Source organism: Entelurus aequoreus, linkage group LG14, assembly GCF_033978785.1.
Source record: "Entelurus aequoreus isolate RoL-2023_Sb linkage group LG14, RoL_Eaeq_v1.1, whole genome shotgun sequence".
NCBI classification, from domain to species: domain Eukaryota; kingdom Metazoa; phylum Chordata; class Actinopteri; order Syngnathiformes; family Syngnathidae; genus Entelurus; species Entelurus aequoreus.
Genome location: NC_084744.1, coordinates 36,661,287 through 36,805,465, shown reverse-complemented (window position 1 = coordinate 36,805,465; position 144,179 = coordinate 36,661,287). Strand labels below are relative to the sequence as shown.

The window sequence follows — 144,179 nt, the reverse complement described above, 5'->3', positions numbered from 1 at the left end:
TTGAGGGCAAAGACTTGAGACTTACTTGTGACTTGCAAAGCAATGACTTGGTCCCACCTCTGGAAACAAATGCAGAAACATATAAAATTACACAGTGAACCTTGTGAAAGTCTTGAGTGTGTATCATGACCACTTTCCCAAATAGATTACATTTCAATTCATAAGGTTCAACAGTCAGCTAATCATTTTTTTCTCATCAAAAGCATTTTACTCAAAGGAATCTAAGTCGTGGCTGATATTTATTTACTGCTTTCAGCTGCACATTTAGCTCCAAATTCACTCATTTTGTTTACTTCAGTGGCAACTTACAACTGGAAGTGAAGAAGGAAAAGTTCGACTCAGATTGGCTGTTGTCATGAACATTACTGCTGTGTTTGATTGCATTTATATGCTGACAACTGATCCCCGTAATCAACCTGAAATGTATTACAATCATGTAATCGCCCCGCCCTACCAATGGTTATTAAACTAGATTTAGTTTGGTTTAGTGAAATACTTACAAACTCTTTATTTTATTACAGTTGACTTGTTCCTTAAATTAAAACATCACATTACAAAACATTACTATTTAGTATTTACAATAGTTACTTTTCAATTATTTTGCATCTCTGCATGCGTTTTAAAATGTTGCTACTCAGCTGTTGGTGTAAAACCCATTGTTACACTTGTCGCACTGTTGTTAACAATTAATTAATCAGCAATCAAATTGTCTCTGACTACTGTTACAACATTGGTCTGTTGCTGCTGGGTTGTGCAATATACTTGTCATTGAATGACCATATCATCAAATACCACTATGGTCTCCTTTCCTTTGCACTCCAAAGTCATTATTAGAGTAAATAAAAATTTATATTTATGTATATATATATATATAAATATATATATATATATATATATATATATATATATATATAGTCGAGGTTTCTGTGTTTTTTCCGTTATACAGTGCTCAATACCGGGGTAGAGCGGAATATACGTTAGGTCAGGAAAAAACACAGAGGTTATATCATCCCTACAAGCCTGTTTCGCAGGCTTCCCTACTCGTCAGGGGTTCATTCTGCAAAACAGGCTTGTAGGGATGATATAGCCTCTGTGTTTTTTCCTGACCTAACGTGTGTATTATATATATATATATATATATATATATATATATATATATATATATATATATATATATATATATATATATATATATATATACACAGTATATATATATAATATATACAGTATATATATATATATATACGTATATATATATATATATATATATATATATATATATATACATATATATATATATATATATATATACGTATATATATATATATATATATATATATATATATATATATATATACGTATGTATATATATATGTATATATGTATATATATATATATATATATATATATATATATATATATATATATATATATATATATATATATATATATATATATATATATATATATATATATATATATATATACATATATATATATATATATATATGTACATATATATAGGGCAGCATGTGGCACAGGGGTTAGTGCATATGCCTCACAATACGAAGGTCCTGAGTAGTCCTGAGTTCAATCCCGGGCTCGGGATCTTTCTGTGTGGAGTTTGCATGTTCTCCCCGTGACTGCGTGGGTTCCCTCCGGGTACTCCGGCTTCCTCCCACCTCCAAAGACGTGCACCTGGTGATAGGTTGATTGGCAACACTAAATTGGCCCTAGTGTGTGTCTATCTGTGTTGGCCCTGCTATAAGGTGGCGACTTGTCCAGGGTGTACCCCGCCTTCCGCCCGAATGCAGCTGAGAGGCTCCAGCACCCCTGCGACCCCGAACCGGACAAGCGGTAAAAAATGGATGGATGGATGGATGGATGGATGGGTATTTATATATATGTACATATATGTACATATATATACTGTATATATATATATATATATATATATATATAGTCAGGGTTTCTGTGTTGTTTCCGTTATATAGTGCTCAATACCGGGGTAGAGTGGAATATACGTTAGGTCAGGAAAAAACACAGAGGTTATATCATCCCTACAAGACTGTTTCGCAGGCTTCCCTGCTCGTCAGGGGATTTTATTCATTCTGCAAAACAGGCTTGTAGGGATGATATAGCCTCTGTGTTTTTTCCTGACCTAACGTGTGTATGATATATATATATATATATATATATATATATATATATATATATATATATATATATATATATATATATATATATATATATATATATATATATATATATATATATATATATATATATATATATATATATATATATACATATATATATATATATATATATATATATATATATATATATATGTATATATATTAGTGCTGTCAAGTGATTAAGTTATTTAATCAGATTAATCACACTTTTGAATTTGGATTAATCATGATTAATTACAGGTTACTAGTCGCTTGCATAATTTAAATCAACCCAAAAAAGAAACAAATATTTGGACACAAATGCAATTTTATTGTCAGACTTTCATACAGGAATTTAAAAAAAAAAAAGGTTACTTGAATGAACCACATTTACTTGCTCAAAACTTTGGTAACAGTTTTATCTAAACTTCCGGTTTATTTTTAAAGGAAAATTTACCGCCAGATTCTCCTCACTCATCTTGGCACTGACATATGCATTGACCTGATCACTATAACAACCCACGCTGCATTTCAGATAACATACGCGGTCAAAATAAATGATATGATTAATCTGTGTATATACATGATTAATGCATACATTTTGTGTGATTTTTCACATGAGTTCAATGACTTTTGTCACATGTGCAGAAAAAGTAAATTAAAAAAACACGGGAAAATATCATGTGCTTTCATTCTGTCACGTCAATTAACATTTTTGGGTCAACATCAAAATGCAGCGTTCGAGGTTATGTTCTCATGTCAGAGTAAAAAAAAAAAAAAGATCCGAGCTTCATGTTGGTATGTGATAGTCAAGCATCCGTCATGGCTAATGCAGCTCACCATGGCGGACTACGATTAGCAAATCATCAGCAAACGTGAGATGATGGCGACTGTGGAAGATGTCAGTTCTGGTTGATCATGTTTTGGGTTTATTTTTATTTGGCTTACCTGCAAACAATCCTCATTCCCACTCATCTTTAGCGTAAGCATGTAAAATAACAAAAAGGAAAAAACAGCAGTTGTTTGTTTCCTAAAGAAGCCCTCCCCCTGTCCCCAGCCCTCCAAACCCCCTCCATCCACTGGAGCCAGATTCCCAGTCTTAATACTCCTAGTCTCTCTTGTTGGCATGTTTTCCAAGAACAGGCTTCTTTTTTTTTACGTCTGCAAAAGCCATCAAAATGCCTGTAATGAATATTCGCGCAGCCTCGGGTGTATTTAATGAGCTGTTTGACCCACTCTAAAGGAGTGGCACACCAGCAGAGAGACGGCGGTTTTATCGTCAGGGGTCTAGCTCGCTGCGGCAGCCATTGTTTACACGGGCTGTACAATAATCCCGACAAGTTTGACCTTCTTTTACATAAGACGCGTTTACATGAGCGGTTTGTTGAAGACTCCTCTCAGGCGCTGACCAATGACAATAACGACAGAGGACACCGTCTTGTCCTTGTCTTGGGATAAATACGGTGCTTTCATGCCATTCAGGTCTTTCAGTGTATGCTATAGTGTCACTCAGGTGCATACTTGCCAACCTTGAGACCTCCGATACCGGGAGGTGGGGGCTGGGGGGCGTGGTTGGGGTGTGGTTAAGAGGGGAATATATTTAAGCTAGAATTCACCAACTCAAGTATTTCATGTATATATATATATATATATATATATATATATATATATATATATATATATATATATATATATATATATATATATATATATATATATATATATATATATATATATATATATATATATATATATATATACATGAAATACTTGACTTTCAGTGAATTCTAGCTATATATATATTTATTTTATTATACATATAAATAAAAGAAATACTTGAATTTCAGTGTTCTGGAGGCTATCCAGTAGATGGCAGTATTGTCCTGTTTAAGAGTGTCACAACATTGCTGTTTACGGCAGATGAACTGCTTTACGGTAGACTAAACGTGACTGATGTTGTTGTGTGTTGTTGCCGCGCTGGGAGGACGTTAATGAAACTGCCTAACAATAAACCCACATAAGAAGCCAAGAACTCGCCCTCGATCAGTTATGACGTCATTGGGCAGGCAAGCTGTTTATATTGTGGGAAAGCGGACGTGAGAACAGGCTGTCCCCACTCAGGTCCACTGGAGGCCACGCCCACTCCAGCTCCAGCTGAATACCGGGAGTTTGTCGGGAGAAAATTTCTGCCGGGAGGTTATCGGGAGAGGCGCTGAATACCGGGAGTCTCCCGGTAAAAACGGGAGGGTAGGCAAGTATGCTCAGGTGAGACACAGGGGGACTGAGGATCAAACCCGCAACCTTCAGATGGGGAGACAACCACTCTACCACCTTATTGGGCTGAAATTCCTCAGGAGTTGGTTTGTGTTCTCATTTCACAGGCTTTCATTGGCTTCATCAGAATACAGTATTGATCTCCTTTTCCTTTCATGAACTCAGTTGACGATCGGAGAGCTCACGATTGTATTCCAGCATCACAACTCGCGTGAGCATGCAGTATTTATTCTCCATGAAAAAGTTGATTTTTTTTAATGATGTTTTCACAGTAATATGCCTCTTTGTGAGCACCAAAGGTGGAAAAAATCTATCATCTCCCTTACTTCTTGTCCATTTTTGAGGAAATAAGTGGTCAAACTCTCGCTTTATAAAGTTGCGTCATGATGTGATGGAAAATAAACAACTCTGTCTTCATGGACATAACCCCGCTTTGTGTGTATGCAGACCAATTCACCAAAGCTACAAGATACACTTCAACAATATAAAACTTAACTCAATATGAGGCTGAGTAATAATAATTTCAGCTTTAGCTGAACCTTTACGTAGGGATTTCCTGAATGAGAAATTGTAAGTAGGGCTGGGCGATATGGCCTTTTATTAATATCGCGATACTTTTAGGCCATGTCACGATACACGATATATATCTCGATATTTTGCCTTAGCCTTGAATAAACACTTGATGCATATAATCACACCAGTATAATGATTATATGTGTCTACATTAAAACATTGTTGTTCATACTGCATTAATATATGCTAATGTTAAACTTCCATGCAGAGAGGGAAATCACAACTTAATCAATTTACCAAAAGTGTATTTATGAAACAGTTATCAAGCAGTGGCACAAACATTCATGTCATTTCCAAACAGAAAGTGCAAGATTGTCAGACATTTTAAAACAAGCTATGAGTGCACTTTTGTGCATGATGTCACTAAGATGACAAATCAAAACAACACTAAATTAAAGTGCACTTTTTGTACAGAATGCCATTACAATATTTTAACAGATAAAGTGCACTGTTGTGCATGATGTCACACAAGATATTTCAATACTGTCAAATAAAATTTAGCTGCATAATAGGAAATCATTTTCCTTCGCTATGTGGTAGGTTACTGCGGACGTTATCTCCTTCTGTTCTTGATTTTTTTTTTCATACGGTGTTGATGTGGAAATGGAAGACGCCAGGCTCAATTGGGTCAGTGCTGGTTGCTTGGGCATTTTGTTGGTGTGGCACCGGCCGGAGATGTTGACATGCAAAGTTTCAAGCACTCTTCATTCTCTAGCTGGTGACTTTTCAAATGATGCTACAAATTAGTAGTGCTGCTACTTTTTGTAGCAACGCTTTTGCCGCACACTTGACATTTTACGGTTGTCTGTTCAACATCTTACCGCTTGAAGCCAAACCACCACCAGACGACGGACCTCCTGCTGTTTTTCTTGGGAATTAATTATTCTTCCTCCATTTGTTACCAGATTGGCACCTTCTTTTGCTCGTATTACCACTCGCACCGCTCCACTACCACCACCTGCCACAGCTAACGTTACCCATTCCGCTACCTCTCTGCTCCGCGAGGGCGTATGACGTTGCACGCACGACAGTATGTGACGTATGTAAGAAGGTGTGCTTGTTTTATCTCTCTGTGAGAAGGACAGACAAGAAAGAGTGAGAAGAGCCTGTAGTGCAATGCCCGCAGCTAAAAGCAACAGCGTGAGAACGTATACTCCAATACTCACGATATTGTCATTTTCTATATCACACAGAGACAAACCCGCGATATATCGAGTATATTCGATATATCGCCCAGCCCTAATTGTAAGTATTAAAAAAACTCAAATGGGACTCTGGTTTTAAATACACTTAATGTATAAATGAGATGCAGTATGTTCTCGAGTTGTATTATTTTGCAAAGAGAATACATACTACACAAATATCAATGTCTTTACAACTCGATAATAGAATTCTAGAGTCCTGTGTGGGAGTTTGTGAAATTTCTACTTTAAGTTCCAAACATTTAAGTGTTTCTATCTATTTATTCCCAAGGCCCTTAGTGTGCCCTCAAGTATTTACGGGTGCCTCTACATAATTGATTTTTTTTTCGAAGGCTGGAAAGAAAGGAAATGTAGAGTGAAGTGGTGCTAATGTGTGAAGCCAACACATGAGTTCTGACAGAATAATTGCTGCTTTAACCTTGCTTTATTGAATCTGTTTTAACATCTTAGATTAAAATTAGGCAGACAGTAAGGCTTGTTCTTTTAGTAGGATTTCATACAATAACACTGTAAACACATTTTTCTATTATGATTTTCTTTATACAGTGAAAAATGTATTGCCTGTGGTCATTGATTTAGTTTTTACTCCGTTTATCCTTGTTTCTTTGTTTCAGGTATACTTACATGTTTGCACAATTGGCTGATTTTACAGAGCAGTGAGAGCACATTGTAACACTAATGATAGGGATGGGAATTGATAAGATTTTTGGAGATCCGATTCCACTTTCATTTTGCTTAACAAGTCAGTTCTTTATTGGTTCTCTTATCAATACTTATATGGAAGAAAAAAAAGGACAAAAATGTGGCTTAGCATCAAGTGTGTTTAGTTTGGAGGTAACATGACCTTACAAAGCCAACGGTGAGGCCTTAAACGGGGTACTGCACTTTTTTTTGCCTATCGTTCACATTAATAAGGAGAAACAAGAACACACCTCTTTTTTTTAGGATTTTAAAGATAAAAAAAACGCTTGGAAGATGCCACAAATGGGAGTCACACCGTTGTAGCATTTGAAGCCCTCTAAGACAACTTCAAAACCCTCAATCAACATTTTATATACACACTGCAAGTATACCTGTATATATAATGTAATAACAGACATGTTCATAACAATATGCACTATGTTCAATATTTACTGTATGATCGTTTTAATCATTTCCTAGGCTGATTTCCGTTTCCATAGCAGCGCACGCCAGACTTCTGGCAACAAATGTGTGTTCCTACTCCCGTAAACATAACGTTTGTGTGTCATCTAATCATGGCAGATTTGGTATTAGACAACGTAGACGACTATTTTTGGACAAAGGATTCACAACCTTATACTTTTGAAGCTGAATATATGGAGGATGAACTGCTGCTTCGAGAAGCGAGCACGAAAAAGGAGTTGAAATGTTGGAGCAGATGGATGTGACGGACAGTGAGGTGAAATCGACTCGAAGCTGCAGATGTGGAACTTGGAGACAAGCTATTTCGACACGAATGGCGTGCTTACCCCAAATAAATTGGAAAAAATGTCCCCGGCCAGCTGGACCAAAGAGACAACTGTCCATTGAGTGAGTCACACTTTATATTGATCAATACATGCAGCACATCAAGTGTGTTATTACAACTACATATGCTGTCGAGCTAGCTGTGTACAAACAAAACATAAAATGTGGGCTAATACTTTACAGATACTGTAATATGATTGTTCATGTTTTTCAGTCAGTACAGATTGGTATCTTATCACTTTATGTTGTGCATTTGTCAGGTTCAAACACTGATGACATCTATTAAACAGACAAGAAGCAAAGAATCATGCAGAGACAAGAGTTAAATTTTGCTCAATTGAGGAGAGACGTTTTTTGGGCTGTACTCTAGTTACAGATTCAAACTACGCTCTGAAGTCCAGCCCACGTGCTTCCTCTATTTATTTGGGAGGTCCCTGGTTACATCACTGAAGCTGCTGCTTAAGGAGGTGGGGTAATCAGCAGCCCCAGACACAATATATGATTATACAAAAATGCAAATGTGCTGACACTCGTGATATCGCCCTGTCTCTGCTTTGTCTGCGTCACGGCGGTGTTCGGCCTTGGCAGTCAGCAGGCCGTTCCTGGACACAGACACTGATACGAGACGACTTCCAATCTTTGGATTTGCAAGTCGTCTCTTTGCACAGATAGAGAAGTACTACTTCAACACAATTGATAATAACTATAGCAACGGCCCTTAAGCATAAGAATTGTGTGATAGTTTATACATCATTTTTGTCCTGTGCAGCTTCTCAGGCAAATCATATAGTTGATGTAGATGCCCATATCGGCTGTTCAGATTTACTTTACAAAAGAGAAGTGTAGGATACTTCTCTTGTTGCCTTATTTGTATTTGACTTTATTAAATGTATTTATATTATCATTTGGTGCAGCCGGGCCGGAGCAGGAGGGGATAGAAAGAGAAAAAAAGAAAGACAGAGGGGGAAATTGTGGGGACAAGAGGGGGATAAGACAGAGAGACAAAAACAACAACAGCAAACACAACAACAACAACAACAATAGAGCAACATCAGCAAATACGACATGTACAAATATGATGGTAAAAGTGATAGCAAATAAGCAGTTAGCGAAAATAAAAAATAATACAGAAATGACAATGAACATTATTACACTACAATTGGAGCAATACAGATACCAATAGAAATAGCGCTATTGATAATGAACAATACCAATAATTTACCTTTATTATCAACAATACAGTTGTTCAAATGCAACAATACATATACGTAATGATAACTAGAGATACATAAGAAGGCAGAAAAATGTTGGTGATGGTTTTTGAATGCATTTTTAAAGTGATTTAGCGGTAAAATTGATTGCTCCCATTAGCTGCATTGCTGGCTACCTAGAACGAGACGATTTTTGTATGTTAGAATGCCAAAAAAAAACAAAAAAACGTTTGTCTTCTTGGTTTTCATAACGATAAGCAGAATTCCAAAAATTTGCAGTTCCCCTTTAAGAGGTTCATTGTCACAATTGGCCTTCGCCAGAGTAGAACCCCAACGCAGGGAAGAAAGAATAAAAAATAATAACAAAAAGCTAACTCAAAAAGGAGTGTAAAAAAACAACTGAACACGCACACAAAAGGTGTGGAGAGGAAAAGGTAAACACTGTACGGCAGAGCCACGGGAACAAGGAGCATGAGTAGAGTCAGAGCAGAGGAGAAGAAGATGACTGGGAGGGTGTCAAGAATCAACTGGCGCCGAGTGAATGTACTGGAGAGCTGAAGTAGTCAGGTAGGAAATGGGTATGAGGTGTGCGCAAAGGTGGCTCTGCACCGTAGCCCAAAAACCAGGCACTAAGTAGACAGGCAGCAGCAGAGCTGCCAGATCATGACACTTATAGCATAGAAAAAAAACGTACAAAAATAAATAAATATAAGAAATAAATACTCTTCTGTAGAATTTAACAAAATAAAACATTTGTGAAAATTACACAAGAATGTAACATTTTCAAAACTTTTAGGAAGCGTTGTCATCTCCCTAGAAAATATACTGGTGTAATTTAAAAAAATAGAATATTGTGCAAATGTTTTTGATTTGGGCTCATAACATGCAAATCAAGGTATATCAAGTCGAACACGATCATATAATTGCCTAGCCCTACTTGCAGCTACACAACCACAAAATAAAATTTGCTAGACATAATTAATACATGTCTTTAATTGAAGAATATCTAGTCTAAATCAGCACATTTGTCAATATGAACAAGTATCAAATAATTACAATTGAATATAACTTACCGATACAAAGTCTCCAAGGTATTGGTGTAATAGAAAGTATCCAGTAACCAACGTGTACACATCATTTAGCTAACTGCGTCATGAGTTTAACTTTAAGGGGCTGTTTGCAACTTCCTCACAGTAACATTTCTCAAAGCAAAAAAATATAGCTCATGTCAGTGTTTTTCAACCTTTTTTGAGGCAAGGCACATTTTTTTACATAAAAAAAATACGGAGGCACACCACCAGCAGAAAACGTTAAAAAATGAAACTCCACCAGGTCGTTGCGCCTTATTTTGAGTTTGTTGTTGTTTTCCTGTGTGTAGTGCTTTAGTTCTTGTCTTGCGCTGTTATTTTGGTGGTCCTTCCTGTTTTGTTGGCGTTTTCCTGTAACAGCTTCACGTCTTCCTTTGAGCGCTATTCCCCACACCTGCTTTGTGTTAGCAAACAAGACTATTTCAGTAGTTGCTATCCTTCTTTGTGTGGACATTGTTGGTTGTCATGTCATGTTCGGATGTACTTTGTGGACGCCGTAAGTTTTTGCTGTCGTCCAGCATTCTGTTTCTGTGTACTTTGTAGCCAGTTCAGTTTTACTTTCGTTTTGCATAGACATTGCCTTTTCCTTTCCCTTTTGTTCATTTATGGTTTAAGCATTACATACCTTTTCTACCTTCACACTGCCTCCCGCTGTGGTCTGCATTTTGGGATCACATCCTAGTCTCATCAGACACACCCTCCCTGATAGGAGCAGGGCCTGAGGATGATGGGGGATCGACGTCAATCTCTCGGGGTGAAGTCACTGAGGTAGTTAGACAACTCCACAGTGGCAAAGCTCCGGGGTTGACGAGATCCGTCCAGAAATGCTGAAGGCTCTGGGTGTTGATGGGCTGTCTTGGTTGATACGCCTTTTCAACATTGCGTGGAAGTCTGGGACAGTGCCGAGGGAGTGGCAGACTGGGGTGGTGGTTCCCCTTTTCAAAAAGGGGGACCAGAGGGTGTGTGCTATTTACAGGGGTATCACACTACTCAGCCTCCCTGGGAAAGTTTACGCCAAGGTACTGGAAAGGAGGGTCCGGCCGATAGTCGAACCTCAGATTCAAGAGGAGCAATGTGGATTCCGTCCTGGTCGTGGAACAACTGACCAACTCTTTACGCTTGCGGGAATCCTGGAGAGGGCCTGGGAGTATGCCTATCCAGTCTACATGTGTTTTGTGGATTTGGAGAAGGCGTATGACCGCGTCCCTCGGGAGATCTTGTGGGAGGTGCTGAGGGAGTACGGAGTGAGGGGAACCCTGCTGAGGGCCATCCAATCTCTGTACAACCAAAGCGAGAGTTGTGTCCGGGTGCTTGGATGTAAGTCGGATCCGTTTCCAGTGAGGGTTGGTCTCCGCCAGGGCTGCGCTCTGTCACCTATCCTGTTTGTGATTTTCATGGACAGGATTTCTAGGCGGAGTCGTGGCCATGGCGGAGAGGGTATACGTCTCGGGGGGCTAAAGGTTGCGTCACTGCTGTTTGCAGATGATGTGGTCCTGATGGCACCTTCGGTTCGTGACCTTCAGCTCTCACTGGATCGGTTCGCAGCCGAGTGTTCAGCGGCTGGAATTAGGATCAGCATCTCCAAATCTGAGGCCATGGTTCTCAGCAGGAAACCGATGGTTTGTACAGTCCGGGTAGGGGACAGGACTCTGTCCCAGGTGTAGGAGTTTAAGTATCTCGGGGTCTTGTTCACGAGTGAGGGAAAGATGGAGAAGGAAATCAGCCGGAGAATCGGAGCAGCTGGGGCAGTATTGCAGTCTCTCTGCCGCACTGTTGTGACGAAACGGGAGCTGAGCCAGAAGGCAAAGCTCTCGGTCTACCGAGCTATCTACATTCCTACTCTCACCTATGGTCATGAAGTGTGGGTAATGACCGAAAGAATAAGATCGCGGATACAAGCGGCCGAAATGAGTTTCCTCAGAAGGGTGGCTGGCATCTCCCTTAGAGATAGGGTGAGAAGTTCAGTCACCCGAGAGAGACTCGGAGTAGAGCCGCTGCTCCTTCGCTTGGAAAGGAGCCAGCTTAGGTGGTTCGGGCATCTCGTGCGGATGCCTCACGAGCGTCTCCCTAGGGAGGTCCTTGTTGCACGTCCCACTGGGAGGAGGCCCCGCGGCAGGCCAAGGACCAGATGGGGGGATTACATCTACTCTCTGGCCTGGGAACGCTTCGGGATTCCCCAGGAGGAAGTCGCAAATGTTGCTCTGGAGAGGGAAGTCTGGGGGTCTTTGCTGGAGCTGCTGTCCCCGCGACCCGATTCCGGATAAACGGTTGAAGATGGATGGATGGATCCTAGTCTCACCTGACGCATTCCGACTTTTACAAAGCAATTAACTACCTGCTGCCACTTACTGACATGGAGTAGTACGTGGTTACCCTGCCGAGTTCTACACAGCGCAGACACTAAGCAACGGCACATTATTTTCAGGGAACACCAGACAGTATCTCACAGCACACTAGTGTGCCACGGCACAGTGGTTGAAAAACACTGGCTTATGTTACCATTAGTGGTTTAACAGAACATATTTGTTTGACAAATGTCCATATTTTTCCACAATTAAAAAATGAATGTAATTAAAGTTTTTACCGGCCCAAATTAAACAATTTGTGTTTACGGCGGTCACCCAACAAGTACGCGCAGGGAGCGCGTGCACACATACAAAGGCAGTGCAAGAGAAGTGACTAACAATTAGCAGTCATGTTGTTGTTATGATAGAATATACATTCAATGACAGCTAACTCTAGCTATCCAAATTGCTATTATTAGCTAACAACACCTAAAGCCAGTGGTTCTCAAACTTTTTTTGTCATCCCCCACTTTGGACAAGGGGGAGTTTTCAAGCCCCACCTGCCCCCATCGCCCCAACAGAACGCTAATGCCAAGCTTAACATTTTCAAATTTATTGAACATCAAGTAACATCAAGTTGTATACATTCAAACTCAATAACATAAAATAACATCAATTTCAATAATAAATAAAATAACTGTGCAGCTGTGGTATAACGTGCATCAAGTTCAATAATAAATCAAATAACTTGCATCAAGTTCAATAATAAATAAAACAAAAGTGTTATAACTTGCATCAAGTTCAATAATAAATCAAATAACTTGCATCAAGTTCAATAATAAATAAAACAAAAGTGTTATAACTTGCATCAAGTTCAATAATAAATCAAAAGTGTTATAACTTGCATCAAGTTCAATAATAAATCAAAAAAATTGTTATAACTTGCATCAAGTTCAATAATAAATCAAATAAAAGTGTTATAACTTGCATCAAGTTCAATAATAAATAAAATAAAAGTGTTATAACTTGCTTCAAGTTCAATAATAAATCAAATAACTTGATGCATAATAATAAATAAAATAAAAGTGCCACTTTTCAATCTTTGCAAAAAAAAAAGGAGGAGCTATGCATTTTGGCAAGACAGGGAAAAGTGAACAGGGGTGCCACTAGGGATTTTGGGCCCCATGAAAAGAATCTTTACAGGCCCCCAACACAGCGGCAACATTTTTTGATGCTATTTTACATACAATTATGCATTTTAATGGTATTCTGAATACAATGGAATTAATTTTGAGTCATTTATTTGCTGCACCACTGATTCTTGAGACTGTAGTAAAATGTATTATATTTTGTATTATATTATTATTATTATTATTATTATTATTTCAACACACACAGCTGCTCACCTCCATCCTCATGTGGGGGCACTGGGGCTGATTCAGGGGCAGGGGGACTTGGGGGCTGACAGACAGCTGCTGCTGCTGCTGCTGGTGCACTTGACTCTGTTCAGAATGAGGCATCATTTTGACAGAGGGGAGATAAACTATTATTGAATAAGAACAGCTTGATAAATGTTTGACTGGATTGATTATTTAACTAATATAGCAGTAAAATGTAAAAATCCAGAGTTTTCTTGAGCTAACATGGTGAGAAAAGTGAGCTAGCTTATTACCACAGACAGGGACAAAGTTAATATGCATAACTTTCCACCACAACTAACAAACCCACCTTTTTTTGGGAAATATTGGGTGACATATTGTCGACCCTTCAACTCCTTCTCCTCTCTTATTTTATTTTCCTTTCTTTTTTGGCTGCCTGATTTTTGAGGCATACTGCTGTCTCCTCCGCTTTGCCCGCTGTGGCGCTGTCTGTCTGTGACAAATCGTCGGTGCTCTACCTGCAGCTGATCCAGTCGGACTGAACCATTTTACGTAAATAGAGGGGGGGAGGGAGGGCCCTGCAGGTGTTGATGCTTCCAAAACAAATAAAGGTATTGTTACCAGGACATGGAAAATAAAACATGTGTGATTATATGTTAGTTAATAACTTAGTGTCATTATTTTTTCTGTATTATAATTTCATCATCATTAGGGGCCTCTCTGGGCCCCCCTCCATCATGGGCCCCTAGAATCCGTCTCCTTTACATTCTGGATTCATTACACATCAACTGAAATATTGCAAGTCTTTTATTATTTTAATATTGCTGATTATGGCATACAGCTTAAGAAAACTCAAAAATCGTATCTCAAAAAATTAGAATATTTCCTCAGACCAAGTAAAAAAAAACGATTTATAACAGCAAAACAAAATCAAACATTTGAAAATGTCAATTAATGCACTCAGTCCTTGGTTGGGAATCCTTTTGCACGGATTACTGCACCAATGCGGCGTGGCATGGAGGCAATCAGCCTGTGGCATTGCTGAGGTGTTATGCATGCCCAGGATGCTTCAATAGCGGCCTTTAGCTCATTTGCATTATTGGTTCTGGTGTCTTTCAGCTTCTTCTTCACAATACTCCACAAATTCTCTATGTGGTTCAGGTCAGGGGAGTTGGCAGGCCACTCGAGGACAGTAATGCCATGGTCAGTACACCAGTTACTGGTGGTTTTGGCACTGTGGGCAGGTGCTAGATCCATCCATCCATCCATCCATTTTCTACCGCTTGTCCTTTTTTGGGGTCGCGTGGGGTCGCTGGAGCCTATCTCAGCTGCATCGGGCGGAAGGCGGGGTACACCCTGGACAAGTCGCCACCTCATCGCAGGGCAGGTGCTAGATCATGCTGGAAAATGAAATCATCATCTCCATAGAGCTTTTCAACAGATGGAAGCATGTAGTGCTCTAAAATCTCTAGAAGCGTCTGACTTGGGCTATGGAAAAGAAGCACTAGACAGTTGCAGAGTGGTACAGAGTCCTGTTTTCAGACGAAAGCAAGTTTTGTATTTCATTTGGAAGTCAAGGCGCTAGAGTCTGGAGGAAGGCTGAAGAGGAGAAAAATCCAAGTACTGAGTGCATTAATTGACATTTTCAAATGTTAGATTTTGTTTTGCTGTTACAAATCTTTTTTTTTTACTTGGTCTGAGGAAATATTCAAATTTTTTGAGATACGATTTTTGAGTTTTCTTAAGCTGTATGCCATAATCAGCAATATTAAAATAATAAAAGGCTTGCAATATTTCAGTTGATGTGTAATGAATCCAGAATGTATGACTTTTTTTTTTTTTATTGCTTTACAGAAAATAAAGAACTTTATCACAATATTCTAATTTTCTGAGACAGTCCTGTACATTGGAAAGTTAGCGCCCTCTCGACATCTGACTGAATGTTGCAAACAGCCCCTTTAATTGATTGTTGTGGCCAATAGGTGTCGCCAAAAAAACAATTAGCACTCCACTTCAGCTTAAAGACATCATAAAGCCATTCCAGATGGTTAATAATAAATAGGTTAGTGTTGTTCATACCTACCATTGTTCTCTGTTTAATTAATTTCACTTGATCAAACCTTTTGTAATATTTCACATGGCAAAATAGTACACATTTTTATAATTCCTGCTGGTATCAGATCAATATCGGTATTCACCAACACATAAGGCTACATAATCGGTACTGAATTGGAAACGTAAAAGTTGTATCTGTACACCCCCTGTCATAGGCGGCGATCTACATTTCTGCCAGTGGGTGCTCGGTGTGTGTATTAGTGTTGTATTAGTATTTCGATACTTTTCGGTAGTTTTTTAAATAAAGGGGACCACAAAAAATGTCATTATTGGCTTTATTTTAACAAAAAAATGTTACGGTACATTAAACATAAGTTTCTTATTGCAATTTTGTCCTTAAATAAAATAGTGAACATAAAAGACAACCTCTTTTAGTAGTAAGTAAACAAACAAAGGCTCATAATTTAGTCTGCTGACATTTGCAGTAACATATTGTGTCATTTTCCATTCTATTATTTTGTCAAAATTAATAAAGACAAGTGGTAGAAAATGTATTGTTAATTTATTTGTTCATTTACTGTTAATATCTGCTTACTTTCTGTTTTCAACATGTTCTATCTACACTTCTGTTAAAATGTAATAATCACTTATTCTTCTGTTGTTTGATACTTTATATTAGTTTCGGATGATGCCTCAAATTTGGGTATCAATCCGATACCAAGTAGTTACAGGATCATACATTGGTCATATTCAAAGTCCTCATGTGTCCAGGGACATATTTCCTGAGTTTATAAACATAATATAAAAACATTTTTAAACGAAAGAAGATTTTGTGACGCTAAAAAATATCGATGTAATCAAAGTAGTACCGACCATATACGCTCCTGTACTTGGTATCATTACAGTGGATGTTTTGGGTGTAGATGCACCATTGCCATTTGTTTACATTGTAGCTTCCCGGCAGAGTTGGTGCTGCAGGGAATTATGGGAATTTGTTCTGTAGTGTTTATGTTGTGTTGCGCTGCAAATATTCTTCCAAAATGTGTTTGTCGTTGTTGTTTAGTGTGGTTTCACTATGTGGCACATGTTTATGACAGTGTTGGCATTGTTTATACTGCCACTCTAAGTGTGACATGTATGGCTGTTGACTAAGTATGCCCTTCTTTCGCTCGTGTCAAGTGTGTTCAAAGTCAAGATGATAATGTCATTAGTTCATTATTGGGCACAATGAAGTCTTGGTTAGACTTTGCTAATTATGGACTATAAGATTTGTGACTTTTTAACAGAGGTGGGACCAAGTCATTGCTTTGCAAGTCACAAGTAAGTCTCAAGTCTTTGCCCTCAAGTCTCGAGTCAAGTCCCGAGTCAAGACAGGCAAGTCCCGAGTCAAGTCCAAAGTCAAGACTGGAAAGTCTCAAGTCAAGTCCCAAGTCCTGCATTTTGAATTTCGAGTCCTTTCAAGTCATTTTAACCACAGACTAATATATTTACACAGATTGTGTATGCTTTTAAACCGCTGTATTTATTTATTAAAACAAGTGCATTTGAAATTGCAGGAAAAAAAATAGTGCTGACATTGCACTTCATAATAGCACTATTATCCAGTCATTTTAAACATTTAACTCATTCCTTTACAGAATAAACACATTTGAAAAAACAAGTGCAACTGTACTTATTTGCACAAAAGTGTTAACATTGTATTTCCTTGGCACATTGCATTGTAACTACCGGTAGTTCCACAGCAGTTTCTATCCTGTTCTTACCTTATCTCATTGATCTCATCTCATACTGTATGTGTGTTGATGTGTGCGTACATATGAAAAACATAACAAAAACATGAACAAAACAATGAACAGAGTTGTACTTTTTAGATGTCAGGGCCCTATGCAATATGTACACATATTCTTAATATAGTATACATTTTAACTGACCTTTATTTGACTATGTTTGTGTTTTTGTAGGTGGCTAAAATACACGGTGCTGCTGATCGCCGTCTAACGTTACGTTACTGTGTGTGATACATTGACTAACGTAACGTTATGTATAGGTACCTCATGCAACCCTGCTTAAAAAAAATCACTTGACAAAAAGTATGAATAAGGTAGCGAACTGCAGTGGACGCAACATATTGCCGTGTTTGCAATGACGTTATAACCATAGACATCTTATAAGTAGACGCAGCATTGGCTGCTGTGACGCGAGCAATTTGGCCGCCATCTTGAAGTGGTGATGAGGAGCCGGCGAGCAGCCTAAACTGACAGTTGACAGGTAGAAAACAAAGATGGTGTTCAGCGTTTTCCAACTCAAATGAGCGGACTGTTGAAAATAGAAATCGGGTGATTACTTTTCACAAGTAAGATTTAACATTAATGTACTATTGGTTGTATTTTATGAAAATAATATTACCACAGAGTTGAGAAGGAGCAAAGATCTTTAATATTTGTATGTGAAAATCACAAAGAAATCTTCTGGGGGAGGATGACCCCCCTACAAGGGTTTGGTTTACAAACTTTCAGCCCCACCTAAAACAAAATTCACCAGCCGCCACTGATTATGATGCATTCTCATTTTAGGCAAAATATAAGACAATACTTTCTTAACAGTATAATTGTAACCAGGAATAAGTCTTCAAGTAACAATATTCAAATACTAACATTGTTGGGTAAGACAGAATTTGGTTTTATTCTGAATCCAGTGAAACAGATTGGTGGTTTTAGCTGATATAAAGACTTACAGGTGTTTATATATGTTTATGTTGAAGTATTTGGCAGATGCTTTTATCCAAAGTGACATACATAAAAAATACATATAAAACAATGACTGTAAACATGATCATTTAAGGCAGGGGTCTCAAACACGCGGCCCGCGGGCCAATTGCGGCCCGCGAGACATTATTTTGCGGCCCCCACCTTACTATGAAAGTTTAATGGTAGTGCGGCCCGCGAGTTTTAAATGAATGGCGCTTGACAGCGTTGTGTGCGGCGCTGAAGGAATCTACCAATCACGGTGTGGTATAAACTGCCTTTAGTGTCCTCTAGAACCTGTCACCGCACTGTCTTTTTCTCCATACAAACAGCGTGCCGGCCCAGACACATGTTGTATGAGGCTTCTGCAGGCATACACAAGTGATTGCAAGACATACTTGAGGAACAGCCATACATGTCACACTGAGGGTGGTCGTATCAACAACTTTAACACTGTTACAAATATGCGCCACACTGTGAACCCACACCAAACAAGAATGACAAACACATTTCGGGAGAACATCCGCACCTAAACACAACAGAACAAATACCCAAAATCCTTTGCAGCCCTAACTCTTCCGGGCTACAAAAACACCCCAGTAACTTTACTAGCTCCTGCAATTTCAATAAACCCAAATTAATAAATAATATGTTAGTGTGTTCTAAGTAATCTACTTTATGAATAATCCTTATAGCTCTTTTCTGTAGTTGATACAGAGAAAGTTGCGGTGCACAAGGAATACAATTTGAAACGTCATTATACAACTAGACATGCTGAGGAGTATGCAAAATACCAGGGAGATGAGAGAGTGAACCTGGTTGCAAATTTTAAATTCAGTCTACTGAGGCAACAAGATTTCGTCAAGAAAGCAAGCGAAAAGAGCGATGCAGCAGTCAAAGCTAGCTACATGGTGAGTGAGATGGTTGCTAGGGCGGGAAAGCCATTCAAAGAAGGTGAATTCATTAAAAAGTGCATGTTAGATTTTTTTTAAGAAATCTTTTCTTGCGGCCCAGCCTCACCCAGTTTCTGCATCCAGTGGCCCCCAGGTAAATTGAGTTTGAGACCCCTGATTTAAGGGAAGAATGTAATACAAAATATCAATACAAAGTGTCAAGACAGAATAAACTCTCTGCTGCTGCAGCAACAGAGATACAGTCTATAACAGTGGTGTCAAACATACGGCCCGGGGGCCGGATCAGGCCCGCGAACAGGTTTTATCCGGCCCGCGGGGTGAGTTTGCTAAGTATAAAAATGAGCCGGAATTTTTAAATGAAAGAAACTGTTGTTCTAAATGTGTCCACTAGATGTCGCAATAACAATTATTTGTATCTTTGTAGATGATGCTACATATGTTCAAAATAAACCACATGATGTTAGTGCATCAGTCGAGGAATATGAGCAAACTACATAAATAACATCCTGTAATTTGATTTTGATATTATTTTTTATCTTGATAGATTGAAAATTAACACCAATGAGTTGACAGAAAATATAAATAACGACAAATAAAGATAGAATACTACTAACCGCAACATGTAAGTGTAAAAAAAAACAACAACCCAACAACATTATGATTTGTACAATTTCAGAATGTGCTTGTTTTTTTTTTAAACAAAGAAAACAATCTGAAATTGTCTTTATTTTTAAGTTATCGTGCCGTGATTTTACCAGTCCGGCCCACTTGGGAGTAGATTTTTCTCCAGGTGGCCCCTGATCTAAAATGAGTTTGACACCCCTGGTCTATAAGATATATAGATATCTAATGTATTCATACATTGTTTATGTAGGATATACGCATGTATATATAACCTAATCATATTGTTTCTTCAATTTAAAAATAGCTGACCGTTTTTTTCCCCTTTCTCTGGGATTATATTCCCAGTTTTGATCTCGGACGTCTGGTCACTTATAGCATATAAGAATATTATATTACTGTTAAGCAAACTATGAATAATAAAACATGTGTCCTTTATCATAGCTACACATATAACAAAAAAGCGCGTGAAAATGAGTGGTATTCAGTGAGGTAAAATGAATTAAATGCGCTGACAGTTCATTGCTCCTGCCAAATGAATTGCACTAGTGGAGCGGATCACCACTCCAAGATGGCGGCCCCGCGTCTCGTCTGCGCCTGTAGGCAGTAGCGCTCCATGCTGCGTACCCTTATAAGATGTCTATGGTTATGACGTTAGCAGTGAGTTTACAGCCTCACTGATTTAACTACACAGCAAATAAAAGTCACGTTACTTAGCCAATAAACGTTAGCTTACATTCAAAACTTACCCTTCTTTGTGCAACTTCAAATGTCGAACGAAGTTGGAAGTTGTTACGTCTCCGTCTATAATATTCGAACTGCATGATTTGCATAGGGCTATTCGTTTTTTGTTGACCGAGTCGTAGTTTTAATACCCGAACGAAATTAACTTTGGCATAATTGTTTCTCACTGCCGCATTGTTTGACAATTCTTCTTCATTGGTTGTCCTGCAATTTGATTGGATGAGAGCTGTGGGATGAAAAAAGCGTAGATCTAATTTGATTGGCTGTTGTACTGAGCGCACACCAGCTGACAGGAACAACACGCTGATAGACACAGACGAAGAAAAGGAAAAATACGGAGCGGCGCGCTCCCAAATAACTTTTTAATATTTGGGTTTTGGGGAAAGTAGCAAGTCATGTCAAGTCAAAAGGCTCAAGTCCAAGTGAAGTCACAAGTCATTGATGTTAAAGTCTAAGTCGAGTTGCAAGTCTCTTTACATTTTGTCAAGTCGAGTCCAAAGTCATCAAATTCATGACTCGAGTCTGACTCGAGTCCAAGTCATGTGACTCGAGTCCACACCTCTGCTTTTTAATAATGTATAATGGACTATCTCGCCACAAGATTAACAACAACAAATTTGATTTTACAAAAATTATTTTAGAGAGTGAAAGTTGCCATCAATCCCACTTGGGTGCTCGGCATTATCCGCGGGTCCCCGGGCCCCGAAGCACCCACGGGATCGGTGCCTATGCCCTCTGTAATTACACTGTGCGAGTTCTTTGTTTTTTGGATTGTTCTCCTAAAACCTAAAAAAAGGTAAATAGCTTAAAAGAAAGACAGGTTAACTTTTTTATTTGTGTGTGTGTGCAATGTAGCACGAGACTTTTTGTATAATTACCTACATTTGTTTTTTCCAGAACATGTTATGCGATGACTCTACACAAATGCTTGTATTTTATAATTGCCGGGGGATTTTATTTAGCTAACAAAATACAGACAGTTGAATGCAAAACATTCACATTTCGTGAAATACAGCGTGTAACTTTTTGCATAATTTCCTACAAAAAAAATGTTCAGCAAATGTGGGGCGGTTGGTAGAGCGGCCGTGCCAGCAACTTGAGGGTTCCAGGTTTGATCCCCGTTTCCGCCATCCTAATCTCAGTTGTTGTGTCCTTGGGCAAGGCTCTTTACCCACCTGCTCCCAGTGCCACCCACACTGGTTTAAAGATCTGGATCATGGGTTTCACTATGTAAAGCACTTTGAGTCTCGAGAGAAAAACGCAATATAAATATAATTCACTTCAATGTTATGCGATGACACTATGCTAATTGTGTTATAATTTTATACTTAAAATTGTGGTCAACAAAATCTCTTAACATGTTTTAGTTGTGCAATGACACGTTACTCTTGTTCTGGTGTTTTTAAGAACAAATGATTAAACAACATGCTGAGTTATGGAAAAACATGAGTCACTTCTAATGTATATTTTTTCCCCGTGAAATATGGCATTTAACTTTTATTAAATCATTTTCAATGTCCTACAATAATTCTGTTTTTCTACACTTAATTTTTTGTTCAGCTAAAAAAATAAAGACACGTTTGTAGTTTCATTATTTTGTGTATAATAGCACTAAACTCTTTGTGTTTCTACTATCTTCTAACAGACCTTATGCTAACTTCAATCTTTTTTTACATGATTTTGTTTGTTCAAATAACACTGTAACAATTAAATTAAAACTTAGATCACCTCTTAATTTGTATTTTTTTACTGAAATGTATCGCTTAACTTAGTACTATTATGTGTGTTTAAATTTTTGTACAATTTCTTCCTAATTTTTTTCACAAAACGTGTTGCACTGTGACTTTTTAAGAACAAATGATTAAACAACATGCAGAGTTATAAAAAACATGAGTCACTTCTAATGTATATTTACATTGACACAAAGTAAACAAAGTAAACATGAAAAATGGGTCCAGCCTCTGCAAAAGTTCACTTAGGCAGTTTCATTATTTTGTGTATTATAGCACTAAACTCTTTGTGTTTCTACTATCTTCTTACAGACCTTATGCTAACTTCAATCTTTTTTACATGATTTTGTTTGTTCAAATAACACAATAACAATTGAATGAAAACTTACATCACCTTTTAATTTGAATTTTTTTACTGAAATGTATCGTTTAACTTCGTACAATTCTGTATGTTTAACTTTTTGTACAATTTCTTCCTAATTTTTTCACAGAACGTGTTGCACGGTGACTTTTTAAGAACAGTTCATGTAGACAGTTTCATTATTTTGTGTATTATAGCACTAAACTCTTTGTGTACCTACTACAGGGGTGTCAAACTCATTTTCATTGAGGGCCACATCGCAGTAATGGCTGCTATCAGTGGGCCGCTTTTTTAAAATTAATTTACATTATGCATGCGGGTAATAACCTGTGATTAATCATGATTAATCAGAAGGCATATGCACTTGATTATTAGATTTTTTTATGTATAACATAACTGAAATCATAAATAAAGGTGACAAGCAGATATTTAACGATTTGTTTTTATCTCACACAAATATTTTTGCAATACTGTATATAATAATATAATTGGCATGAGCAGATAATATTAAAGTTTAAAATATGCATTTTTTCTGTTCAATTTGAAAGAATGAATGCCATCCATCCATCCATTTTCTACCGCTTATTCCCTTTGGGGTCGCGGGGGGCGCTGGAGCCTATCTCAGCTACAATGAATGCATTTATTAAAAATAAAAAAAAGGATTCTATTGAAACCCATTTTTTCCAGGATTTCGCGGACCACATAGAATGATGTGGCGGGCCAGAACTGGCCCCGGGCCTTGAGTTTGACACCTGAGTTGTAATAGATTAAAAATTAACACTAATGGGAACATTTTAAAACTCTGCCAGACTCAATTCCACCTGTTTGATTGCTGAACATCGTCACATCATTTGTTCAGAAAATATTAAATAACGACAAATGAAGATAGAATACCATTAAAGCTTTATTATTTGAACATTTTCCGAATGTGCTTGTTCTATCTTTAAACAAAGAAAACAATCTGAAGTTGTCTTTATTTTTAAGTTATCATGCCATGGTTTTACTTACGCTAACTTCAATCTTTTTTTACATGATTTTGTTTGTTCAAAACAAACAATAACGACAATTTAATGAAAACATAGATCACCTTTTAATTTGTATTTTTTTACTGAAATGTATCGCTTAACTTCGTATAATTATGTGTGTTTAACTTTTTGTACAATTTCTTCCTAATTTTTTCACAGAACGTGTTGCACGGTGACACGCTGCGTATCGTTTTCTTGTTCAGACGGTCTCGTGACTCCTTCTGGTCCGTGACGGCACAAAAGCCGCCAGTCCGGTTGTGGTGCCTGCTCGACGAGTGTTGTGGGACTAGATAATGAGCATCTCAGGTGACTACACGCTGGGATTACCAGGTTGTTGGCATGGTATGGCATACACATACATTCCCACTTCACACATACACACACACACACATACACTTGAGACCCTTGGTTATCACACCCTTCCAGATTGTTCTGAACTACTTATGGAAAACACACACATCTCAAGATGTGGCCACTCGTGCCAATGCGAACCCAGCGTTAAGAACAGTTGTCGTCGTCGTGGTGTATTTTTTTTTTTTAGCATCTCTAAATTCCTAGCGTTGCTAAGGTGCTTTGGGAGGGGATTAACAAACGCTGGCGCCGATGAGCAAGCCTTACAGATTTCCGAGCAGCAGGAGAAAAGACAAAGAAAGATACAGTTTAAAAAAAGGAGGAGGAGGAGGAACAGCAGGCAGGGACATAATGGTTTGTAAACATGACGACTTGAGAGAGGTAGAGAGGAAGGTGTCCCAAAGAGAAGGCATCAACTCTCCACACTCCCAATGAGGCTTTTATCGCCATCTTTCTTTACCTTCGTGCAAGCTAAACAAAGAAAATCCATTAAAAATGTAAGTACGGCAATTTCTTCGTAAAATCTAAAATCTTTATATATTTTGTTTGCTATTGGAGTACTTGTGTTTAAAGAGTAGCTGAAAATGAGCTTCCCTTACTTGAAAGACCAGCAGCTGCCACTGGCTATATAGGCTACTAGGAGCTAACAGCTACACAACAGCTAAGCGCATAATAACACACAAGCTAGACTTACTGTAAGTAATAAGTGTTGTTAATTAAACAATAATGCATTCTAAAACAACACATTTGTCAGTATAAACATGTGTTGAATAATCATAGCTGCATGTTACTTCCACATACAAAGTTTCCAAGGCAGAAGTGTATTAGAAAGTATCCAGGAACAAACGTGTCCGCATCATTTCAATTACTGTGTCATGAGCTTGATGTAATGAAATATTGTGGCCACTATGTGTTAGCAAAAAAACAATTACCACTTCAACTTACAGACAGCATAAGTCCATTCCAGACTGTTACTAATAGGTACACTGGAACCTTTATTTATGAACTCAATTGGAGTTTGTATATAAAATGGGTTTGTATATTAAATCAATTTGTTACGTCGGGGTCGCATGGTTATGTGCTGGTCGTTTCCATAAGATGCAGATGGACGTCCGGAAGCAGTGTGCAGGTAGGAAGAATGATTTATTCCAATAAATCAAGACAAAATACAAAATAGTGCCGATTGCATGGGAAGCTAGGGTAAATCTTAGCAAAAGACTCGCCAAAACAGGAACAAGAATTGTCGCAAATAAAATTGCCAGGCAGAGTACGGCGTGAGGCAGGAATAAATAGCTCTCTGATTAGTGACCGGGAGCAGGTGAGCGTCCCGACCACTAATCAGAGGCAGGTGACAATAATCAGCACCCATGGCAACAAAGAAAACAAACCCGGGTGCTGGCACAGAACTAAATCAACAACTAAGGAAATACTAAACTTCAACAAAACCTGATCCGGGATCATGACCCAATTCTTTTCCATAAGAAACAATGTAAACATGAATTATGGGTTGCAGCCTCTGCAAAAGTTCATATTTGTGTAAAACTTTGTACACTTTGAGTTTGAACACAATATAAAGCATTATACATTATTGTATATCAAACAGACATAACAAGAGGGTGATTGATCAACTCTCTACTTAATAACAAAATCAAAACAACAACTAGCTGAACTGTCCTCCTCGTATGCAGCCACCCTGCCGACACACAACAATTTACAACACTTGGGGACAAGTGTTTGTAAATTAGCTTTGGCAACAAACACTATGATGCATACATTGGATGACTGTTTCAGATATCTATGTTTCTGTATCTGTCCCTATTTCAAATAAACCAGAAAAGACACACACACTGTCACTAACCCCGTAGTGCACTCAGATTTTAAAAACACGAAACTCCTTAATTTTAACAGCCAGGTTGGTACAATGATTAGGAATACAATAAAATCCACTTTACCATGTTGGTTAATCTTTTTGGCATGCAGCGAAAGAAAGTGGAAGGAGGAGGTGGAAGGCAATGTCGACAACGCTGTGGGTACTTTCTGAAGTTTTAAACTACACATTGCTTGTCCAATGCTTTCTTTAAACTCATACTGAGCTTTCAGAAGTAGAAAAAAAAATTAAAAAGGCTAAAAAAAACACTCAAAAAGAATGCAACGCATCATTTAGCACAGTCGCTAACGACAGCGCTGCTTTGCTAACAAACTCGAGAGTGACCGGCCTGCCCACAATGGATGTGCTGCCGGGCACAAAATGGCTGCGGAGCATGCCACACAATGGGAGTGTTAATAGACTGAGACAAGTTTTGTGCAACACAGCAGTTTTTTATTCTGGCTGCGGTTCATAAATCGAAAAGTTTGTTTAATGAAGCGTTCGTAAATTGAGGTTCCAGTGCAGGTTAGTGTTCTTCATACCTAGCATTGTTCTCTGAGTAATTTCACTTGATCAAACCTTTTCTATCATTCCACACTACTATATAATATAAGTATGTATGATTTGTGCAATATCATGTCGGATCAGTATCGATCTGGGACAATGCTCAAGGCTCCAATGACAATATCATATCAGAAGTGAAAAGTATGTATCGGGCCCCCTCTAGTTTCTATTTCAATTTGGGTGATGTCGACATCAATCAGCGTGGACATAAACAGGTGACACGGTGAAACTAATTCAAGTCTTCCATCTCTGCTTGGCTTCCTCGCACTTTGCCCACATTCTCGCTCCTCTGCATGTCTTACTTTGACCTCGCCTTCAGGGCAGCAGTTTCGCACCCAGACGTCTTTGTCTTGCTTTCTTAACGCTGCGTCACAACTTCAATAGGCGCTCGGTGTTGGGGTCACGCCGCGGCGCCTGAAGCATCAGCGACTGTGTCGTCTCAGGTGTGCGTCTCCCAGCTGGAGTGTCCTTGGTGCGGCAAACAAACTCTCTCTCTCCCCTGCTTTAATTAACACGGCCAAAGTGCAGCGGCTGCACACATTTCTCCATTATTGACCTGCTTTCATAACACGAAGCACAAAAACACGCCCGCTGCCATGTGGACTAGTCCAGCGAGAGTGAATCTGGAGGAAATCTATCAGAGCGGGAAGGTTCGGTCTCTTTGAATCCTCTCCTCGGGGTCGGCTTCTCAGGTGGAGTGGAACCAGATATGACCCGTTTGCAGGATTCAAGGCACTTGACCAATGGCCAACACCGCACCTCTCCTTCCCCCTACCTGGCTCAGGTTACCCTCCTCCACTCACTTTCCTTGAGTTATGGCAGCCAGTGTGCAGGATTGTGTGGGTCCCTAGCCGCTCCGCCCTGACTCATGGGACCCGTGGCGGATGCCTTTCACTCCGGTTGGTGCTTTGAATTACTCATCTGATCAGGCCGGATCAGCGCTCATACAAGCCGAGCCCCCTGGGGGTCAAGCAGCTAATTACAGGCCCGTGGAGCCTCTGTCACTAGACTGACCAGAGCTGGAAAAGAGAGACGGAGCCTCACTCGGACAAAGAATAGTGACGTCGGAAGGTCAATGGTGAATATGAACGCCAGCTGAAGTACAGTTTGGGTGTGAAAAGAGAGATCACCATCTCGCCGTTCCCAGGCCTCGGGGAGAAACGATAGAAGCTCATGGGAGTAAAGCCGCGTCACGGAGCACTTGTGTATCAGCCAGCCGCTGACTTAACACGCTGCTTTTGTCTCTCATTGTCTGGCAAACTGTGATGGACGCCATGCAGACCTGGAGCTTCCTCCACAGTGGGAAAGATGCAAGACCCTCAAGGTTACAGTCACACAACCACAGGTATTGATATGCTTCAATATTGTAAAGCAAGGAAACATGAGTAGTGAATTTGCAGGACAAAGCAACAGGTGAACCTGCCAAACTTCACATTCTCCCTAAGAAACCACAATATTTTGCAATCATTTCCCAGCAACCTCACTTTTGAATAGTGTTCCGTAAATTGGCCATATCCACAAAACAAAACTGAAAATCCTCCTTGATACGGCGAGTCACAAAACCAGGGTTCTGCAAACCGTCTCTCTTTCATGCCTCCACCCTGGCTACTTTTGGCGTACTTGCCAACCTTGAGACCTTCGAATTCGGGAGATTGAGAGGGGTGGGCTGGGGGCGGGGTTTGGTGGTAGCGGGGTTGTATATTGTAGCCCGGAAGAGTTAGGGATGCAAGGGATTCTGGGTATTTGTTCTGTTGTGTTTATGTTGTGTTACGGTGCGGATGTTCTCCCGAAATGTGTTTGTCATTCTTGTTTGGTGTGGGTTCACAGTGTGGCGCATATTTGTAACAGTGTTAAAGTTGTTTACACGGACACTCTCAGTGTGACCTGTATGGCTGTTGATCAAGTATGTCTTGCAGTCACTTTCGTGTGTATGCAGAAGCCGCATACAACATGTGAGTGGGCCGGCACGCTGTTTGTATGGTGAAAAAGCGGACGCGTCGACAGGTTGTAGAGGACGCTAAAGGCAGTGCCATCACGGCACACCCTCAATATTGTTGTCCGTGTGAAAATCGGGAGAAATTCGGGAGAATGGTTGCCCCGGGAGATTTTCGGGAGGGGCACTGAAATTCGGGAGTCTCCCGGAAAAATCGGGAGGGTTGGCAAGTATGCCTTTTGGCTTTTAAAAAATGTCAATAAATAATGGCTATCCATCCATCCATTTTCTACCACTTGTCCCTTTCGGTGTAACGGGGGTGCTAAAGCCTACCTCAGCTGCATTCGGGCGGAAGGCGGGCTACACCCTGGACAAGTCGCCACCTCATCGCAGGGCCAACACAGATAGACAGACAACATTCACACTCACATTCACACACTAGGGCCAATTTAGTGTTGCCAATCAACCTATCCCCAGGTGCATGTCTTTGGAGGTGGGAGGAAGCCGGAGTCACAGGGAGAACATGCAAACTCCACACAGAAAGATCCCGAGCCCGGGATTGAACTCAGGACCTTCGTATTGTGAGGCACATGCACTAACCCCAGTACCACCGCGCTGCCCCTAAATAATTTAATTAATTTAATTTTAATATATTTTTTTTCATTTAGTTCATCTGTTTTAATGTAACCATTGTTATTTTAGAGAGTTTGTGATCTTGCAATATTTTGAAATGTAGCTAACCCACCTATGCATCATCTTTTGCTGCCAAGCAATCGTATTGTTTTAGCGGCCAATGGAGAAATCAAAAAGAGAAACATTTCTGATGAAAATACAACATTTAATGCTTCATGGACAAATTAATTTGCGTTCACTGTTGACGAGGTTGGTTTTACCTGTGTGCTTAATATGCGGGGAGAAAATGGCAAACAACACAAAATCAAATGTGGAAATACATTTCCAGGACAAAAACACAGTTCGGATCTGCTGCGGAAAGCTGATCAGAGCAAAAATATACTTGCTGAGTCGTATTCTGTCTCGTGTTTGATTTCATAAATGCTATAGCATAAATGTAATGAAAGTAAAAGTAGTGTTATTGTCATTTTAAGGGTCAAACAGAGTTTGCGTCTCTCGGTGGGTTTTATTTGGTTGGAAATGGGCTCAAATGTCGACCCCTGTCCTAAGCAAAGGCCCACCCATTCCTGTTGGAGGTTTTGTATAATGCAGTCTTCGTCAGACCTTTTAGGACAGACTACTAATTAAAATGGAGGTACTAGTGCAATATATATAATACTGGTATTACTTAAAGATAATCAAAACACAGTAAATGCTGCAATTAATGCCTCTGTTTGATTAGGTCACCAATAGTGACCCTTCAGTGAGAGTGTGGCACACTCACTGGCTGTATTGACCCTGTGTTGCTATTTCATAATGGCGCCATTTCGCTGGATTAAAACATTTAAATTTACATTTAACCTGCAAATAAAACAAATATCAAATGTGTTTTTTAAACTATTACCTGTGCAGAAAGGAATATGAAGCATGCAACTCAGGTCAATGAGCCAGGTATCAATACAAAAATAACAATTACCTTAATTAGCGCCATTGTCATTGTTTCCCTTTTCTTAGTTCCCAATAACCACTTCCTGATAAACACAGTTTGACACTTTACAGCAGCTGTATTGGTCACATGTTTGTTTTTTCTTAAAGTGATACACACAACGAAGGACCCAGTATATGCATCGATGCTTCAGTATCGTTTTACCCAACACTAGTCACCAACTAGTATAGTGGCCAGGTGTGTGGTCTAATTTAGATTTAGGCTTAGATTTAGACAAACTTTATTGATCCATAAGGGAAATTGTTCCAAAATCAAATAACCGCCGGGGTCTTTAATTACGCCAATAAAAAAAATTGACAGCAAAATTTGTGGCAGTTGGCAACCTTCTGATGTATTTTTTTTAATCAACTCCATAAGATGGCTGCAGCTGCAATTGATGTATCATGAGAAACTTTGCTGTTGGTATGAAACTCATGTTGTACTGTTGTTTACCATCAACTCATGAGCCGGTGCTTATATTGCTGACTGAACAGTTTGCCCCTCAGAGATATTACAACGTTGGTTCTGATGTTTTTGTTGTTCATAAATGACCATTTGGGTTTCCTTTTTTCTTTCTCATGCACAAAAAAAATTTGTGTTTTCAAATACCGTATTTTTTGGAGTATAAATCGCACCGGAGTATAAGTCGCACCTGTCGAAAATGCATAATAAAGAAGGAAAAAAACATATATAAGTCGCATTTTTTGGGGAAATTTATTTGATAAAACCCAACACCAAGAATAGACATTTGAAAGGCAATTTAAAATAAATAAAGAATAGTGAACAACAGGCTGAATAAGTGTACGTTATATGAGGCATAAATAACCAACTGAGAATGTGCCTGGTATGTTAACGTAACATATTATGGTAAGAGTCATTCAAATAACTATAACATATAGAACATGCTATACGTTTACCAAACAATCTGTCACTCCTAATCGCTACCTCCCATGAAATCTTATACGTCTAGTCTCTTACGTGAATGAGCTAAATAATATTATTTGATATTTTACGCTAATGTGTTAATAATTTCACACATAAGTCGCTCCTGAGTATAAGTCGCACCCCCGGCCAAACTATGAAAAAAAACTGTGACTTATAGTCTGAAAAATACGGTACATGTTTTCGCATTTTATAAATAACATCCTCTCCTGATTATCATCGATTGCCAGGTTTGAAACACAATTACAGGTAAATATATATCAGTCGTTGCAATGTGCAATAGGAGAAGAAAGTCATTTTTGTGTTTGACTTCAAACTAAAAGGCATCTTTTTAGGGTCATAGTGCACCAAAACAAGTCTAATGTTTACTGAAGGTTTATATGCTAGGACTCAATCATAGAGTGTGTGGAACACCTGGGCCAACGTATGAAAGGAAAGCGAAAAAGTGCTCATTAATCACATGCATGATCAGTAGCCGTGGCACCGGTAACAATGCCATCTGATTTAAAGGTGTTACTCCAGACTGTGTTAATGACGCCACCTAGGGCCACACAATCTCTTGCCGTCTGCGCTGAAACAATAATGTGCTAAGTGTCAAGCAATTTTCTTGCACGTGTAGTCCTTGCCGTTGCAGGGTGGTTCGGCAATTATCTGGTGAACTTTTTCCTCACAGCTTGACCGCTAGCTGTTCAGCCTGACCACTGAAATTAAACTGTAAGTGATGCAAGAAATGTTTGCTTGCCAAACTGTTGCAACGATCCCAAATATAAGACAGGTATACTGGAGCTAGGGAACTAGGGAGCTCGAGCTGGTGCAGTCTACCAACACTTGGACATTAATAATACACAAAGGCTACAGCTGATGAAGTACACATCACATTACACTTGATTGAAGTATGGATACGGTATGTACACCTGCACCGTCTAATGAGATCCCATACAAAAGATGTATCATATCAAATAGGCCCTTACAAAGGTACTTCTTTGTTGTCAATTTTTCCATACATGCAAGACATATGGAAGACTCGAGATGTAATTATTAGTAATGTTAACATCGATGATCATTTTGGATCTGTTTTGGTGGGTTCTGACACCAGTTTCTATTACTATCGGCATGTTATTTTGTTCTATAAATTTCAATTGATTTTAAAAATATCAAACTTTTTTGTGAAGATTTTTTTATTTAATTACAAAAGAATTATGATTTTATTCTCGAAAAAACTAACACATTATGAATAATATGACATTATTTACTATAAAAATGAAAAAAATATATTTGTAAAGAAAATTATTGTTGTATCCATCCATTTTCTACCGCTTGTCCCTTTTGGGATCGCAGGGGGTGCTGGAGCCTATCTTGTATATTATATTTTATTTCATTATATATATGATATATTATATATTTTTGTTGCATTATAATGTCATTAATATTATTGTCCATATAATCTACATACATATATTCTAAAGAAATTGTCTTAATACCAGGAAATAAAATTGCCTTAATTTTATACATTTCAAAAACATAATATTCTTTTATTTCTAAATGTGTTTTTCTTGAAAATATAACTTTATTTAAAAAGACAATATATATAACTTTATGTTGGGGTGCGTCCGATCGGTAGGAGACCACGGGGAAGACCCAGGACATGGTGGAGAGATTATGTCTCCCGGCTGGCCTGGGAACGGCTCGGAATCCCCCGAGAAGAGCTGGACAAAGTAGCTGGGGAGAGGGAAGTCTGGGTTTCTCTGCCTAGGCTGCTGCCCCCGCGACCCGACTTTGGAAAAGCAGAAGAAGATGAATGGATGGATATTTGACTTTATTCTTGAAAAAATATGACTTAATTACTTGAAAATAATACTTTATTAAAGTAAAATTACAATTTATTTAATCTAAAAGAAACAACTTCATTCTGACGACTTTATTCTTGGAAAATTATTATTCTATTTTAAAAGTAATAAAATATTCCTGTAAATTTGCAACTTTTTACTAAAAAAACAAATGTCTAATATAAATATATACATACATATATATATATACATATATATATATATATATATACAGTCATGGTCAAAAGTTTACATACACTTGTAAAGAACATAATGTCATGGCTGTCTTGAGTTTTCAATAATTTCTACAACTCTTATTTTTTTGTGATAGAGTGATTGGAGCACATACTTGTTGGTCACAAAAAACATTCATAAAGTTTGGTTCTTTTATGAATTTATTATGGGTCTACTGAAAATGTGACCAAATCTGCTGGGTCAAAAGTATACATACAGCAATGTTAATATTTGTCCCTTGGGAAGTTTCACAGCAATAAGGTGCTTTTGGTAGCCATCCACAAGCTTCTGGCAAGCTTCTGCTTGAATTTTTGACCACTCCTCTTGACAAAATTGGTGCAGTTCAGCTGAATTTGTTGGTTTTCTGACATGGACTTGTTTCTTCAGCATTGTCCACACGTTTAAGTCAGGACTTTGGGAAGGCCATTCGAAAACCTTAATTCTAGCCTGATTTAGCCATTCCTTTACCACTTTTGACATGTGTTTGGGGTCATTGTCCTGTTGGAACACCCAACTGCACCCAAGACCCAACCTGATGATTTTAGGTTGTCCTGAAGAATTTGAAGGTAATCCTCCTTTTTATTGTCCCATTTAAAGTACCAGTTACTAGCACCAACATGCTTGACGGTAGGGATGGGGTTCCTGGGATTAAAGGCCTCACATTTTCTCCTTCAAACAAATTACTGGGTATTGTGGACAAACAGCTAAATTTTTGTTTCATCTGACATCACATGGACAAATATAAGACCTTCTGGAGGAAAGTTCTGTGGTCAGATGAAACAAAAATTGAATTCCATGTCAGAAAACCAACACATTTAGCTGAACCGCACCAATTATGTCAAGAGGAGTGGTCAAAAATTCAACCAGAAGCTTGTGGATGGCTACCAAAAGCGCCTTATTGCAGTGAAACTTGCCAAGGGACATGTAACCAAATATTAACATTGCTGTATGTATACTTTTGACCCAGCAGATTTGCTCACATTTTCAGTAGACCCATAATAAATTCATAAAAGAACCAAACTTCATGAATGTTTTTTGTGACCAACAAGTATGTGCTCCAATCACTCTATCACAAAAAAATAAGAGTTGTAGAAAGTATTGGAAACTCAAGACAGTCATGACATTATGTTCTTTACAAGTGAATGTTAACTTTTGATCGTGACTGTATATATATATACTGTATATATATACAGTATATATATATATATATATATATATATATATATATATATATATATATATATATATATATATATATATATGCGTGTGTGTGTGTGTGTGTGTGTGTGTGTGTGCATGTATGTATGTACTGTATGTATGTACTAGGGTTGTCCCCTTACCAATATTTTGGTACTGGTACCAGTACCAAAATGTATTTCAATACTCTTCTAAATAAAGAGGACCACAAAAAAAATGCATTATTGGCTTTATTTTAACAAAAAATCTTAGGGTACATTAAGTATATGTTTCTTTTTGCAATCAAAGAACAATTTTGGCCTTAAATAAAATAGTGAACATACTAGACAACTTGTCTTTTAGTAATAAGTAAGCAAACAAAGGCTCCTATTTTGACTGCTGACGTATGCAGTAACATATTGTGTCATTACTCATTCTATTATTTTGTCAAAATTATGAGGGACAAACTGTAAAAATAGATTGTTAATCCACTTGTTCATTTACTGTTGATATCTGCTTATTTTCTGTTTGAACATGTTCTATCTACACTTCTGTTAAAATGTAATACACACTTATTCTTCTTCTTGTTTGGATTATACCACACATTTGGGTATCGATCTGTTACAGTTACAGGGTCATACATTGGTCATATTTAAAGTCCTCATGTGTCCAGGGACATATTTACTGAGTTTATAAACATGATGTATATTTTTTTTTTAAAAAGGAAAAAAGATTTTTTGATGATTAAAAATTTCTACGTAATCATTGTAGTATCGACTAGATACTCCATGGCGTTTGTTTACATTGAGGAGCGCTAGCCTGTTAGCAATTAGCTTTTGTATCCTCCTACGGTGTGTAGTGAAGCATGTTTAGCTATTCCTCGTCCTGCAGAGATGATACCTGTAAGAAACTGTCTTTATTTGTCGCCTTGGAGGCGAGAATTATGGATTTAGAAGTAGCTAAAACACGGATAGACATTAGCCGCTGGCTAGTTAGCCATGTTTTAAGCATCTCTTTCTGAGCGGCCTTTCAGTGTTATAGCTTCACCTTTATCTCCAAAATTGTAACGGTACAGTGGGAGAAGGAGACGGCACGGAGACAGGGACATTGTTAGCGTGCAGCATGTTTATTAAAATAAACAGATGTACCTGAAGTGTGTGATTAATCCCAAAGCACAAGGTGTGACTATGTGTGGTAAGTATCTAAAGGGGTGTTACCAGGTGGTGTTGAGGGTGCGTGTCTCTGTTGTGGTATTTGATGCTTCATAATGCGCCACACATATTCAATGAGAGACAGGTCTGGACTACAGGCAGGCCAGTCTAGTACCCGCACTCTTACTATGAAGCCACGCTGTTGTAACACGTGGCTTGGCATTGTCTTGCTGAAATAAGCAGGGGCGTCCATGATAACGTTGCTTGGATGGCAACATATGTTGCTCCAAAACCTGTATGTACCTTTCAGCATCAATGGTGCCTTCACAGATGTGTAGATTACCCATGCCTTGGGCACTAATACACCCCCATACCATCACAGATGCTGGCTTTTAAACTTTGCGCCTAGAACAATCCAGATGGTTCTTTTCCTCTTTGTTCCAGAGGACAAGACGTTGACAGTTTCCAAAAACAATTTGAAATGTGGACTCGTCAGACCACAGAACACTTTTACACTTTGCATCAGTCTATCTTAGATGAGTTCGGGCCCAGCGAAGCCGGCAGCGTTTCTGGGTGTTGTTGATAAATGGCTTTGGTTTTGCATAGTAGAGTTTTGACTTGCACTTACAGTTGTAGTGACAAACTGTAGTTACTGACAGCGGTTTTCTGAAGTGTTCCTGAGCCCATGAGGTGATATCCTTTACACACTGATGTCGCTTTTTGATGCAGTACCGCCAGAGGGATCGAAGGTCTGTAACATCATCGCTTACGTGCAGTGATTTCTCCAGATTTTCTGAACTTTTTGATGATATTACAAACCTTAGATGGTGAAGTCTTTCAATTCCTTAGAATAGCTGGTTGAGAAATGTTGTTCTTAAAGTGTTCGACAATTTGCTCAGGCATTTGTTGACAAAGTGGTGACCCTCGCCCCATTCTTGTTTGTGAATGACTGAGCATTTCATGGAAGCTGCTTTTATACCCAATCATGGCACCCACCTGTTCCCAATTAGCCTGTTCACCTGTGGGATGTTCCAAATAAGTGTTTGATGAGCATTCCTCAACTTTCTCAGTCTTTTTTTGCCACTTGTGCCAGCTTTTTTGAAACATGTTGCAGGCATCAAATTTCAAATGAGCTAATTATTTAATCTGCAAAAAATAACAAACTTTGACAGTTCGAACGTTAAGTATCTTGTCTTTACAGTCTATTCAATTGAATATAGGTTGAAAAGGATTTGCAAATCATTGTATTCTGTTTTTATTAACAATTTGCACAACGTGCCAATTTTACTGGTTTTGGGTTTTCTGGATATATACATATTTTTTATGTCCAGAAAATAGGATGTAATAGATACATTTGATATTCTCAGGAAAATATGTCTTTATTCCTGAAAACAATAATAGCGTTATTTTATTTGACAAAAATACAACTTTCAACTTGGAAAAAATTACAATTTAATTTCTCAAAAAGGATATTTTTCTATGAACATATCACTGCAGTTTTTTCTCTCCAATAAAATGCAACCCTGTTCTTTGAAGAAGAAGAAAACTAAACCTTTTACAAAAACAATAACGCCTTTATTATCAGAAAGTATTTTATTTTTCTCATGAAAAAATGTGCTACAATATTCTCCCCAAAATATGACTTGATTTTTAAGGGGAGGGAAATGACTTCATTGATGAAAAATATGAGTAGGTTAGTTTTCCTGTAAAATTACCACTTCTTTTGAAAAAAACAACGAAAAAAAACTTTACTCCCACAGAGTAACCGCTTCTTTTCGTAAAAATACAACTTTAGTCTTGTAATGATATGACTCACTATTCTCTGAAAAAAGTGAATCTACATAAAAAAGCAACAACATGAAAAAATACGACTTATCCTTATTTTGGCGGGAAAAATAAACTTTATTTTCGGAAAAAAATTGGAAAAACTGTCTTGTTTTCTAAAAAATATATATATGTTTTAATCCATCAAGATTTCATATTTTTTCTTTAAAAAACAATTTTGAGAAGAATATGACTACAGTCATCTCTGCTTCATTGTGCTTAAAATATTAAAGCTTCACTACATTCCGGATTGAACACAAGTTGACTTTATATGCGTAATTGTGTTTCATTGTACCCATTAATCGGGGGTTGGCAACTCGCGGCTCTCGGGCCGCATGCGGCTCTTTGGCGCCGCCCCAATTTTCTTTTAAAATTGTTTCTGTAGCAGGACAAATATGACACAAACCTTCCTAATTGTTAGAAATCCCACAGTTTGTATTAAACATGCTTCACTGATGAGAGTATTTGGCAAGCACAGTTTTGTTCTACTAATTTCGGCGGTCTTTGAACTCACCATAGTTTATTTACATGTACACCTTTCTCTGACTCTGCCACAGAAAGACATGTTTTATGCTACTCTTTCTTTCACCAAACGTTTTATGCTGTGCGTGAATGCACAGCATAAATGTCATGTCAAGCCTCTCCGCCATAGATATCTTTGCGGGGTTCGTGTTTGGCTGGAGTATTCTGTCAGGTAGTGGTGGTGACGAACCCCAAGATGCAGAGATGGCAGGCTTGGTGCAGGAAAACATGATTTAATGTCCAAAAATGTAGGTAAAACACGAACCAGGAACCAGGAAACAGGATACAGGAATTGGAATCAGGGAACAGCTCACATCATACAGGAAACCGCTAACAGGAGACAAGGAACCAGGCAGAACTGGAGACAGCAAACAGTCCACAGCATACAGTACTCCAGCACTGACTGGAGGGCGAGGCTTGTATAAATAGTAGCCTGATTGGCAATTGCCACCAGGTATGCCAGACTGCCAATCAGGTACAGGTGAGGGAAACGAGCGCTCAGGGAAACGTGCAGGAAAAGGAACCAAAATAAGAGCGCTGACAGGAAATAGAACACAAACACAGAGGAAAAACCAAAACATAACCAAACTGTCAGTGACAAGCCTGACACGGAGGACATGGATTAAACGAGTGTTAAAGTGCCACAAGGGTATTGTTTCATGTTTAGATGGTTCTAAAAAAAAGGTTGTAAACAGTTTTTTGAAGGTCAAACTATGAAACATATGATTTATAATAATTGCAGAAATTTGTTTAACACGGTAAAGCCTGTAACGAATTGTCCGCGATAAACGAGGCACGACTATAAAATCCTCGAAAAATTTCAACCTAATTAAAAAAAAAACACTCAATTGATGCATTCGTTGACTTATTTAGTAACATGAGCAATTCTAACGTGAGTTACAAAAGTTGTCATATAATGAATACAGCCTTTGTTGTATTTTTCATTGTTACACCTTTTTTTCTGCCACATTTTAGACCTTCGCATGGGTGGCTGCGGCTTGTGCGAGCGCCACGTCCCGGGACCCCTGCAGCATGACGGACATCTCTGATAGACTCATATCACACATGACAGAGTAACCCAAGACGTGGCCTAATTAGCAGGTAGGACCTGAAAGAGGCAGGATGAAAATCAAAACTTTATTAACAGCACAAGCACCATCAACTTTACCCCCGGGCTTATTTATTCATGGGATGATAAGAGGACTTTGGAAACTGCAAGATATGCCAAGTTGTCCCCTTTTAACGCACTCAACACATTCACAGGCCACCCACCTGTGCAGGTATTCCGCTAATCCAGGCCAAGAAGCCTTGTCAGGTGGAAGAAAGTCTATCTTATCCCAGGGCAGACATGACAGTGTGGGGGAGAGGAAGAGTAGCAGTAGTGAGAAGGAAGATAGACAAGGGGGCAGGTAAAGGGGGGAGGGGGGTGCGGGGGATCGTATTCAGGCTCCTGGGGACAGGCGGCTTGGCGTGGCACCACACTGCCCACCCAACATCAACGCTCTCAGGTTCCCAGGCTCAGATGGGCCTGATTAAAAGTCCACAGGGACCATCTGGAGGCAGCAGGCGGGGGGAACATATTTGATTTCAATTAAAGAAGTGGACATTTTGTATTCGGGGCAAGTGCAGCCCAGCAGGTGGTGCTGTGGTAACAAAATGTTGTGTATTTTATACTTAATACAAAGCTGTCATTCAATAATGTAAAATATGAACTAGCAGTTCTCATGCAGTGAAACTTATAATAACTTAATAAATAATACTTAATACATTATGTATGATAAGTTGACCTCCAATCTTATGGCTTTAAGACTTGGTCCATAAAATTAAAATTTATTTTCAGAAAAATAGGATTTTATTTCTCAAAAAGGTTACATTATTTTTTAAACGATATTACTTTATTTATTGGGAAAAAACTTTTTTCTCAATAAATTTTGACTTCACTCATTAAATAAATACTACTTTATTCTTGAAAAAATAGGATATCTGTAGGCTATTTCTGAAAAATATGCTCTATTCTTGCTAAAATATTGCTAGCAAAAATACCTATTTATTCTATTTAAAAAAAAATCCTATTCTATAATAAATATGACCAATAAAGTAAATGTATTCTTTTAAAAAAATACGGCTTTATTCTTCAGAAAATGTGACAAACCAAAAAAGATTTACCCTCAAAAAATACTACTTTATTCTTAAAAAACAAAAACAAAAAGTTTCAAAAAGTCCTTTTATACCTAAAAGAAATGTGACTAACAAAAAAAATATTACCTTTTACTAGTTTGTTCTTGGAAAAAAAAAATACTATTAGTTGGGGGCGTGGAGGGACAGCTTTATTCAACAACAAAAAGCTTAACTTTATTCCCAGAGAAGTTTGACTTCAAATAGTAAATAAGTACTACTTACTACTTCATTCTTGAAAAATCAGTAACAAAAATATATATGTATTAATACATATATATATATATATATATATATATATATATATATATATATATATATATATATATATATATATATATATATATATATATATATATATATATATATATATATATATGTCTTAATTAGATTATCCAAAAAAAATAGTGCTCGATACCGTGGTAGAGCGTAATATGTATTTGTGGGAAAAAAATCACAAGACTATTTCATCTCAGAGATGAAATAGTCTTGTGATTTTTTTTTTCCCCACACATACATATATATATATATATATATATATATATATATATATATATATATATATATATATATATATATATATATATATATATATATATATATATATATATATATATATATATATATATATATATATATATATATATATTTATATATATATGTATGTATGTATGTATGTATGTATGTATGTATGTATGTATATATATATATATATGTATATATATATATATATATATATATATATATATATATATATATATATATATATATATATATGTATGTACTGTATATGTATATATATATATACATATATATACACACACACATACAGTATTATATATATTTTTCAAGATGTATTTTAAATTTTTTAAATAATATGACTAACAAAAAAATACTACTTTATTCCATATATTTAAAAAAAAATACTACTTTAATCTCTAAAAATACTACTTTATTTCTGGGGAAAAAAATTAATATGATTAATTAAACAAATGCTACTTTACAAACAAAAAAGCTCAACTTTATTCTTAGAAACATTTTACTTTATTCATTAAATAGATAGTACTTTATTGTCGAAAATTAAGATATATTTTTAGTTATGGCTGGAAAAATATGCTTTTTAATCTATTAGAAGTTTTTACATTGTACATTGTAAAAATAAAAATAAAAAAGTTGAGTATTAGTTAAAAGATCAACAGTTTGAAGGCGCTTGTTTTTCACTGATTGTCATCAATGTGTACTACGTAATACAACAGTATATGTATCATATACATATATATGAATGTAATATTTCTAGGTCACTCCAATTAATGATGACATGGATCCAATGTAAAGCCAAAGATTTACAGTAATTTCTCCTAATAACAATTTTGAACTGCTTTTTCTCATTCCGCTGTGCACTCTCACGCTGCACGTTTTAACGACATGTCTCAAGTCTCGTAATCGGCGGCACACGTCCATCTCCTTGGCATTAGTTTGATGGATGTATTTTCCCGGGCCGTAATGGCGGCAAGGTGCGAGCTGGGTGTAGTATGCTAATGCGCTCTCACACCTGCAGCTTCCAATTATTCGCAGAGGAACGACGCCAAGGCTTCACCGGCAATAATATGAGTAATGGCTAAATTGCGGCAAGTCTATTGAAGAAAATTGAGGAGAGGGAAGAAATCGTCGGCCGATGGAGAGCCGGAAGGGAGGGAACCCGGGGCTAAAAGGCTGCGGGGGAGACAATGAAAAGGTCTGACTTCATTTACCTGCAGAAATATGTCATATTCACACTGAGATGGAAACACAAAGGTCATACCTCACTTGGGTCACCATTCAACAAGCTACGCTTCTCTTCACTTTTCATTTGCTCATGGCCTCCATCACTCCTGATCACAGTCAGTTTGCGTCTTTCCCTCCTTCCCCGCTTGCTGCTGGCTAAAGAAGCAGGCAGCGTTCACTCGGCTCCTATACAGGCCAACACAACTCTTCTCTCTTCCATATTTCTTATATGACCTGAGAGATGATACCTGATACTTTTGCCCGGCAACCAGCTTCTGTGTTTGTGTGGGTGGGAGAGTGTGTGTGTGTGTGTGTGTGTGTGTGTGTGTGTGTGTGTGTGTGTGTGTGCGTGCGTCAGATGAGGAGGAGGAGGAGGAGGAGGTTTTGGGTGGGTGGGGAGTGGGGGGTATTAGAGGGGGGGTCCTTGTGGCTGCCGGCCTCGATAACAAGAGGCGTAAAATCAATCAACCCCTTTGACAGCCTTACGAGTGGCCCCGCCTTTTTATTCCCCCTCCCTTTCTATTCCTGGCCATGCACACACACACACACACACACACACACACACACACACACACACACACACACAATTTAAAGACAAACTGTGGACTATGTTCTGCATCTAATTTGTTAACGTTTTAAAACATTCATCAAAGGAAATATTGTAAATATACATAATCTGTTCCAGGGTCAAACTGGGGCCAACATCATTAAACTGTACAGTCTTTAGCCCTTTCTTACTTTTTCTTGTTAACATGTCAGATCTGTTAACAACAGATTAAAAACAATAGATTGTGGACTTATTATAATGAAAATAATCAGTGAAGTGAATTACATTTATATAGCGCTTTTTCTCAAGTGACTCAAAGCGCTTTACATTGTGAAACCCAATATCTAAGTTACATTTAAACCAGTGTGGGTGGCACTGGGAGCAGGTGGGTAAAGTGTCTTGCCCAAGGACACAACGGCAGTGACTAGGATGGCGGAAGCCGGGATCTAACCTGCAACCCTCAAGTTGCTGGCACGGCCGCTCTACCAACCGAGCTATACCGCCCGTTTTATGATGGCCACAGTTTTCCCCTGGAAAACTGTGGCCATCATAAAACCTTTATTAGCTGTACTTAAAGTAAAATTGTAAAAAAAAAATTAACCACATTAGTGTAAAAAATACATTAATTGTGGCCTTCTAATAATGGGAATAATCTGTTCCAGTGTCAAACTGTGGCCATCATAAAACGTTTATTAGCTGTACTTAAAGTAAAATTGTAACATTCTTAACCACATTAGTGTAAAAAAATGCTGTACATTAATTGTGGATTTATAATAATCGGAATAATCTGTTCCAGTGTCAAACTGTGGCCATCATAAAACCTTCACTAGCTGTACTTAAAGTAATATTGTGACATTCTTAACCACATTAGTGTAAAATAAACATTAGTTGTGGACTCAAAATAATGGGAATAATCAGTTCCAATGTCAAACTATGGCAATCATAAAACCTTCACTAGCTGTACTTAAAGTAACATTTGTAACATTCTTTACCGGCATTGAAGTGTAAAAAAATCATTGATTATGGCCTTACATTACTGAAAATAATCTGTTCTAGTGTCAAATTGTGGCCATCATAAACCTTTATTGCTGTACTTTAAATGCTTTTAAACATTATTACCTGCATTATAGTGTTAAAAAAAACAACCCAAAAAAACATTGTGGACTCATAATAATCAGAATAATCTGTTCAAGTGTCAAACTGTGGCCATCATAAAACCTTTATTAGCTGTACTTAAAGTAAAATTGTAAAAAATTTTACACACATTAGTGTAAAAAATACATTAATTGTGGCCTTCTAATAATGGGAATAATCTGTTCCAGTGTCAAACTGTGGCCATCATAAAACCTTTATTAGCTGTACTTAAAGTAAAATTGTAACATTCTTAACCACATTTGTGTAAAAAAATGCTGTACATTAATTGTGGACTTATCATAATCGGAATAATCTGTTCCAGTGTCAAACTGTGGCCATCATAAAACCTTCACTAGCTGTACTTAAAGTAATATTGTGACATTCTTAACCAAATTAGTGTAAAATAAACATTAATTGTGGACTCAAAATAATGGGAATAATCAGTTCCAATGTCAAACTATGGCCATCATAAAACCTTCACTAGCTGTATTTAAAGTAACATTTGTAACATTCTTTACCGGCATTGAAGTGTAAAAAAAACATTGACTATGGCCTTACAGTACTGAAAATAATCTGTTCCAGTGTCAAATTGTGGCTATCATAAACCTTTATTGCTGTACTTTAAAATGTTTTAAACATTATTAACTGCATTATAGTGTTAAAAAAACAACCCCAAAAAACATTATGGACTCATAATAATCAGAATAATATGTTCCAGTGTCAAACTGTGGCCATCATAAAACCTTTATTAGCTGTACTTAAAGTAAAATTGTAACATTTTTAACCACGTTAGTGTAAAAAATACATTAATTGTGGATTTATAATAATCGGAACAATCTGTTCCATTGTCAAACTGTGGCCATCATAAAACCTTTATTAGCTGTACTTAAAGTAAGATTATAACATTCTTAACCACATTAGTGTAAAAAAAAACGTTAATTGTGGACTCATAATAATGGGAATAATCTGTACCAATGTCAAACTGTGGCCATCATAAAACCTTCATTAGCTGTAGTTAAAGTAAAATTTGTAACATTCTTTAACGGCATTGAAGTGTAAAAATAAAAAATTAAAAAAAACATTAATTTTGCTCTTATAATACTGAAAATAATTTGTTCCAGTGTCAAACTGTGGCCATCATAAACCTTTATTAGCTGTACTTAAAGTAAAATTGTAACATTCTTAACCACATTCTAGTGTACAAATAAACATTGATTTCTAACTGTGGCCGATATAAACCTTTATTAGCTGTACGTAAAGTAAAATTGTAACATTCTTTACCACATTAGTGTAAAAAGTAATAATAGTTGTGGACTCATAATAATGGGAATATTATGTTCCAGTGTCAAACTGTGGCCGACATAAACCTTTTAGTAGCTGTACTGTAAAGCCAATGCTTAAATAATTTAAAAAATAACATTCTTGTTGTGAAAAGTTTGAAAACAAGTTGACCACTAATTATTAAAAGTTAAAAAACAGATTGTGGACTCATAACTGAAATAGAAATATTCGGTTACAGTGTCAAACTGGCCACATTAAGACAATGTCTTGACGTAACATTTTAACATTAGCTGTCAAAAAAGTGTAAAAAGAAGTTAACCACTGACTATTAAAAGTTGAAAACACAAAGTAAATGCTCAAAAAGATTAACCACTTTTAAATGTTTAAAAAAAAAACAGTCCACCTGAACTTTGACGGCAAGTGATACAGCGACAATGTTGGTTTCGATCCGATATCAAATAAATATATGGCCGGTATTGCCAATACCAATACTGATACCAATACTTTGTATTAAAAATGTTTCAATATCATTGAATGATCTTCTAATAAAAACGGGACAATATATTTTAAGCCAGGGGTGTCAAAGTCGTTTTCATTGAGGGCCGCCTCGCAGTTATGGCTACCTGCAGAGGACCGAATGCAACAGTGAATAATATATGAATATTCATGTTTCATCGCCTCATGACATAAATAAACAATAGCATTGAAATATTGTATTTTCTTACCTACAAACTGGTGGCTAACTTGATCTGAAATCATAAGTCAAGGTGATGAGCAGTAATTATTTTTAGATTTACTTAAACATTTTGCAATAACAATATATTTGTTGCATGATCAGATCAAATATTAAAGTTGAAAAGATGTGCCATTTTATTAGACACCTAAAACAATGCGGCGGGCCGTGAGTTTCAGGCAAACAAAAACATTTGATTGTATTATAACAGGGGTGTCCAAAGGGCGGCCCGGGGGCCATTTGCGGCCCACAGCTAATTGTTTACCGGCCCGCCACAGATTCTGGAAATGCTATTGCAAAAATAAAAAATAAACATTACAAAAAGTGGAATGAGGTGAAATCTAACTAGAAAAAGTTGCAATGTTGACACAAAGCTGCCATGCAGGCTGTTTTTTTTTAATTTTGTCTATCTTTTTTTGCCATTGCTTAAAAAAAATAATAATTAATGTTATAATGAATTATTGACCTATTCAAGGCTCCAATTATTTCAAATATTTCACTTTAAAATGTTTTATGTGGTAAATATTGCATATATTGTGTGGTAGCCATACAAAAACATCAACGTTTTCTTTGATGAAAGAGCATAAAACCAACAAAATAATAGTTCAAACGTAAAATTGACAGATATATCTGAAGTTGATCTTGTAACTTAAGTGTTGAAAGTTAAAAAAAACTAATACAAATGTATCACTTTGAGTGGGGCACCTTTTGTATCCTAAATATATATATATATATATATATATATATATATATATATATATATATATATATATATATATATATATATATATATATATATATATATATATATATATATATATATATATATAATATATTTACCCTATTCTATTAGTGACTTGTTTGTCTGGTTGTCATCCAAGTGTAAAAAGAAACTAAGCACAAAAAAAGACCAAAAACAACTTAGTTTAACTTTGAAGCACCTCACTGCTTTGAACGACAGTATTATTCTCTTACAGAGATTTTTTTTTTGCTTATCATTCACAATCCTTTTGTAAGACATGAACACATATGTTTTTTCTTTTAATTATGCATTCTAAATAGAAAATAAACCCTGGCAAAAGTCAGCTAACAATGGAGCCAAGGGGAGTCGCTCTATAAAACACCTATCCTATACACCTATAAAACACTCTAAAAAACCTCCATCAATATTTTATAGACATGCTGTAAGAATATATGTGATGCAGTAACAGACACATTCATAATAACATGTAATATTTACATATCTTGCTCGTTTTAAGCATGCGGTGCCGCGTTAATTTCACAGATGAACGTTCGCTTTTCCCTTCAACAACGACACTACTAATCATGGCAGACGTCAAGAGAGTTGACAGAGACTACTTCGGTACTAATAATGATCCGGAACAGTGGTTCTTAACCTTGTTGGAGGTACCGAACCCCACCAGTTTCATATGCGCATTCACCGAACCCTTCTTTAGTGAAAAATAAAATGTTGTTTTTTTTCAAATTCAAGACGAAGTTATATGTTTTTGGTAACAATTTAGTATGGGGAACATATTCTAAGTAACAAAGACTTAATTTAGAGTTTTTTGGACACTAGGGGAACATATTCTAAGTAACAAAGACTTAATTTAGAGTTATTTGGTTAGGGTTAGAGGGTTAGGGCCAGGGTTAGAGGGTTAGGCTTATAATAAGGCCATGCCAAATAAGGCATTAATAAGTACTTAATAATGACTAGTTAAGAGCCAATATGTTACTAATTTGCATGTTAATAAGCAACTAATGAATGGTGAATATGTTCCCCATACTAAAGTGTTACCATGTTTTTTTACTGGTGCACAAAATGAACCGTGCATGAACATCACCTTGTTCAAAGAACAAAACCAACACAGTGCATAAACTCACAACAAATTACACACTTGCAAATCAGTCTAACTTCTGCTGTTGCCGTACCCGTAATACGCCGATAGGGAGAAGTTTTTATTTACACGATGAGTCGGGTTTGTCTTGACCTCCGCCGAACCCTTGAGCCGACTCACCGAACCCCTAGGGTTCGATCGAACCCAGGTTAAGAACCACTGATCCAGAACCTTATGTTTTTGAGCCTGAATATAAGGAGGATGACCAATAGGGATGTCCGATAATGGCTTTTTGCCGATATCCGATATTCCGATATTGTCCAACTCTTTAATTACCGATACCAATATCAACCGATACCGATATCAACCGATATATGCAGTCGTGGAATTAACACATTATTATGCCTAATTTGGACAACAAGGTATGGTGAAGATAAGGTACTTTTTTAAAAAATTTGTAAAATAAGATAAATAAATTAAAAACATTTTCTTGAATAAAAAAGAAAGTACAACAATATAAAAACAGTTACATAGAAACTAGTAATGAATGAAAATTAGTAAAATTAACTGTTAAAGGTTAGTACTATTAGTGGACCAGCAGCACGCACAATCATGTGTGCTTAGGGACTGTATCCCTTGCAGACTGTATTGATATATATTGATATATAATGTAGGAACCAGAATATTAATAACAGAAAGAAACAACCCTTTTGTGTGAATGAGTGTAAATGGGGAAGGGAGGTTTTTTGGGTTGGTGCACTAATTGTAAGTGTATCTTGTGTTTTTTATGTTAATTTAATTTTTTTTTAAAATACCGATAATAAAAAAAACGATACCGATAATTTCCGATATTACATTTTAACGCATATATCGGCCGATATAATCGGCCGATAATATCGGCCGATAATCGTCACGCAGGTTTAAAAAAAAAAAAAAAAAAAAAAGTGCCGCAAACTACAGTCTTTTTGTATCTTTCTTGCCATCTTCGGTAAGTTGACCAACTTCTCAGCTTATGTCCACATCCTTCTACTATCCAGGTGAGAGGCATGTTTTATAAATTACAATAACCTTTCACCAACTCAGAGACAAAGCAGCTCAATATGTCAATACAGCAGCATAAGCTAGTTAGTAGAGATGGCCGATAATATCGGAAATTATCGGTATCGTCTTTTTTTGTTTTTTTTTTATTAAATCAACATAAAAAACACAAGATACACTTACAGTTAGTACACTAACCCAAAAAACCTCCCTCCCCCATTTACACTCATTCACACTCATTCACACAAAAGGGTTGTTTCTTTCTGTTATTAATATTCTGATTCCTACATTATATATCAATATATATCAATACAGTCTGCAAGGGATACAGTCCGTAAGCACACATGATTGTGCGTGCTGCTGGTCCACTAATAGTACTAACCTTTAACAGTTAATTTTACTCATTTTCATTAATTGCTAGTTTCTATGTAACTGTTTTTATATTGTTTTACTTTATTTTTATTCAAGAAAATGTTTTTAATTTATTTATCTTATTTTTATTTTTTTAAAGGACCTTATCTTCACCATACCTGGTTGTCCAAATTAGGCATAATAATGTGTCAATTCTACGACTGTATATATCGGTATTGGTTGATATCGGTATCGGTAATTAAGGGTTTGGTCAATATCAGAATATCGGATATCGGCAAAAAGCCATTATCGGACATCCCTACTAGTTAGCTCTCTAAAAGTTATAACAGTATTGCTAATATTTGGTTGATATTCAGGTCACGAGATGTAAACGGAGTATTGTTGGTGCTTTTTGGATGTTTTTAATTCAGAGTACTCCATTATCTGCATTGGTAGCCACCTCGTACTTAGAATGCATAAAAAAAAGAAAGACATATATACTGTTGTCTTACATAGGGATTGTGAATGTATAGGCAAAATTCCCCCCCCCCCCCCCCCCCCAAAAAAAAGTGTGGTTCCCTTTGAAGCACGCCTTAGCAGAGGAACAAGCTAAAGAAAAAGCACACACTAAGCAGGGAGCACCTGGTAAAGTGCTCGCAGGATTAGGAAGTAGTTGAGTTGGTTACATGTGTTCAGGTCAGCATTGTCGCTCTGGAACACTTCTTCTTCTTCTGGAAGAGGATGATGATGATGTTATGTGTGTGTGTGTTTGTGTGTGCGTGTGTGTGTGTGTGTGTGTGTGTGTGTGTGTGTGTGTGTGTGTGTGTGTGTGTGTGTGTGTGTGTGTGTGTGTGTGTGTGTGTGTGTGTGTGTGTGTGTGTGTGTGTGTGTGTGTGTGTGTGTGTGTGTGTGATGGCGGGCACTAAATCTGCAGAGAGGACTTGGCAGTTTGCTCCTTCTTCCCCTCCCGCTTCATTGCTTCGGTCCTACCAAAATCCTATTTCACGGTGCCAAGCGCGGGCTCCCTGGGATCTCGGCGGCTCCCATCTCCAGACGCAGGTTTTTAAGCCGCTCTCCTGGCACCACGGCGAGGTGGAGGCATGTGACTCACATCCAACACAGACACCTTTTTTGTTGTTGTTTCATTTAAATCTCCGAGCGAGTTGGCAAGCACGCGGCGTGGTGTGCACTCACCCACGCCCAACCCCGCCCCCTCCCTCACTGCCACGCTCTGTGACCTTTGACACCAGGGCAGGCAAGCGTCACGGCTTCCTTCCGAGTTGTTAACATTTTTTTTTTGATTAATGAATAATCATCACAGAAAATAAGATACGCCTAATTTATTTCCCCTGTCACACAGCACGCATTAACGCTTCTCCAATTACACATAATCAAAGCAATTAATTAACTGCCAAATTACCTGAAGCCACTCCACCATCAGTCTCATTATGGCACAGCTGTAGGGGGGATGACTGCAGGCTGGGTGTGATTTGGCATAGCGGCCGCTAGATGGTGCTGTTTGACTATAATTATAACTGCAACCTCAGGCCAGTTGTTGGAGCGTTGCAGTGACTAACAGCCTAAATGTGTTCAGTCATCCTTTCAGATGTCACCTTTTCCTAAATAAAAAAAACATCAGTTCAAACACGGGTTCTTCTTGCCTTACTATGCTGGCCAAGATTGCCGGAAATATCGTAAAATGCCGCCAAAAGAACTCCAAACTGCAGTTTTTACTGTTTTGTTTATTTACATCTTCTTAAAGGCCTACTGAAATTATTTTTTTTTATTTAAACGGGGATAGCAGATCCATTCTATGTGTCATACTTGATCATTTCGCTATATTGCCATATTTTTGCTGAAAGGATTTAGTACAGAACATCGACGATAAAGTTCGCCACTTTTGGTCGCTGATAAAAAAGCCTTGCCTGTACCGGAAGTAGCGTGACGTCGCAGGTTGAAGGGCTCCTCACATTTCCCCATTGTTTACACCAGCAGCGAGAGCGATTCGGACTGAGAAGGCGACGATTACCCCCTTAATTTGAGCGAGGATGAAAAATTCATGGATGAGGAACCTGAGAGTGAAGGACTAGAGTGCAGTGCAGGACGTATCTTTTTTCGCTCTGACCGTAACTTAGGTACAAGGGCTCATTGGATTCCACACTTTCTCCTTTTTCTATTGTGGATCACGGATTTGTATTTTAAACCACCTCGGATACTATATCCTCTTGAAAATGAGAGTCGAGAACGCGAAATGGACATTGACAGTGACTTTTATCTCCACGACAATACATCGGTGAAGCACTTTAGCTACGGAGCTAACGTGATAGCATCGTGCTTAAATGCAGATAAAAACAAAAGAAATAAGCCCCTGACTGGAAGGATAGACAGAAGATCAACAATACTACTATCAGGAGACACCGAACCAAACACTGGACCTGTAACTACACGGTTAATGCTGTGCCGCCTGTCGAAGCCTAGCAATGCTGTTGCTAACGATGCCATTGAAGCTAACTTAGCTACGGGATCTCGTCAGAGCTATGATAAAAACATTAGCGCTCCACCTACGCCAGCCAGCCCTCATCTGCTCATCAACACCCGTGCTCACCTGCGTTCCAGCGATCGACGGCGCGACGAAGGACTTCACCCGATCATCGATGCGGTCGGCGGATAGCGTCGGATAGCGCGTCTGCTATCCGACTCAAAGTCCTCCTGGTTGTGTTGCTACAGCCAGCCGCTAATACACCGGTCCCACTTACAGCTTTCTTCTTTGCAGTTTTCATTGTTCATTAAACAAATTGCAAAAGATTCACCAACACAGATGTCCAGAATACTGTGGAATTTTGCGATGAAAACAGAGCTGTTTGTATTGTGATACAATGTGTCCGAATACTTCCGTTTCAACCATTGATGTCACGCGCAAACGTCATCATACATAGACGTTTTCAACCGGAAGTTCCCCGGGAAATTTAAAATTGCACTTTATAAGTTAACCCGGCCGTATTGGCATATGTTGCAATGTTAAGACTTCATCATTGATATATAAACTATCAGACTGCGTGGTCGGTAGTAGTGGGTTTCAGTAGGCCTTTAATGAATCCCTGCACCTGAGTAAATTAACGCCACAACTCAAACCTTGCTCCCCATCCCAATAAACGCCACAAGGGGGCTGTAGTGGCCTTTATAGTGTGTCATAGAGCAGACATGGCATCTGTAAAGCTGAAGATTACAGTGGAGTTTAAGGAGAACATGCTGCTGCACTTTTTTAAACAATCAAAGAGTTATGATGTATAATATTTGTAGCTTTATAAGCGCTGTCCAGAAATATGCTTTTTTTCCCTCAAACAAAATATTATAAAATATATAGAATAGTTCATATTCTATTTTAATATATACCGTGTATATATTATACATTTGACTATATTTTTTAGTGGTGTGTAGCAAATATTCTTTTAACTGTTTATGTGGATTAAAAAATACTATAAACATACCTATTTATTCATCCATCCATCCATTTTTTACCAATTGGCCCTTTTGGGGTCGCGGGGGTTGCTGGAGCCTATCCCCAATGTGTGTTTGTGTGTGTGTGTGTGTGTGTGTGTGTGTGTGTGTGCATATATATAAAGTAAATGTATAAACATATACACACATATAGATGAATAACTAATGTATATACATATCTATATACATATAGATTTACATATGTATCTGTATATATGTATACATATGTATATGTGTGTATATGTACATTTACACATTATGAATATACGTGTATATATGTAAATTTTTTGTGTATATATACTTTATGTATATATAGGTATATGTATATATACTTATATATATATATATATATATATATATATATATATATATATATATATATATATATATATATATATATACACACGTGTATATATGCTGTATGTATACATATGTGTGTATATACACGTGTATGTATATTTATATATATACAGTACATACTGTATTTCAATCAACATTATTCAAAAATAATTTTAAAAAATTATATATCTATACAAATATATATCTAATGACTACATGTTTGTGTGTAACATTTATTTTATTTATTGGCTTTTGCCAATTTGAAAAAATACTATAAACATGCCTACTATAGAATAGAAGTGTATTTATTATTTTAGTGCAGTCCCTTTATTGTGGAAATGTTTTTAAAAATACAATATCCCAGATGTAGAATAATACACACTACATAGTACTTATTTTGTATGCATTTTTTTATTGAGTGTCTTTTTTGTGAAAAGAAAATACTACATAAATGCATTTACACAAATAAAGGCCTCTCCTGTAATATAAGATGCGTTGTACTGTCTGCAGTTATGTAATAAACACCCCCTGGGCACTATATGAGCTAGGAAATACAGTAATCATCTTTGCAGAATAAGATTTTGATGCACCTGCACACAAAAAATAACCGTTATTATGTTGATTACAGAATGAGCAGTGCAAATATGATTCATATCTAATAAATATGCATCAGTGTCCATCATTACCATAGATGACAGTGACATGAAGTACTTAATTCTCACTTCACCATCTGTCCATGCAGGAGGAAGACTCCTCATTAGACTCCATAAGGTGCCCTGAGGGCCCTCAATGGAAGGTAAACAACAGCCTCATGCATTAGAGCGTCAGAGAGTCCTCTATGCTGCTTCCTATGCATTATTGATCATGTCTGCACTAATTGAAAGACATTTTAGGCCAGCAAATGAAATGAGCGGTGCAGACTTCACACTCGGCCACCTGACTCACTTGGGAAGACGGAGGTGGGGCTAATTTTAGAATGTTCTGTGCATTGAGGGGCAGCCGGTCCAACATGTCACATGACTCAGGGTTGCTGCATTACACAGTTACACAATATCCTCACTGTACATGTCTGCTAACCCAATGATTTGATTTTTTAAATTTTGTATTAATTTTTTTTGTCATAAAAAAAATACTATCATGTGTGCTTACAGACTGTATCCCTGCAGACTGTATTGATCTATGTTGATATATAATGTTGGAACCAGAAATATTAATAACAGAAAGAAACAACCCTTTTGTGCGAATGAGTGTAAATGGGGGAGGGAGGTTTTTTGGGTTGGTGCACTAATTGTAAGTGTATATTGTGTTTTTTAGGTTGATTTAATAAAATATTTTTTTTATTTTTTCTATTTCTTGTGCGGCCTGGTACCAATCGATCCACGGACCGGTACCGGGCCACGGACCGGTACCGGGCCGCGGCCCGGTGGTTGGGGAACACTTACCTAAAGGACGTAATATATCAATATTTTAATATTAAAACATTAACAACAAATCCCAAAATGTTTTTTTCTTCATTAAGAAACCAAATGACAGTGGAATGGAACATTTTTTCATAGTGAAATATACCCCCCAAAATATTTTCCTTTGTACTGTATATACTGTTTGACTGTGTCGTTTTAATTTTAAAAAAAAAGTAACACTTGTATTCATATGTTTGTTTTTATTCTAGAATAACTGAAATAACTTATTTTTATTATTTATTTATTTTTATTATTTTTGTTTCAATCTGTCTGCACTTAACAATAATGCGCACAAACTGCACATCCTTGACGTAAAACCACTTACAAATATAGGACGATCATTGTTTTTCAAGACACTTTAAAAATATATTTATTATTGACAAACGATAATAATAAGTACATAATAATGTGTATTTGTTTTATAAATACACTGTAATATAAATATATACTGTATTTATATATTTCGTCTGAGGCAGGAGACGCACCCAGTACGCATGCGCGTCCCAGTTATCTGACGACTCCCGTGTGCGTTGGTGAGTGTGGATTCCATCGAGTGGGCCAAGGCTGCAGACACGGCTCGACCACAACACCAGCCACAGTAGCAGCAGCAGCAACACCAACACCCACTGTGGACTTTTCCCCGCTGGACCGCGCTCGTCTTTAAAAGAGGACCGTCTCGCAAGGAGGACACATTTGTCCCGGCATGTAGCTGGCGGCAGCGTGGGCGACACGAGAGTGGGGGGGAGGGGGGGGGGGGATGCCGTGAAAATCACTTCAGCCCACTGAGGAACATCGCGGACACGGCGGTGGTGGTGGTGGTGGTGGATGAAGACGATGACGACGATGGACACGAGCGAGGAGATCCACGCAAGGTAGCGTCCGAGAAGACAGCTGAGCGGTTTTAGTGGAGGATGGATCTCAGCCGGCTCCGGAACATCATCAGCAGATATGTAAGCGACCCCCATCTCTCACACACACACACACACACACACACACACACACACACTACATCAAAGCATTAAAGTGATAAAGGCCTGCATGCTGTCCCTGCATGTTTCATTAAATATATCCACCTATTGACTTGAACGTCCCACTACCACGCACACACACACACACACACGCACACACACACACAACTATGGCTGCTGAATGTGTGCAATTGGAAATGAAACTTGGCTGGCCCACTTTTAAGTTGCTTATTGGGAGCAACAACTTGCATGCAAAGCAAAGCACGCCCACTGGACACTTCATTAGGTACACCATCTATTGAGAAATCCAACACTTAAAAGGACACAATGATGATTGATTGAAACTTTTATTAGTAGATTGCACAGTGCAGTACATATTTCGTACAATTGACCACTAAATGGTAACACCCGAATAAGTTTTTCAACTAGTTTAAGTCGGGTCCACAATTGATTCATGATACAGATATATACAATCATCATAATACAGTCATCACACAAGATAATCATCAGAGTATATACATTGAATTATTTACAATCCGGGGTGTGGAGGGGGGTTAGGTTTGGTTGATATCAACACTTCAGTCATCAACAATTGCATCATCAGAGAAATGGACATTGGAACAGTGTAGGACTGACTTGGTAGGATATGTACAGCAAGTAGTGGACACAGAGAGAGAGATCTGAAAGCATAAGAATAAGTATCTACATTTGATTATTCACAATCCGGGGAGGCAGGATGTGGAGGGAGGGTGTTAGTTTAGGGTTGTAGTTGCCTGGAGGTGTTCTTTTAGTGTGGTTTTGAAGGAGGATAGAGATGCCCTTTCTTTTACACCTGTTGGGAGTGCATTCCATATTGATGTGGCATAGAAAGAGAATGAGTTAAGACCTTTGTTAGATCGGAATCTGGGTTTAAAGGCCTACTGAAATGCGATTTTCTTATTTAAACGGGGATGGCAGGTCCATTCTATGTGTCATACTTGATCATTTCGCGATATTGCCATATTTTTGCTAAAAGGATTTAGTAGAGAACTTTGACGATAAAGTACGCAACTTTTGGTCGCTGATAAAAAAGCCTTGCCTGTACCGGAAGTAGCAGACGGTATGCGCGTGACGTCACAGGTTGTGGAGCTCCTCACATCTGCACATTGTTTACAATCATGGCCACCAGCAGCGAGAGCGATTCGGACCGAGAAAGCGACGATTTCCCCATTAATTTGAGCTAGGATGAAAGATTTGTGGATGAGGAAAGTGAGAGTGAAGGACTAGAGGGCAGTGGAAGCGATTCAGATAGGGAAGATGCTGTGAGAGGCGGGTGGGACCTGATATTCAGCTGGGAATGACTAAAACAGTAAATAAACACAAGACATATATATATACTCTATTAGCCACAACACAACCAGGCTTATATTTAATATTCCACAAATTAATCCCGCATAACAAACACCTCCCCCCTCCCGTCCATATAACCCACCAATACAACTCAAACAGCTGCACAACACACTCAATCCCACAGCCCAAAGTACCGTTCACCTCCCCAAAGTTCATACAGCACATATATTTCCCAAAAGTCCCCAAAGTTACGTACGTGACATGCACATAGCGGCACGCACGTACGGGCAAGCGATCAAATGTTTGGAAGCCGCAGCTGCGTACTGCGTTACACATACAAATTAAACAAAATGCTAATGGCAACATTCTGGTTGCATACTCACGGTACCTCGTCTGCGTATCCAACTCAAAGTCCTCCTGGTAAGAGTCTCTGTTGTCCCAGTTCCCCACAGGCCAATGGTAAAGCTTGACTATCATCTTTCGGGAATGTAAACAATGAAACACCGGCTATGTGTTTGTGTTGCTGCAGCCGGCCGAAATACACCGCTTCCCACCTACAGCTTTCTTCTTTGCTGTCTCCATTGTTCATTGAACAAATTGCAAAAGATTCACCAACACAGATATCCAACATACTGTGGAATTTTGCGATGAAAACAGACGACTTAATAGCTGGCCACAATGCTGTCCCAAAATGTCCTCTACAATCCGTGACGTCACACGCAGGCGTCATCATACCGAGACGTTTTCAGCTGGATATTTCGCGCAAAATTTAAAATTGCACTTTAGTAATCTAACCCGGCCGTATTGGCATGTGTTGCAATGTTAAGATTTCATCATTGATATATAAACTATCAGACTGCGTGGTCGGTAGTAGTGGGTTCCAGTAGGCCTTTAACGTGGTTAGTGGAGCTCCCCCTGGTGTTGTGGTTATGGCGGTCATTTACGTTAAGGAAGTAGTTTGACATGTTCTTCGGTATCAGGGAGGTGTAGCAGATTTTATAGACTAGGCTCAGTGCAAGTTGTTTTACTCTGTCCTCCACCCTGAGCCAGCCCACTTTGGAGAAGTGGGTAGGAGTGAGGTGTGATCTGGGGTGGAGGTCTAGAAGTAATCTGACTCGCTTGTTCTGGGATGTTTGGAGTCTAGGTTTGAGGGTTTTGGAGGTGCAAGGGTACCAGGAGGTGCATGCGTAATCGAAAAAGGATTGAATGAGAGTTCCTGCTAGAATCTTCATGGTGATGATAATATTCATATACAACATATAAGTGTGTGGTTCTGACAGCATTGGACTGTTTTTTTTGTTCTTGCTGTTGATTGTTGCTGATTCGGAGTTCGACCAAAGTTTTAGGGGAATATCTGCTTCTAAAGTGGCACAGAACATTGTTTTTTTCTAATAAATGCACATCACTGACATTGAAATTGCCCTTTTAACATTTGTGCACTAATTTTAAAAAGTGTGGCGGCTGTGCAGAATCTATAGTTACACTTATTCAACTACTAATCAAAAATAAGTCTGAATGTTTTATAGTTTTTACAGCAGTGAACTTTTTCTTTTACACTTGTGTTACAGCTCAGTGGCCTAGTGGGTAGAGTGTCCGCCCTGAGATCAGTAGATCGCGAGTTCAAACCCCGGCCGAGTCATACCAAAGACTATAAAAATGGGACCCATTACATCCCTGCTTGGCACTCAGCATCAAGGGTTGGAATTGGGGGTTAAATCCCGAAAAATGATTCCCGGGCGCAGCCACCGCTGCTGCTCACTGCTCCCCTCACCTCCCAGGGGGTGACCAAGGGGATGGGTCAAATGCAGAGGACAACTTTCACCACACCTAGTGTGTGTGTGACAATCATTGGTACTTTAACTTAACTTAACACTTGTGTAAGCCACATACTGTTTGTACTTCTTGGGTCAGTCTACTGTTAAGAGTCTCTATTTATTTTTTAATTTTTGCTAACAGCAACGATTAACTTCTCTTTACACTTAAAGTTGAACTGCACTTTTTTGAAATTTTGCCTCTCATTCACAATCTTTATGCGTGACAAGAACACTTTTTTTTTTTTTTTTAACACATTCTAACTCTTAAATAAAAGTCTGCAGACAGTGGAGCAAATTGGAGCCATTGCGTCTATCGCGTTTATTCCGACTTTAAAACCCAATAAAACCAACAATACTCAATTTACATGCCGTCACCTGGATATTAACCAAGTATTAGCAATATCGTTATTACAAGCGCGAACGCTAGGGACCTACATTTAGCGGCGCATTGACCAGAGAGAGGGAACTTCCTTATGCTGCTGCTTTGACATCATCAGCTGGTGAGCTGCTGCATTGCCTCTGAGCTCATGAAAGTTATTTCTAGATTATAAGTAATTAAAGTTAAAGTACCTATGATAGTCACACACACACACACACACTAGGTGTGGTGAAATTACCCTCTGCATTTGACCCATCCCCATGTTCACCCCCTGGGAGGTGAGAGGAGCAGTGAGCAGCAGTGGTGGCCTACCTTTTACCTTGTTCGTAAAATGATGTGGACATAAACTGAGAAATGGGTAATTTATGACTGCCAATTTAGACCTGGAGATGACGAGAAAGACACGAAAAGACGCTGGTTTGCACCCACCCTTTTTTTAACCCTTCGCTAGCATTAAAAGTCATTCTTCATTTAAACGGGAATAAATCCAGTTTTTTTTGTCTAGATTGCCAATATACCTGTGGCGGTGGGTGCGGTTTTAAGGGCGTGGTCAATATGACGCCATAACATTATTTGATATGATGCCTATATTTTCTTTAAAAAAGGCAAAAAAGTATATACACTTTCTGTTATTATTAATTATAGTATTAACATGTATTTTTTCTTTCACAATATCGTTTTGCTCTATTTTTCAACTGTTGCTGCTTATTGCACAAAAAAAACATTTTTCCAATCTTTTTAGTTACTCTTTATTTAAAACGACTGGCAACAAATGTAGCATCTATTCCTAGTGTTATTGTAGACTCGTGTTTAGAGATTATTTACTTCTATTGCTTCATGTCTGCGACGAAAAGCGAGCCTGGCGCCACTCTTGCTTCACGCTGCTGCGAGCCAATCTCTGCTTAAAAGCCGTCAGTGTCATCTTAAATTTTGAATCTCGGATATATTAAAGTACGTCCACATCGCGGACATGCTGCCTCCAATCCAGACAACACCATGCATACGGCTTATGTCATCACAACATCCGGTTTCGGCAGCACTGTTCCGGTGCTTGGACAAATTATCGGTGCATCACTATAGGCCTGGGCCGATAACACATTTTGCTTGACAATATATTTACCAACAATTTATTGCCGATAAACGATATTGTTGCCATGATTTTTATGAGACCAAATTAACCATTAATTTAATGATAATACATAATAATAATGCATGTATATCCTTTCAAATGCAATACACTTGTATTTCTTGTGTATTTTAACATTGCAATTTAAATCAAAACGTTTAAATCTCCAAGATTAAAACAAACAAAGAATAACAATACAATATACTTTGTTAGCAAAATTTTGCACTTACATTAAAACAAAACAAAAATTAATTGAATGGGATGGGGGGCTCAAATATACACAACCATGACTATGCCACATCAATATGGAATGCACTCCCAACAGGTGTAAAAGAGTGCATCTCTACCCTCCTTCAAAACCGCACTAAAAGACCACCTCCAGGCAACTACAACCCTAGCCTAACCCTCTCACCCCACCACATCCCACCTCCCCGGATTGTAAATAATCAAATGTAAATAATCAAATGTATATACTTGTTCTTATACTTTCTGAGCTCACTATGTTCACTGATCGCTGTACATATCCTACCAAGTCAGACCTACACTGTTTCAATGTCCATTTCTCTGATGATATAATTGTCGATGACTGAAGTGCTGATATCAACCAAACCTAACCCCTCCCCAAGCCCCTCCACATCTCACCCCCCGGATTGTAAATAATGTAAATAATTCAATGTATATACTCTGATGATTAACTTGTGTGATGACTGTATTATGCCGATAGTATATATTTGTACCATGAATTGATTAACGTGGACCCCGACTTAAACAAGTTGAAAAACTTATTCGGGTGTTACCATTTAGTGGTCAATTGTACGGAATATGTACTGAACTGTGCAATCTACTAATAAATGTTTCAATCAATCAATCAATAAAATAGCTAAATAAAGTATTGACAAACAAAGTTGCACTTCAATATTGAACATGTAGGCAGAGGTTGAGTAACTGACAATCAAGTTAGGACCTTCTTAAACAAAAGTGCAAAGTAACTATATACAGTATACACTACAGTTTAAACAGACAGTTAAAGTCCCAACGATAGTCACACACACACACGAAAATGTGTGAATGTGGTGAAATTATCCTCTGCATTTGACCCATCCCCATGTTCACCCCCTGGGAGGTGAGGAGAGCAGTGAGCATTATGTCTCTGTCAAAAACGAGAAAACGTAACCCTTTTGAATACTTTTTACCTCCGTTTCTGAACATGACAAAGGAGGTATTTGATACCGAGAAGAGTTCACATGTTTTGTTTTTTGTTCAATCCCAGAAAGACTGTGATTTAAAGTTGAATCCTGGCTTTGTAGATACACTGAGACGAAGTCTTAAGCTCATTGTGTTTTTGAAACTGCACCAATTTCCTCAGACTTTTAACAAACTTGAAGTGTTTTGTCCAGAGGATTATTTTTGATTTGTACCTTTTCAGAATGTGCTTGTTTTCAGAAAACAACCTGGAGTTGTCTTTATTTTTAAGTTATCATGCCATGATTTTACCATTCCCGCCCACTTGGGAATGGATTTTCCTCCATGTGGCCCCTGAGCTAAAATGAGTTTGGCACCCCTGGTTTAGGGCCTTATTGATGAGTTCTACAGGGAGGGTGCTCCTATAAGTGGCAATGTGGGGCGCAGTGAGCAGCACATGGCGTCTGACTCTCCTTAATAGTGTCTTTGCATGGTTTGCGACCTTTTGAACATGACCTTAAAGTGTCTCAGGTGCTTCTGGTAGATAATTATGTTTGTGTGGGTGCGTAGGGTGCACTTATTTATCATCTTGACTTTTCTCAGCCTGTACAAGTTTGCCTTGTGCCAGATGCTGCAGCAGAGCTCCTAATGAAGGGCTATCAGAACCACACAAGCAGAGAAAGAGAGCGCGAGAAAGAGAGGTTGCGTCATTGAAACCTCTCACCTCATCTGTCACCTCGTTTTTTGCATCCCGGCTGCAACATTACAGAGTCGACAGCGTATGAATCATTAATTCAATTATCCAGATATTGACTTGAGTAGGGACGTAAGGGGGATGATATATGTTTACTTGGCCCTCAAACGTCCCATTAACCCTGCATTATTTCCAGCAGCCGCTCCTTTAACGAGGCTGAAGGCAGGCATCTTGCGCTCTCTTCATGCTAATTAACATGTCGCTATGCGCGGCTTTTTTTTGTACAAGTTGGGCACCTAATGCAAACATTGCAGTCGGAAAGGATCAGTAAATTGCTTTTCGAGTCGTAAATAAGGGTAAGATGTTATGTTTGTTCATCATTTGTTTGTTCTGCTGACATTTTTGTGTTTGTACCGTTATTGTAGTTAAGGGTTTTACGATTGTTAAGGGGTTTGTTATGGGTTTGAAGATTGCCATAGTATATTTACTATGACGTTAAGTAGAGGGCCACAAAATATGGGCCTGCCGACCACGAGTTTGAGACCACTGCTCATTGTGCAATACTTCATATCATCATTGTGTGTTTAATTTTGATTTACAGCGATTAACTTCATGTTTTACTGTGTTTTACCGAAGCCTGGGCGATATGGCCTAATAATAAAATCTCCAATTTTTTTCACAAAACATCTATTTTTTACGATTACGAAGAACCCATTGACTAGAAATGACATTTTTCATTTATTTGATTAAAAACTAGTAGTTTGAAATGACCTTGCATCTTACTCTTAGCAAATTCTAATTTGAATAATGTTCTTTTTACCAGATATTAACTTGTACTTTTTTATGGAATAATTTTCAAAACACAAAATTAAGAGCATCCTCTAGAAGTAATACTTTTGAATAAAATACTTATTTTAACAAAAATGTAGCATTGCACATTGCGTGCAAATAAATAATAATCTCCAACATCACAATACGAAGGTCCTGAGCAGTCCGGAGTTCAATCCCGGGCTCGGGATCTTTCTGCGTGGAGTTTGCATGTTCTCCCCGTGACTGCGTGGGTTCCCTCCGGGTACTCCGGCTTCCTCCCACCTACAAAAGACATGCACCTGACTTCCGGTTTGGGCAAGATGGAGTAGACACGTGTTGAGTCTCCCTCCCACAACTTTTTACATTGCCACTCTTTTAAAACTCCATAAACAAAGCCAGCGAGCGGGTGAATATATTACTCCGGAGTTGCAACCGGCAAGAAATGCCAACTCACTCGACGAAGCGGAACGTCAGAGATACCGGGGCCGGACTTAGCTCTTCCGACGGAGGTGCCGGCGAAGTCACCATGTCGGCTATAGCTAGTCTTCTGGAAGAACACCGCCAGGCCCTCTCCACGGACTTCAGGACAGTAATTTCTACACTCGAGACAAAGATTGATAAGGTACACACCAAGGTCTCTGAACACTCAGAAAATTACCTCACTCGAAGAAAATGCTACTTTGCAAGACGAACGCCTGCTAGCACTGGAAGCAACATGTGCTAAGCTAACGGACATCGAGACTAAGCTACGTGCTAAAGTTAGCGACCTCGAATCCCGGAGTCGGCGAAACAACATCCGAGTGGTCGGCATACCAGAGTCCGTGGAGGGGCCACGTCCAACTACCTTTTTTGCGGAACTACTGAAGGAGATTTTTGACGAAGGATTTCTTTGAATCACCGCCGGAGTGCGACCGGGCTCATCGAACACTCGCTAGCAAGCCGAAGCCAGACGAGAGACCGAGGCCCGTTCTGATACGGCTACACAAGTACCAGATGAAGGAGAGAATTATCCGCGAGGCCAGGGCCAGGAAAGGCAAGCTACTATACCGAGGGTACCCTGTCGCCATCTTCGAGGACTATGCACCTGAAGTGGTGGAACAACGCCAAAAATACCGCAATGTGATGCCGAAGCTCTACCAAATGGGCCTACGACCAGCAGTACTGTTCCCGGCCAGACTTGTCATAGTAACGAAGGATGATGGTAAGAAGAGACTCGGATCGGTTACAGAGGCTGAGGACTTCTTGACATCAATCCGCACGCAAGATACCTGATGGGCTTGGACGGCTATTTACCACTACAATACGGCTGGACATGACAACAATTTGCACCTGGACTGTGCAGCTCCTGGAATAAAAACTGTAAGTTCCAACTTTTTCAGAGGCCTGACTTATGACAACTTTACATTCACTGTGGACATTGTGGGCCTTTGTTTGTTTTGCTGTTCTAAGCATTGACCACCATTTTAGACGTGTGTTCATTATAGGAAGCAATGTTTGAGTGTTGCAATTTACACACTGGCTAACGGTGGTCACATAATTTCCAACATGGATGGTCGTAACTATTTTTGGTCTGTTTGTTTGTTCCGCTTCGTACCGGGCGTTCTTTCTTCTTTTTCCTGAGGGGCCAAGCTATTTGTAACACATTTTGATTATGCATCCTAATTTGTTTTAATCTGAACTAGTTACTCGTATGCACATTATGAGGCACTCCTTGGTCCAAAAAACATCACTAAAGCTACTGGTGCAGTGCACTGTACATTTTTGGTATGTGCCTTGTTTGTTTATTTCGGTTTAATATTTCCTATATTACTATACACTCAGGTTGGGATGCGTCTCATGATAGTAGGCTCACTTTAAATTCTTATTTCGCTTTATGGAGTTCATTACTGCTACTGTAAGGGAGGAGACTCCGGAAGTTAACATTAGTCAAGTTAGGCTAAGTAAGAGCGAGAGAGCTCAGATAAGGTTCTTATTTAGGGTGGGTAGTAAGGGTAATTGCATTCTAATCTGTTGGGGTTTGTTGAAATGTGTCTTTCTGTCATTACTAGTTTGGTGTTTTGTACTACTTTGTTATTTTTATTTTTTTTGCTGCTATGTCTTCCCTCTCTCCCTCCCGTCCCTCCCCGTGGGGTCTAAGGCGTGTCACACAGATTTACTGTTGGGGTCTAATAGATGGCGGATGCTGGTAGAATGACGAGTGGCGGAGTGCGTATCATCTCTTGGAACACCAAGGGCATGAACAACGCTGTCAAAATTGGTAAAGTCTTAACTCGACTGCAGCATCTTAAAGGGGACATTATGTTTCTGCAAGAAACACACCTGAAGACATCAGAAATTCTCCGTATTAAGAGGTCTTGGATGAGCCACTTATTCCATTCCAAATTTTCTGCTAGGGCTAGAGGTTCGGCCATAATTATCCATAAGCGTGTTATGTTTGAGCCAGCAGACGTTATAGAAGATAATGAAGGTCGCTATGTTGTGGTTTCGGGCACGTTACAGAACACACCCGTAATTTTAGTCTCTGTGTATGCACCTAACTGGGATGATGACACTTTTTTCACAAGACTTTTTGCTAGGATCCCCAACGTCGATAGCCACCGCATAATCGTAGGCGGGGATTTTAACTTAGTCCAGGATGCGATTCCTGATCGATCCTCCCATACTCGAAATACACTATCCAAAGCAGCTGAGGCTGTGTCATCTTATGCAAACCAAGTAGGACTTTCAGATCCCTGGAGATTCAGGAACCCGCATGGGAAGGCATTTTCATTCTTCTCGCACGTTCACCATTCGTTTTCCCGTATTGATTTATTTTTAATAGATAACAATCTCTTGCATTGTATTAACGCATGCGACTACCACCCGATAGCCATCTCTGACCACGCGCCAATCTCAGTCGACATTAAATTTCCGCAAGGTGTGACCGGCCGCACAATGTGGAGGTTCAGCTCTCACTTGCTCTCGGACATTAAGTTCAAAGATTTTGTTGAAACAGAAATTCGTACCTATATTGAGTTTAATGACACCCCTGAAATTGAAAATAGCATCTTGTGGGAAGCACTTAAGGCTACTGTCCGGGGACAGGTGATCGCTTATATTTCCAGGATGAGGAGGACTGAGAGGGCTAGGCTGACGGAAATTGCTAAAGAACTCCTCAACCTCGACAATGTATACGCTGTTTGTCCATCTCCATCCCTGTATAAAAAACGTATTCTGCTACATTCGGAACATGACCAGCTTATGACGCACATAGTAGAAAGACAACTGCGACAATCCAAACAATGCTTCTATGAACATGGAGACAAGGCTGGCCGACTTTTAGCTCAACGGGCCAGGACTGCTTGCGCATCGCGGTCGATTCCCAAAATTAGACTACCCGATGGTAGTTATACTTCTGATCCAGTTGATATTAATAAGTGTTTTTCTGAATTTTACACTAAATTATACACTTCTGAATGTTCTCCTATCTCCGCGATTTGCCCCAACCCCCTCGATTCATTAACATATCCTTGCATTGATGTAAACATTGCCAGGGAGCTGGGTAGACCCATTTCCTCGTCAGAGATACAGGAGGCAATTCGATCTATGCAAAATGGAAAGTCGCCCGGCCCTGATGGCTTCACAGTTGAATTTTACAAGGCTTACTCATTACTGTTATCGCCCATTTTAGCAAGAATGTTCGATGATTCCTTCAACGCCGGCCGCTTACCAGGGACTCTGTCAGAGGCTTCCATTTCATTACTTCTTAAGAAAGACAGGGATGCTACCTCTTGTGGTAACTACAGACCGATCTCACTTTTGAACGTGGACTGCAAGATTCTGTCGAAAGTTCTCTCTAAACGTCTTCAAACCGTGATGCCCTCAATAATTTCGGCCGATCAGACAGGCTTCATGCTAGGGAGACATTCATTCTTCAATACCAGAAGATTGTTGAACATAGTTCTCACTCCGCCATCTGATACTCCGGAGGTTGTGGTGGCGCTGGATGCAGAGAAGGCGTTTGATAGGGTGGAGTGGGGCTATTTATTTTTTATTATGGAGAAATTTGGTTTTGATCCTAAATTTATTTCTTGGGTTAGAGTCCTGTATGAGACTCCGCTTGCCTCCGTACATACTAACGGCATCCGTTCAGCTTACTTCCCTCTCCAGCGTGGGACCCGGCAGGGATGTCCGCTTTCACCCTTGCTGTTTAATATAGCCATTGAACCGCTTGCTATTTGGCTTAAGAATTCGGAGGAATTTAAGGGTATCACTCGTTTCGGTCGGGTTCATAAGCTCTCCCTATATGCTCTCCCTTCTGTTGTTCGTTTCGGACCCATCGTCCTCGCTTCCCCATATATTATCGATTCTAGATCAGTTCGGTCGTTTGTCAGGGTACAAACTGAATATCCAGAAGAGCGAACTATTTTTTGTCAATAATTTGGCAAGGTCACTCCCGCGCTCACAATTCCCCTTTAGGATCTCGGAGGACGGTTTTAAATATCTGGGCGTGTTTGTCTCGAATTCTCCCACAGAGCTGTTTCGCAAAAACTTTCAAGCACTGTCAGACAAATGTAAATCGGACTTGTCCAGGTGGGCTGCCCTCCCCCTATCCCTGGTTGGCCACATTAACCTCATAAAAATGATTTTACTTCCGAAATTTTTATATCTCTTTCAACACATCCCTATATGTCTCAACAAATCACTTTTTGTTGGCCTTGATCAACAACTTCTTGCTTTCATTTGGCAAAACAGGCCAGCCCGCCTTAGGAAAGCCATTCTACAGCTCCCTAAGACGGAGGGTGGTCTAGCACTTCCAAACTTTAGAAATTATTTTTGGGCCTGCAATATTAATAAACTTCTGTACTGGGTTCGCTGCGACTCCCCAGCCGCCTGTCCACCTTGGGCTCACATAGAGGTAGCATCGTCTAATGGTTCCCTGCACGCGGTGATTTGCTCACAGCTACCCTTACGTTCATTGGGGACCTCCCTAAACCCAGTTGTTAAAAATACTATTAAAATTTAGACTTAATTTAGGAAACATCATGGCCTGCACAAAGCTTCCAGCGGTGCTCCGATTTTGAACAATCCCGCCTTTATCCCTGCCTGCTCTGATTCTGCGTTTCGCACCTGGTCGACTAACGGCCTTAAAATCCTCAACGACCTGTACCACGATGGAGTGTTCTCTTCGTTCGCTTCTCTGTCAACAAGATACAATATACCTAATACACATTTCTTTCGATACCTTCAAATAAGGCATTTTATTAAAAAACAATTTCCTCATTTTCCCAACCGCCCCCCAGAAGCAGAAATTGATCGGTTTCTCTCCTTTGACTCTGACAAACGACGTTTGATATCTGTAATATATAATGAAATCGGCTTTCTGAATCCACTTAACACTTCACCTGCCAGAGAATCCTGGGAGCATGACCTTGGGGCACCTATACCTGACGGGCGGTGGAGAGAAGCTTTGAGGCTGGTGCATTCATCATCTATATGCGCTAGGCATGGCCTAATACAATGTAAGATACTACATAAAGCACATTTCACTAATGCTACACTGGCTAAAATATACCCCAACCATAGCGACGCTTGTAACCGCTGTAGACAATCCCCAGCTGACCATTTGCATATGTTCTGGACGTGCCCAAAACTCTCAAGTTTTTGGTCGGCTATTTTTGACACTGTCGGGCAGGCCCTTGATAGAACAATAACACCCAGCCCGCTGACTGCCCTTTTTGGCGTTCCGCAGGTGGACGGTTTACCTGCAACCGCTCGTCATGTCATTGCGTTAACGACTCTGCTGGCTAGGCGTACAATTCTTTTTAAATGGAAGCTTGCGTCTCCGCCGAGCCATAACAGTTGGATACAAGATGTCTTGCGGTGTCTGCAATTAGAGAAGCTTCGGTTCTCGCAGAAAGGATCTGTGGCATCTTTCCATAAAACTTGGGGCCCCCTCCTGGACCTTATTAGGGACAAGCTTGACATCACCCCAAGCGATTCGAGTAACACAACTTAGACAGAACTGACCGCTGAAGACCCCCCACCCCCACCCTCATTCCTTGTGTTTATTTACTTTTACGTTATATTTTATTGTATATCTTATGTATTATTTATTTATTTATTTTACCTTATTTACTCTTTATTTACCTCAATATAGTTTGTTAGATTGAAGCTAAGTTTGCATATATTCATGTGGCGACAATTACCTTGGGAATTAAGTGGGTGGGTATTGTAAGGGATGGGGTTTGTTATGTTACATATTGAAAAATGTGCAGATACTCCAACTTGCTGTTGCCATGATCCATCATGCTGTATTGTCTGCAAAATTCAATAAAAATATTTGGAAAAAAAAAAAAAGACATGCACCTGGGGATTGGTTGATTGGCAACACTAAACTGGCCCTAGTGTGTGAATGTGAGTGTGAATGTTGTCTGTCTATCTGTGTTGGCGCTGCGATGAGGTGGCGACTTGTCCAGGGTGTACCCCGCCTTCCGCCCGAATGCAGCTGAGATAGGCTCCAGCACCCCCTGCGACCCCAAAAGGGACAAGCGGTAGAAAATGGATGGATGGATGGATCGAGATTATTCATGTGAAAATCTAAAACATCTGTCTTGAATAAGATACTTCTCGTCAATAAAATTTTTGTATTATTCATTGTATGCAAAAAGTAAAACATTGAAAAGACTATAATAGTTTTAGTAAGTGTAGGGGTGTGTGAGTGTGTGTGTGTGTGTGTGTGTGTGTGTGTGTGTGTGTGTAAATTTTTGTATTATTCATTGTATGCAAAAAGTAAAACATTGAAAAGACTATAATAGTTTTAGTAAGTGTAGGGGTGTGTGTGTGTGTGTGTGTGTGTATATATGTATATATATATATATATATATATATATATATATATATATATATATATATATATATATATATATATATATATATATATATATATATATATATATATATATATAAGGATTGAAACGGTATTGTAGATATTGTGATTTCAAAGTCTTCACAATAATGCCATGATGGTATCAAACAAAAACTTGGTGTGTAGTTTTTTTCTCGCGCTTTTGTGCTGGCCGGGTCAGAAAATACACTAACTCTCCCAGAATCCTTTGCGCAGCGCGGAGCCAACAAGGTGGGGGCGTAGAACTGGATATCTAACTTTTTTTTGTTTTTAGGCTATTAAATGTCCCACTAATAACACATTTTATAAGACCACATTGAACACATAATAAGTAACTGACCTTTGTCAGATGCTCTTAATTAGTAATTGTGAGCATCTAAAAAAGGTTATTATTCAGTTACTTTGTAATTATTAATAATATTGTTAATAAATACTCAGTAATGATTAATTACTGAGTAAAACTTGAATGTGTCATAATACAGAAGAGTTATCTGACTGTTTTTGTGGCTGTGAACGCAATCACTGGCTGAGCCAAGTGTGAGGGTCTTTCAATAATCAATACCACATTTGTTTGTTTTGGTGTGATCACAGCAGAAAGTGACCAGTGTTGTTAGATAGTATTTTTTTGCTGATGCTGTTTGGGCGTAGTTACGGCCGACAGTAATCAGTTTCGCTCAATAAAATGATTGTTGTTGTCTTTAAACTTCTCAGCTGATGTTGTCATTGTTTTTATCTGTTGTGACCACTTGTTGAAAATGGTACAGAATAATTTATGTTTATTTTCTGTAGAGTTTAAGTTGGATTTGGATTTTCCCTTCGGGGAGGTTAAGGGAGCAGTGCGCAATTGCTTAGGCATGCACCTTAGAGGGAACATTGGTGTGGATCAAACCATTTTTTCAGAAAGGGCCAAGGGGGTTATTGAAATGATTACATTTATAAAATTGTATGACAGTGGTGTCAAATGTACGGCCCGAGGGCCGGATCAGGCCCGCAAACAGGTTTTATCCAGCCTGCGGAATGAGTTTGCTAAGTATAAAAATGTACCTCAAATTTTTGAATGAAAGAAACAGCTGTTCTAAATGTGTCCACTGGATGTCGCAATAGCAATTCTTTGTATCTTTGTAGATGATGCTACATATGTACAAAATAAACCACATGATGTTAGTACACCAGTCGAGGAAAATGATCAAACTACATAAATAACATCCTGTAATTTGATTTTGATATAATTTTTTTATCTTTATATATTGAAAATGAACACCAATGAGTTTACTGATGAACATTACCACATCATTTATTCAGAAAATATAAATAACGACAAATAAAGTACATATACTATTAACCGCAACAGGTAATTGTAAAAAAAAAAACAACAACAACATTATGATTTGTACAATTTCAGAATGTGATTGTTTTTTTTTAAACAGAGAAAACTAACTGAAGTTGTCTTTATTTTTAAGTTATCGTGCCGCGATTTTACAAGTCCGGCCCACTTGGGAGTAGATTTTTCTCCATGTGGCCCCCGATCTAAAATGAGTTTGAGACCCCTGTTGTATGACTTGTCTTTGTTTTAATTCAGATTAATTCATATGAATATTATTATTGTCCGGCCGCAAACGGCGCCCAGTGAAGGATGGTGCAGCAATATTGTTTTCTCGGTGGAAATTGGGAGAAATTTGTGAGAATGGTGACCAAGGGGTATTGACATTCGGGTTGGCAAGTAAGGTTAACATTAGCCATGTTTTGAATCTCCGCTAAGGGAGTAAGGGGGCGAGTGAGGGCTGCAAACAAAAAACTCAAATGTATTGATTAAATCTGTATATCGTCTTGGCCTCGTTTGACCTCATGGCCTTTAATGAACAAGTACTGTCACAACACAGCAGCAACAGAACCAATTAGAGATGTCCGATAATATCGACCTGCCGATATTATAATATAATATATATAATGTAATATCGGAAATTATCGGTATCGTTTTTTTAATTATCGTATCGTTTTTTTTATTTTAATTTTTTTTATTAAATAAACATAAAAAACACAGGATACACTTACAATTAGTGCACCAACCCAAAAAATCTCCCTCCCCCATTTACACTCATTCACACAAAAGGGTTGTTTCTTTCTGTTATTAATATTCTGGTTCTTACATTATATATCAATATATATCAATACAGTCTGCAAGGGATACAGTCCGTAAGCACACATGATTGTGCATGCTGCTGGTCCACTAATAGTACTAACCTTTAACAGTTAATTTTACTCATTTTCATTAATTACTAGTTTTTATGTAACTGTTTTTATATTGTTTTACTTTCTTTTTTATTCAAGAAAATGTTTTGAGTTTATTTATCTTATTTTATTTTATTTTATTTTTTAAAAAGGACCTTATCTTCACCATACCTGGTTGTCCAAATTAGGCATAATAATGTGTTAATTCCACGACTGTATATATCGGTATCAGTTGATATGGGTATCGGTTGATATCGGTAATTAAGAGTTGGACAATATAGGATATCGGCAAAAAGCCATTATCGGACATCCCTAGAACCAATGTTGCAATAGCGGTAAGAAGCAAATAGCATTTAACACTGATGAGTTTATTGTGAACAACAGTGTTGCAAGTGTAACATGCATGCATTTTAAATCGCATGGAGAGCTAAATAGAGTTGCTGGATGCCCACAGGAAGTTGTCTGCAGCCTGACTTTGTTGTACCACCAATTGATTGCCATGCATGGTGTGTGCGTGTGTGTGCTCCACCCAGGCTCTGATGTGAGTCGATGTTATGGCTAATGAGATTTATCAGTAAAATGACCTCCTGTGCATGCTTTAGCGTGTCAGTGCACGTGTTATAATTTGTCTCGGCCTGCTCCTGCTGCGTGCCCTTTCATCATGTGGTAATAATAGTGGTGGCGTGATGTCTCAGTAAGGGGCGCTGCTGCGTGTGAGGGTCATGATCTTGGATGAGAAGCACGCCTGTATGCAGTATGTATGTGTGTATATACATACAGTATATGTGGTGTTGGAAGAGGACACAGTTATGAGAGCTTTCATGTGTTGCTGCTATCACATCTTCATCACCCTCTCAATAATATCGCCTTACAGCATAAAGCATTCCCGTCTTTTGATGAAAGGCGTCTCATAGAACCACTACCTGAGGATATGTATAACATAAACACAAGACGCCATGTTCCAAACACATACTACAGAAAAGTAGAGGTCAGAATCTTTGGGCACGTCACGATTCGATCTGATCCTCGCAATGTATTAGTTGGTATAATAATGATGTCTTCTAAGACAAATGATCAGTTGAATGCCATGAGAATAACAATAATCTGATGAATGAGAACACTCATAGGCACATTCATCTTCAAATATAAAAAACACATTCTATAAAAGTGACATGATTTTAGTATTTTCACATTTATAAAACAACATTTATCACCAAATATCTTAAAGTAAAAAGGTAAACACTTGTCACATGTCATATATATATTTATTTTCAACAAGTCGTCATAGATGTCTACTGGTTCTGGCCAACGGCCTGACTGGGGGGGCGAGACTTCTGGGACAAGAATGGGAAGTGACGTGTGTTTTGGAGGTGAAAGGTTGTTTTGAATCTTGTGGGTAATTAATTGGCGGGCAGCCGTGACTCTCACGTTGTTTTGAAGATCAAGTGTCTATTGATTGCTAGTCTCGCACGAAACCCGGTCCATCAATCAATCAATCAATCAAAGTTAATTTATATAGCCCTAAATCACGAGTGTTTTAAAGGGCTGCACAAGCCACAACGACATCCTCGGCTTAGATCCCACATCTGGGCAAGAAAAAACTCAACCCAATGGGATTACAATGAGAAACCTTGGAGACAATGAGAAATAAATAAAACGAATGAGGCAAAGAGGAGTCGATAATAATGATAATAGTAATAATACAGACAAAGTGCAAACTAGATTAAAGCCAATAATAATAATAATAACATAGACAAAGTGCAAACTAGATAAGAACCAATTAGTAAAAACTAAGTGACAAGTGCAGGTATACTTTTCAAAGTGTCAGGTCTGAAATGAAGGTTTTTGAAAACTGGCTCCATAGTGGGAGTGTGGGAAAGTCTTAAAACTCCGTCCAGCATTGTCGTTTCCATGGGGCGAAGAAAGCCGCCAAAGTACCAGAGAATGATGACGTTGCCGCCTCCTCCCCGCTCTGTGGCTGCCCCGACAGGGAGAAGGCATGCTCAACAGCTGTAAAACCACAAAGCTGTAGTTACTACTATTAGCACTATGGCAACAAGATGTCGTCGTCATCTATCAACTAGACATGCAGTACAGACACACACACATTAATAATAATAATCGACACGTCATATCATTTTAAATGCACCCATGTCAAGCTTGGGCCACCAGAAGAACAAGTGCTTGTTTGTTAGGGGTGTGGGAAAAAATCGATTCAAATTCGAATCGCAATTCTCACGTTGTGCGATTCAGAATCGATTCTCTTTTTTTTTTTAATCGATTTTTTTATTTTTTTATTATTATTTTTTCCTTTTTTTTTTAAATTCATTTTTTTTTCTTTTTTTTTAAGTTAATCAATCCAACAAAACAATACACAGCAATACCATAACAATGCAATCCAATTCCAAAACCAAACCCGACCCAGCAACACTCAGAACTGCAATAAACAGAGCAATTGAGCGGAGACACAAAACAAACCAAAAGTAGTGAAACAAAAATGAATATTATTAACAACAGTATCAATATTAGTTACAATTTCAACCTATCAGTGATTAAAAATCCCTCATTGACATTATCATTCGACATTTATAAAAAAAAGAAAAAAAGAACAATAGTGTCACAGTGGCTTACACTTGCATCACATCTCATAAGCTTGACAACACACTGTGTCCAATATTTTCACAAAGATAAAATAAGTCATATTTTTGGTTCATTTAATAGTTAAAACAAATTTACATTATTGCAATCAGTTGATAAAACATTGTCCTTTACAATTATAAAAGCTTTTTACAAAAATCTACTACTCTGCTTGCATGTCAGCAGACTGGGGTAGATCCTGCTGAAATCCTATGTATTGAATGAATAGAGAATTGTTTTGAATCGGGAAAATATCGTTTTTGAATTGAGAATCGCGTTGAATAAAAAAAAAATCGATTTTGAATCGAATCGTGACCCCAAGAATCGATATTGAATCGAATCGTGGGACACCCAAAGATTCGCAGCCCTATTGTTTGTCTTCTTTACTACTGTACATTACTGCTAAAACCATTGTTTACCGTTTTAAACTGTACTATTAATTACTCGTGACGTTTAATACTAAAAAAAAATTTTAAGTGTGGGATGAGAACGAGACGATGTTGGTGAATTGTGTGTGTGGTCTACACTGACAATTATTTCCTTACCTTCTCTTATTGGACAAGATTTACTTTTTAAAATAGTGCACATACAGTATCAAACAATAAAATACTACATGCATTATTCTATATGTGAACAATCTAACATTCTCTTCTTTATTTTCCTATTTGTGTGCACATCCTTCAAACACTTTCTTCTGTAGGCCTTTTTCCAGCAAAAGTTCAGGAACTAAAGGTTCCTGGGTCTTTAGGTTCCTGTAGGAGTGTGTGGTTTGGGTTTCCACTGCATTTCACAGATCAGGGTAGTTTATACAAATCAGGCTGATGACATATGGTTTACTATATTTCTACACTAATACCATGTAAATAGACAATATTAGGTCACAGTTCTCTTACTAAAAAGTAAGTAAACGAAATACAAACCAATAATATCCAAAACAATATGCTTTAAAGGCCTACTGAAAGCCACTACTACCGACCACGCAGTCTGATAGTTTATATATCAATGATGAAATCTTAACATTGCAACACATGCCAATACGGCCGGGTTAACTTATAAAGTGACATTTTAAAATTCCCGGGAAATATCCGGCTGAAACATCGCGGTATGATGACGTATGCGCGTGACGAAGTCCGAGTAACGGAAGTCATGGTATCCCGTAGAATCCTATACAAAAAGCTCTGTTTTCATTTCATAATTCCACAGTATTCTGGACATCTTTTGCAATTTGTTTAATGAACAATGAAGGCTGCAAAGAAGACAGTTGTAGGTGGGATCAGTGTATTAGCAGCGGACTACAGCAACACAACCAGGAGGACTTTGTTGGAGCGCTAACCGCGCTAGCCGCCGACTTCACCTTGACTTCCTACGTCTCCGGGCCGCCAAACGCATCGGGTGAAGTCCTTCGTCCTTCTGCCGATCGCTGGAACGCAGGTGAGCACGGGTGTTGATGAGCAAATGAGGGCTGGCTGGCGTAGGTGGAGAGCTAATGTTTTTAGCATAGCTCTGTGCAGTCCGATTGCTAAGTTAGCTTCAATGGCGTCGTTAGCACAGCATTGTTAACCTTCGCCAGCCTGGAAAGCATTAACCGTGTATTTACATGTCCACGGTTTAATAGTATTGTTGATTTTCTATCTATACTTCCAATCAGGGGTTTATTTCTTTTGTTTCTATATGCAGTTAAAGCAAGATGCTATCACGTTAGCTCGTAGCTAAAGCATTTCGCCGATGTATTGTCGTGGAGATAAAAGGCACTGAATGTCCATTTCGCGTTCTCGACTCTCATTTTCAAGAGGATATAGTATCCGAGGTGGTTTGAAATACAAATCTGTGATCTACAATAGAAAAAGGAGAGTGTGGAATCCAATGAGCCAGCTTGTACCTAAGTTACGGTCAGAGCGAAAAAAGATACGTCCATCGCTGCCTCTCAAGTCATTCACTGTAACGTTCCTCATCAACGAATCTTTCATCCTCGCTCAAATTAATGGGGTAATCATCACTTTCTCGGTCCGAATCTCTCTCGCTCCATTGTAAACAACGGGGAATTGTGAGGAATCCTAGCTCCTGTGATGTCACGCTACTTCCGGTACAGGCAAGGCTTTTTTTTATCAGCGAGCAAAAGTTGCGAACTTTATCGTCGATTTTCTCTACTAAATCCTTTCAGCAAAAATATGGCAATATCGCGAAATGATCAAGTATGACACATAGAATGGATCTGCTATTCCCGTTGAAATAAAAAAAAATCATTTCAGTAGGCCTTTAAAAAAATAAAGTGTACCAAATTCTTCATAAAAAGTCAGGCTTTTGTCTGCAATGTCCAACAGTCAGGAAGTCGTCCTCTCAGTAAATGATGAATTCATGAGGGCCAGGCGATTACTTTGGGTCCATTTCAGCTGTAAATAACAATATATAAAGAATAAATGTCTCACGCCGACAACACGAACACATCGGCTTAAGCGTTAGCTTGTTAGCATTAGCAATCTGTTCACTTGAATTGAGGCTAATAACTAGATAGTCACTGACTACTTTTACAACATGTAATAAAGTAAACAGTTAATATTTGATGTTATTTACCTTCCTTGTGTACTGCCTCCTTTATTTCACATTTATCCAACTAAGTCCGAGTAGTAAGCAGCTGAGGTCGTTGCTTCGAGTCCGGCTTCATACTCCTTTGGTAAATACGTTCAAAAGTGTTGGTCCACTTCTCGTAGCTTTGCGTATCGAAACAACGTTTGTAAAGACTAATAAACAACATTAAACTGCATATAGTTTAACGACTACGACTGACTAAAAACACAGCAAGATAGATCCACTGATCAGCTTTCTGTAAATTGGCGGTGCTGTGTTCGGGAAAAAAAAGTTTTAGGAACGCCCCCAACTGTGTCCAACCAATCAGCGTTTGGCAGAACAGCCCGCCCCCGATAAGGTTCCGGGAACCTCCCAAAAGACCTGCCAAGCTGGCAAAAATTCCGAAAAGTTCCTGGAAAAACTAAATCTACCCGGCAAATTTTTGGTGGAAACACAGGGGGAACTTTATTTACCCGGGTAAATGGGGAGGTTCCTGTACAAGTTCCTGCGGTGGAAATGAGCCTATAGATAGCTTTCTGATGACGTCCGCCATCTTGTGTGTCAAAACTAAGCGAAGCGTGTATGCAAACACTTTTAACCAAGTACGCCTATATTGTTATTTTTGTGCGTCGTGTGGGGTTGTAGAAACCACGCAAATTCAGGAGAAGGAACCACAAAGTTCTACGATATTCCTAAGGTCATTGTAAAGCAGGGAAAAGAAACCGAGCGGCTGTCGACAGAAAGGCGCAACCTGTGGCTGGCTAGAATCAATTGAGCTGGATTTACTCCCGATAGAGCAAAACGGCGCCAAAAAGTTTGCTCCCATCATTTTGTAACAAGTAATGTGCTTTGAATTATGTTGTTTTCCTTGTCGATGATTAAGGCTGTTATAATGTGATTGAATGTGTTTATTAGTCTTACACAGTTGCTGTTTATTAATATTATGAAAAATAGCAGACCTTTATGATGTTACCCACCCAGACTGGGTAACATCACTAGCGATGAGCACACATTTATCTTCTTTTGTAGCCAGTTTAGTTTCCTGTACCCGTCCACACACAAAGTAATTGTACGCTTCCAACGACCTGTAGCCCTTGAGCTCATCCAGAGTATAGGCACTTACATTGTTCACCAAATAGTTGACGATGTCCGAGTAACTTATATCGGGGTAAGATTTCAAATCAGTAGTCCATTTGTCTTTTCCCAACTCATACTGATCTTTATCGCCAATATCCTTCAATTTCTGTAAATACCTGGCTTTGCAAACCCCACCTAACGTCTGTCTGTAGGAAACGTTCACGTCCTATTTCAAATTTCCCAAAGTTGACGTCATTGTGGAAGCAAAAATGCGAAAAAATATTTAGAAAACTGCAGCAGGGGAAATAAACTGCCGCAGGCGAATAACAAAGTTGTGACACACAAGATGGCGGCTGCCGCGAAGGATTATGGGTAATCTCCGCTAACGGATACCCATGTATTCTGTCTCCTCCACGGCTGTCGTGTGTCTAAGCAAGGGGTCGGCAACCAAAAATGTTGAAAGAGCCATATTGGACCAAAAATACAAAACAAATTCTTTCTGGAGCTGCAAAAAATTAAAAGCGTCATATAAGTCTTATAATGAAGGCAACACAGGCTGACGCAAATCTTTGTTGATAGAAATGTTGAAATGTAATATTTATTCAACACATTTTTGTAACATTTGAAAACATTAGTAAAGCGGAGGCTTCTCAGGGGGTGACATAAGACCTGGAAATTACCAACTTAAAATGGCCAAAGGTATAGATGTGTGTGTCCAAGTTAAAGGAAACGGCAGTTTATAAACATAATATACATTTTTTTTTAAACGAAAGAAGATTTTGTGACGCTAAAAAATATCGATGTAATCATAGTAGTATCGACCAGGTACGCTCCTGCACTTGGTATCATTACAGTGGATGTTAGGTGTAGATCCACCAATGGCGTTTGTTTATATTGTAGTCTCCCGGAAGAGTTGGTGCTGCAGAGAATTCTGTGAATTTGTTCTGTAGTGTTAATGTTGTGTTGCGGTGCAAATATTCTCCCAAAAGGTGTTTGTCATTGTTGTTTAGTGTGGTTTCACTATATGGCACATGTTTATGACAGTGTTGGCGTTGTTCATACGGCCACCCTTAGTGTGACATGTATGGCTGTAGACTAAGTATGTGTGTAGTCTGTTCAAAGTTAAATTGATTGTCTTAATGGTTAACGATTGGACATAGTGAAATTTTGTCTTGTCTTTGTTAACTATAGGCCATTTTTAACACATCCAACGTTCTGATTCTGGTGTGTAGTGAAGCATGTATAGCAGGGGTCCCCAAACGTTTTGACTCCGGGACCGCATTTGGTTAAAACAATTTGGCTGGGGGCCGCGCTATATGTGTGTGTGTGTGTGTGTGTGTGTGTGTGTGTGTGTGTGTGTGTGTGTGTGTGTGTGTGTGTGTGTGTGTGTGTGTGTGTGTGTGTGTGTGTGTGTGTGTGTGTATATATGTGTATATATATATATATATATATATATGTCAATCAATCAATCAATGTTTATTTATATAGCCCTAAATCACAAGTGTCTCAAAGGGCTGTACAAGCCACAACGACATCCTCGGTACAGAGCCCACATACGGGCAAGGAAAAACTCACCCCAGTGGGACGTCGGTGAATGACTATGAGAAACCTTGGAGAGGACCGCATATGTGGGTAACCCCCCCCCCTCTAGGGGAGACCGAAAGCAACGGATGTCGAGTGGGTCTGACATAACATTGTGAAAGTCCAGTCCACAGTGGATCCAACACATCAGCGGGAGTCCAGTCCACAGCGGGGCCAACAGGAAACCATCCCGAGCGGAGACGGGTCAGCAGCGCAGAGATGTCCCCAACCGATGCACAGGCTAGTGGTCCACCCGGGGTCCCGGCTCTGGACAGCCAGCACTTCATCCATGGCCACCGGACCTATGCAACTCCCCCTCGCAAGGGACAGGGGAGAAGAGGAGAGAAGAAAAGAAACGGCAGATCAACTGGTCTAAAAAAGGGGGGGTCTATTTAAAGGCTAGATTATACAAATGAGTTTTAAGATGGGACTTAAATGCTTCTACTGAGGTAGCATCTCTAACTGTTACCGGGAGGGCATTCCAGAGTACTGGAGCCCGAATAGAAAACGCTCTATAGCCCGCAGACTTTTTTTTGGCTCTGGGAATCACTAATAAGCCGGAGTTCTTTGAACGCAGATTTCTTGTCGGGACATATGGTACAATACAATCGGCGAGATAGGCTGGAGCTAAACCGTGTAATATTTTATACGTAAGTAGTAAAACCTTAAAGTCGCATCTTAAGTGCACAGGAAGCCAGTGCAAGTGAGCCAGTATAGGCGTAATATGATCAAACTTTCTTGTTTTTGTCAAAAGCCTTGCAGCCGCATTTTGTACCAACTGTAATCTTTTAATGCTAGACATAGGGAGGCCCGAAAATAATACGTTACAGTAATCGAGACGAGACGTAACGAACGCATGAATAATGATCTCAGCGTCGCTAGTGGACAAGATGGAACGAATTTTAGCGATATTACGGAGATGAAAGAAGGCCGTTTTAGTAACACTCTTAATGTGTGACTCAAACGAGAGAGTTGGGTCGAAGATAATACCCAGATTCTTTACCGAGTCTCCTTGTTTAATTGTTTGGTTGTCAAATGTTAAGGTGGTATTATTAAATAGATGTTGGTGTCTAGCAGGACCGATAATCAGCATTTCCGTTTTCTTAGCGTTGAGTTGCAAAAAGTTAGCGGACATCCATTGTTTAATTTCATTAAGACACGCCTCCAGCTGACTACAGTCCGGCGTGTTGGTCAGCTTTAGGGGCATGTAGAGTTGAGTGTCATCAGCATAACAGTGAAAGCTAACACCGTACTTGCGTATGATGTCACCCAGCGGCAGCATGTAAATACTAAAGAGTGCAGGGCCAAGAACCGAACCCTGGGGAACTCCGCACGTTACCTTGACATAGTCCGAGGTCACATTGTTATGGGAGACGCACTGCATCCTGTCAGTAAGATAAGAGTTAAACCAAGACAAGGCTAAGTCTGACATACCAATACGTGTTTTGATACGCTCTAATAAAATATTATGATCGACGGTATCGAAAGCGGCGCTAAGATCAAGAAGCAGCAACATAGATGACGCATCAGAATCCATCGTTAGCAATAGATCATTAGTCATTTTTGCGAGGGCTGTCTCCGTAGAGTGATTTGCCCTGAAACCGGATTGAAAAGGTTCACAGAGATTGTTAGTCACTAAGTGTTCATTTAGCTGCTGTGCAACAGTTTTTTCGAGAATTTTGGAAATAAACGGAAGGTGGGAGACCGGTCGGTAGTTTACCATGAGGTCAGGATCGAGGTTAGGTCTTTTGAGCAGAGGATGAATATGTGTGTGTGTACGTGTATATATGTGTGTGTATACAGTATAAGTGTATGTCTACCCCAGGGCAGCTGTGGCTACGAAAGTAGCTTACCACCACCAGGTGTGAATGAATAATGGGTTCTCACTTCTCTGTGAAGCGCTTTGAGTGTCTAGAAAAGCGCTATATAAATATAATACCTTATTATTATTATTATATGTGTGTGTATATATGTATATGTATATATATATGTAAATGTGTATATATGTATATGTGTATATACTGTATGTGTGGAGCGGTATAGCTTGGTTGGTAGAGTGGGCGTGCCAGCAACTTGAGGGTTTCATGTTCGATCCCCGCTTCCGCCATCCTTGTCACTGCCGTTGTGTCCTTGGGCAAGACACTTTAACCACATTCTCCCAGTGACCCCCACACTGGTTTGAATGTAACTTAGATATTGGGTTTCACTATATAAAAGCGCTTTGAATCACTAGAGAAAAGCGCATATAAATATAATTAACTTTTTTATATATATATATATATATATATATATATATATGTATGTATGTATATGTATATGTGTGTATATATATATATATATATATATATATATATATATATATATATATATATATATATATATATATATATATATATATATATATATATGTATGTATGTATGTATGTATGTATGTATGTATGTATGTATACAAACATATATATTTCTCGCGCACTTATTGACTTAAAGAGCGCACTTGCTGCATGTCACGTTATCGATGGTAAAATGCATTTTTAGACAATATGATTTGCCTGAGTGGCTAGGAGACGGTAGAAAATGGACTAGTAAGGACAGATTTTTTTAAAAAAAGAATAATAAAAAAAATTTTTTTTTTTTTTTTTTTTAACTTGGGACATCCCACGGGCCGGATTTTCGACGCTGGGGGGCCGTATCTGGCCCGTGGGCCGTAGTTTGGGGACCCCTGATGGTATAGCTATCACTCGTCCGACAGGACTGATACATGTAAGAAACTTCCTTAATTAGTCGCCATGGAGACAAAGATTAGTGATTTAGAAGTAGTTACAACACTGCTGACTGCGGATAGACATTAGCCGCTAGCTAGCTAGCCATGTCTTAAAGCACCTCTTCCTGAGGGTGATTCAGTGTTATAACTTCACCTTTATCTTTAGTTATTAAGCCAAAATCTGTCCATTCTCCCTTTTCTGTCTACACACTGTGTCTGCTTGTAAGTACTCCGTGATTGTGCACCTCCGAACATGCTCGCCTGCATGACACGACGTGACGGCGGGTGGGGGACCGGTACTTTTTAGAGGTGGTATAGTACCGAATATGATTCATTAGTAACGCGGTACTATACTAATACCGGTATACCGTACAACCCTAGTTTGCGTACAGCACCACTTATGCCGAGGCACTGTTTTACATCATTCTCACCCAGGAAACGTTGCTGTGGGGACATGCCCCAAGTCTCCCGCTTCTTTAGGCCGTTAAACATGTCCTCCGTTTGAACAAAAGCCTCCTCGCACATTCACAGCTCCTGGAACTTTCCCACCTGTGCTTCCGAGAACATCACTGCTGAGTTTACATACGCAGAAACACCCCAAATACGGTCATTAGGCTCTATTCCCGCCTTACACCCGCAGGTTACATGTGCACGGTGATGAAAAGAAGAAAGAGGGTCACAGACGATGCAGATTATAGCGGCGCTCCCAAAAAGAAAGTGGTGAAGGAGTCGAATTGAAGAGTTACGTAACAGCTGGAGTCAAGCAGGGGACGACGCACATGCAACAGAATACAAATGTCAGGTTTTTTTGGCGTAATCCTCCTTTTTTTGGGGATAAGCGTTTTAATCCTGTGTCGATGCCACAGGATGTTTGCGTCATGATACAGTTGAGGAGAAGGTTTGTGTCTTTAAACTGAGCTATTATGCAAATGTATCATACACACATCAAGTGCCTTCATATATGAAGCATTTTGTACTATTTGATGCTAATCCTGTCATTCTTTTCAACATCGCACAGCTTGGCACCAAGTTGCCATGGTGATTAATGGAGTGCATCTAGAGCAAGTAGGACATGTTTTTTTCCTTCTTTTTTTTAACTACGTGCAGCATCTATAATAGACGATTGCATGTCATTTATTGATTTATTTCACCCTAATTTTAGCTCAACCTCATTTCTAGGTTTCCAGGTGAAGTCGCACCTTTCCTTTTGGCAATAACAGCATCCCAGAAAAGTGTTACTTTGTGTATAAATCTAATTAATCTATTCCAGACACCCAAAAAACACATTTTATGGAGGGTAATTATAGTTTAAGAAATAGGAAATAATGCATAAATACATTTAAATGACACATAAAATGGATAAATGAACATTTTATTTAACTTTTTAGTGAATTCAATAGTGTTTCTCACCTTTTTGATCAAAATGCTGCCACTTGTAACTGTCTGTGGTCCCATGATGGCTTGTTTTGCGGTTTCACATATTAAAAAAACAAAACAATGAGTTAGCAAAGTGTCGGACTCATTAATTATTTTGAAAAAAATTCACTGACGAACGAGTAGTTTGTTACACATAATGTTTGGTCGTACGATAAACAATAACTCGGGCAAAGTTCAAGCGAACGTTTTTCGTGAATCCAAACCTTACAAATTGTGGGGTGTACGGAAATCGACTACTGTATTTCCTTTTTTGAAGATCAATCAATCAATCAATCAATGTTTATTTATATAGCCCTAAATCACAAGTGTCTCAAAGGGCTGCACAAGCCACAACGACATCCTCGGTACAGAGCCCACATAGATCCTCATACAGTATATAAACGGTGAATGTTTTTTAAATTAAATAAATTATTTTGAGCTTTACACCTTATTTTTTTGCAATGGGCTGTCAATTGTATTGCCACTGAACTTAAATCTAATTATTTATTATCGAAAGATGAAAAAAATGTATATACTTTATATGCATGTATACAGTATTTACCGATGAATAATTATAATTATTTGATAACGCCCTGTAGTATTTAAACATTTGGATTTGTGTTGGATTTGTGTTATAAATAATAGAAATAGATTATTTACTATTGTAAATTATATGATCAAATATATATAATTTGATGATATATTATTAGGTGCTGGAGGAATATGTATTATTTAGAGCTTCAAACCTCTTATACATGCACAATTATATTGCCACTAACAGTACATATTTTATATGCATATACATTTAATAATTATTGCCCCCGTAGAATGTAAACATTTAGGTTGTTTTAACTATAGATACATTTAATAAATAATGTATTATTGTATATTAAATGAGAAAAAAATCATGTAAATACATTTTAATTATTTAGAACTATAAGCCTCAAAGATGCACTGCAGTTATAATGATGTTGCACTGACAAAGTCCATTCTGTTCTATCTGCATGATTAGCAATATGTTTATTAATATTATGGTTGTAGTTTGGTGTCCATCTATTCTATTAAAAACAGCAGACTTTGTGTTTGGTTATGTATTGGATGTCATTAGCCTATGCAGGTGTACCTAAAGAAGTGACCCATGCATCCTTTGCCCACACAGCATGAGGGGTCCATTAGAGAAGAAGAGCTTAATAAGGGATGCCAGGCCGACATGGGTGCAGCGTGGTGGCGCCGCGGAGGAGGAGGGATGAGACACGACCATTTAATCAGACCACTTAATGGTCTGTAACTTTTTATTACATCACCGCAGGGAGCTGCACCACGGCAACGGCAGGGGTCGAGGGTCGCTCGTTATAACGCAAGCCAAGATCGAGCCCGATCTTTTATTGTGACTTTGGCCCGGCCACCTTTGTGGCGACAAATATAAAAGACATTCGCTGCGGCGAAACCGGCCTGGCTGCCATTGTCGCGTTGTTAATAGCGACAAAGCGCTCCGTGTCCACTGCTGACTGGCCGGGCCACTTTGTGTGATGGAGAGGAGCTGCTGGAGGTAGAGAGAGCAAGGACGGAACAGTGGACCGGAGGTTGATTTGGATCAGTGAGGATTAACGATCATAAAGCGGATCTCTTCCTCCACACGGCTTTAGGGACGTAAATCTGATGGGAAAGAATGGCGGAACAACGGAAATGTGGATTTACGCACACGTGTCCTTTTAAATGGCTTCTTTGTGTAACAGGGTTCTTTTCCAAACTCTGGTCAATTTCCCCCATAGTAAATAATACAAAATGATCTGTTCCAGGGTCAAACTGTCACCAGCATAACACTTTTAAACTAATGACTGCTGTTTAATAAACTAAAGTACTGTAAATGCTCCAATTAACGCCTATAGTCGCCGGGTGCATGGTCTACCAGAGCCATCAGGTCATAAAATATTGACACTAAATCTACACCAAACCTTCTAGGATTTTTTTTGGATGGCAGTAGCTGCATTTGAACTCCTCATGCACTTTAAAATGTGTGATACACTTGCCGTACTGTTGTCTACAATGTACTGTACGACTACATTTACACTAGGGTTGTCCCGATATCAATATTATGTTACCAGTAGGGATGTCCGATAATGGCTTTTTGCCGATATCCGATATTCCGATATTGTCCAACTCTTAATTACCGATACCGATATCAACCGATACCGATATATACAGTCGTGGAATTAACACATTATTATGCCTAATTTGGACAACCAGGTATGGTGAAGATAAGGTCCGTTTTAAAAAAATTATAAAATAAGATAAATAAATTAAAAACATTTTCTTGAATAAAAAAGAAAGTAAAACAATATAAAAACAGTTACATAGAAACTAGTAATGAATGAAAATGAGTCAAATTAACTGTTAAAGGTTAGTACTATTAGTGGACCAGCAGCACGCACAATCATGTGTGCTTACGGACTGTATCCCTTGCAGACTGTATTGATATATATTGATATATAATGTAGGAACCAGAATATTAATAACAGAAAGAAACAACCCTTTTGTGTGAATGAGTGTGAGTGGGGGAGGGAGGTTTTTTGGGTTGGTGCACTAATTGTAAGTGTATCTTGTGTTTTTTATGTTGATTTAATTTTTTTTTAAAATCCAAAAAATAAAACCGATACCGATAATAAACAAAAAAAACCAATACCGATAATTTCCGATATTACATTTTAAAGCATTTATCGGCCGATAATATCGGCAGGCCGATATTATCGGACATCTCTAGTTACCGGTACTTCGATACTTTTTGATACTTTTCTAAATAAAGGGGACTACAAAAAAATTGCATTATTGGCTTTATTTTAACAAAAAAATCTTACGCTACATTAAACATATGTTTCTTATTGCAATCAAAGAACAATTTTGTCCTTAAATAAAATAGTGAACATACTAGACAACTTGGATTTTTAATCTACTCGTTCATTTACTGTTGCTATCCGGTTATTTTCTGTTTTAACATGTTCTATCTACTCTTCTGCTAAAATGTAATAATCCACCTATGGCGTTTGTTTACATTCAGGAGCACTATCTTTTGTTAGCTGTGACGCCTGTGAAGCTATTGTATCCTCTTACGATGTGTAGTGAAGCATGTTTAGCTATTCCTCGTCCTGCAGGGATGATACTTGTAAGAAACATACTTTATTTGTCACCATATAGACCATGATTAGTGATTTAGAAGTAGCTAAAACACTGCCGACTGCGGATGGATGTTAGCTGCTAGCTAGCTAGCCATGTCTTAAAGCACCTCTTGCTGAGCAGCGTTTCAGTGTTATAGCTTCACCTTTATCTTTAGTTTTTAAGCCAAAATGCGTCCGTTCTCCCTTTTCTGTCTACACACTGTGTCTGCTTGTAAGTATTCTGTGATTGTGCGCTGCCGAACATGCTCCTCTGCTCATAAAACCAGCAATGTCACGACATTACGACAACCGGTACTTTTATTTATCAATTGGTACCGCGATACTTTACTCGTACCGCTATACCGTACAACCCTAGTTTACACTGCAGGCCAATTTGGATATTTTTTAGATCTGTTTTTTTCCCGCTGACTGTTTACACTGCAAGGAAAATGTGATTTTTATCAGACTCCAGTGTAAACGCGCACAGGCCCCAATGTGGCCCCAATGCGGCCTTGACGTCACTTGCATGCACAGTGCGATAAAGTGAAAACAAAGGAAGTTGACCGGGAGGAAGTCGCTACTACTACAAAATAAAATTAGTCGCCACACCTTCAAAATGTGTGTTTTTTTACGTGAAAATAAATGAAAGTAATATAATGTATGAATGGATGTATATAGTGTAATGTATTTGGGAGGTTTGTAATCTTTTTATGGTTGTTAAGTAGAGGAGACAAGGACATCAGCGTGGATCTACATGAGCTTTGATTTTAAACTCGCATGTAAGCAAATACACCACAGCCTCAATTCCAGTCCTTCAACAATCGCTATTTCTTCGGAATCAAAATATACATTGATATATTACATATAGCTTAATATTTGCACACTATTGACACGTGATGCACCGAAAATTCAGTCGTCCTAAATAGACTTTGCTCACCGAAACCGGATGTTTCGATGAAATATCCACTTCCGCTTCCACTTCCACTGGCGACTTCGTCACATAAAGGTCACATTCAGGTCGCATTGCCATTTGGACTGAAGTCACATTTGAAAAGATCAGATTCCAATCGGATTCAGACTACCTCGTGATGTGGCTGAATCTGATGCGAAAGGATCAGATTTGAAGCATTTTGGAGCGTTTCGACTGGCAGAAAAAATCCGATCTGTCACTTTTGGGGGGAAAAAACTTTGATTTGGTGTTCAGTGTAAACCAGGCCATTTTTAGCACTATTAATGCTGACTGAGGGGTTTCCACTTTACTGCTATTACAACAGTGGTTCTGTCGCTGCTGTGTTGCGTCAATAAATGAGCACGTGGTCAAAGAGAGCTTTTCCGCTTTCTCATGAACTATAGGGCTGCACCATTAACTGACATCAAAGTTTTAATTAATGCGATAATGTTACCGCAGGAGGCTGAGGTTTAAGTTTTTTTTCTTCGCCGTCACCGGCATTTGGGTGACAGACATGTTCGCCAATAAGAATTGCTGAGCCTCACGTTTGCTCATTACTCGCTTTAAACATGGAGAAAGACTTCTTACTTTTTGCATCACTTCTGTCACCTGAGCGTGTTTATTTAACAGTAGACTGAACTGAACGCAGTGAGCCTTCCTTTTAGTCATTCACAATCTTTGTCTCTGTGGGAGAGGGCGGGCCGCCAGCTTAATTTGCACACACAGGGAGCACGAACAGACAGCCTCCCTACTCGCTCGTGAGTAGGGAGGCTGGGAGTGCCACAAAGTAACAAGAATTAGGAGGAAACCATAAGAGCTAGAGATGTCCGATAATATCGGCCTGCCGATATAATCGGCCGATATATGCGTTAAAATGTAATATCGGAAATTATCGGTATCTGTTTTTTTATTATCGGTATCGTTTTTTTGTTGTTTTTTTTTGTTTGTTTTTTAATTAAATCAACATAAAAAACACAAGATACACTTACAATTAGTGCACCAACCCAAAAAACCTCCCTCCCCCATTTACACTCATTCACACAAAAGGGTTGTTTCTTTCTGTTATTAATATTCTGGTTCCTACATTATATATCAATATATATCAATACAGTCTGCAAGGGATACAGTCCGTAAGCACACATGATTGTGCGTGCTGCTGGTCCACTAATAGTACTAACCTTTAACAGTTAATTTTACTAATTTTCATTCATTACTAGTTTCTATGTAACTGTTTTTATATTGTTGTACTTTGTTTTTTATTCAAGAAAATGTTTTTAATTTATTTATCTTATTTTACTAATTTTTTAAAAATGTACCTTATCTTCACCATACCTGGTTGTCCAAATTAGGCATAATAATGTGTTAATTCCACGACTGCATATATCGGTTGATATCGGTATCGGTAATTAAAGAGTTGGACAATATCGGAATATCGGATGTCGGCAAAAAGCCATTATCGGACATCCCTAATAAGAGCCAAGCAAAATGTCTCATAGTGGGGATATTTCAGATTCATATCAGATGGGCAATATGAGCCCATCAACACGCACAGACAAGAGAGAATGTCAAGTGATGGCAACAAACAAAAAGACAACGCCCGACCTCATACTTCCAACTTGGAAAAAAATTGCACTTTTAAGATGTTCAATATTAATTTAAGTACATTTTTGTCCAGTTTATTTTTGTTTATTTATTTTAGAATTACCAAGTTATTTACCTTCCAATTGTATTACAATGGTAAACAATTCTACAGTCATGAGAAAATAAAAGTGTATATCCTTTTAAATGGTTACTTGCATTATTGTTACATAATATGAATACATTTTAAAAACTATATTTTTATCGACTATTTCTTCCGTTTAAGAGCACGATGTAGACGAAAGCTCTGAGTCTATCCTATTTTTAAAAATCCAATTATTGTGTGGCACCTTGAGACAAGAATATGTTGTTGACAGTCTAAAAATAACACATGTTATTTTTCACAGTTTATCCATTTTTATGTATAAAGCAGTGGTTCTTAACCTTGTTGGAGGTACCGAACCCCACCAGTTTCATATGCGCATTCACCGAACCCGAACCGTAATCATAAAATTATGTTATTATATTAAAGAAATATTAATAAAGGTATATTTTACAAACAGAAAGTTACAGGAATGTACACATGATCCCATGTTTACATCTCATTGTGCAACATGTGAATGTTTTAGTGGGAACTAAATGCGATATCTGAAAGGGGTACACATTATTTTCAAAGCAGGACCCCCCCACCCAGACATATAATACTAGTACACAGTTCATGAAAAACAATATGTTATAGTCATTGTAAGTGGGCCAAAAGAAATAATATCATGGAAATGACTGCTGTCATTTGATTATAATAATAAAACATTGAACTTGTTATTTAGTCAGGTTTGGGACAGGTGTGCTGCAGGTATGACCACAGTGCATGTGCACGTCTGACGTCGCTCACATGTGCTCCACTGAATGCTCAAGGAGTTTTTGCGTTTGCTCACAGATATGGAAAATTAGAGGGAACATTGTTTGGGGGGGTATCCATAATACGCCGACAGGGAGAAGTTTTTATTTACACGATGAGTTGGGAGTGTCTTGACCTCCGCGGCGGAGGCTCTGCCGAGAACCCCTGAGGCCGACTCACCGAACCCCTAGGGTTTGATAGAACCCAGGTTAAGAACCACTGGTATAAAGTATAAAAATTGCTATTTGAATCACAATTTTGCAGAGAAAAATCGCAAGTATTTTTTTCCTCAAAATTGTGCAACAATAACTCCAAATCATTATTGAAGTTGTGTTATAATGAGTTGTTGTAATTTACGGTGAAGTAAAACTCCTCAGCCTTTGTGTACAGGGCGCTTTTTAACAACAATTACTGTGTGCCTGGAAGGCCAGTCTCTTTAAATCAGTGGTTCTTAACCTGGGTTCGATCGAACCCTAGGGGTTCGGTGAGTCGGCCTCAGGGGTTCGGCGGAGGTCAAGACACACCCGACTCATCATGTAAATAAAAAACTTCTCCCTATCGGCGTACTATGGATACCCCCAAACAATATCCCCTCTAATTTTCCATCTGATTTGCAGGTGTGTAATTTGTTGTGAGTTAATGTACTGTGTTGGTTTTGTTCTTTGAACAAGGTGATGTTCATGCACGGTTCATTTTGTGCACCACTAAAAAAACATATAACTCTGTTTTCAATATGAAAAAAAAAAAAAAATGTTTTCACTAAAGAAGGGTTCGGTGAATGCGCATATGAAACTGGTGGGGTTCGGTACCTCCAACAAGGTTAAGAACCACTGCTTTGAATTAAGACTAAACAAAGTTGATGTTGTGGTCTATACTCTGCTCTGCATTGACTACCAATGTCAGCCATATTATTCTGAGCAGCCGGGACTGACACGTCTGTCCAATGTCTCATTTCCTGTTCTACGGTTATCGTCACATTTTTGTGTAGGCATTACAAAGAAACAAAAAGAACCCAAGCATGGTGTGTTGGTGCTAGTTTGCTAACAACCTTGTTTTCTCTCAGATCTTTCTTTCCTGTCTTTCTGGGTCATGGAGCCCGCACCCCCGCCCCCTGCCAATGTTTTGATAGGGTCTCAAGCCAGCTGACAGTTGGCTGCTTGTCTATTTTTATCGCACCACTCTCGCCTGTTGATGGCTCTGGATAACTTAAGTTCTGTGCCTTCAAGCTCATCACTGCTGAAGTAAAGCTTCAGCAGTGACGAACTTGAAGGCACTTAAAGGTGCAATCAGGAAGTGAACAGATTCTGATGGAGATTTTAGTATTTAGTTTGTTATAAAAAAAAAACATGCCAGGTAGTGTTTGATGACTTTCTGTTCCAGTACTTCCAGTATTGTAGCATCTGTCAAAAAAATAAGCAACATTGCACCACTGGTCGCTCCGTGCATGTTCTCTAAGTTCCTTAGATTGTACGCTAAAAATGGTAAAAGGAGACACCATTTGGATTTATTTCTAAACTGCTAGTGTCGAGGGATCTAGATTATAGTTTTAATAATGATTTAAAGTATCCAAAATGATTTTTTTTCGCCACCTACGCTACAAAAACGTGTTGAAAAAGCTGGAATTATTATTATAATTTTTTTTACAATGGTCTTCATTTTTGCCTTATTTTAAAGCGTTTGATGTGAAGGCGCATGTATTGTAGATTTAATAATGATAAAATTAAAAAATGCAGATTGTTGGCACCTTGCTTCCTGTTGGTTATAAAAGTGACAGGAAATAAAAACATTTGATGTTTGTGTACAACACTGGGCGTAAATTTCTAGTTTTGAAAAATTACCTAATTTTAACGCTTCTCACGTGAAGAGAAATTAATAAAATAAAAATGTTGTCTTTTTGGATGCACCTTCCTCCTGTTGGTGTAAGAATCTCTACAAACGTATATCATATACAGTGCATTCGGAAATTATGAATTGTTTTTATGTTAGAGCCTTATTCCAAAATGGAATACATTCATTTTTGTCCTCAAAATGCTATACACAATATCCCATAATGACAATGTAAAAGCTTATTTTATTTTGCAAATGTATTAAAAATAAAAATAAATCACATGTACATAAGTATTCACAGCCTTAGCTCAATACTTTGTTGATGCACCTTTAGCAGCAATTAAAGCCTCAAGTCTTTTTGAATACGATGCCACAAGCTTGGCACACCTATCTTTGGGCAGTTTTGCCCATTCCTCTCTGCAGCACCGCTCAAGCTCCATCAGTTTGGATGGGAAGTGTTGGTTTTTATCCAGGATGTCTCTCTACATTGCTGCATTCATCTTTCCCTCTATCCTGACTGGTCTCCCAGTTCCTTTCGCTGCAAAACATCCCCACAGCATGATGCTGCCACCGCCATGCTTCACTGTAGGGATGGTATTGGACTGGTGATAAGCGGTGCTTGGTTTCCTCCAAACATGACGACTGGCATTCACGCCACAGAGTTCAATCTTTGTCTCATCAGACCAGAGTCTTTAGTTTCTCATGGTCCAAGAGTCTTTCAGGGGCATTTTGGCAAACTTTTTTTTACTTACTTACTTCCTTCTGGCCACGCTACCATACAGGCCTGATTGGTGGATTGCTGCAGAGATGGTTGTCCTTCTGGAAGGTGTTTCTCTCTCCACATAGGAATGCTGTAGTTCTGACAGAGTGACAGTTGACAGTTCTTGGTCACCTCCCTGACTAGACTAAGATGAATGCAGCATTGTACAGAGACATCCTGGATGAAAACCAACACTTCCCATCCAACCTAATGGAGATTGAGAGGTGCTGCTAAGAGGAATGGGCAAAACTGCCCAAAGATAGGTGTGCCGAGTTTGTGGCATCGTATTCAAAAAGACTTGAGGCTGTAATTGCTGCCAAAGGTGCATCAACAAAGTATTGAGCAAAGGCTGTAAATACTTATGTACATGTGATTTTTAATTTCAATAAATTTGCAAAACATAAAAAATATATATTTTTCCCATCGTCATTATGGGGTATTCTGCAAATAGATGGCGACTTGTCCAGGGTGTACCCCGCCTACCGCCCGAATGCAGCTGAGATAAGCTCCAGCACCCTCAAAAGGGACCAGCGGTAGAAAATGGATGGATGGGATGGGTTATGGGGTATTGTCTGTAGAATTTTGAGAGCAAAAATTAATTTCTTCCATTTTGGAATTAGGCTGTCACATAACAAAATGTGGAAAAAGTGAAGCGCTGTGAATGCTTCCCAGATGCTCTGTAAAACCTTGTTTACTTATTTTTAAGCTGTCAGTGTTAAGGAAAATACAAATATTGTTGTATTCTTTTCAAAACCTAGTTAAACAATGTGCAATGTATATCATTTATCTCGTATATTGTCTATATCGCCCAACCCTCATGGCCATGTTTGCAGTTTCCCTTACGTTGTCCTTATAGATAGGATCGTCTGTATATCTATTTAAAAAAAGTGCAATGCTTGTGCTAATTCCACAGGCTGATTTACAACGAGGCGCATCCCTGCCAAAAGTTCTGGGGGGCATTTAAAACAGCAAAATGCTTGTTCCAGAACGTTCCTATTTAATGATCAACAATCCACATTTGAGCTGTGTCAGGCGAGGTCGCCTTGCCAAAGGGTGTTTTCATCGGGGCCAAAACGTTATGAGCCTTGTCGAAAAAACCGGCCATCGCTTAATGAAGGACACCTTGGCTTGTGCTGCTCAGTGCAACTCAGACGCATACAAACCTGAAATCTTTTCATAGAGCAACTCTGTTCAATGTCTTTTTGAAGGCTATTATTGGTATCAAAAGTGGTTTCTTTTTATACCTGCATTGCTATTTATATCTCTCTGTCAGTGCGCAGGGGAAGAGAACTGGGTCGACAGTCGGACGGTGTACATCGGCCATAAAGAACCCCCTCCGGGAGCTGAGGCCTACATCCCTCAGCGTTACCCTGACAACCGCATCGTCTCCTCAAAGGTTAGAATCCCCTACCCATTACTCCTCATTGCTGTTATTTTGTTCACCTTTTAAGCTCACTCCCAGCCATCTTTGATATAATAATGTACCATATTTGTCTTACAGTATACCTCCTGGAACTTCATCCCCAAGAACTTGTTTGAACAGTTCCGAAGAATTGCCAATTTCTACTTTTTGGTCATATTTCTGGTCCAGGTGAGCGTTTATTAGAGGGATTAAAATGCTTAAAAGGAAAAGAAGTGATGTTGCATAGTGAAATGAGGCCTTGTTAGTTTTTCCTACTATCACTAATATGTGAAATGTCACTCTGTGGGTAGGAGTCATTCAGCGCAGTGCTTGGTAGTATTGTGGATTATACTTGTTTTATTTCTGGTCACTGACACGGTTGTACTTTATTTTTATTACATTCTATTCAGCCCTCACTATAAAGTCAAATTGGATGGATTTCTCGCTTGGCAGACAGCTAACATTGTCCACTATAACTGTCCAGGAGGCTGCAGATAGATTTACTGCACAGTCATTTTATTGGCAGTCATATATTATGTATTCACAGCGCAATAACCCTTAAATCAACAAATGTAGTGAAATAGCGCGGCATATCATAAAATAGCCTGAATAAAATAGTATAAGATATTGATGATAATAATGGTTGCTGTGTGGTTTAAACTATTGAAAATACATAAAATATTTTGATACACTTCCAATCTTTTTAGTGTAGTAGTTTTATTTCAGTTACGTACACAGATTAATATGCAACATGTGTACATATTTCCTGGAAGAGAAACATAATGAAACAGTTTAGAAAATATTTTATTTTGAAAGGCGTGTACCTGAATCCTGCTAGAGTCTTGCGTGTTATTTACTATTAGTTGTCCACTACAAACTACCAAGAGCCTGAGGAACTTTACTAGTAAAACTACAGTATTTTTCAAACAAGCCACAGTAATAGGGCCGATTTAGGGATGTAACGATATCAAAATCTCACAGTACGATATTATTGTGGTATACTGTATGTCCCCCCCCCCAAAAAAAACACTTAAAAATGCCATAGTGTGTAAAATTAAGTGGCAGGAATGTTTAGAGTAAACACACTTACTATAATTGAAGACAAACGGAATGCTCACATGTTCTAATCATAATTATTACTACAAACAAGTATTTTTAAGTGCAAATAATTGTGCGGGAACATCCATTGTGTCTTTCAACGTTTACTTTCCAAGGAGCAGGGTCCTCTACAGTGGATCAGTATGGAAAATGCAGTGTCTCAGAAAAGTTAGCTCACATTTGAACTTTTAGTTATATAAATACTAGGATACTAGGGGTGTCACAATATTGATGTCAGAATACATTGCAATTCTTATTTGGAACGATTCTTAAAAATTATATATATATATATATATATATATATATATATATATATATATATATATATATATATATATATATATATATATATATATATGTGTGTGTGTATAAAATTTAAATTTTTTATTTTTTTAATCTGTCCTGTTCAGCCACTCAGGCAAATCATAATGTTGATGTATATGGCCATATCCGTTTTACAGATTTACTTTAGAAAAGAGAAGTGTGTGATTCTTATTTGTATTTGACTTTATTCAATGTTTGGGTAGAATTTTATTAAACAAAACCAGTTTTCTTTTACGTTGTACGGAAATGTATCACAGCTATTTATCTATGTTATGGTGGAATGTAGTTAATCATAGAACTAGCACCCATTTTTTTAAATCGAGAATCGTTTTTGAATCGAAAATTGATTCTGATTTGAATCATTACACCCAAGAATCGAATCGAACCATGTGGTCCCCGAAGATTCACAGCTTTAATAAATACCTTACAAGTTGACGGTTAGCTTCGCTGGCTTCATAATTTCCGGGTGATGGTAATTTGTCAAGTAGCGTCGGTGTGCAGCAGGTGCTTTCCCTCGGCACATTGCGCCGTGACTGAGTCTGTTTTGACCTGGAACACTCGAGACGAACGTGGCGCGCTTTATTAACTCTGTCACAGAGGTTATGTTTTCGCCAGGGTTTGTTTATCTGTTTTTTTATAGCAACATTAGTCAAACAGTTAAGGACGGATTTTGAAAAGAACAAGTCCTCTTATCTACAATGAAGTGGAACACACTTCACTTCCTGCTTCCTCTTTCTCTCCCCTTTACGGCTCAGAGGATTCTGGGAGATGTAGTTTATTTTCAGACACGCCAAAGCCAAAAACCTACATTTACCAAATTTTCATTTGAAACTGCAATACCGCTGTATCTACAATACCATTACATCCCTGCTACCGATTAATGAAATACACACTGTATCATTTCAACAAATGTTGTCACATAATAAGAGAAAACATATTAGCATTATGCTAACTTATCATGGAAAAACCCTAGTGATAGGCTAACACAATAAGTGCTATACCGTATTTTTCGGAGTATAAATCGCACCGGAGTATAAATCGCACCGGCCAAAAATGCATAATAAAGAAGGAAAAAACATATATAAGTCGCACTGGAGTATAAGTCGCATTTTTTGGGGAAATATATTTGATAAAACCTAACACCAAGAATAGAAATTTGAAAGGCAATTTAAAATAAATAAAGAATAGTGAACAACAGGCTGAATAAGTGTACGTTATATGACGCATAAATAACCAACTGAGAACGTGCCTGGTATGTTAACGTAACATATTATGGTAAGAGTCATTCAAATAACTATAACATATAGAACATGCTATACGTTTACCAAACCATCTGTCACTCCTAATCACTAAATCTGATGAAATCTTATACGTCTAGTCTCTTATGTGAATGAGCTAAATATTGTTTGATATTTTACAGTAATGTGTTAATAATTTCACACAAGTCGCTCCTGAGTATAAGTCGCACTTATATGAAACTATGAAAAAAACTGCGACTTATAGTCCGAAAAATACGATACTCATTTTCATTTGTAATTTTAAGTATGAAACTCTATAACTATTTTTCAAGAGCAGTACTTTTAAGCTTCGCTCAAATGTTATAATGCTCGGAATAACTGATTTAGACAGTGTAGAGAAGGAAAAATAATGTTTTAGAGAGCTAGCTTGTTAAGAAGTACGGCACATCTGAAACAAACTGGCATTAATGAGAACATACAACAGGGGTCATTAAATGCGCTCCTCTCTGGTTTTTAGACACAAGTGGCTTAATATCTTAATATTTTAGATTTATTATGAATATGATGTTGCACTCACACGCGCTTCTTCCTCCCCAGCTCATCATCGACACCCCTACCAGCCCCGTCACCAGCGGCCTGCCCCTCTTCTTTGTTATCACCGTCACTGCCATCAAACAGGTGGGACACACACACAACTTCCTGCTTCTAACACTGCACACACTTCCTCTACCGATCAGCTCTTCTATTATCTCTATAGACACACATTCCTCTCTGGGCGAAAGGAGCAGCCATTGAATATGTCTGGTGATGTGAGAAATATGATAATGAATGGTCTCCTCTGTTCATCACTGGAGCCCCAGGGGAGATGCATCCTCCTTCCCTCGTTCTCCCCCTACACACACACACACACACACACACACACACACACACACACACACACACACACCGAGAGTCGAGGTGCTATCAGTGATAGATGGCCAAAGAGACCAGAAATGTAGCGGCACATTAATCTAGCGCATGAGGTGTGGGCTAGAAATCAAAGAAGCAGGTCACCCGGCTGAGTGTGCGCTACGCTAATTAATCACATCACGCTCGCTCCTCACTCCGCTAGTGCGCAATCATCACCCTCGATGCATCTTTTCACCATCTTTCCATCACAGGGCTACGAGGACTGGTTGCGCCACAGAGCCGACTGCTCCATAAACGAGTGTCCCGTGGACGTGGTGCAGCGGGGGAAGGTGGCGAGGACGCAGAGTCAAGAGTTGAGGGTGAGAGCGGGCTCGTTAAAGGAGGAGGAGCACCTGAGGCCTCTCCAACCCATGACCTCTTCACCCTCATGCCAATTGAGCTACCCTTAAATAAGCCTGCACATTTATTTTCTGTGTCTGTGTCAGCTGCTGGATGTTTGAATTTCCCTTGGGATTACTAAAGTATTAATTTATCTATTGGGCTCCACTCTTATAGATGCCGTGTCTCAGTTAATTACCTCCACTTAAAACAAATAAGCGCCTCCCCACTAGGCATGGGTACCAAATTCGGTACTCTTATAGACACCAGCCGAAGTCTGTCTGTACTACAAGGTATCGATTCACATAGAATAGCGGACTCAACACCGGCTCAAACCTTTGGCAAGGAAACAATCACTCAAGCAGCACATGTTCAATGCCAGCAAGTGTGCCTGGTAAAAAACGCACAAACGTTAAGTAAGGCTCCAGTTTTCAAAATGCGCTAGCTCTATGCTAATTTGCAATGGCTTTTCTATATACCTGCTACTGATTAGCATTAGCAATTCTACATGGCTGTTACAACACCTCCAAATTTGGTAATAAAAACTTCAACTATGATGCTCATTTAATCATACAGCTAGTGTGTGATAAGTACAATATTTACTGCACAGTACAAACACTTTGTAGGGTGCAACATAAGCCTAGAAAGTCATTCAGCTTCATGGCAAAGACTACTTCCTAGCTAGGCAACACACAGTAGTCTATACACTACTGCCGTCTAATGTCAAGGAAGTGCAACTGAACGCAAAGAAATGCAATAATTGAACAAAGTAATGTAATAAGTAAACAAAATATAAGAACTGGACAACACAGTTACTGTAATCAACTAATTTTAAATGTTACATAAAAAATTTGGTTTTATTTATTTTTTTAAATATATAAGTTAAAAAGTTAAAGTACCAATTAATGTCACACACACACACACTAGGTGTGGCAAAATTATTCTCTGCATTTGACCCATCACCCTTGATCACCCACTGGGAGGTGAGGTGAGCAGTGAGCAGCAGCGGTGGCCGCGCCCGGGAATTATTTTTTGGTGATTTAACCCCCAATTCCAACCCTTGATGCTGAGTGCCAAGCGGGGAGGTAATGGGTCCCATTTTTATACTCTTTGGTATGACTCGGCCAGGGTTTGAACTCATTTACTAACACAAACAAAAGTACCAAAAATTGGTAGCTATGAGTGATTGAGTATAGTGATTCTCAAACTAGTGGTATGCGGGCTCTATCTAGTGGTACGCCGAAGAATCACTTGAATAAAGTACAGTGTTTTATTGTCCTATATTTAAACAGTGTTACTGTTCAAACTGCGATGAGGTGGCGACTTGTCCAGGGTGTACCCCGCCTAACGCCCGAATGCAGCTGAGATAGGCTCCAGCACCCTCCGCGACCCCAAAAGGGACAAGCGGTAGAAAATGGATGGATGTTCAAACTGTGTGTAATGTTACAGTGGCCAAAACTATTAAATATTCTTGTTGAATAAAACATCTGCCTTGTTTATAATGAATGCTTAGGCCTTCTATGCTATTGCATTTTAATTTTGGCCAATATGGTGGTACTTAGAGCAGAGGTGGGCAAACATTTTGGCCCAGGGGCCACATTGGCTTTTGAAATTTGAAATTTCACAGACGGGCCAGGCAAGCACATGATGCATTTCAAAGCATATCATATCTGTTGGAACTAAGGGTAGGCTTCTCAAACATTGGATATTTTAATCATAATACATCTATTTTTAACAATATCAGTACACTGCCTTCCCCCTAATGCAGCTGGGATAGGCTCCAGCACTGCTGTCACCCCGAAAGGGACAAGCGGTAGAAAATGGATGGATGGATGGCATATCAGAACATCAAAGAAACATAGAAATGGTATTAAAGGTAAGAAAATGGATGGATAGATGGAGTATCGTTGATCACCATTTCTTTCCAGTCCGTCGAAGTCTAGTACCAGTTGTGTTGTGGCAATTCTCAAAACAGATCTTTGCTCAATTCTATTTTAATATTCAGCAGGCCGGATTAAAGTAACCAGTGTGGATGTGGGCCGTAGTTTGCCCATCCCTGACTTTGAGAAACAAGTGTTTTCCAAGGGTGATACTTAATGGAAAAAGGTTTGAGAACCACTGGATTGCAGAGTACCGGGAATTGGTACCATACTACTTCAATGGTGAAAAGGTACCCATCCTTAGTCCCACAAATAGATACCTCTCTTTTTTTCAAAGTGGTTACTTTAACTACGCCATGTCTAAACTATTGTTCAATCTCTGGTGGTGTAATGGTAGACACTTCTGTCTTTCATGGCATAGGGTAAGGGTTCAATTCCCATTCAGAGTTGCGTCAAAAAGGACATCCTGCTTAAAAAACTAAGCCAAAACATTGATGTGACCCCTGTAAAAGACAACATTTGAAAAAATGTACTCTACTGTTGTCGAAAGGGTTTGTTGCTCATCAAAATAGCAGCACCTACCCGTACCACAGTCTTTCAAGTAAATATGGAGTCGTGTCGCTGCCTTCTGCCCGAGTGCAGCCTTCCCCCCGACCCCCGCGACATTGAGAGAGACAAAAGGTAGAAAACGGATGGATGTATTGAATATTTATCAAGTAGTTTTTAAGTTTCCTTATATTTTTCACGTTGTGTAGTTTTTTGGGGGGGTTATTTCCCTCCGTGCGGTGCGACATGACCTGCTGGCTCTGTGTGGCCTTGAATATGCTCGCAAAGAAAGTGGTGTGCTTTGCTTTGCAGAACTCAAACTTTCTTACCTCTGCCAAAAAGGTTGTTTTCGCCAGGGTTTGTTTGTTTGTCTGTCTGTTAGCAACAACAATGGATGGATTTTGAAGACGTTTTCAAGAATTGTAAAAAAAAAATTGTTTTTAATTCTCTCAACTACAGCACACTTCACTTCCTGCTTACGGTCTTCCACGCCCCGCACCTTGCCGGCCCCGCGCTGTGCAGAGGACCCGGCCAACGCTAAAACGCCAGATAAAAAAACTACCTACCAAGTTTTTGTTTGCCCATAAAAGCTGATACACATAACTTTCTGCTTCTTAAGACCGATACTGATAACTTATTTATATCTAATATTTTTTTGAATGTAGATTTAACTTTAGTCGTCTTTGAAGCTGGCTTTTGGGCAGCTTCTTTAGCAGCAGGCATCTTCGTAGGCTTTCTAAACACCGTCGTAGCGATGCTGGCGTTTCAGGGGACTGATGAGCTTTGGTGTGTTGAAGTTTAATGTTTTCTCGCCTCGCAGAATGTTTGCAGGACATTTGGTGCAAGTAGCACGCAAAATCTAAAACCGTGGAGAAGCCCCACACGATCGACACTATGCAGAAACCAGTGGCGTGCGGTGAGGTTAATGTCTGGTGAGGCACTGCATCATCACAGTCAGATTTACAAACATATGAACCCTAAATAGTATCTTATTCACCATGTGATTGGCAGCAGTTAACGGGTTATGTTTAAAAGCTCATACCAGCATTCTTTACACATACAAACTAGCACACAAAAAAACACATTTAATAAAAAAAACATTATTATGGTCTTACCTTTCTTGCTGGAAATCCAGCCTTTGCGTGTGTACCACGCCGTTTGAAAAGAACGGGTCTTCTGTCCCGAAGTCAAAAGCAAACCTTTTAGCTCCGACGTTGGTCTACCTCTAATTATTACCTCCTGCTTCGATTGAAAGTCAAGTTTAGAAAACTGTTTTATTTTACATATGTAATCCTCCATGTTTTTAATAAAAGTTCAGGCGAGAGGAAATAAAAAAACGCTCCACTTATTATTGGTAACTTTTTTTTTTTTTTTTTTTTTTTCTTCGACAAGGAATGATCTCTGGGATCACTACCGCCCTCTACCACCAGGAGGCCGGATTACTGCGAGCCTCAGACAGTACGTCTTTGGCAGCAGTTTTATGAATGCTCAGCTGAAGAAATACGTTACACACATACAGTTGTTGACAAAATACACTGTACATTATATACCTCAGCTAACTAAACTATGGTTTAGTTAGCTCAGTGGTTCTCAAACTTTTTTTGTCATCCCCCACTTTGGACAAGGGGAAGTTTTCAAGCCCCACCTGCCCCCATCGCCCCAACAGAACGCTAATGCCAAGCTTAACATTTTCAAATTTATTGAACATCAAGAAACATCAATTTGTATATAATCAAACTCAATAACATAAAATAACATCAAGTTCAATAATAAATGAAATAACTTGCATCAAGTTCAATAATAAATAAAATAAGTGTTATAACTTGCATCAAGTTCAATAATAAATCAAATAAAAGTGTTATAACTTGCATCAAGTTCAATAATAAATCAAATAACTTGCATCAAGTTTAACAATAAATAAAATAAAAGTGCCACTTTGCAATCTTTGCAAAAAAAAAAAGGAGGAGCTATGCATTTGGCAAGACAGAGCAAGTGAACATGAGTTTTACAGTACTCCAGCATTAGTGGCTGCAATGAGCCTGTTTTGCACTGCACACCTTTTCAAATCGGGGTTGCAGGCTTGACACTGCCACTGTTAAGTCATGCTTAATGTTCAGCTGAGACCTGTACTTCGTTTTGAGTGAAGCAACAGCTGAAAAGCCTATCTCACACAGATAAGATGTGGCAAAGGGGAGAAGAATGGACACAGCTCTCTGCCCGATGAGTGGATATTGATTAGCCTGCTACCCATCCGCGCAAAAGTTTGTTCCGCTTAGCCCCGCCCCCATTAGTTACTGTTGCTATGTCTGTCAAACTTTCGCTCCTACCTAGAAATTTAAAGCCTACAGGAAAAATAAGTAATTTACATTTATTTATATAGCGGATTTCACAGACAGAATCACAAAGTGATTTACAGTGTGTATAGAAAATGAAAGCATAGTAAAAAAAAAAATCTAAGACTATAATAAAAAAAAAAAAATTTAAAGTGACATTTCCTCCCGTTCCTTGCGCCCCACCTGTCATGTCTCTATTCCCCACCAGTGGGGCACGCCCCACACTTTGAGAAACGCTGAGTTAGCTGATATAGTTCATATAGCAATACAGTCTCACTGCACAGCAGCTCAGCAGTTGTGCACATTCCACGTTGAGGCACAAATCAGTGACGTGCCTCAACTGGCTGCTGATCACCGCACCGTCTCTTCACAGTATTTGAACGGCAAATGTGAAAATAAAAATAAAAATAATCTAAAACTGGTGAAGTTAAATGGAAAATAACTTAAGTATAATCACTGGATACATATAACAATTTAAAAAACATTTTTTTCTTTTTACATTTTTTTTCTTTCCATGATGGCAAGTGAGGCCCCGCCTCCCCTGCCTCTAGTGACTGCACGCCAGAAACAGTAAACAGGTCGGTTACTGCTCGAGCAGAGGAAAAAGAGCGCTTGATTTGGCCACCTACAGCACAGTACGGCTAATCTCGCTTCATTTGAGCACCTTTTTTTTTTTCCTATCGGTTATTTTAGCTTTGTTTGAATATTATCGGATTTATCGGTGTAAGATCACAATTCCTATTAGGGGCCTGATAATTATTTGCCTCATTTTTATCGTGCACTCATGCATAAATCGTCCCTGTGTTGTGTGTGGAAGTAATAATGAAAATATTGCTAAATTGACACCAGTCAGTTAAAACTGACTATTATGGCATCCCTTGTTATTTTATAATAATGCTAGTATATATATATATATATATATATATATATATATATATATATATATATATATATATATACACTGTATATATATATACATCAGTGTTTCCCATAAACTGCCAAGATACCTGTGGCGGTGGGGGCGTGGCTATGGGCGTGGTCACCATGACATCATCGAGAATTTGCATAATTTACGACAATGATATGATTTTCTCTAAAAAGGCTCAAAAAATGTAAACTTACTAATTAATAACAGTTTTGTTTTAAACGTCCATCCATCCATCCATCCATTTTACATTATGAATACACAAAAGATAACTACTACAGTATCAAATTAGTATTAGTATCTGAAGCACCGTCACCACGTGTGTTTATTGACAACAGGGTTATAACGTGGACACGTTAGCTCGTCGTTATGGTAACAGGTGACTGTTAGTGCGTGCGTCTGCCCCGGCCCCCGAGTCAAACAACGGTTAATGAAGCAGCGTCAGGCTGCTCACCGTCAGTGAAACGCTCGGTGAAATCGCGGATTAACGTTAAATATATGACGAGCCGCGAGCGATGCAGCTATAACCTATCTCACCTGGTAGAGCACCCGCTGCGGCGACCCAGTTCCATCCCACCTGACAGTCGCTCTGCTCCGCGTCAATCCCCCCTCTCACCCTCTCTCCCCCCTCCCCCGTCTCTCTCCAGCTGTCCTTTCAAAATAAATGCATTCAAATCCCGAAAATAAAAATTAAGAAAATCCGAGTTGTGGCGGACGTAATTATTTCATGGCGGGCCGCCACAAATAAATGAATGTGTGGGAAACACTCATATAGGGACGGCGTGGCGAAGTTGGTAGAGTGGCTGTGCCAGCAATCGGAGTGTTGCTGGTTACTGGGGTTCAATCCCCACCTTCTACCTTCCTAGTCACGTCCGTTGTGTCCTTGGGCAAGACACTTCACCCTTTACCTCTGATGGCTGCTGGTTAGCGCCTTGCATGGCAGCTCCCGCCATCAGTGTGTGAATGTGTGTGTGAATGGGTGAATGTGGAAATACTGTCAAAGCGCTTTGAGTACCTTGAAGGTAGAAAAGCGCTATACAAGTATAACTTATTTATTTATATATATATATATATATATATATATATATATATATATATATATATATATATATATATATATATATATATATACACTACCGTTCAAAAGTTTGGGGTCACCCAAAACATCTTGTGGAATAGCCTTCATTTCTAAGAACAAGAATAGACTGTCGAGTTTCAGATGAAAGTTCTCTTTTTCTGCCCATTTTGAGCGTTTAATTGACCCCACAAATGTGATGCTCCAGAAACTCAATCTGCTCAAAGGAAGGTCAGTTTTGTAGCTTCTGTAACGAGCTAAACTGTTTTCAGATGTGTGAACATGATTGCACAAGGGTTTTCTAATATTCAAGTAGCCTTCTGAGCCAATGAGCAAACACATTGTACCATTAGAACACTGGAGTGATAGTTGCTGGAAATGGGCCTCTATACACCTATGTAGATATTGCACCAAAAACCAGACATTTGCAGCTAGAATAGTCATTTACCACATTAGCAATGTATAGAGTGTATTTCTTTAAAGTTAAGACTAGTTTAAAGTTATCTTCATTGAAAAGTACAGTGCTTTTCCTTCAAAAATAAGGACATTTCAATGTGACCCCAAACTTTTGAACGGTAGTGTGTATATATATATATATATATATATATATATATATATATATATATATATATATATATATATATATATATATAGATGCAAGAAAATAATTCAGATTCCAGGTAATTAATCAGGAATCATAGTCTCCAAAATAAATTCTACATTCACGTGCAGGTCAATGTCTTTTTTTTTTTTTCCTTTTTTTTTCTCCGTCTGCTCTCTTTTTTTTAAATCCACGTCGTCACGAGTGTCTCTCTTGTGTTTTGTGACCGTGTTTCTCACCGCCGTAGATCAAACGGAGCGGATTAAAGTGTGAGCCGGCAGGAGGAATAATGATGAATATTTTAATCACGCTGACTCGCCGAGCATGTGTCATGTGTACGGTCACCATGGCGACAGGATTTTATCCACGCGTAAGCCGCTCGGTCGGCATTATCGGTTATGCAACTTCTCAATCCTTTTGTAAAAAAAAAAAAAAAAATAGAAAGAAAAATGGGAGTTGTAAAGGGGGAGTGGTGCCTGCAGGTTTGTTTGTGTCCTTATCTATTATTTATGTGGACGCCATGATTGGGTATGTGATGATGATGATGATGGCGGTGTGTTTCTGCGGCAGGTGGGCGACATCGTGGTGGTGAGGGAGGATGAGACGTTCCCATGTGACCTCATCCTGCTCTCCTCCAGCCGACAGGATGGCACCTGCTACGTCACCACCACCAGCCTGGATGGAGAGTCCAGTCACAAGGTGCCACCAGAATATGACACGCTAGTAACAAAAACTGTTGGTGCACAGAACACGTCATTTTGAAGGTGTGCAAAGTTGTTATCTTTAGAGGGAGAATAAGTACTTTGTATTATGGTAGATATTCCTACTTTTTGATTATGTTAAGACTTTATAGTCTCTTTATAGAACAACTTATAGAACATCCCCACCTTCTACCATCCTAGTCACATCCGTTGTGTCCTTGGGCAAGACACTTCACCCTTGCTCCTGATGGGTGCTGGTAGCGCCTTGCATGGCAGCTCCCTCCATCAGTGTGTGTTGTGTGTGTGAATGGGTGAATGTGGAAATACTGTCAAAGCGCTTTGAGTACCTTGAAGGTAGAAAAGCACTATACAAGTATAACCCATTTATCATTTATCATAACTTTTAAAAAAAATGCTCTTGTCATGTTAGTGTAATGCATTTGCCACATTTCTTTTATCATTAACATTTAACACTATCATCCTTAGATTTATTCCAAATATAGTATAAATACATGATGATTTAAAAAGATCTAGTAATGTTACAATTTTGTTTTTGTAAAACGTAATTTTTTTGTAAACATTTTGTTAAATTTTATTTTGTTCAATACCAGCATTTACTTTGTAAAAATCCCATCATTATTCTTGTAATTTTGCTATATTTTTTTGTAATGTTGCAACGTAACTTTCTTTAAGAGACTTGCAAAATGTTACAACTTAATTCTCGTAAAATAATGCCTTTTTTCCCAGTTATAATATCTTATGACTTTGGTCTTAAAAATCATGAGTTTGTTTTCTAATACATTTAGTTATGACTTTAGTATTATTGTTTATATTGTAAAAAAAAATAAAAATATTACAACTTTATTCCAACAAAATGACAAAATGTTTTAAAAATGGTTAATTTTAACATTTTCTATGTGAAAATTACAACTTTGTTCTTTTAAATTACGCCACTTTTTACATAAACATTTTTTGTTTTTTACGGGTAATAGGTTGTGATATAATATATAATAATATCACAACCTAATACCCGTAAAGTCAGAACTTTACTTTTGTAATATCACAACCTAATTACTAGTAAAAATCAATTTTTTTATTTTACGACTATTCTTTTTTTAAATACAGAATTATTACTGTATTGTCATAATCCAACTTTTTCGTTGCTACACAACAACAAAAATATTACTTTTACAAGAAAAACTTGGAAATTACACTTTGAATATTCCAACTATATTATGACGGATTCCTGTTTTACCCCAAACTCATTCATGTGAAATTACAACTTTTTGATTCACGATTGAGAAACGCACAACACAAGTTTATTTCGATCACGTTTTATGCATTTGTAACAGTACTTGACAGCTCATCAGACCAAAAATGGTATTTCTGTCATCCATGTTGGTAGTTTTTTTTACTAATACGTACATGGAGCCTGTAAGGTCCAAGTGTCTGTTTTTATAATAGACAATTAGTGGGATTGGCATAAATTTGTTTCAAAATCTAATGTTCACCATCTTAAACCTTTGTCAACTGTACAGGCATTTTTAGAATCAACATTCTTGACTTTTAAAGGGGAACTACACTTTTTTGGAATTTTGCCTATCGTTCACAATCTTTATGAGAGACAAGAAGACAAATCATTAATTTTTTTTTGCATTCTAACATGTAAAAATCGGCTCGTTCGTGGTGGCTAGCAATGCAGCTAATGGGAGCAATCAATTCTACCTCTAAATCACTTTAAAAATGCATTCAAAAACCGTCAACAATACTTCATTTATGTTCCGTAACCTGTATAATAACCAAACTGTAGCGACATTGTTATTATAAGAGCGAACACTGAGGAACTCTTTTTCTACCGTAGTAACACATCAGCGTGCTTTGGTATCAGCCGTAAAAGCTAACTACGAGCTCGACAACACAAAACGTGTTTGAGTTTGTAATGCACAACACTGCGATACACCACCAATCTGTACTGACTGAAAAACGAACAATCATATGACAGTATCTGTAAAGAATTAGCCAACATTTCATGTTTTGTTTTCACACAGCTAGCCAGACAGCGTGTGTACTGTACTTGTAATAACATGCATGACGAGCTGCGTGTATCATGATCGATATTAAAGTGTGACTCACTCTATGAACAGTTGTTCGTTTGGTCCAGCTGGCAGAGGACGTTTTTTTCTGGTTTATTTCGGTAAGCGCTTCATTTATGTCGAAAGAGCATGTCTCCAAGTTCCACATTAATAGTGTCAAAGTCACTTTCATCTCACTCTCTCGGCTTTTGTCTGCTCCGTCTCACCCTTTCTTCGCGCTTGCTTCTAGAAGAAGCAGTTCATCCTCCCTATATTCAGCTTCAAAAAGATATGGTTGGGAATCCTCATTTGTCCAAAAATAGTCGTCTTCATTGTCTGTTATCAATTCTGCCATGATTAGAACAAACACGCGTTTGTTTCCGGAAGTTGGAACACAATTGTTGCCAGAAGTCGGACGCGCACTGCTATGGAAACAGAAATCAATGCGCTGAAGAAATCAGTTCCAGCATTGATTAAAATGACCAAAATATGGTAAATATTGAACATATTGTTATGAACGTGTCTGTTACTTCATTATATATAGACTTGCAGTGTGTATATAAAACATTGATGGAGGATTTTGAGGTTGTTTTAGAGGGCTTTGAAGGTGACTCCCATTTGTGGCATCTTCCAAGCTTTTCTTTATCATTAAAATCCTTCAAAAAAAAAAAAGACTTGTGTTCTTGTCTCTCATTATGATTGTGAACGATAGGCAAAATTTTAAAAAAGCGCAGTTCCCCTTTAAGTGCAAAAAGAAGTAAACCACTGTTAATGTTAAGATGTATATGTTAAGGTTAAGATGTAAAAACATTAAGATGCTCAGCAAAGTACCCACCCGCCCTTGGGACTCCCTAATGACATCACCACCCTCGCAATGCTGCATGCAAGCTCCAGATGAAGCCTGGGGGAGGTTGGAGCTCATCTCCATTCCCCTCTGCCATTTTGTCCAAGCTGCCCGTCAACTGTGAAGCCAGCTGCTCTCAGTAGCTATAGGTGACATTTTCCTTCCCATCTTCCTCCTTCAGACCTATTACGCCATACCAGATACCATGGCCTTTAGGACCGAGCGGGAGGTAGATTCCTTACATGCCACCATCGAATGTGAACAACCACAGCCTGACCTCTACAAGTGAGTGTGACACACACACACACACACTGCTGGATGTTGTTTGAGACACACACACACAATCTCCTTGCCTCTTAACTGCGTCATTGTCATGTTCTACTTTGCTCTTTCAGATTTGTGGGACGCATCCATATTTATAAGGACAAAGATGAACCTGTCGCGAGGTCAGTGTTCTTTTTTTTTTTTTTTACATTTAATTTCGTACAATGAAGGCCAAAACCATGAATAAATATATCCTAGTCCAAATTTGAATGAAAATGAACATTTGTTGAATTATCTTTGAGAAATGCATCTTCATTAATTGTGACAATTTTTAATAGCATTTAAAAATTTGCTTTGCACATATGTTCTTGGAATATTTGACTTTTTTTATTGTGATATTACAATCTAATTGTTAGGCTCGCAAAAACAGAAAGGGAGATGTATACGTCCTAAAGTATTTGATTTACCAATTTGGGATAAAACAAAAAACAATGGCACTGGGTGGAGGAACCTGTGCCATGGAAAAACAAGGGAACAAAGTACAAAAACAAAGTGTCCATAGGAAGGCGGTAGTTGACTGAGCACAAAAAATAAAGTAACAAAAACAACAATACTTGCACGTGAAGCAGCAGGAGAAAAGTTTGCCTGGTGGGGGGATCATTAAGGAACAAACCAGCAACAAGCAGGTGCAAGTAATCGGTATAAATAAGCCACCAGTGATTGCAGCCAGGTGTGCTCATGCCTTCCCGCCTTCCTCTGCTGCCATGGCAACTAATGAAAGAGAGCTAACAAAAGCACAATGAGCAGAGTGGCCAAGGAAAAGCAGGTAGAGAAAAAACACGTAACAGTACCCCCCCTCTTAATGGACACCACCTGGCGGCCTACCCAGCTTTTCCAGAAAACGTCTGTAGAAATCGGTGAGGAGTGATGGATCAAGTACGAGAGACTGGGAAATCCCTTCCAGTCCACCATGTACTGGAAACCCCTGACCCTTCTTCTCACATCCAAAACTGCCTGGATTGTAAATGCCGGATGGCCGTCAATTATGACTCTTAATATTCCAACAGTTTCTTTAAAATAAATAATTTTAAAAAAAGGTACAACTTTATTCTCCAAAATGACTATTCAATTATTTTGAAATTACGACTCTTGCTTGTAGTGTGACATATTTTTTTCCTATAAAAAAAATACAAGCTTTAAAATGACAATATTTGTCCCTTTTAATATTATAGTGTTCTTGGAATATAATTACTTTTTCTTGAAAATTAAGAATTTATTTTCTTAAAACCCAATTGTTTTCCTCCTAATATCAATCATTTAGACTACAATTTTTAGATGTATTTTTTGTTGATATTTTCACTGTCTTTCCACATTTGTGTTAAATATAATTAATAAACAATGTTGTCTGTTTTGCTAGAAGAATTACAAAAAATTATATATGAACAATTCTTTTATGAATTGTTAATCAAATTTCAGCACGCTTATGTTAAGCCCTTAACGCCAAAAAACATTATAAACACTAGGACTTGTTTTTATGATTTATGTTTTCAATGTTTATGATGTATGTTTTTATTGATCAGTGGCACACTTCTCCTGCACTCTTTCAGACCCCTCGGGGCTGAGAACTTGCTACTCCGAGGAGCCACACTGAAGAATACGCAGCATATTTACGGTGAACATTAAAGTGACTTCTTTGGCGGCACATTGAGAGAGATGTTGTCAAAGTAACCAATTGTTGTTTACCTTTTACCTCAGCTGTTGCAATCTACACCGGCATGGAGACCAAGATGGCACTCAATTACCAGTCTAAATCACAGAAGCGCTCGGCTGTGGAAAAGTGAGACGAATGGCTTGTCTGACCGCTTCCAAATTCCAATCAGTGGAGAATCTGTTTGTGCGTAAAGGTCACGCACAGGATTGTCTCATCGGGCGTCTTTGTCTCCCGTCCCCGCAGGTCCATGAATGCCTTTCTGATTGTTTACCTGTGCATCTTGATCAGTAAAGCCGTCATCAACACTGTTCTTAAGTACGCCTGGCAGTGGTCTCCGGACCGGGACGAGCCGTGGTACAACCACAGGACGGAGAACGAGAGGCAACGACACGTGGTGCGTTCACTGACACTCAGCACAATCCCTACACAGCAGGTCTAAGTCCACCCTACAATTTTCATGAATTACATATTTAGAATGTATTCTACTTAAACAACCCCAGTCTTGTACATTTCCAACTTGTACTCGTAATATCACAGATTTATTCTTATAATATTACAACTTTAGTTTTCTCAAATAGGGACGTTCCTGTCTTCTTACTGTAACGATGATTTGATTCGATTCAGAATGATGCGATTCAGGGACGATAACATTTTTTAGAACAATACAATCCGAAATGATTTAGTGAGTTGAAATTGATTCAGTAACTTAGCCAAAAATGTAAGCAGTGTGACTGAAATAAATACTGTAGATATTGGACCCTGCAGGTGAAGTTTTATTTTATTTCTTATAAGGGAATTAGCGTAAATTACAGAGGTTAAAATCACCCAAGATAATTATAGCAGCATCCAGATATGTATTTCAATGCCCATCATGTACACGACACTCACAATAATACATTGCGGTTCTCGGTGCAGATGAAATGGCCGTAATTTAGATATTCCACATTTTCAAAGCAGGAGTTTGAAATCATCTTAATGTCCGTGCATCAGGCTTGTTTTTTAACGAGGGCTGCCGTTCCTTCTTGCTAAGTCCTGCCGCTGAGGTTGGAGTTCATCCATCTTATTTTCCGGAGACTCAACATTTGCCAGTATTATAACCGGAAGAGTTAGCCTTCCTTTGATAACTATGCACCGGAGTCTATGGTCCGCTCTTCCCCGTCAGCCACGCTTTGGCTTCGGCTAGTGGTCGTCTTTTTTTCCCCGTCTGCAGCGGCCCGAGCGTCTGGTTAGCACAGCATGGTAGCTCAGGGAAGGACCCCAGTCAAATTTTCAGAAATTGCTGTGCTCTTTCTGCTTTATTAAGGTCGCCTAATCATACTCAAAAAAAGGTTGTTTTTTGAGTATGTCCTTTGAGCCCTGCGCAACAATGTAAGGAAAATACGTAACAGTTGACTCAGACATCTCTTCGCCCTCTGGGGAGCACCATCTTGGCTCTTTTCGCACAAAGTTTACTGTCTTTAATTATTTGAAAAGTGCTAAAAGTGCTGTTCTTGAAGCCAATGGTTTCTTTTCTAGTGTCGATAAAATCCAATTAATTACATTTTAAATCAAATTTAAATCTTCTGCAAGGTCAACTCATACTTGCCAACCCTCCTGATTTTTCCGGGAGACTCACAAATTTCAGTGCCCCTCCCGACAATCTCCCGGGGCAACCATTCTCCCGAATTTCTCCCGATATTCACCCGGACAACAATATTAAGGGCGTGCCGTGATGGCACTGACTTTAGCGTCCTCTGTAACCTGTTGATGCGTCCGCTTTTTCACCATAGGCCCAGTCACATGTTGCATGCGACTTCTGCGTACACACGAAAGTGACTGCAAGACATACTTGATCAACAGCCGTACAGGTCACACTGAGGGTGGCCGTATAAACAACTTTAACACTGTTACAAATATGCGCCACACTGTGAACCCACACCAAACAAGAATGACAAACACATTTCGGGAGAACATCCGCACCGTAACACAACATAAACACAACAGAACAAATACCCAGAATCCCTTGCATCCCTAACTCTTCCAGGCTACAATTTACACCCCCGCTACCACTTTTTTGGTAATGTTATTTTACTCTCATTAAATTATGACTTTGTTATTATAAAATTGGGACTTTTTTCTTGTTTTATTATGACTTTATTCTTTTAATAATAATAATGTATTCATTAAAATATGACTTTTTCTCAAAATATTACGGCTATACTGTTTTACTGGTAATTGTGTTGTTATAACATGACTATTAGCTTGATTCTAATTAATGTTGACTTACGATCATTCGCATGATATTACGGTATTATTTTCTTTTTAGAGTTAACCCAGTACTGTCCCAGTCATATTGTACCTGTTAATGCTCGTGTCATCTGCAGGTGATCCGAGCTTTCACAGACTTCCTGGCCTTCACCGTCTTGTTCAATTACATCATTCCCGTGTCCATGTACGTCACGGTTGAGATGCAGAAATTCCTGGGCTCCTACTTCATCACCTGGGACGAGGAGATGTTTGATGAGGAGCTGGGGGAAGGCGCTCAGGTCAACACCTCTGACTTGAACGAGGAGCTGGGGCAGGTACTCGCTTTATCCGACCTTTCCCGAAACGTTCTTCGGAGGTTTCCTTAGCTGTCATCTATCCTCTCACTCCCAGGTGGAGTATGTTTTTACTGATAAGACGGGGACTCTGACAGAAAACAACATGGAGTTTATCGAATGCTGCGTAGATGGGAACGTCTACATCCCGCACGCCATCTGCAACGGTCAAATCCTTAGCGCTGCCTCCAGCATAGACATGATAGATTCCTCACCTGGAGGATACCGCAGGGTAAGTGCGTGTGTGTGTGTGTGTGTGTGTGTGTGTGTGTGTGTGTGTGTGTGTGTGTGTGTGTGTGTGTGTGTGTGTGTGTGTGTGTGTGTGTGTGTGTGTGTGTGTGTGTGTGTGTGTGTGTGCATGTATTTATACACTTCTTGAAACATCAACAAGGAAAAGTACCTTCCATATGAGGACCGGTGAACAAGTTAAGACATAAATCATGGTCCCAATACGGAAAACCATTGCATCTAATAGAGAATGTCTCATTTGCACCCCTGGTGGTGAAAGCTATCAAAATTAGGTTGGTCCCAAAAAGGAGGGATTTTTCAAATTGACTGTGTCTGTTTTAAAAGTGCTCCACATCTGGCCAACATATGAAATAACAAGTGTGTATAAGAAATTGAAATGCGCCCCCTTTGGCCAAAATTAATTAAAAATAAATAAATAAAAATGTATATAGAGACATACTGTAATAACTTGTAATAAATAATGAAGATTAAAAACAAATTACAAACAAAAAATGAAATAAAAGCTTACGGTACCTTTTTTATATTTGCATATTATGTATATATTATTAATGTTGTAAATATAAATCTTTATATATCTAGAAAGGGTGGTCCTAAAGAGGTAGGCATTTTTCGGAGGTCTCAAGAAGGTAACAAATACAGGAACGTGTATGTGTGTGTGTGTTTTCTTTAGCACTTGCAGTGCACATTTGCACCACAACACAGCTACAATAGTAAACTTACTGTAAGCAACACCAAGCTTTATTATCTATGCATGCGGATTCTAATCATTAATTTTCATGTGTGTCTGCAGGAGCACGAGGACCTGTTCTTCCGGGCCCTGTGTCTGTGTCACACGGTGCAAGTGAAGGAGGAGGAGACCGTGGACGGCATCAAGAGGGGCATCCACCAGGGCCGACCCACATCCTTCTACATTTCTTCCTCGCCAGATGAAGTTGCGTTGGTGGAGGGAATGAAAAGGTAAATGTTGGAGAGTTGGATCGCGCAGAGTCTGCATAATGTTGTAGACGATTATTGTAAAGAAAGGGGAGTCGACTTTATTTGGAAGGTTGCCTTCTCCTATTATTACAACTTTAGTCTTGTGTCTAGTTTTTTTTTTTTTCCTAATACATCTTTGTGACTTTATTTTCTCACAAAATAGATTTTTTTTTCTCACAATATTACAACTTTATTATTTTTAAGTCCGTTTTTTTCCTTGAAATATTACAACCTTTAGTCTCTGAAATTCAGACTTTATTCTTATAAGGCTTTGTCTCGTAATATTATGACTGTATTGTCATAAAATGTCCTTTTTTCCCCTTGTATTACTACCTTTCTTCTAAAATTAAGTATTTTCTCCCTTGTGCTATTATTTTATATATTTTTTTGAAATTCTCATTATTATTGAGACTTTTTACCTTGTGATATTATGACTTTAGTCTTCTTAAATTGAGATGTTTTCCTTGTAGTAATAACTTCAAATGTTTTTTTTTTAATAAAAACAATTTTATAAACTCTAAACTATTACAAATGTATTGTTGTTGTTTTTTTGTAATAAATTTATTTTAAAAATATTTAAAAAATTTGTGGGGTAGGAACAATCTATTTGGCACAAAAACAGGAGTTCAAAACGGTTTTGATTGAGCAGGATAATTATTTCCTGAGGAGTTGTCATAGAAAAGTTCTACTTTCTGTAACTAATGTATTTAGACAGGAAGCTATTGAAATTGGCCCTAGTTTGTGAATGCGAGTGTGAATGTTGTCTGTCTATCTGTGTTGGCCCTGTGATGAGGTGGCGACTTGTCCAGGGTGTACCCCGCCTTCCGCCCGAATGCAGCTGAGATAGGCTCCAGCACCCCCCGCGACCCCGTAAGGGACAAGCGGTAGAAAATGGATGGATGGATGGGCTATTGAATTAACAGTGCCTCTGCTGGTTGCACCCAAGTATTGCTCTTGAATTTGCTTCAAGATGCAGTTAATCTTCAATCAAGCCAATGATTCTTCTATGTTCATGCCGTACCCTGGTATAGATTGAAATATGTAAATACAGTAAGTCTGTGGTATTTTCTACAGCTACCCTTTAAAAAGTGAAAGTGCTAACACGCTAAGGCCAGTGTATCCGAAGCAGCATGCTCATATAACTTGGCTCTATTTTAAGTCAGGACACCTTAGTTGGTCTTTGGTTGGTGAACGTTGGGGGATGTTGTTGCGCTCCACCTATTGCTTTCCCAGATGGTGTGTAATGTGTGCGCACTGTCATCACGTTTCCATTAAAAATGACATCGGCAGCTTTGTCCAGCTTGTGTTTCATTGTGCATGTATTGATTTCTCCCTTTCCTCTTGTTCCCCAGGCTGGGCTACACATACCTGAGACTGAAGGACAACTACATGGAGATCCTGAACAAAGACGATGAAATTGAAAGGTTCGTCTGCAAAGTGGTTGCTGTGGTTACGCCACCGGAAAGCAAAATGCCATTGATTGGGATGTGGGCATGAAGGGAGAAGGAATAGCTAAGCTGTGAACTGCAACACTTGTTTTTTTAATGTTTAAGTCATGCTTGATTTGATTGGAAGAGGCGGCTCTGTGGAGGATGATCCATAGAAACTAAATGTTTCAGACTCAGCCTCCCTTGAACTCTTTAGTCATCAATAGTCATCTTTTTTAAGGAAACATACTGTAGATAGGAGATGGAGAGGCGGGGGAAGGTGCATTCAGCAGAGACGACGCTTTGCATTTTATCCTTCCTCTTGCAAGTTCTTAATGGAAATAATCCGCACCTCAACAGGATTGATATCAGGGTGTGGAGGAACACAATTATTTCCACTATGCTGGTGAATATAAATAGAAAGAGTTGGTTTCAGGGTCAAACTATCACCTGGTCAATGAAAATACAAATAATCAGTTGCAGGGCCCAACTGTTGCCATCATAAATCTTATATTGAATTGAGTCAGGAACAGTAATTCCATAGTATTTTAACTGATAAAATAGCAGTTGTATCCTACTAGTATTTTGCCTTTATGACAACTTTGTATGGCATACATATGACTTTATTCATGTATCTTTTGTTTTTTTCCCATTCATTGTCCCCACCCTGTCTCCATAAACTCACAACTGTACTGCCAAAATAATGCTCAAACAAAGATAATTAATTCAATTGTAAAAAAACTAAAATAAATCAATTGAAGGGTTCTTTTAATGCTGACACTTTTTCTGCCCCAGGTTTGAGCTGCTTCATGTGCTCAACTTTGACTCTGTAAGGAGGAGAATGAGCGTCATTGTCAGAGCGAGCTCAGGTGAGTCAAGCTGACACATAAAGTAGTTGCTGATTACAGGAAAAAAACGTATCCACACCTTCCACCCCCCAAAAAATAAGACATTTTATTTTGCCTGGATTCATTCAAAAAATCAAATGGAGAGGCATGGATATCAGTTTTACTATGTTTTTTGTCAGGAGAATACCTGCTCTTCTGCAAGGGGGCTGACTCTGCCATTTTTCCCTTGGTGGTGTCTGGGAAGTTGGAGCAGGTGAAGGCCCGGGTGGAGCAGAACGCTGTGGTAAGTCCATCTAGGATACAATTTGTAGCCCTTTATACTGTAGGACAAGGAACCATATTTTTTTAAATGGACGCTGCACACAAATAATAGCAATGAATTTGAATAAAAATTATATCATGTTTTAATGATTTTAAGTGTGAGGTTGAGTGGGGGGGGTAGTACAATTGTAGGCGTAGCAGCATATCATGCATTGTTGTGACTATTCCAGGGTAATGCTGTCGACAAAACAACAAAGCTTATTTTTTACCACCATTTCATAGTGCCTCACTCTAAATCAACAGGAACAGAGAGAAATGTGTGTCGTAATTATCTAATATTTGATCATCTTAAGTCAAAATTTAAACTGCATGCGTCGTCTGTGGTTCTGTCGACAGGGTTCCAGGTCCGATTTCCGCTTGAGCCATCCTAATCTCAGCCGTTGTGTCCTTGGGCAAGACACTTAACCCACCTGCTCCCAGTGCCATCCACACTGGTTTAAATGTTACTTTAAAAAAAATTTAGATAATGGGTTTCACTATGTAAAGCGCTTTGAGTCAGTAGAGAAAAGTGCTATATAAATATAATTCACTTCACTTCACTTATACTATAAGACATGAAGTTACATCATTGGGATTTCTCCCAGCCAATCAGCAAATTAAGGTATTATTAAAAAAAAAAAAAGTGATTACAAATGAACATAAAACAAAAATGACAGGTTATTATACTGAAGTAATATTGGAAGCATAGCAGCTTATGCATTATTGTGACTATTTCAGCATAATGCTGCAAACCGTTAAAAAGGTTTAGAAATGTTTCTTGAGCTTGTCATACCATGTGGGTCAAGATCAACAGAAAAGTAAGGGGACTTGTGTAATTGTTGGTGACTTCAGTCCAAATGTCCGCCACACACCTAACTATAAGACAGTAGACCAATAGTATTAGTAACCACAATAAAACAGGTACATTTAATAACAATAATAAAAATATTGATAAACTGAAGTATTATTGGAGGAAAAGCAACATATCATGACTTTTGCAGCATAATACTGCGCACCACAAAGAAGCTTTTTTTTTTTTTGTCAGAGTTTGGTTCAAAATCAACAGAAGTAATTTATCATATTTGTTAACTAAGGTCAAAATGGACACTACAGAGCATAATGCAGTGGTACGAATAAATAATTGAAGTTGTTTATTAATAAATAAAATTATATACACTACCGTTCAAAAGTTTGGGGTCACATTGAAATGTCCTTATTTTTGAAGGAAAAGCACTGTACTTTTCAATGAAGATAACTTTAAACTAGTCTTAACTTTAAAGAAATACACTCTATACATTGCTAATGTGGTAAATGACTATTCTAGCTGGAAATGTCTGGTTTTTGGTGCAATATCTACATAGGTGTATAGAGGCCCATTTCCAGAAACTATCACTCCAGTGTTCTAATGGTACAATGTGTTTGCTCATTGGCTCAGAAGGCTAATTGATGATTAGAAAACCCTTGTGCAATCATGTTCACACATCTGAAAACAGTTTAGCTCGTTACAGAAGCTACAAAACTGACCTTCCTTTGAGCAGATTGAGTTTCTGGAGCATCACATTTGTGGGGTCAATTAAACGCTCAAAATGGCCAAAAAAAGAGAACTTTCATCTGAAACTCGACAGTCTATTCTTGTTCTTAGAAATGAAGGCTATTCCACAAAATTGTTTGGGTGACCCCAAACTTTTGAACGGTAGTGTACATATACAATTAAATATTGTTTAAAGATAGAGAGTGAGTTATGCAAAATCATCATTGAAGGCATAGCAGCCTATCATGTATTATTGATATTAATCCATTTTACTGCTTAGAGAAGGTGAAGAAAGCAGTATTGTAGTTGAATTTTTTCAGGAATGTTTGTTAACCGTTTTTGTCGTTGTGGCAACAGGAAGGCCTGCGGACCCTGTGCGTGGCCTACAAGAAGCTGTCGGAGGTGGAGTACCGGGAGGCGTGTCGGCACTTGACGGAAGCCAAGCTGGCCCTGCAGGACAGGGAGCAAAGGCTGGCTGAAGCCTACGACGTCATCGAAAGAGACTTTGTACTTCTGGGTGCCACGGCTGTGGAGGACAGGTTGGTCTCACCTGGGCAGCCAAATCAATTCAAAGTAATAACAGAAATTAGGTGCAGGCAGGAGGCGTCCATAAAAGTATACAAACTAGCGCTGATCCAAGTTAGGACTGTTTAGCCCTGTCGGGAATCTACACTCTACTGAGCACACTTCTAGTTTCTCTGTTTTTACACGGGTACAAGACCGACAGTATTGATCCTATAAAGCAGCTCTCTACAGATCGATTGGTGGCCTGACAGTTCCTAATAGATAAACAGGAGATGGTGTAGGACAGTGAACAGTGGCACATTGATAAGTTATCACCACTTGCTCATGGATTGATTGTAGTTTTGATGAATGCTTTAACCTCCAAAAACCCCCTCCCCGCTCCGCTAGAGGCTCAGCGGTTATTGACTTATTGATGCTCAGGCTCCAGGAGAAGGCGGCCGATACCATCGAGTCGCTGCACAAGGCTGGAATAAAAGTTTGGGTCCTGACGGGGGACAAGATGGAGACGGCGGCGGCCACCTGCTACGCCAGCAAGCTCTTTCGCCGCAGCACTCAGATCCTGGAGCTGACCAAGAAGCGCACAGAGGAGCAGAGCCTCCATGATGTTCTGTTTGAGCTGAATAGGACTGTTCTCAGGCAACGATCCATTTCTGGGTAAGGGCGGGCGTTGCACTTGTGCCACATTAGACTACAACGATAATAATCTTTTGATTGATGCCGGCGGTGACGTTATCCCTGCAGGTTGTCTGTCGACTGCCTCGACTTTGGTCTTATCATCGACGGAGCCACGCTGTCGGCGGTCCTCAAGCCCAAGCAGGAAGTCGCCGGCCATGGCAACTACCGAGAGATCTTCCTGGAGATCTGTCGCAATTGTAGCGCCGTGCTCTGTTGTCGCATGGCGCCACTGCAGAAGGCACAGGTAAGCGAGAGATGCGTCAACCCTAATGCGGCTCCCATGGCGGCCAGTGTTCCGAGTGAATAGACATTTTCCCCTGCAGATCGTCAAGCTGATCAAGGCCTCCAAGGAGCACCCCATAACTCTCGCTGTCGGCGACGGAGCCAATGATGTCAGCATGATTTTAGAAGCACATGTGGGCATTGGTGAGCTCCTCGATTTATTAATACAATGTCATCACTGTTTTTTTTTGTTCATCCAAATGAAATGACAAACACAAATGTTGTACTAGTTGTTTAGATAAAAAGAACAAACAAAAACTAAATGGTTCCATTGGGCAGCAGTTTTTGTCACGTCGTATTATAGATATTAGTACATTATTGATATTTAATCAGAATACTTAGTGTGTGTATATGTATATATGTCCCCCGCAACCCCGAAGGGGACAAGGGTAGAAAATGGATGGATGGATGTATGTATGTATATGCATGTATATGTTCGTATATGCATGTATATGTGTAAATATGTGTGTGTATATATATATATATATATACAAAACCAGTGTAGTTGGCACGTTGTGTAAATAGTAAATAAAAACAGAATACAATGATTTAAAAATACTTTCAAACCTATATACAATTGAATAGACTGCAAAGACAAGATACTTAACGTTTGAACTGGTAAACTTTGTTATTTTCTGCAATTATTAGCTAATTTGGAATTTGATTTCTGCAACATGTTTAAAAGCTGGCACAAGTGGCAAAAAAGACTGAGAACGTTTAGGAATACTCATCGAACACTTTTTTGGAACATCCCACAGGTGAACAGGCTAATTTAGAAAAAGTGGGTGCCATGATTGGGTATAAAATCAGCTTCCATGAAATGCTCAGTCATTCACAAACAAGAATGGGGTGAGGGTCACCGCTTTGTGAACAAATGTGTGAGCAAATTGTCGAACAGTTTAAGAACAACATTACTCAACCAGCTATTGCAAGGAATTTAGGGATTTCACCATCTACGGTCCGTAATATCATCAAAAGTTTCAGAGAATCTGGAGAAATCACTGCATGTAAGCGGCAAACCAACATTGAATGCCCGTGACCTTCGATCCCTCAGGCGGTACTGCATCAAAAAAGCGACATCAGTGTGTAAAGGATATCACCACATGGGCTCAGGAACACTTCAGAAAACAACTGTCAGTAACTACAGTTTGTCACTAAATCTGTAAGTGCAAGTTAAAACTCTACTATGCAAAGCGAAAGCCATTTATCAACAACACACAGAAACGCAGCAGGTTTCGCTTCGGAAAAGTGTTCTGTGGTCTGAAGAGTCCACATTTCAAATTGTTTTTGGAAACTATGGACGTTGTGTCTTCAATCAATCAATCAATCAATCAATGTTTATTTACATAGCCCTAAATCACAAGTGTCTCAAAGGGCTGTACAAGCCACAACGACATCCTCGGTACAGAGCCCACATACGGGCAAGGAAAAACTCACCCCAGTGGGACGTCGGTGAATGACTATGAGAAACCTTGGAGAGGACCGCATATGTGGGTAACCCCCCCCCCCCCTCTAGGGGAGACCGAAAGCAATGGATGTCGAGTGGGTCTGACATAACATTGTGAAAGTCGAGCGGAGACGGGTCAGCAGCGCAGAGATGTCCCCAACCGATGCACAGGCTAGTGGTCCACCCGGGGTCCCGACTCTGGACAGCCAGCACTTCATCCATGGCCACCGGACCTATGCAACTCCCCCTCGCAAGGGACAGGGGAGAAGAGGAGAGAAGAAAAGAAACGGCAGATCAACTGGTCTAAAAAAGGGGGGTCTATTTAAAGGCTAGATTATACAAATGAGTTTTAAGATGGGACTTAAATGCTTCTACTGAGGTAGCATCTCTAACTGTTACCGGGAGGGCATTCCAGAGTACTGGAGCCCGAATAGAAAACGCTCTATAGCCCGCAGACTTTTTTTTGGCTCTGGGAATCACTAATAAGCCGGAGTTCTTTGAACGCAGATTTCTTGTCGGGACATATGGTACAATACAATCGGCGAGATAGGCTGGAGCTAAACCGTGTAGTATTTTATACGTAAGTAGTAAAACCTTAAAGTCGCATCTTAAGTGCACAGGAAGCCAGTGCAGGTAAGCCAGTATAGGCGTAATATGATCAAACTTTCTTGTTTTTGTCAAAAGCCTTGCAGCCGCATTTTGTACCAACTGTAATCTTTTAATGCTAGACATAGGGAGACCCGAAAATAATACGTTACAGTAATCGAGACGAGACGTAACGAACGCATGAATAATGATCTCAGCGTCGCTAGTGGACAAGATGGAACGAATTTTAGCGATATTACGGAGATGAAAGAAGGCCGTTTTAGTAACACTCTTAATGTGTGACTCAAACGAGAGAGTTGGGTCGAAGATAATACCCAGATTCTTTACCGAGTCGCCTTGTTTAATTGTTTGGTTGTCAAATGTTAAGGTGGTATTATTAAATAGATGTTGGTGTCTAGCAGGACCGATAATCAGCATTTCCGTTTTCTTAGCGTTGAGTTGCAAAAAGTTAGCGGACATCCATTGTTTAATTTCATTAAGACACGCCTCCAGCTGACTACAATCTGGCGTGTTGGTCAGCTTTAGGGGCATGTAGAGTTGAGTGTCATCAGCATAACAGTGAAAGCTAACACCGTACTTGCGTATGATGTCACCCAGCAGCAGCATGTAAATACTAAAGAGTGCAGGGCCAAGAACCGAACCCTGGGGAACTCCGCGCGTTACCTTGACATAGTCCGAGGTCACATTGTTATGGGAGACGCACTGCATCCTGTCAGTAAGATAAGAGTTAAACCAAGACAAGGCTAAGTCTGACATACCAATACGTGTTTTGATACGCTCTAATAAAATATTATGATCGACGGTATCGAAAGCGGCGCTAAGATCAAGAAGCAGCAACATAGATGACGCATCAGAATCCATCGTTAGCAATAGATCATTAGTAATTTTTGCGAGGGCTGTCTCCGTAGAGTGATTTGCCCTGAAACTGGATTGAAAAGGTTCACAGAGATTGTTAGTCACTAAGTGTTCATTTAGCTGCTGTGCAACAATTTTTTCGAGAATTTTGGAAATAAACGGAAGGTGGGAGACCGGTCGGTAGTTTACCATGAGTTCAGGATCGAGGTTAGGTCTTTTGAGCAGAGGATGAATAACCGCTTTTTTGAATGCTAGGGGAACAGTGCCGGAGGAAAGTGATAAGTTTATAATATTTAACACTGATGGACCTAATAATACAAACAGTTCCTTGATAAGTTTCCCAGGAAGTGGGTCAAGTAAACATGTTGTTTGTTTTATCCCACTTACACGCTGTAATAATTCCTCTAATGTTATTTCATCAAAAATAGAGAGACTATTTTGGAGGGCAGTGTCCGTCGTATATACAGTCGTATTTGTGTTAATAGAACCCAGTTGTAGCTGGGATGCGTTGTCTTTAATCTCCTTTCTAATGAGTTCAATTTTCTTATTAAAGAAATTCATAAAATCATCTGCCGAGTGGGTGGAGCTACTGGGAGGAGTCCCTTGTTGGGTTAGCGATGCTACTGTACTAAACAGAAATTTAGGATCGTTTTTGTTGAGGCGGATGAGATTTGAGTAGTATTTAGCTTTAGCTAAGGTAAGCATGCGTTTATAAGTTATTAAACTATCACTCCATGCTTGATGGAAAACCTCAAGTTTAGTCACGCGCCATTTGCGTTCCAGTTTTCTACGTGATAATTTATGAGCTCTAATTTCTTCTGTAAACCATGGGGTGCGCCTTTTAGGGGCCCTTTTTTGCTTTAGCGGTGCTATACTATCAATAATTTCGCGCAAGGCATCGTCAAAGTTGTTAGTGAGGTTATCAATAGAGCCGACATAATTTGGGAATGGTGCCATTACAGAAGGCAGTAGGTCAGCAAGAGTCATCGTTGTGGCAGCATTAATGTTGCGGCCGCTATAGCAGTTATTATTATTATTAGCTTGTTGACAATGAGTCAAAACTTCAAATTTTATAAGGTAATGATCGGACATTACTTTAGTATATGGAAGTATCATAACTTTGGAGGTGGTGACACCCCTGACAAGCACTAGATCTATTGTATTACCGTTGCGATGCGTGGGTTCATGTATTATTTGTGTAAGACCACAGCTATCAATTATGGTTTGGAGCGCCACGCACTGAGGGTCCGATGGGGTATTCATATGGATATTAAAGTCCCCCATTATGATTATATTGTCGGCGTGCGTCACTAGATCAGCAACGAACTCTGAGAATTCACTGATAAAGTCCGAATAGGGCCCAGGGGGCGATAGATAACAGCCAGGTCGAGAGGTAGCGTTGTGACAGACCTCATAGTAAGCACCTCAAACGATTTATATTTATTATTTAGGTTAGGGGTAAGGTTGAATTTTCATTGTATATTAGTGCGACACCCCCTCCCCTTTTAAGAGGACGGGCAACATGCGCATTCGTATAGTTAGGAGGAGATGCCTCATTGAGCGCAAAAAATTCGTCTGGTCTGAGCCAGGTTTCGCTAAGACCAATGACGTTAAGATTGTTGTCTCTAATGACCTCATTAACTAATAACGCCTTGGGAGACAATGATCTTATGTTTAAAAAGCCCATATTATAGGTATTGGGCTGTTTTGACGAGTTTTTGTTAAGATTATCCGTAGTGGCAATATTAACAATGTTGCGTTTATTATGCGTAGTGCACTTTAAATAGTTTCGACCATATCTAGGAATTGATATGACGGGAATTTTCCGATTGTTTGCTTGGTGCTGCAATAGACTGGACATATCATAATTTGCCACCTCAGTAGAATGCATGTCCACCTCTGACACAGACACAACAGAAAAAACATTATGTGAATTGTGTATTATTCTAAGAGAATTGCTATGCGTACATGGATTATCCAGCCTGGCGCTGGCTAGTTCTAGCTTAACTGACTCCTCACCCGGACTAACAGACATTGTAATTGCCTGTGACCGGGCTTGCTCTAGTGTAGTCAGTCAAGTGAGACTTAAATAGTAGTCTATGTTTCTAGACAGGATGATGGCGCCTTCCTGGTTAGGGTGAAGGCCGTCTCTCATCAGCAAGCCTGGTTTGCCCCAGAAAGAGGGCCAGTTATCAATAAACGTTAGTCCCTGTTGCCTACAGTAGCTAGACAGCCACTTGTTAAGCGAGACTAATCTGCTATATCTCTCATCATTGCCTCTCGCAGGCAGGGGGCCAGAGACAATTACTCGATGCCTGGACATCTTTCTGGCGAGATCACAAGTCCTGGCTATGTTTCTCTTTGTAATCTCTGACTGTCTCATTCTAGTGTCATTGGAGCCAACGTGTACAACTATATTCGCATAATTAGTGGTGCGATTAGCCTGTCGTACGTGTTTACTAGGCCTGTTGCGAGTTAGCTCCCTAAGATTAGCTTCAATGTCAGGTGCTCTGGCCCCGGGGATACACTTTACTGTGGCTGGTTTGCTAAGCTTTATGTTTCGGGTGATGGAGTCCCCTATGACTAAGGTGTGGTGCCCGGTAGACTGGGGTGTAGGACTAGCTAAAGAGCTAAATCTATTATGCGTCTCAACCGGTACACCGTAGCTTGTAGGCCGCTTAGGACTGCTACAAGCTGGGCTAGTTAGCTCGCTACAGCTAACGCTAGCAGATGTGTCCGCAACATCTAAAGTTACGACATTACTCTGCTCTAACTGGCGGACACGGCCCTCTAGCAGAGCCAACCTCTCCGTGAATATGGTGCAAGACGCGCAGGAAGCCATTACTCACAGTGTTTTCTGTCACCGAGTGAAGTTCCTGCTGTCCTTTTTGGTCTTCCGGACCAAAAAGGAAAAGAACCATCCGGATTATTATAGGTGCAAAGTGGAAAAGGCAGCATCTGTGATGGCATGGGGGTATTAGTGCCCAAGACATGGGTAACTTACACATCTGTGAAGGCACCATTAATGCTGAAAGGTACATACAGGTTTTGGAGCAACATGTGTTGCCATCAAAGCAACGTCTTTTTTAGCTTATTTCAGCAAGACAATGCCAAGCTACATCCTGCACGTGTTACAACAGCGTGGCTTCATAGTAAAAGAGTGTGGTTACTAGACTGGCCTGCCTGTAGTCCAGACCTGTCTCCCATTAAAAATGTGGGCCGCATTATGAAGCGTAAAATACGACAACGGAAACCCCGGACTGTTGAACAACTTAAGCTGTACATCAAGCAAGAATGGGAAATAATTTCACCTAAAAAGCTTCAAAAATTGGTCTTCTCAGTTTATCATGAATTGATTAGCGTGGACCCTGACTTAAACAAGTTGAAAAACGTATTCGAGTGTTACCATTTAGTGGTCAATTGTACGGAATATGTACTGTACTGTGCAATCTACTAATAAAAGTTTTAATCAATCAATCAATCAAACCCAAAGGTTGACTGAGTGTTGTTAAAAGGAAAGGCCATGTAACACAGTGGTAAAAATGCCTCTGTGCCAACTTTTTTGCAATGTGTTGCTGTCATTAAATTCTGAGTTAATGTATAATTGCACAAAAAAAAGTAAGTTTCTCAGTTCGAACATTAAATATCTTCTCTTTGCAGTGTATTCAATTGAATATAAGTTAAAATAATTTGCAAATCATTGTATTATGTTTTTATTTACACACATATATATATATATATATATATATATATATATATATATATATATATATATATATATATATATATATATATATATATATATACACTACCGTTCAAAAGTTTGGGGTCACCCAGACAATTTTGTAAAATAGCCTTCATTTCTAAGAACAAGAATAGACTGTCGAGTTTCAGATGAAAGTTCTCTTTTTCTGGCCATTTTGAGCGTTTAATTGACCCCACAAATGTGATGCTCCAGAAACTCAATCTGCTCAAAGAAAGGTCAGTTTTGTAGCTTCTGTAATGAGCTAAACGGTTTTCAGATGTGTGAACATGATTGCACAAGGGTTTTCTAATCATCAATTAGCCTTCTGAGCCAATGAGCAAACACATTGTACCATTAGAACACTGGAAAGATAGTTGCTGGAAATGGGCCTCTATACATCTATGTAGATATTGCACCAAAAACCAGACATTTGCAGCTAGAATAGTCATTTACCACATTAGCAATGTATAGAGTGTATTTCTTTAAAGTTAAGACTAGTTTAAAGTTATCTTCAGTGAAAATAAGGACATTTCAATGTGACCCCAAACTTTTGAACGGTAGTGTATATATATATATATATATATATATATATATATAGCTCGGTATAGCTCGGTTGGTAGAGCGGCCGTGCCAGCAACTTGAGGGTTGCAGGTTCGATCCCCGCTTCCGCCATCCTAGTCACTGCCGTTGTGTCCTTGGGCAAGACACTTTACCCACCTGCTCCCAGTGCCACCCACACTGGTTTGAATGTAACTTAGATATTGGGTTTCACTATGTAAAGCACTTTGAGTCACTTGAGAAAAAGCGCTATATAAATGTAATTCACTTCACTTCACTTCACATATTATATATATATATGTATATATACACACATTGTGCAGGTGTACCTAATGAAGTGTCTGGTATGCCATCAATCAGGTTCTAAACTGTATATCATTACATGGTACTCCATTGTTTACCGTTTTTATGTGTTCCTACAGGGATTATGGGTAAGGAAGGTCGCCAGGCAGCGAGGAACAGTGACTACGCCATCCCAAAGTTCAAACATCTGAAGAAAATGCTTCTGGTTCACGGTCATTACTACTACATACGCATCGCTGAGCTGGTTCAGTACTTCTTCTACAAGGTACTCGGAGTGCGAAGCGTGGGTGGCTTCCATAGCAAGCTATTCCCTGCCAACTGACTCATTTTTGGCAGGCCTGTTTTTTATTTTATTTTTTTTACTTCCTACTCAATCAGCTTTATAGGCCACCATCTACCCCATACACTGATATGTGTAGCATTTTAAGCCCCATCAAATCCTCATCGGTTTAACTCTTGTTTTTATTCCTTTCAGAATGTATGTTTCATCTTCCCCCAGTTCCTGTATCAGTTCTTCTGCGGCTTCTCCCAGCAGGTAACTATTTACTTGCCAAGTCAGCGTTGTTTATGTAGCGCTGTACCACCCATTAGCCTTAATGGCCTTGACAATTTGCACTTCAAGCATCCTCCAGATGTTATAGCCTGCTAGTGCACATGCAGTTTAGTGTGAAAATAGCTAAGATAGGAGCTACCATCTAACCCTCAAATGAGCACTAAGGTGGCTCATAGCTATTTCCTCCAAGGTGACCACACTGTTAATGGATAATGATGATGGCCTTTCTGGTGCCATGTTTCCTTCCACTACAGCCTCTGTACGATACGGCCTACTTGACCCTGTACAACATCAGCTTCACGTCACTGCCCATCCTCCTCTACAGCCTGGTGGAGCAGCACGTCACCGTGGAGACGCTCAAACGGGAACCCTCCTTGTACAGGTGAGGGTGAAACAAATGCCAGAGAATTATTACAAAAAAAAATGTTTTTAGACTAATATTTGCTGGCTAAACCTCCAGTTAGTGAGAGAATTAAAGGCAGATTATTGTATTGGACTATGTAGGTGTACTTAATGTTATTGCCTGTCAGGCTACACTGAAAATATTGGATACTGATATAGAATAAAATATAAATGTTTAAATTACCGGACTGTTTTGATGATGTTGCCGCCGCCATCTTTTTTTGCCTCAGGGATATTGCCAAAAACTCTCTCCTCCGATGGCCAGTCTTCCTGTACTGGACATGCTTGGGCGTGTTTGATGCCGTCATCTTCTTTTTTGGTGCCTACTTCCTGTTTGACAACACCACTTTCACCAGCAATGGCCAGGTGAGCCACGTGTGGCGGTATTTGTGGGGGTGCCATGTTTCCTCATATAAGAGCTGGTAATGGCGGTGTCCGCTGATCAAATAAAGGTAAACAGGTGGTGCCAATTGGTAGCTGTAATTCCCATGTGAGCATCATTACCATGTTAACATGATGGTGGTTTGACTCTAAAGGCAGTTATTTTGGTCCATTTGTGAAACTGTCATTTACTACTGGTAGATTTTTCAAAATATGGGAATTCAGTAATTATGATATAATCAATTTTATTTTTGTATACAATAATTATATTTATCATTCACATTACACATACTATAATATATGCATTTATTTTTAACAATAATAAAAAATATATATATAGTTAATTAAAATATATATATATGGTTTTATTTTGTATATAATATTTAATTATGATTCACGTTATTTATACTGTACTATATGTATATATATTTTATGTATACAGTTAATTTAAAAGTACCAATGTGCATAGTATTTGTATTATTTTTAATATATAATAATATATTTTAATTTTAATAAATACATATACTGCAGTATATGAATAAAATATATTACTGTTAATATATTATATTCATTAAAAATACAAACTATAAATATAAACTATTTAAACAAAATTACTGTAATGTTTTTAATGAAATTAATTTTAATATGCATCACTATGTAGGAATTATTGCATTTATAATAAAGCTTAGTAGAATATGGATTAATATATATATATATATATATATATAAAAATCTATTTTGTACATAATTTTAATATATATATATATGTGTACATATATGTATATATTTGTGTATATATATATCTGTGTGTATATATATATATATATATATATATATATATATATATATATATATATATATATATATATATATATATATATATATATATATATATATATATATATATATATATGTATATATATATACATATATATATATATATATATATATATATATATATATATATATATATATATATATATACCAATTATAGTTATAAACTGTTTAAATATAATTACTTTAATAATTTGGTGTATCACAATCTAGGAATGTAATAGATTTATAATACAGTTAAGTAAAATATCAACTCGAATATACAGACTTGGCAAATGATAATAATAATTTATAATTTTATATTAAGCTACATTAGATGATTTGATTTTTTTCTTATTCAAAAAATATATTGCCAATTTTTTAATGAAATATTAATTAAATTAATATATAATATTAATATCTTGTAAAAAAAAAAAAAGGCCCTGTATGCTGCAGTAGCTAAATGCCCTGGGTGACTAACTAACTGTATCAAATTGGACATTATAATGTTCATGTTGTTGTTTTTTATTAATATTGTTATTATTATTTGCGGACTTTTAACAACAAGCTTTTTTCTGAGGTCAACAACATATGATTTCCATTCATATCAAAGATATCGTTATCTGTATCGTTACTTTGTATCATGATTTCCTTCGGTCCTGTTTGTTTGTTTTTTCAGTTATTACATCACTAAATTCATTTTACCTTTTGTCCTGATTATTTTTCTCTCTTCTCCCCCCCTCCCTTTCTTTCTCTCTGCTTCCTCTCGCTTTATTTTGCTGCTCTTCTTTCGCCTCCTCCAGCTTATGACCACCAACACACAGATGGTAAGCCTGTCCTCCTCTCTGTCAATTCTCTCTGTCTCCTTTTTTTTTTTTAAGTTTGTACCGCAGTTTGGACTTTCTGTTTGATTGTCTCATTCATCAGCTCCATCTTCATTTCAGTGTGTAGCTACCCTCCGGTCCATCAGTTCCCTTAATGGAAAACACACGCTCCAAGATGCTTCCTTGCTTTATTTTGTGGTGGTAGCACGTAGAATAAGGACGTGATCTCAGATTATGAGCTGACTTTTGTTTACCTGTCTAAAGAGTCTTTGCATTTGTCTCTAAGTGTGTATGCAAGCGTGTGTGTGTGTGTGTGTGTGTGTGTGTGTGTGTGTGTGTGTGTGTTCATGTAGTTGCACAATTAATCTTGTGGAGGTTGGTTGATGATATCACTGCTTTTAGGGGTGGCTAAGCTATCAGGGCCACACTAAGAAGAAAGAAATAAACATACTACAATAAAGGCAAATTAAGTCAAATTATAACATTTCTCATTTTAGTTTTTAAGTATTTTGGCCTCAGTTGGAATTTTTTTTTTTTTTAGTGCAGCCGTAATACATACGCCTTTGTACTTAACAGCTATTTCTCCCATCTACTACCTACCCCTCAGATGTGCTTATTACATAAACCCTGTGTTGTATTGTCTTGGTGTATCACGACCCTCGTGACATTCCATCAATTCCATCTGTCCTCATGATGTCTCACTCACACCTCTCTGGGATCCTAGAAGCTAGAAATAGGTCAACAAACATTTGTGCCTGTTTAAAAACGCCTTGGCGGTACGATATCAGCGATGAGGTGACCCGCGTTTGCTCGCCAACTGAAGGTATCGGTAGATATTTTTTATAGCTATTATTGTGTGACTTTTACAAATGTACTGTTCTGTTGCAGGGATGCAACAATGTGAAAAAAATATATTAAGTTGAATGTGTTCAAAAAGTACTTTTACACACACTTGTATCTTTAAACCAAGTTTTATTCATATTAGCATTCAAGTCAGCTAATGATTAGAATGCTAGCCGCAAGTTATTAAAAGTGCGGTAATCAATCACAATTTTACGACAATTCTAATTTTAAAGGGTAATGCTAACCGTCAAGAATTTTACTGTAGTTTATCATTGTACCGGTTATCATTACATCTCTATTCGGTTGTGTATCGCACATTCGCACTCAATCCGCAACGTTACTTGGTTATCATCAATTTTGTTTCAATACTTTCCATACTTTTAAGACTGTTTGATATCTATAATGACTTACATATTGTGTGGCATTTGAAAATTATTATGGCGACACTTGCTGTCCGGAGCTTGTAAGTAGGGCTTGACGATTTATCAAAATTTCGGTTTCGATTTCGATTATAGCTTCTCACGATTATGAAAACATAATAATCGAAAAAACGATGAATGGGCCGCACAACGTGCATGCAAATTCCTGAGCTTGTGACAGTGAAACAGCGAATGAGAGAAAAAGAGAGCACGTCTACGAGAAGTTGGGGATCTCACCATGGTTGCTACTTTTTATTAGACACAGCGCTAATGTGCCTAATCAATAATCACTAAACTCAACAAAAAAAGTAAAGTCAATTGATTTCTGCATTTGCATAACCGCATAATTGGCCAATAAAACGGAACATGCTGTTAAACACAGAATATCACTCAAATGTACATAAATGTGAGTGAAATGATGTCACTGTGAGAAAGGAACATTTGTTCAGGAAAATAATGTGTCCGGTAGCGCTCATTTATCCCCAACACACTCAGTCACCTTGCCCTAAACTAAACAATGTTGAGACACTTGAAACAGCGGCTAAACTACAAAGTAAAGCTAGCAAGAACAATCCATACACCCATAACACATCTCATCTGCTTGTGTTGTTGTGAACGACATCATCGACGTAAGATCAATGAACAAACAGCAGGCGAACTTGAGTCTTTTTTTTCTTTTTTTTATCAAGTGAGTCGCCCCTTTACTCGTCGAGCTGAGAACAACATCATAGCACACTTCCCCCCCTTCACAATAACAGCGCGGTGCGCCACATCCAGTCTGACTGCGCTACCAAAATACTGTAAAGGTTTCAAAAAAGCATTATTAAAGCACTTATTGATACATTTACAAAATGATGCTTGGATCTAAAATACTAGTCAAAATTGTCCAAAGATGCAGGTGAGGATTTTTGCATTTAATTAACAAACATTTAAATAAATGTTATTTGACGCAAAAAGCAACCACTCTGTCGGTAAAATAACTGTAAAAGGTAAAAAACGGAATAAAAAAAAATTCAAATGCAAAAAATTAAAAATGTATTGTATTTCTATTGTTATTGCTATTATTATTATTTTACTTGTGGTTTATTCATTACCAATTTTGATCACTTTTTTTTAAGAATATTTAAAGTTGAATTTTGGTGGTACAATAAATACTCATGTTTTCAAGTTAAAGAATAATCGTGTAATTAATCGTGATTACACTATCATTCAAAAATAATTGTGATGATTATTTTTGCCCTAATCGTCCAGCCCTACTTGTAAGTGGTCTGCGTCTCACTCTTTTTTTGTGACGTACATTGTTCATACTCGGTAACATGACGCTGCTCCTAATGTTGGAAAAGAATCGATGTGTTAACTTTGGACACAAGCGCTATTTTTCCGCAGCATTTGCATTTGACTGCTTTTTGGTCGACGTCATTTGTATTGAAGCCAAACTGTGCCCACAAAACTGACGCGGTCTATTTAGTGGGGGGAAAAAACCTAAATAACTGACCTGGCAGTTTTACGTCAATTTTGATAATTTTTTCCAGTAACCGCCCAAGACCTAGCACTGGAATAAAAAAGCAAAATACAGTTCCGCACTTTGAACGCTGGAAAACAACAATGTGCGTCAATACCATAAATAATTGTGTGTATTATTACAGCGTGGCTGACGTAGAGTACAACTTTCTCTCTCCTCACTCTTGCAGATGTTTGGCAACTGGACCTTCGGGACTCTGGTCTTTACTGTGCTGGTGTTCACCGTTACCCTCAAGGTGCGTGAGCGTTTGCGTCGCCATGGTGATGTGAATGATGGACTGCGCGGCCAGATAATTGGGCGAGTGATTACAAGATATATGTTGTGTTTGCCTAGCTTGCCTTGGACACGCGCCACTGGACCTGGATCAATCACTTTGTCATCTGGGGCTCGCTACTTTTCTACGTGATTTTCTCCCTCCTCTGGGGAGGCATCATTTGGTAGAGTTTGATAAGGCTCCTCTTGCTCCAATCGATGTGCGCGTGGTCCGGAACGCTGAGCCTGGTCTGTCTCTTCCCGCTGCACAGGCCCTTCCTCAACTACCAGAGGATGTATTATGTCTTCATGCAAATGCTGTCCAGCGGTCCTGCCTGGCTCAGTATCATCCTGCTCATTACGGTCAGCCTGCTACCTGATGTCATCAAGAAGGTCCTCTGCAGGGCCATGTGCCCAACAGCCACTGAGCGTGCTCAGGTAAGACCCTTTTGGAATGGACCTCGATCGTTAGTCGTAATCAAATATCAACAATAGTTAAAGGTTGAATTCAATTGTGGGAATTTCAGTAAAACTGATAGACTTATAAATACGTAACAGCACAGCCACCAATGGCAAAATCTGGTCTTGTTCGTAGTTGGTAAGGAAGTGTTTTTTCAACCCTACATAATAAAGAACATACTACTGTAGTTGTCCTATGGCAGTGGTTCTCAAACTTTTTTCACCAAGTACCACCTTAGAAAAAACCTGGCTCTCCAAGTACCACCATAATGACCAACATTGAAATACAATAGCGTTGTAGGCCTAAGTATTCATTAAAACCATGGCAGAGGTTTTATTCAAGTATATGTGTACAGCTCCACTAATGGACTTTGGAGTGTTACTTTCTAAGGCAAAATTAAAGTATTGCTAGAAAGATAATTTTATATGGGACTTTATTGTATTATATGTATAATACATGTTCCGAAAAGAAAAAAGCATAAAACACCACCAGAATTAGAGATATTACAAGTCAAAGTGATGAAGCTTAGTGTTACGCTCATGACTTATATTACCCTATAAGATGAAGGCAATTGCATTGTATTAATATTTGAAATGTATTCAATGTTTATAAATGAGTATTTAGATATACTAAATGTAAAAAAGGGAATAAATATTCAAAATAAGATCATTAAATGAAATCTAGTTTGGTTACGCCATCATGAGCGCAACACAAGGTTGTAAAAGTTTCAACTACAATTCTGAATAAGATGTCAAAAGCAAACTGAAATCTAATACATACAGCTTAAAGATTGATCAATACCTATTTAAATTTAGTAATACATAAATATGATGATTTATCAAAATATAAAAGAAATATACCTGAACAGAACGCTCACTTTTTGGTGTAACCATCATAACGCTATGAATCGCGTTTTTCCAAGTTTTTGGGGCATTTTTACGCTATTTCCAAGTATCTCCTTTTTATTATCGTTGATGCATATTATATAAGCATGCCCTAGTAAACAAAAAAAAAGTCATATTTATTTTGATTGTTACATTTTGAAGTACATTTGTGCAGGTGGGTGCTAATGTACCCATTACCAGAGCTGTACACATATTTAATATATTTGGCCACTGTAACATTACACAAAGTTTGAACAGTAACACTGGGTTTGAATATATGAAAATAAAACACTGTACTTTAATCAAGTGATTATTTGGCGTATCACTAGATGGAGCTAGCATACTAATAGTGTTACGCGTACCACAGTTTGAGAATCACTGTTCTAGGGAGTTATTTCATCACTTATGTAGGTGTCTGAATATTTTCACATTGGAAAATGTGTTATCTAATTGCTTCCGTTGCTATCTAAATTTAAAATATATCTTTGAGCAGGCTAAGCAACTCGCTGCTAATTTGGCTAATGTGCTAACCAACGTAGACCTAACCTTCTGGCAGCTGGCTTACACTTTACAAACTAAATGTGGCTTTTGTTAATATTTTGATTGACAGACGTTTGCGGTCTTGGAGATATTAACTTTTTTGTATTGATATTTTAAGTGATAGACGTTTGTCTGTTAGGCGAGCATAAACAGAGCTTGTAGCAGCTAGCTTACTTATCGCAATCCTTCAGGGTTTTGTTGATATATTGTTTGAACGTTACTGCAGACAATTGATGTTCTTAACACACTTAAAAAGTCAAACTTTCCTGCTTCCACTGATAATTAAAGTGCTTATACAATATAATTTAAATCAATTTCGGAGATACCTGTTTGCCAGTTTAGCAACTAGCTGCAAGTTTTGCCGTTTGTAACTAGCAATGATCCGGTGTTCTATCAGTAAATTACTTTTTATCCATATTTTTAGATGTAGCATAAATATGTGTTTTGTAACAATAAATTATAAAGCTATTACCGTATTTTTCGGCATATAAGTCGGTCCGGAGTATAAGTCGCACCGGCCGAAAATGCATAATAAAGAAGGAAAAAAACATATATAAGTCGCACTGGAGTATAAGTCACATTTTTTGGGGAAATTTATTTGATAAAACCCAACACCAAGAATAGACATTTGAAAGGCAATTTAAAATAAATAAAAATAGTGAACAACAGGCTGAATAAGTGTACGCATAAATAACCAACTGAGAACGTCCCTGGTATGTCAACGTAACATATTATGGTAAGAGTCATTCAAATAACTATAACATATAAAACATGCTATACGTTTACCAAACAATTTGTCACTCCTAATCGCTAAATCCCATGAAATCTTATACGTCTAGTCTCTTACGTGAATGAGCTAAATAATATTATTTGATATTTTACGGTAATGTGTTAATAATTTCACACATAAGTCGCTCCTGAGTATAAGTCGCACCCCCGGCCAAACTATGAATAAAACTGCAACTTATAGTCCGAAAAATACGGTAGTTGCTATTTTAGCAGCAAGTTGAAACACCTTTAACAAAGCTTTAGCTAGCTTGCTAGCAGCTATCATGCTGCTTTCCAATGTTGGCAGTATTCCTGACTTCCTGTTTCCAGCTTCCTGCCCCTAAGAAAATGAATGTAGAAACTGACACGTTGTTTACCCTGCTCTGCTTTTTCTTTCATCTCTACTAAACCACCTTAATCACATTTTTCCTCCCTGCCATCTTTGTTTCCATCCTTCCCTTTTTACACACTCACTTCCTTTCCTTGCTCACGTCTTCAACCCCCACCGATCTCCGCCCTGCGCACACACAGTCCACTCGCCCGTGCCTTACTGTGGAGCCCTCCACCATCTTCATGCTTTCTCAGTCGTCCAGCAGAATGAGTTTCTGATTGAGCCAAACAGACGAGGGAGGAGCAGGAAGAGCAGGTGATTCCTTTAAGACATCGCCTTACTATGCATGCTGGGGAAAAAAACAATTAACTCCGCTGTCTTCTAACATTGCTGCTCCGTGTAGAACTAACTTGTGTTGCTGCTTATTAATCGCTAAAAAATGACCAATTTCACCCAGTGGTACTATAACAAGGAAAACAAATAAGCTTAAAGTAATATTATTACAAGGATACAGTCTTGGTTCTTTCTCTAGTTTTATGAAAATACAATTGTGAGTAGAGATAATGGATAATGGGATAATGGGGTAATAATAATAATGGGATAATGGGGGATAATGGCTTTTTTGCCGATATCCCATATTCCGATATTGTCCAACTCTTAATTACCGATTCCGATATCAACCGATACCGATATATACAGTTGTGGAATAAACCCCTTATTATGCCTAATTTTGTTGTGATGCCCCGCTGGATGCATTAAACAATGTAACAAGGTTTTCCAAAATAAATCAACTCAAGTTATGGAAAAAAAAGCCAACATGGCACTGCCATATTTATTATTGAAGTCACAAAGTGCATTATTTTTTTTAACATGCCTCAAAACAGCAGCTTGGAATTTGGGACATGCTCTCCCTGAGCTAATCCTGATACCCACTACAACTATGGGAAGTACTATACTTTGACTTTAACAAAGTGCATTATTTTTATTTTTTTTTATACATGCCTCAAAACAACATCTACAAAAACAATGAAGGCACACAGCTTCAGTCCAGAGTATACTAGAGTAATAAAGTAAACAATAACATAGTCCTCCTTTAGTGCAAGACTGCCTGGCATACTGTATAACAGGAAATTATAAACTGGGCTCAATCTGAACAGCCGATATGGGCATCTACATCAACTATAGGTATATGATTTGCCTGAGAAGCTGGACAGGATAAAAAAAAATTTTTTTAAAAACTTTTTGAAACCGATACCGATAATTTACGATATTACATTTTAAAGCATTTGTCGGCCGATAATATTGGCAGTCCGATATTATCGGACATCTCTAATTGTGACGTTGCAAGAAAAATATTATACTTCACGGAAATCAAGTCAATATATTATTAGTAAGGAAAGAAATACCAAACTTTAGATAAAGATATAACAACATTAAATTCCAAATATTACCAAAAAATCAGTTTTCATTTTACGGAAATAAAGAGGGACTAAAAAGTAAAAAATTTTTACAGGAATAAAGTTTAAATGTTACAAGAATGAAGTTGTAACATCATTAGTAGGAACAGTAAAATTGTGACACGACATGAAAATAAATTGCCATTTGCGAGAAGTTAGTCAAAAAACGACTGGCTGTAATTTTACAAAAAAGGAGTAACAATAACAAAAAGAGTCAAGATATCACGAAAATAAAGATGTGTATATGAAGTTAGTATTTTGCAATAACATATTGTAAAAACAGTAATAAGGAAAAAACTATTAAAAAAAAGACAATTTTACAAGAATAAAATTGTTTTTTATTAAAAAAAATGACAATAAAGTAATTATTCTCAATATTATCTATTGTAAATTGGTTTCTAATAATAGAGTAAATTTAACAATAAATGAATTAATTATTACGAGAAGTCGTCTTTTTGCCCGTGTATAAAAGGTAAGAAAAAAGGCAGTATCTCAAAAGAATAGACTGTAAATATTATTCGAATTAAGTCATATTTCTAGAATATATTGAAAATAATTACATTCCAAAAAAAGAGTGACAATGAGAAAAATGTGGTCAAATTATGAGAATAAAGTTGGATTTTAACGAGAATATTATGTTACAAGAAAAAAGTAACAGGTACATTGTTGAAATATTATACAGAGAAATAAGTCGTAATTTAACAGGAATAAAGTTGTTTTACAAAAAATAAAAGTTGTGATATTCCAGGAAAAAAGTATTATTTCCTTGAATAAAGTCTCGATTACATAAATATTGGTTTTATTGAAAACAAGTTAACATTTTAAACAATAGTTGTTTTTTTTACTATAATAAAGAAGATTTCCAATTTACGTGGATAAAGTCAAACTATTATAAGGTGTAATCAAAATACAAAGCCTTGTAATTTTATTACAATACATTTATTTTAGAAGAATAAAGTTGCGATATCAAAATTCAGTTGATAGACTCAAATATATCACCAATTTATGAGAACGAAGGTGAAGTTAAAGTTTTTTACAAGAACAAAACCTTATAATGAGGAGAGAAAAATCAATGTAATTACGACTTTGTGTTAAACCGAGGACTTTTAAAAATACTGGTTTAGTGTGGGTGCCTCACAATACGAAGGTCCTGGGTTCGATCCTGGGCTCGGGATCTTTCTGTGTGGAGTTTGCATGTTCTCCCCGTGACTGTGTGGGTTCCCTCCGGGTACTCCGGCTTCCTCCCACCTCCAAAGACATGCACCTGGGGATAGGTTGATTGGCAACACTAAATTGGCCCTAGTGTGTGAATGTGAGTGTGAATGTTGTCTGTCTATCTGTGTTGGCCCTGTGATGAGGTGGCGGCTTGTCCAGGATGTACCCTACGCCCTCCACTCGTGTGCAGCTGGGATAGGCTCCAGCTCCCCCCGCGACCCCATAAGGGACAAGTGGTAGAAAATGGATGAATGGGATGGGTTTAAAATGTTAATCTGGTCATTTTCACAATCGAAAATGATCTGTATTTCAATAGCTCAGATTGAGATCATGTTTCAAGTTTTTGAAAACAAAAATGTATTTATTAATATTATAATCACGTGGTGCAAAAGAGTAAAACATGTTTGACGAATTCTGGCACGGCTTCAAATAAGTGTCCTGATAATATAAGGAACAATATTGCCATCTGGTGTTAGAAAGAAGCATTGCATGTGTTTTATGTGCATGGCAAACCGAATGACAGCTGGTCATTTTCAGCAAGTTTTCTTCAAAGGCATTGATATATTATACATTATTATTGATTATGAATAATTTGTTACATTTTACAGTTGTGCTGATTCAAAGAACTTGACATATCTCCTGAACGTGACCATGATTTCTGTTCCATTTTGCAAGCGTGGGTCTGATTTGCATGTGTTTCCTTAAAACATGTTCTGCTATGTAGTTCTTCATGGTGGTGCTGTGTTTATCTTTCTTCAGGATCACGACGTGTTGGCGCGGGACGTCGCGGCTGCCCAGCTGGCCCCTGGCCAATCCTACAAAGGCGCGAGCACGGCCCGCTCCTCTCCGCTCCAGTTCGCCGGCGTGGAGACGCTGTCGCTCCGCAGAACCGACCCCCTTCCCCGAAAACTTTTAGCTCATTTGGCTGAAGGGGGTAGAGCGGAATTGCGCTCGTGCATGCTCCGGCTCTCCGGGGCGGGCATCGCATACTACGCTCCGGGACCAGAAACGTCCGTGTAAACTCTGGCGTGGAGCGATGCATCTCGGGAGTCTGCGGTCTTCTCAAGGGTGAGGATTTATACGATAAAGAGTTCACCACGTGCACTTCTGGGCAAGTGAGCACCCTTTTACGTAATACGGACCCTACATCTTTCCTTTTCTTGACGTCTTCTCATCAACACACTGAGAAGATACCTGTTTGTACAATTCTTCTTCAAATCTTGCCTGTTCCTTCTTGTTTATGTACTTTTTTTGCAAGTGTTTGTTACAAAAGATATATATCTATATATGTACATACATATATACAGTATATATGTGGTCTGGCCAAGTATGGGCAGCCACGAAGCTCAGCCCTTTAGGTGTGTGAGAGTGTGTGTGTGTGAATGCGTGCCTGCGTGCATGAAGATGCCTGCACTGTATGTTTTGTATGTGACACACCTTTGCCTTACATGTTAACCACACAGCAGCAGACTGGGAGCCAAAGGTGTACAAGTGGTGTATTACAAAGCCTTACACAAACCGCCACCTCCATCCTATTACAAAAAAAGGGACAAAATCCAAGAAATGGTTGTGCAGAAGTCCTGCCTCCCTGCCTTAATCCATTCATTCATGCCTGCTGTCTGATGTGGCGTGAGGACACTCCACGTCCATTAGTCCGTCTCAACTGTCTCCTCTTTGCATGTCTCAACTCTTTGCATGGTGCTGTGTTCCTCGGACCTCCTTGATCCCTCACCTTTATTTCATTTTATGCTACCTGCTCTTGGAACGAGTATTAGGGCCATACTAACATAGGCTAAGAAATATATTAACACTAGCAGAGCAAAGCGTCTCAAAGGGCTGCACAAGCCACAGCGACATCAGACATCCTTTAATTGTGCAAGAGGAAACAAATTTGTAGAAATGTCACAAGAAAAACTTGAAATAGAGACATAATCATCAAAACCTCAGAATTTTATGAGAAAAATGTTGTCTTGTTTGGAAAATATATGTACTAATATCGCATTAACATTTTTGTAATTTCTGAGAATAAAGTCGTCAAATTATGGAAAAAAGTTTCAATTAAAATTAAGAGGTAATATTTTGTATTATTGTTACGGGAATTAAGGAAAACTGTGAGAAATATATTTTGTTCTGAATACGTTTGTGATAACTGAAAAATGTGTGGGGTTTTATTCTAGTCGAGAGACAAAACATTTAATTTAGTAAATATGAGATAAGAGTTGTATAATGACAAGAAGTGATTTTTTTTTTGTGAAAAATAATTGTGAGAATAACTTTGTGATATTAAACTTGTAATGAATATCACAAGACAAACCATTATTTTTACAAGAATAAAGTCCAAATGTTAAGAAAGTAAAATTTTATTTTCATGAAAATGATTTTGTTTAATGAATATATGTAAGTGTCATCATTTATTTTTGGTTATGATATCTCAAGATGTTTTGTTTTTTTAAATTTTATGAGGTAAATATTGTGATGCTAAAAAAAATTAAGACGCAAAAATTTCATGAGCTAATTAAAAAAATTATATGCAACATTATTTCTGTAACATTAGGACTGTTTTGATGTAACATACTATTCTCACAATATTATGTCTTTAAAAACTGCTACATTTTAATTTTTTCTCGTCAGCTTTAGAATATCTTTTTTTGCATGATTACAACATTTATCTCGTAATGCATTTCTACATTTCTCTGGTAATGTTACAATAGTTTTCTCTTTAGCTTCAGACTTTTTGCGTGAAACAGTACGTTGTTTTTTTCCGTAAGCTTTAAATATTTTCCATAAAACATCACAATATTTTACTCATAAACTATTTTTGTCATAAAGTTACAACTTTTTTCTTGTAAACTTGATACTTTTTCCACAAAATATAGTTTTCTCACAACGTTCCAATTTTTTCTTGTAGACTTTTTTCCCCACTTTATATTACATCAGCTCACTTGAAACGTTACAGATTTAATTCGTAAGCTTTTTTTTCCACGTAACATTAAAACATTTCTCTGTTAACAATACAACTTTTTTCTCGTTAGCCTTTAGACTTTTTGTATGTACAATTACAACTCTTTCTCGTAAACTTTAGTCTTTTTCTGTGTAATATTACAAAATGTTTCTTGTAAAATACAAAATGTTTCTCTTAACACTAAAACTTTTTATCGTATGCGTTAGAATTTTTCCATGCAAGCTCAAAAAAAAAACACAAAACTGTCCCAATTTTTGGAGTTTAAGTCTTTAGACTTTTTTGTACGTATCATAACATTTTCTCGTAACATTTCAACTTTTTTATGTCTAAGCTTTGGACTTTTTCCACGTAACATGACCTTTTTTTCGTAAAATTTCAACTTTTTTTTGCTTAAGCTTTAGTATTTTTTCTCGTATGCTTTAAAGTTTGTCCACGAAAAATGCCAAAAGGTCTCTTGTGAAATTACTTCATTTTTTTCCACAACTTCAGAACCTTTTTGCTTGTATTTGTTTGACTTTATCCACAATCAAAAACATTTGGAGCTATCCCAATTTTCTTATCGTCTGTTATAGACTTTTTCCACGTAACATACATTTTTTTTGTAACATTTCAACTTTTCTGGCCAAGCTTTAGACTTTTTCCACAGCCAACTTTTCAAGTTTTTTCCATGAAACATTACAACATTTACAACATCTTGTAATTTTGAATAGTTTTCCATTGTGGCCCTAATACTCTTTTGTAGCGGGTAAGTTACACTGGCTCCAGTCTTTTACGTACAGGTGATTTTGTCAATGTTATGCAAAAGGAACGCCAATCGCGTGTTCTTTCTCTTCCCCCCGTCTTGATGTCACTACCGATGGATGGATGTAACTTTACGGTTGATGGGGCGTATTGTACTTTGCAGAAAGACTTGAATAGGCGACGTCACAATCAATCAATCAATAGAATGTCAAACACATGTGTCCGCCATGTCCTCCAGCTGACGATTGTAGCTCATGTAAGGATATCTTTTCTTCTATACAGTTTATTTTCATACGCATAACCACCATCTGCCAACGGGTATAGATTTCATACAAAAAACAAATTAGACTCAAGCTTGCGCTCAGACAAGCATAGTGACACTCACTGTGCTGTTGCCATGTTGTATTCAGGCAGATTTGGACATGTTCCTCTGCAAAAATGCTTCATTTGTCATGACTGTTGTATCCCGCCGTTGTATCTCTTTTTTCAGTTGTTCTTAAATGAAATTCATTATCCAGCGTTTTCTACCAACGTAAAACTCTACTCCAGTTATAATTGTATCCACTTGTCCATTGAAAAAAAAAAAAATCCAGATGGCCGAGGTTGTACAATACAGGTGTTCTTAACCTTTTTGACCCTGGAGCCCAACTTTTCCACTACAGTGGTGCCCGGAGCCCACTCAAATAGTAACACTGAATTAGTAATCTTACTCTTGATTTTAATCATATTCAATAATTATATCTAACATTTTTACAGTTTAACAGGATCCATTGTCAAATGATATTAAAGCATGTGTAAATCACAATGATTATTATCAAGGCGTAAGTCAGGCTGATTACATAAATAAATACTAATCAAATATAGTGCCAAAAAATTAATAGATTTGCATACAATCATGCAGTGCTCAAATAAATATATTGTAAATAAATGATCCATGATAATATGTTTCTTAAATAAACTGATAATACAGCT

At 38.5% G+C, this 144,179-nt stretch overlaps 1 protein-coding gene across 5 annotated transcripts; it reads left to right on the top strand.

Annotated features, from left to right (window-relative positions):
- Positions 1-54,775: 54,775 nt before the first annotated feature.
- Positions 54,776-143,575, top strand: LOC133664826 (phospholipid-transporting ATPase IH-like). 5 transcript variants are annotated; one of them, XM_062069763.1, is made up of 31 exons: positions 54,776-54,966; positions 93,908-94,030; positions 94,136-94,225; positions 97,294-97,374; positions 97,857-97,964; positions 105,914-106,042; positions 109,142-109,245; positions 109,356-109,406; positions 110,832-110,896; positions 110,980-111,061; positions 111,179-111,329; positions 113,299-113,496; positions 113,573-113,746; positions 114,554-114,720; positions 116,091-116,162; positions 116,961-117,034; positions 117,193-117,296; positions 119,202-119,383; positions 119,790-120,023; positions 120,111-120,288; positions 120,368-120,470; positions 127,960-128,105; positions 128,316-128,375; positions 128,648-128,775; positions 129,026-129,161; positions 130,793-130,816; positions 133,767-133,832; positions 133,931-134,034; positions 134,122-134,287; positions 137,033-137,147; positions 140,264-140,409. In XM_062069763.1, exons 1-30 carry the CDS (start codon positions 54,928-54,930, stop codon positions 137,108-137,110), a joined length of 3,417 nt encoding a protein of 1,138 aa, XP_061925747.1. In that variant the 5' UTR covers positions 54,776-54,927; the 3' UTR covers positions 137,111-137,147; positions 140,264-140,409. The 5 variants fall into 5 exon arrangements, with proteins under 5 accessions (XP_061925747.1, XP_061925745.1, XP_061925749.1 ...); XM_062069761.1 differs by lacking the exon at positions 137,033-137,147 and having other exon boundaries at positions 140,264-143,575; XM_062069765.1 differs by lacking the exon at positions 130,793-130,816.
- The last annotated feature ends 604 nt before the right edge of the window (positions 143,576-144,179 follow it).

Excerpts from the sequence above, each read along its gene's own strand:
- LOC133664826 (XM_062069761.1), top strand. The coding sequence starts at position 54,928 with ATGGATCTCAGCCGGCTCCGGAACATCATCAGCAGATAT. Across the intron at positions 114,721-116,090 it reads TTGGTGGAGGGAATGAAAAG|GCTGGGCTACACATACCTGA; the intron begins GTAAATGTTGGA and ends CTTGTTCCCCAG. Across the intron at positions 116,163-116,960 it reads AAAGACGATGAAATTGAAAG|GTTTGAGCTGCTTCATGTGC; the intron begins GTTCGTCTGCAA and ends TTTCTGCCCCAG.